This window comes from Vulpes lagopus, chromosome 11, assembly GCF_018345385.1.
Source record: "Vulpes lagopus strain Blue_001 chromosome 11, ASM1834538v1, whole genome shotgun sequence".
NCBI lineage: Eukaryota > Metazoa > Chordata > Mammalia > Carnivora > Canidae > Vulpes > Vulpes lagopus.
The window spans coordinates 76,090,439-76,216,402 of record NC_054834.1 but is presented as its reverse complement, the minus strand read 5'-3'; the positions used below and the strand labels follow the sequence as shown (position 1 = coordinate 76,216,402).

The following is a 125,964-nucleotide window of genomic DNA, read 5'->3' as shown; positions in this document are numbered from 1 at the left end:
CTCTCTCTCTCTCTCTCTCTCTCTCTCTCTGTGTGTGTCTCTCATGAATAAATAAATAGAAACTTAAAAAAAAATGAATAGGAAGAGAGAAATTGGAGGTAAACACCCATGATGCTTTTGTGAAATTGTACTAGAAATAGTAGTAGGAAAAGAGGTGGCTGCTGAAGAGAGGTGATAAAAGGGAGGGAGGGGGCTAGGGGCACCCAGGTGGCTCAGTCAGTGAGGCGTCTGCCTTCAGCTCAGGTCATGATCTCAGGGTCCTGGGATCGACCCCCACAGTATCAGGCTCCCTGCTCAGCAGGTTCTCCTCCCTCCCTACTCATGTTCTATCTCTATATCTCTCAATTAAATAAATAAAATCTGTAAAAGAAAAAGGGAAGGGAGCTTCTCTGAGGATTGGGGGAATGTCATATTTGGGGTTCTTTTTAACTTTTATTTATTTACTTATTTTTTTAAGTAACCTCTACCCCCAGTGTGGGGCTCAAACTCACAACCCTGAGATCAAGAGTCGAACACTCTTCTGACTAAGCTAGCTGGGAGCCCTGAAAACTGGTATATTTGTACATTGGTGGGAACTATCCAGTAGGAAGGGAAAGACAGATGCTAAAGAGTCTTGAGCAAGTGTCAAGGTGGGCTGCAGGGAACACAGCCAAGGGGGTCACGATGAGGGGGAGCACGTGGGCCACTGAAGTAGCAGGAACAAAGGTGGAATGGGGGGCCCCGAGGCAGGTCAAAGGATGAGACTGTTGGCTTCTTCTTTTCTTTTTAAAAGATTTTATTTATTTATTCATGAGAGACACAGAGAGAGAGAGAGGCAGAGACACACAGGCAGAGGGAGAAGCAGACCCCATGCAGGGAGCCTGACGTGGGACTCGATCCCGGGTCTCCAGGATCACGACCCAGGCTGAAGGCAGCACTAAACTGCTGAGCCACCCAGGCTGCCCGAGACTGTTGGCTTCTAATGACTTCTATTTCTTTAGCAAAATAAGAAGAAAGGACATCCTTTGAGAGGTCTGAAGACAGGAGGTGGCATAAAATAGCTCCTGGAGGATGTGCTCCAATATGAGTTTATCAGAAGTGCCATGCACCATTGCCAAACCAAAACAGAAGAAAATAGAGCAAGAAAATGCAGTGGGTTTAGTAGAAAATAGGAACAAGGAGGGGCTCCATGGGTGGCTCAGCGGTTTAGCCTCTGCCTTCAGCCCAGGGCGTGATCCTGGAGGCCTGGGATCGAGTCCCACATCAAGCTCCCTGCATGGAGCCTGTTTCTCCCTCTGCCTGTGTCTCTGTCCCCCTCTCTCTGTGTGTCTCTCATGAATAAATAAATAAATAATATTTTTAAAAAAAATAGGAACAAGAAAACAAAAATACAAAGGGAAAATTCAGCAAAGAAAACATACCAGAGTCCACATGTGACAGTAATTCCAATAAACGTGAATAGGTTAGAATCACAAGTTAAAGTCAGAGCCTTTTGGCTTGGGTTTTGCAAAAGGAGACATGAAGCTTGGTTTTCAGCCCAGAATGAGGAACCTGAACGTGCCAGGGACCAAAGCAGACTCTAGAAGTACTTATGCCAGAGTGTCGGCAGTGGTGACTACTAGCTGGGGGTTTAGGAGCGATCTTTGTTTTCTTTGTACCTTTCAATATTTTCTAAAACTTTTTGGAGTGTGTACACTAATTTTATAGTTGGAAAAAAACAGAAGCTGCTGTTAAAGCCAGCTGAAGCAAATTTATATGGCGCCTGCACTTGCTGTCCAATTCTGTGCCAGTCCCAAAGATGCTCTAAAGAAGAGTTCCTGCCCCCCAGGACCTGGCTGGAAATGAGACCAGCTGGACAGTAATAGAGGTGCAGGCCATTGTGAGGATGGGACTCTACTACTGACTTCGAGCCCAGGAGGGAGACAAGCATAAGCAAGCAGAGCCCCCTGGAGGAGGAGGCACTCGTAGTGCATGCAGGACGTTGTCCAAGGGTGAGCCCGGGGATGGCATTCCAGGCTGCGAGCATCAGCAAGGCCAGGAGCAAGGCCAAGACCCCATGAAGCTGGCCCAGGGCACACGGGGGAAGCGGTGGGGGCGTCGGGGCCCAGAGGCCAGGGAGGCAAACAGGTTGTACCTGGTGTGCTGTGCAGATAGGCAGGGGGAGAGTGGGCAGGACACAAAGCAGCTAGGAGCTACTCCCCAAATGGGCAGCCTTGAGCCCCAAAGTACATGAGAAGAAATGGCTGGGTCCCTGTCACAGCTCCTTGGCTCATCCTCTACCTGCCACACATCACACATAAACATTTGATGGCCCTGGAGAGCCCTACTGAGGGCTCAGAGAGGGTGACCACAGAGGAGCATGGCCATCAGTGGCAGCAAACAATGGAGGTCAGGGGTTTGGGTGGGGGGCTGGGCCACACAGGCTGCCAATGACCCAGACCCAGGCCACATGCACACACAGATGTCAATCCAGGCTCATGCCGGTCCCAGGATCAGTATGGCCCTGGCCAGCACCTATCCGGAGTGTGCTCTGGAGAGTCACCCTGTGAGGCAGGCAGGGGAGCCGCAGGGAGACAACAGTCTGGCCAAGGCCTCTCCTACACCTATCAGAGACCAGGTGCTCCGGGCCACGCTTCCTGGCAGGACAGGAACAGCTCTTGCCTCTGGGCCTCCCTCAGAGCTAGGTTAAACTTTGACTGATTCTTAACCCCTACTCCGTAAGTGTCCTCTGGTCACATTTTAATTCCAGTCTGGGTGACTTCAGTCTTCACTTTCCCCACTTCCTGTATTGAGTTTCTCTGGGAGATACAGGCCCTGCTGAGTCTCTGGAAGGATGCCGGTGGCTTCAGAGTCACATCCCACAGCTCCCAGTCCCAGTTGGAGCCACTCCAAGTGACGGTTGCCAGGTGGGTGCCTGGAGAGACCAGGCCCAGAGTCAGTGAAGTGTGTGGCCACTGCTATGCTCCAGGCTTCTCTGCTGGCGAAGTAGGTGCTGCTGTGGGGCAAGCGGCCCCCCCACATTGGCCCCTTTGCCCTAGGCCACCTCCTGTGAAGGGGGCACCTCCACTGGGCCCCCTGCGTGGGCTCCATGGCATTTTCTGAACTCCTAGACCGAGTGGGTGGCCTGGGCAGGTTTCAGATTCTCCAGATGGTGGCTCTGGTGGTCCCTATCATGTGGCTCACCACTCAGAGCATGCTGGAGAACTTCTCGGCCGCTGTGCCCAGCCACCGCTGCTGGGTGCCCCTCCTGGACAACAGCACTGACCAGGCCAGTGTCCCCGGGACCCTGGGCCCCAAGGACCTCCTGACCGTCTCCATTCCATTGGGCCCCAACCACGAGCCCCACCAGTGTCTCCGCTTCCGCCAACCACAGTGGCAGCTCCTGGACCCCAACGCCACGGCCACCAACTGGAGTGAGGCTGCCACGGAGCCGTGTGTGGACGGCTGGGTGTATGACAACAGCACCTTCACCTCCACCATCGTGGCCAAGGTAAGAGGCTCTCCTGACACCTTCCCCAAGTCCTGGCACTTTAGGGACCAAGGTCAAACTCACATTTGACTGGATTCAGAACAGCCCAGTCCTGAGAGGGACCCACCTCAGCAGACCTCCTCACTTCCCAAAGGTGGGCTTCCAGCCCCTCCTCTAGCTCATCGGGTGGCAGTTCCAGCCTGTCTCAGGGGACAGGGAACCCCAGGAGGCAAATCAGCCCAATCTGGGCAAGTGGGAGGGGCCTATTTTTAGAACCAGAGAGACCTGGGGGAGTAGGGACCAGGCACCGACTCAGGGTGGCCCTGCAGGTGGGTGAGGCAAGGGAGAGCAAATGAGTCTAGAAAGGACTTGACCCGGGACTAGAGGGCAATAGGGTGACATGGAGAGGCTTAGGGGGACAGCCCTGCCTACCACCCTAGAGGTCTCCAGGCCATCTACCCACACCTAGCTCCCACAGGCCTCCCCATCAGTGCCTCCGCTCCCTCACATCTGGGCTTACCTCCCACTACTCTCCCACCAGTGGGACCTGGTGTGTGACTCCCATGCCCTGAAGCCCATGGCTCAGTCCATCTACCTGTCTGGGATGCTGGTGGGAGCTGCTGTGTGCGGCCGAGCCTCTGATAGGTGAGGTTCCCCACCCCGGTCCCAGCAGCCCCCTTTGCCTTGTGTTCCCAGGCTCCCTGGCCTCTTGTCGCCGGGTCTGGGGAGAAAGCGCTCAGCTGCCAGTCGGAATGCCTGCACGGGAGTCACACTCCTCACGCCTTCCAGCTTTGCCCCTGAGCAAGCCTCCTCCCCACCCTGAGCCTTCTGGGGTTCTCCTCTGGGGTTGGAGAGGGTCATCACTCCTTTCCAACGTTCACTGCTAAAATCTGCCCGGCCACAAGCTGCCTCCTGCTGACGGCGAGCTCATTCTCTGCCCAGAGCGCCTCGGAGCTTCCCCGGGCCCTGGGGACTCTGGGGGTGCGTATGAGCCTTTCATGGGTGGATAACTCAAGTGTGGACCAAGCATCACTTCCACCTCCACTCGGAGGCCAGTGCAGGCACCCCAGAGCCCCAGGGCTGGTGTGGGGTGCCCGTGGACCCTGCCCCATGCCCGTGTCTGTGTGCCCGCAGGTTTGGGCGCAGGCTGGTGCTGACCTGGAACTACCTTCAGATGGCTGTGTCAGGCACGGCGGCTGCCTTTGCCCCCACCTTCCCCGTGTACTGCCTGTTCCGCTTCCTGGTGGCCTTTGCCGTGGCCGGCGTCATGATGAACACCGGCACTCTCCGTACGTCACCGCCACGGGCCACGCGAGGGAGGCTCGTGCAGGCTCCCAGGCCGACACCTGTGGTCTCCTTGCAGTGATGGAGTGGACGTCGGCACGGGCCCGAGCCTTGGCCATGACTCTCAACACCCTGGGCTTCAGCTTTGGCCAGGTCCTGATGGCCACAGTGGCCTACGGTGTGCGTGACTGGGCATTGCTGCAGCTGGTGATCTCTGCGCCCTTCTTCCTCTGTTTCGTGTACTCCTGGTGGGTGTCTTCCCTCTCCTCAGAGAAGACCTGCCCACCCCACCCCAACCCTGCGAGCAGAGGCCAGGGAGGGCACAGCCAGGGGACAGGCACAGGAGCCTGACACAGCTGGCTGCCCCAGGCCCACAATGCTCAGCCACTCCAACCAAAGGCCTTTCCCTGCTCCTACCAAGTGCCTCCTCCTCTACTCATCCTCCTCCCACCCCTTCCTTCCCATCATCTCTTGGCCCTTTACCCTCTCGAGTCCCTGGGTGCCTTGGCATGCATGCCTCTAGGCATGTGTTCTGAGCCCTTTGAGTCCGGCATGACAGCACAAGGCCAAACTGAGGGGTGGGATGCAAAGATACAGCTCACATGCATGTGTGCACACACACACATGCCCCACTCCCAGAACACAGCCCTGGTCAGCCTCATGTACTGACATCATTACTGAAGGACAGGGACCACGACCCAGTGGTCAGAGGGGACTCATGCCCCACCCCCCCACAGGGCCAAGATACGTGAGAGGTTAGGGAACATCTGCACTGCCCTGAAATAAATCAGGCATGGTTCTTGCCCAGCTCCTGAAACATAGTAGGTGCACAGCAAATATTTCTTGGATGGCTGGCTGGATAGATAGATGATAGAAAGAAGATGATAAACTAGTGAATGGATGGGTAGATGGACGGGTGGAGGGAGGGAGCGAGAGAGGGAGGGAAGGATAGATGATAGAGATAGATGATAGATGATGATGATGATAGATAGGTAGATAGACAGATAGATGATAGATAGATAATAAACTAGTGAGTGGATGGATGGAGGGATGGATGGGTGGAGGGATGGATGGATGATAGCCTGCAGAGCAGAGCTGAGCCTGGCTCATTCACAAACAGACCCAGCAACATAGTACTTGCTTGGCCATTGTGGTCACTGCAGAAAGAAGCACAGCAGAAGCCAGGGGAGGACGGGGCACCCCTCCTGGCTATTTGCTGCAGGCCTCTCCCTGGGGCAGGGGGCGGGAGGTTCCAGTGCCCTCTTCCCAGCCACCTAACCTGTGCCCCCGGCTCTGACTCCCTCCACATGCCGCAGGTCCCAAATCCTCTCTTTGGCCCTGCCTCCACCCATCCCCCTGGTGACATCTCCATGACTGGTGTCTTGGCATCACAAATATAACATCTCCTTACACCTGCTCTTTCCCAAGGCTTCCCCAGGGTTGACAGCAGCCCCCTTCCAGGCGGTCCCAGGGTCCTGGGAATTGCCATGACACTTCCTGTCCCTCACCGTCCCCCTGCCCCAAGTCCAACAGGTCACTGGGTCTTGTCAACTCTACCCTTAACGTGTGTCTGGAGTCCCCGTTGTCTCCCTGACTCTGCTAACCTGAAGGACCTCAGGGTCTGGTGCATGTGGATTAGGTGACTCCACCCCTGGCTGCTGTTCCCAGAGAAAGGGAGCCTGGCTGGGGGCCCTGCCTGAACAGAGGCCCAGAGGCAGAAGCCAGTGTAGAGTGGTGGGCAGGACAAGGGACTCAGTGGGCAGGGCCAGGGCAAGGGGTCTGGGCGATGGATGCCAGGTTAGTGTTAGGGGCCAGGTCCTGGCATGAGGAGGGGGAAATGGGATGTGCAGGGCCAACTCGCAACTGTCATCCTGGCATGGGCAACACACGGTCAAAAGTGAGGCAAGGGCAGTGGGCCCGAACAGGCGCGAAGGGTGCTGGAAGTGACCAGAATTGGTGGCTGATTGGGTGTGGGTGGAGGGGGCTAGTGATGTCAGGACCAAAGACCCTGCTCCAGGCCTGAGCCTCTGGGTGTGAAGCTGCCTGCATGGAGGGGCCTTGGGGGAAGAGCCAGCTCATGCAGGAGGGTGCAGCCTTGAGGGTGAGCAGAAAGGCTATGTGTGACATCAAGGAGGTGCCAGACAGTAGGGGACCCTGGGGGGTTTGCAGTCCTGTAGTCCTGTAACTACACGCAGAAGGGTCCTTACTGTACATGGATTCACCCAGGCCTGGTTCCCAGGTGAGGCAAGAGAAAGGCCACAGGGTCAGGAGCAAGGCCAGAAGGGGAGGACAGGGACACCCAACCACAGTCCAAGAGGGAGAAGGAGAAAGGCAGAAAGGGTGGCCTGTAGGGGAAGAAGATTATCACACGGTGTGGCCTCACTGAGCCTGGGGCCTGTGGGTGCCAGTGAGCCCCCCCTCCCCCGGGACAGAAGGAAACAGAAGGGCAGTGAGGCTCACACAGGCTGGGCCCCGGGGGCCACAGGCAGTGCCCCTCTCATTTCCCCCCTGAACCCCTGCAGGTGGCTGGCAGAGTCTGCACGATGGCTCCTCATCACAGGCAGGCTGGAGCAGGGTCTGCGGGAGCTGCGGAGGGTGGCTGCCATCAACAGGAAGGGGGCAGTGGAGGACTCCTTGACCACCGAGGTAAGGCAGGGCTGGACCTTCCTGTGGGCTCAACCCTCAGACCCTCTCCCTGCCCCTGCTCAGGGCTCCTGGGAAGAGGAGGGTCTTAGGGAGGAGGGCCCCCTGGTGCCCCCAGGGCTGACACCTTCCCACCCCAACCCTGCAGGTCCTGCTCTCGGCCATGCAGGAAGAGCTGAGTGCGGGCCAAGCTCCCTCCAGCCTGAATGCTCTGTTCTGCATGCCTAGACTGGGCCTCCGGACCTGTATCTCCACTTTGTGCTGGTAGATGTCCCCTCGACCCACACCCAAGGCCCCAGCCTCTGCCTCTGGTCGGCTTTGAGCTGTTGCAGGCCCCCAGGGACCCTGGAATCAGGGCTCTGGTTGGCATCCAGTCAAGGGGCCTCCAGTGACTCTCCTATGGGTCCCACTGTCCTGACAGCACCTCTAGGACAGGGCCGGCAGCACAGCCATGTCCCTTCTAGCAGTCAGGCTCCCAGAGGAAGCTGTCCAGGCCAGGTGGGGGAGAGGGGATGGCAGAGATGCCTAAGGAGGGGTCATAGCAAGGGTGCTGGGAGAGCTGAACTGCCCAGCCATCTAGGGAGGAGAATGCACGCCCACCCCATCTGCAGGGGCCAGGGAGGAGGGAGGGGTATTACCAGAGTCCAGGTGCCAGTGCCACTCAGCAAGGACTAGAACCACCGAGGCCCACAGAAGAAGGACATGCTCAGTTGAAGCTGTAGCCATAGAGGGGCCACGGCCACTGCCAGCCACGGCACCCAAGGGAAGGAGGAAGGAATTATCCCGCCTTCCCCAGCCCAGGACCGCACTGCCGGCGTCTCACCAGTGCCTTCCATTGGCCAAACCTAAGGAGGAGCAGCACTGGCAGGGGAGCCCAGGGGAAGGTGGTGCACAGAGACCACCCTCCCACTCCACAGAGCCTGCAGAAAGAGGGTGGAAACGGGTCTGAGAACAAAGGAGCCAGTGAGCAGCCCTGCTCCCCAGCCGACTCCACCTGCCCCGGCCCGCAGGTTTGCCTTCGGCTTCACCTTCTACGGCCTGGCCCTGGACTTGCAGGCCCTAGGCAGCAACATCTTCCTGCTCCAGGCCCTCATCGGAGTCGTGGACATTCCAGCCAAGATAGGCACCCTGCTGCTGCTGGGCCATCTGGGCCGCCGGCCCACTCAGGCAGTGTCCCTGGTGCTGTCGGGGCTCTGCATCCTGGCCAACATGCTGGTACCATACGGTAAGCAGGGGGGCCCGGGTGCTTACAGCTGTGTCCAGAGGCTTTCCCACCTAGGGGAGCAGGAGAGGCTGAGCCAGGAACAGAGGCCCTGGCCTCCTCCTCAGAGGCCCAGTTAGGAAGGAGGCTGCTGGGGCATCTGGGAGAGATGGTGGTGGCCTATACCAGACAACAGAAGCAGGGACAGCATGGAGGGGGTGGCATCATGAAAAATTATGGAGATAAAATAAGAACTTAGTCCTGGAATGCAGGGATAGGCGGGGAGCAGGGAGTCAAGGAGGACTCCTGGGGTCTGGCTCTGGGTGTCAGGGTAGGCATTGAACATAGCCACGAGGTCACTCAGGATGTGTCCTGGGGACACCCAAATGGAGGTGAATCACAGACATTGGGAGGTTAGGGACAGGTTTAGGCTGGAAAGAGCCCCCATCTGACCTCGGAGCCCCTGCCACCGACTTTGCTAACTGTCCACAGAGATGGGGGCCCTGCGTTCAGCCCTGGCCGTGCTGGGGCTTGCGGGGTTGGGAGCCGCCTTCACTTGCATCAGCATCTACACCGGTGAGCTCTTCCCCACCGTGCTCAGGTGAGGGGTTGCCTGGGGCTGGGAGGGCAGGATGGGGATGGCCTTCCTCAGACTCGGATGTTCCCCGCCCTCTCCCCTCCATGTGGCCTCAGGGCTGCCCAGGTGCATCCTGCCCCCGCTGGACCCCTGTATCCCTCTGGACAGAGTGGGGCTGGGCAGTCAAAGCCGTGGGCAGACAGAGTGGCCCCTCACTGGTGTGTCTGTGACTATAGGATGACGGCGGTGGGCCTGGGCCAGATGGCAGCCCGTGGGGGAGCTATTCTGGGGCCTCTGGTCCGGCTGCTGGGTGTGCACGGCCACTCGCTGCCCCTGCTGGTGTACGGGGCAGTGCCCGCGCTGAGTGGCCTCATGGCCCTGTTGCTGCCAGAGACCCAGAGCCTGCCGCTGCCCGACACCATTCAAGATGTGCAGAACCAGTAAGTGAACTCAGCCCTGGGGCCTACCTCTCTGCCCTCCAGAGAACCCCGGGATGGGGCGGGCCTGCCACCCACCCCCATCACTGGGCACAGGGGAAGCAGAGGTGCAGGAAGGGATGGAACTGGCTCCGAGTCACACAGTACATCTTTGGGAGATGAGACCAAAGGCTGGGTCCCCCGGCTGACGGCCTGGACTTTGTCTCCTGCTCTTCATTCTACCATTTAAGGCCTAAATAGCTGGGCCACCCCCAGCTCCACCTTAAGAAAAGTCCAGGGGATGGAAGCCTGTAGTCCTTTGTAAAGGGGGGGCCAAGGGGCATGATAGGCATTGTTGGGGACCTTGGGGGTCCCGGAATCTGTTGCTGAATCCCCTCGATAGCTGGCAGGGCTGTCACCTGCCCACCGATTCCCCAGCATGTACTCAGGGGGCCCATTCCTGGGCTCTCCAGAGCAGCGCAGGAAGACCTCTCGAGTCCCTGGGAGAGATGTAGTTCAGGGGTCAGAGGTCATGCTGCACCCACGAGACACAAAGCTTTTGTCATTCATGTCTGAACAGGGCAATAAAGAAGGCAACACAGAGCACCCTGGGGCCCATAGTCCTGAAATCCACACACCTTTAAGCCTCCTGGGAGTTCTGCCAAGGATCTCTGGGCACCTTCTCTCCTTCAGAGGCGGCAGGACAGCAAAGGCCCATCTCTAGAAGAGGCCCCAGGGCCGTCCCTCTCTGCCAGAGGAGCCAACCTTCGATAGAGAAGGAGGAGAGGATGGCTTGACTGGCCAAGGGGTCCGCCCCATGCACCCTCGCAGGACCCTCCCTCATGACTGTGAGGAGGAACAGGGACCAGCTTCCCACCCTGCTCCCTGCTCACTCTGCTGGCGGCCCCCAGCTGGCCACTGCCCCCTGAGCTTGGAGGCCACCATCACCCGCAGTCAAAACTCTCCCGGCACCTCGCACTGCCCCAAGGGCCCCAACATGTCTCAGCTCCTCAGCTGTACACAAAAGGCAGCTCTGGCCCGTGGTCCCTCATCCCCACATTCCAGCCACGGGACCCATCCTCTGTGCCCCTCCTACCGGACCCAGGGCAATAGCCTCCTTCCTGCAGGCCCAGGGCCCAGCCCAAGGCCAGAATGAATCCCTTATCCACAGCTGTGGCCACGCACATGACTCCTGCCCTGCCAACCCAGGGGTTCCCAGAGGCTTCCCCCTTGGCCCCAGCTCCCACACAGAGCCTGGTGGGAGGGGCAGCAATGCGAAGGAGGCAAAAGAATGAATAAAGGAACAAATGACAGCCCTTCACTGACTCCACTGATGAGCCACAGGTGGGGGTGGGGATGGGGTAGAGGAGAGCTCTGGGGAGCTCCTCAAGGGGTTGGCCCTCTCCCTGGCTGGTTTTTCTGCCCCTGGTGCCAGGCCAGAGTGTCTGCCCTTTCTTTCAGGCTCTGAGCTGGGCACCATCCTGGATACCTCAAGGCATCATCTTATCTTTTCCCAAACCCTTCAAGGAAGACAGCCCACTTTACAGATGGGAAAGTAAGGTTGGATAAACCAATTACCCATGACCTATAGCTAAGAGGGGCAGAATCACGAGTGAAAGCCTCAGTCTCCAGAGCCCAGCCTTGGCTACGACACCCCCCACCACCACAGCTAGCCCTGGGCCATGCAACCTGGGCAGCCAGGGATGTTTCTTGAGGCAGATGCATCCCTCTCAGAACCAGCCAAGACCCAGCAGAGTCTACTGGCACCACTTACAGGAAAACCCGGGGCAAGACCTCACATGGAAAGGGATGGACGCCTGAGCTCCCCTAACACAAATGTGAGTGTAGGCAGAAGCCACTTGCTGCCCATCAGGGTCCCCACCAGCTGCTAATCTGCTGAGCCACCCCAGAGCAGTGCTCAGGTGGTCTCTGCTCTGTTTGTGTCACTGCTTCCAGGAGCCTCCTCAAAGGTACCCTACACATGCGTGCACACACAGACACACACACAGACACACACACACACACCAGTGATGGGGGTACACGCACTCAGACACACATGAGAAGACAAATGGGAAAAGAGAAAGTTGCTCCTTGTCCCCAGGAGACAGGTTCACTCACTGGCCTGGTCTTACCGGCTGCAGCCCTGAGCCTCTGAGGGTGGGGGTAGCAGGTATCTGCCTGTGGCCACCCCTCAGTGGAGACCCCCAGGACAAAGGGAACGGGAGTGGGGACCACATTTGTAAAACTGCCGAAAGGCAAGTTTGTCTCAGCCTGCTCTGAACTTCTGGTCCTTCCTGTCTGCTGCTCAGCCGAGCCCTAGATACTTTCCCACCTTTGCTCAGCATTCTTGGGGCCCTGTGGTGTCCAGAAGCTTCCAGAAGAGAGAACCCAGGAGTAGTGGGAGATGGCTCCTCCTCAACCCTAGAGTGTTCTCCAGTTCGCCAAGTGTTCAGAGTCTCACTCAGCAGGACCTGGAAGCTGGGAGGGTCCAGGGCCCTGCTCCTCTCGGGCAGCCAGGGATGGCTGTCATCACCATGGCGGAGAGGATGCCCTGTGAAGGGTGAGGGGGTTTCTGGGCAGCAAAGGCCTGCTTCCCAGCTGGGTGCCACCACCCAAATGGCAGGCCTTCACTTAGGACACTCCATTTCTTCTGATGCTCACCGCAGGGAGCTCCCGACCCCAGGGGCTGCAGGGGCACCCCACGATGGAAGAGCCAAGGGAACTGGGTGTGGGAAGGAAGAAGCCATCAACTACCCCATAGTCTCATTCTCCCCATGGCAATAGAGGCCTCAGGCAGTGTGGACAGGAAAATGGCTCGGCACCCACTTGGGCCCCTCTCCTGGCTCCAGCCAGGACTGCAGCTCTCCCAAGAGGGTATGTGGGGAGGGCCATGCAGGCTCCTTTGGCTCCTTATCCACCTCCAGGAAAGGGCTGTCCTCCCAGAAGACTCCAGGCCTGGCTGAGATTGTGTTCTATTACCTGGGGGGTTGTGTGGTCTTCAAGGTCAAAGGGATCAGCTAGACTCCACTTTCAGCTTTTTCCCTCAACTCTGCCCTAGATCCTCCCCAGGTGGAATCTCATGACACATCCCTGCAGGTAACAAGGGTCAAGGAGTGAGGTTCCTGGGGTTTTAGTCACCCCAGATGCTGTTTGCACACTCCTGGAGGTCACTGCCAGGCCAGCCAGACCCCAAGGAACTCAGCTCAGGCCCAGGTGTTAAGTTCAACATCATATGCCCAGACGAAGGAGCAGAGACTGAAGTGACCATATCTTGCAGATGGGTAAACTGAGTCAATGGTAGTATCCAGAAATCTCTCCTCTCTTACAACCAAGCCCTTGAACAGGACTGGAGCCCATCCTGCCAACTCCTGCCCTGTCCCTCTTTCTGGACCCCTACTCTGATGGACTGTTCAGGGTCATTCTAGAAGTTTCCAGAGTAAGAATGTTCCCTTCTTGGCACCATGGAACTCCTGCCTGCCTATATTTGTTTTCTTTGGCTAGTGGTGATGGGGCAGGGGAACCTGAGATAAGTTTCCATCCCTCGGACAGAGACCCTGGGGGGCAAGGTCATTACTGGCACGGGGACAGGATGGCCTGGCAAGATTGCTCTGAATCAGGGCTTCCTCCAGGCTTCCCCCAGGTTCTAGGACTGTGAGCAGTGGCAGACAAGCAGGGTCCATGCCTTCCCGGGGGGTCTGGTTAAGGAGACAAGGAGAGGCCAAGTCTTTGGAAGTCCACACCTGGGGGCAGCTCCAGGAGATCCCAGTCTCTCACCAGGGACAGCACTCGGGGAAGGTCCCTCAAAGGTCCCTAAGGAAACACCCCAGGTTAAGGAGGATCCTAAAACAAAAGCTTCATTCCAGGATGGAAGGAGGGGGAAGCGGGGCTCCTGTGGAGTCAAGCCAAAGGATCCTGAGAAGTGTCCAGACCTGGAAAATGCCCCAAGAATGAGCTGGCCAGGGGCACCTGGGTGGCTCAGTGGGTTAAGCAGCTGTCTTTAGCTTAGGTCCTGGGATTGAACCCTACGTGGGGCTCTCTGCTTGGTGAGGAGTCTGCTTCTCCCTCTGCCCCTCCCCCCATTCATTATCTCACTCTCTCCCTGAAATAAATAAAATCTTTTTTTAAATGAGCTGGCCAGGGGTGCATGGGTGGCTCAGTGGTTGAGTATCTGCCTTTGGCTCAGGGTGTGATCCCGGGGTCCTGGGATCGAGCCCCACGTCAGGCTCCCTGCATGGAGTCTGCTTCTCCCTCTGCCTATGTCTCTGCCTCTGTGTCTCTCATGAATAAATAACAAAATCTTAAAAAAAAAAAAAATGAGCTGCCCAGCAACAGAGCCACCTGCGAATGGAAGTTCATGACACAGATCGAAGTGAAGGATGATGGGGAGCGAAAGACACAAGAAAGCAGAGCCAGGAGAGGGAGGTGAGATCCACCCCGCAGAAAGGAGAGAACACCTGAGTGACAGAAGCGTGGCTGAGGCACAGCTCACACGTCCAGTGGCGTGGCGATGCAGTTGCCGCCTGGAGGATGAAGACCACCTATGCTCTGCTTTCCTGAGAAGGCCCACACAGTCGGGTCACAACCTCACCTCAAGAGTTTATACTCCTTGCGACCGAGAAGCTTAGCAAATACAGACCAGGGTCTCAGGGCATTTGGGACCCGGGCCTGTTCAGTGTCTCCATGAAGGAGCAAACACCGGAGGGCAGGCTCTACTCCTACCCGCAGCCCAGGAGCTACCCAGACAGCCAGCGTGAACTGGAGTGGGGGTGGGAGGGCTCCAGACCAGAGCGTCCAAATCCCTAGGGATGCAGAAAAAGCAGAGACTCTGGAGTTAGGCAGACTGGGGGTGAGTGTGGACTCAGCTCCTGAAGCTCTCTTCACCCAGGAAGAACGCCACCTTCCCCAAGGGCTCTCCTGGCCCAAGCGGCCCCCAGAGGCAGAGACCCACTGTAGCCACTAGGGGGCAACACAACGCTCTTGCCTCTGACGTGCTGCTGAGCTGACCAGGTGGATCGGCTCAACCAGGGCCACGCCCCAATGGCCCACCCCAGCCCCAACCTTAGGCCAGGAGGGACCTAGGCGTGCCCCAAACCACGCTCAGCCCAAAACTTCACAGGCTACTTACCAGCTCTCATGGGCAGCAAGCTGGGCCCAAAACCCACCTCAGAGCCAGGACCAATGTCCCAACAGCACCCACCCTGAAAAAATTGCACAGGACCGTTGGATTTGGAAAGTTTTTGTTTTCTTTTCCCACACATTTCCGGGGTTGGGGTGTTTTCCAAGACTCAGACACATTTGTTAACAAAGAGAAAAAAAACTGGGGGAGCAGGGAGCCTGTGGGCAGAGAAGTGACCCCAGCAGTCAGTGGGCAAAGCCCGGCTCTCTCTTCCCCGGTGCCCGTGCCCAACGGGTGCCACAGGCTGCTGCTCGCGGTATCTAGATAATTTGTCTTTAATATATATCTGCATTTGCCTTTCCCCTCCCACCCGCCCCCCACCCCTGCTCCTCCAGCAGCTCCCCCATCAATGCACGTTGCCCGGCGGCACACAACAAAATAGGCCTTCCCCGGCAGGAGCCCCTTCCCTGGGCGGCACCAGGCCAGCACCTCCTCTTTGATGGGAGAGTCGGGGCGTTCAGAGGGGGCCACCCCGCTGCCCCGCCCCTGCTCCCCACCCCCCTTCGCTGGGCCGCTGGGCGCACCCACCCGCCCTTCTCCCACCGACTCTGGAAACCCAAAGTTAGGAAAGGGAGAAACCAGACACACACAAAAGAAGTGGAGAGGGTGGGGACAGAGACGCAGCAAGCCTGGGATGGGGGCCGGAGGGCTTGGGAAGAGAAGGAAGGCAGGAGGGACAGAGGCAGGGAGAAAAAATGGAGAAAACTAACGGGATGAAGAGTGGACACTTTACAAAACCCCCAGCCTTCCTTTCCGCCCAACCCCACCAAAACAAAACTACCCCCCCACACACACACCTTAAAAAAATAAATCAACCCAGGGCTGTGAGCACGTGCCCTGCCCGGGGCGGGCGTAGGGCTGAGGGACAGACAGGCCCCCGGACGCACGGACTCCAACGCGCGCCCCGGGCGGCAGGAGGAAGGGGAAGAGCACGGGGTTTCCTTTCCTAATTTTTTTTTCCTCTCTTTCTTTTCATTTTTTTTCTTTCTTTTTTCTTTTCCTTCGTTCTTTCTTTTCCTCTTTTTTTTTTTTTTCGGGTTTTTGTTTTTTGTGTTTTTTTTGTTTTGTTTTGTTTTTTTGCGTTTCCTCTTTGTGAGAGAAGTCTGAGGCAGCCAGGGAGTGGGTCCCCAGAGCGCCGGCAGGGAGAGGGCGCACCGTCCTCCAGGGGCGCCCCTGGCCCCGGAGGGGGGCAGCTGGCAGTGGGGCGCGGTGCCGGGGCCCAGGGCTCAGACGTAGTACTCCTTGTCTTTGTTCTTCTTGGCCTTGCTGGGTGTCTTGGGGGCGGCCGGGGCCTTCTCCTTCACCACCGCCCCATTGCTCTGGGCCGAGTTACTGATGTAGTTCCGGCTCTGGTCCACCTGGTAGGAGCCCTCGTCGCGGTTGCGGTACTTGTACATGGCGTAGAGGAGGATGAGGATGCAGAGCGCCGCGGCCGCCACGATGCCCACCACCATGCCCGTGGTGCTGCTGGACTCCCGGATCACCTCCACCGCACCCGGCGGGCCCCGCTCCCCAGGCCCCGTGGGGTTAGCTGTGGGCAGACGGGGGAAGCCGGGGGCGGAGGTCACGCCGGGGCGCAGGGGCGGGGGCCTCCGCGGCTCAAAGGACGTGGGGGCCCCGGGCCCCAGGGGGGGGTTCTCCAGCAGGGGCTGCAGCGGGTCTCGGTGGTTCATTTTGCCCGCAGGCAGGTTGGGGGCCGGGGCGGAGGGGGCCAGCAGCACCCCTGGGGCGCCCGTGGCCCCATCTGTCCTGAGGTTGGGCCGGGGAGCGGGTTTGCGAGGTGAGAGGAGGGTGGTGCGGTCCGTGACCAGGGGGAAGGTGGTGTAAAAGTCCTCGTCGTCCGTGGGGGGCAGGCTGGAGTCAAAGACCTCCCCGGACGCGAAGCCCGAGGCCTCGATGGGCTCCTCGCAGTCGCTGTCGTCCTGCTCGGCCTGGCACGGGCCCCCGGCGGGCGGGCGGCGGGCCGCGGGCGGGGGCAAGGTGTCTTGGGTGGCGCCCACGCCCGTGAGGAAGGGGTAGAAGGTGGGGGGTGGGGGCACGAAGGGGGACCGGGTGGCCACGGGAGGGGGGTCTAAGGAGTCCTCCGTGATAATGGGCAATATTAACTCTCCTCCTAGAACAAGAGAGAGAAGAGAGAAGAGAGGGTGTCAGCGAGGGCCCAGGGCGCAGGCGGCCGGCACAGAGAGAGAAACAACAGCCTCACACACCCAAATCGGTTCCAATTGGCTTTGGCGGAGACTAGAGCGGGCCGGGCCCGCCCGCCAGCCTGCCGGAGCACTGCGCTTTAAGCGGGCAGCGGCTCAGATGCCCTGGGCACCCCACGCACGGGCTCTGTGGCTCACTGGGTTTTGGTCTTTCGTTTGTCTTAAGAAACCAAAAGGAACAGAAAGGAAAGGAAATCGAAAAGAAATGGAAAAAAAAAAAAACTCTACTGGTTTAAGGTTTAAAAACAGATACAAGAGCAGCATTAAACAAACCTAACAACAGTATCTTTTAGGGTTTTTTTTTTTTTTCTAGATTTTTCTCTTTTTTTGCTTTTGTTTTTTTTTTTTTCTTTTTTTTTTTTTTTTTTTAAAAAAGAAGATAGCATACCACGGAATTCAGGCAACTTACATCAACAAATAGGCCGTGTGATTTTAGCATGAAGAAAAAAATTACAAACAGAGCTGTGTAAGCGGGTTCTCCCGGAAAAAATAAGAAAAAACAATTTTTCCGTACAACGTTTTCTGTCTATCTGTTTGGTATCTCCCTCCCTCACTTTTCTCTCCCTGGACATCTTGCTTCCTCCTGAATACTCTCTCTCCTCCCTCACTTGTGCCCTCTCCCCCTCATTAAACACAAAGTTAAAATCTGTACAGTGCAGGCTGGCATGGAGAAATTCATACCACCACTTGGTGTCAACGTGCATTGGGGGTGGGGAGCAGTGGGAAGGAGGGTGGGGAGAAGAGGTACATGACTGGTGGCTAGGTAGGAATTTCTACATGGGTGAGAAGAACTGAGGGGATGATCATGGGAAGGAGCTTTGAAGGTTTATTGCAGGCTGGCCATGGGAAGACAAGAGATTGAAGGTGGGAGGTGACAAGGTCCATGAGAAAGAGTGGGCAAGGAGGAAACACACATTGGAGAAGGGTCCTGTCTCATAGGATTTTGGGCAAGGTGGTGAGAAGCCATGTAGAGGCAGGGAGGTGGGGAAGTGGGGAGGGGGTGGGAGTGAGGGAGGGAAGTGGACAGGAATGCCTGAGTCCTGAGCTAACTCTAATTCCCTTTCAGCTTTCTCTTTCTTCACCCTCCACCTCTGACCCCCACTGGCTTTCCCCCCTCCCCCTCCCCAGAACCCCCATGGGCCACCAGGACCTGACCAGGGCTTGACTGCCTCTGGCCCTCTTATTATTGTTAAAACAATAATAAAACAACGGAAAGAAGAAGAAAGCAAAAAAAGAAAAGAAAATACATACACAGCCATCTGGGAAGGAAGCACTTGCTAATACAGGGCCCAGGGGAGGGGGAGCGGAACTAGTGGGGAAGGTTTTGGGGGGCGGGAGGTGGGGGTGATTAGGACTCCTCTCTCCCTAGGTCTAATAACTGAGGGACTCTTGGCATAAACTGCAATTCCCATCAGCCCCAAAGGGTGAGAACTACAACTCCCATTAGCCCTCGGAGGGGTGTGGACTACAATTCCCATGAGGCCCTGGGTCAACAACTACAATTCCCATCAACCCACTGCCCCTTCTCCAAATATGGCAAGCCCACTGGTGTGGGGTAAGCTCGCTGGAGTCTGGCTCTAGGACTTCCTCTTCTTAGAGGGGCACCTCTGGGTCTGGTTGGAGCTGGAAATTTCTTCTCTGGCTCTCCCTCTACCCAAGCCCTGTCCCCATCTGAGTGCTTCTCCCTGGTTTCTGTAGGGTGTGATTTTCAAGACGCCACAATCCCTTACCCCCTCCATTGGAAACATCCCTGGGCTGCGCTACCAGGTCTTGCCTGCCTCACTGCAGCCAAGCTGCCACATCTTTGCAGCTCTTCTGCTCCCTGCACCCTGAGCCCTCCAGTCTCTGTGCTTGCTAAACACTCTGCTCTTTGGATCCCAAGCCCCAGCAATCTGGAAGAGCTGTCCTTGGCCACATTGGCCAGCCACAGCCAAAATCTTGCCATTGAACTTGTAGCCTTGCCGAGCTCCTTGGGCTGCTCCTCCCACCATGCTCTCCAATCTCCCCCTGGGCCAGGGCTCACCTGCACCCCAGATTGTGAAGCCCCGGGGCACCTGGCCGCACTGAGAAACTGAACCAAAAGCAGACAAGCATGTTCTGTGGAGCTGGGACCATCCAACATTGGCCTTTAATGGAAGAGGATGTCAAGGCCTGGGGTGAGCAGGACTTCCCAAGGTCACTAGGTGTGTCAGGGAAGGTGAATGAATGGACTATCCAGCCCTTTCTGTGGTTCTCAGAGGCCAAGGGAGAGCCAAGTCTCACAAAGAGCCTGGAAAGGCATGGTGCATCCTCCCCATGCCTGCAGTCATCTGCTTGAGTCTTAGCTTGTGAACCTGGGAGGCCACAGACCTGTTGTCATTATTTCCTGTATGACTGTGGACAAGCTCCTCTCACTGTCTGGACCTCCACTTCCTCATCTATAAAATTAGGGTGTTGGGCTCCAGGCCCAGGGTGAGGCCACAGCCCTGCAGCTGAAGGATGAATTATTTATCCCCTCATCCCCTCCTGAGCCCTGGACCCAGCATGGATGGCCCAGCACCCTGGTCCCTGGGCAAGGGGCACACTCAGCTCTCAGCTCTTGGGGGGAGACTGGCAGCCTATGTCCAATCATGGTAGCGGTCCCCCCCCTGCTGGTTCATACCACCTGCCCTCTTTCTGACCCTTGCGCTCTGTTCAGAACACCTTGCCCCTGCCCATATCTCACTCATCAAGTCCAGCCAAATAATCTCCTCTTCCAGGAAGGCTTCTGGTTTGGGCTTACTGCCAGGGAAGCCTTGAGGCCCATCTGCCTGTCTCCCTAGCACCCAGCCCTGGGCCTGGCACAGAGGAGGGGCTCATTGTATTCTGACCAATGGAAGGAGAAGAATACTCATCAAGCATTTCCTCTGAGCCAAGTATCTGGGGGTGGGGTGGGGTGGGAGCCCCTCTCATGGGTGAGAGCAGCTGGGCTCCGAATGCCCTCCCTCTCCTGGACCACAGGCAGCAGGCACTGCTGAGTTCAGCCTGATGGGAGCCCTGCTCCATGCACCCAGCTCTCACCCACAGCCATCTCTACCTTAGCTCTTACATGAGGCCACCAGTTGCTCCTGGAAGCTTCAGGATCAGGGTGTCCTAGGCAGGCTTGTGGCCCTCAGCTAGCTGCTCAAAGCTAGGGCCCAGGGAAGAGTCCCTTGCTGGGGACATGTCATGCCCTAGAGGGGCTGATCAGGCTAACCAGGGCAGAGACTCTGTCTCTCTACTCTTTGTCACCCCCAGATAGACTAGGAAGGGTTGGGGGGGCTATAGGCCTTAAGCCACAGACAAATCCTGCCCAGCCTGAGCCTTCCATAACCATTTGCCTCCCAACTCCCTGGTTCTTTAGGTCCTTGGGGCACACAGCACCCCCCCTCCCACCAAGTTCCCACATGCAGTCTCTCCTAGGCTTCAGAGCCCTGCCAAGCCTGGTCACATTGATTCATCCCTGCCCTGAACTCCAGCTGTGTCCTGGCCTCTATATCTGGGTCTTAGTCCCATCCCTGCATCCTCTGCTTCTCTGGGAGCTTGCCCTGGACCCTTCTCTGTCCACAGCTTTGACAGCATCTCCTGAGGGTGTCCTGTGCTCACTCACATCCTCTACACAGCCTCCATCTCTGCCTCCCACAGCTCCTGCTCTCTCCAAGATAGTATGCAACCAAGACCACATACTGTCTCCTTTCCCCTATATTCACCCAAGCCCACAGATCTGGGATCTGTGGCCACCAAATCACATGCAACACAGGCTACTGGGTTATCCTGGGGTCATACACTGATCCAAGAGGGGTCAGGCAAGCTTGCCCTGGTGAGGAGTTAGCAGGGTCTGGGAGAGAGGAGGACCCGTCAGAGATTCCTCACTGTGAAAGTCCAATCGAGGCCTCCCTGAGCTGCCTTTCCTACCGGGTACTGGAGGGACTAGTGATGCCCAGGACTTCAGATTCAGTTCTACAAGGGTGTACCCTTGGATGGGGCGCCCCTGGGAGTCTGATAAAGAGCCTCAGCCACTTCCCTCCCCTCCCCCACATCAGGCAGCTCCAGTGCTTGGAAAGTACTCATAGGTGCATTTATCACAGATGCCACCCACCTCCACTCTGAGGTTGAATGTCCGGGCACGTCAGTCCCACTTACTAAAGATAATTCCATTCTGGCCAAGCAGACCACCAGCTATTCCTGAGCACCCTTTCCCCCCTCCAGCTCCCAGCCCCTCCTCCCCCAGCTCCCCTAACTCCCCTACCTCTACCCAAGAACCCCATTCCCACCCAAGCAGGATGTACCCACCCTCCAAGGAGCATCGGGAACTGAGATGGAGTGTCTGGGGCTAAGCAATCAGCAGGCTGAAGCCCATCCACCAGTACCTGGTACCTGCCCCAGCTCTGCGGACCAGAAAGCCATTAGCCTACAGGGCATTTCCTGTAGGTTAGAAAAAATGCAGCCCTTCAGTGTGGCCACCGCCCTTCAGGTGCATGACTTGGCAAATGGTATCTGTACACAATCAGAAAAGAGATATTCTGTCCATGTCCTGGGAACGCAGCCCTGCTCCCAGGACCAAGACACGTGGCTTGGTGAGTAGAGAGCACCGGCTAGATTTCAGCCTTTACTCACCTGTTCCAGGAGGGAACCACCTGTGCAACTGTGTACAGTGGCCTGAAGGAAGGTGCCCCACCCCACTTGGAAACACCAGCTCAGCAACAGCAAACATCAAGGTGAATTCAAGGTCAGGTGGAGGTGTGTCGTGTGTGTGCATGTGTGTGTGTGTGTGTGTGTGCACGCAGAACACATCCTCAGTCTGTTTCTGTGCACCTGGGCATATATCTCCAAGTCTATGTGTATGTGTGCACAAAGCATGATAATCTGAGCACACGAACGTGGGTGTCCAGGAATCTGAACAAACGTGTGCATGCAAGTGAACCTCTGGCTGTGTGTGTATCCACCTGCCTCTGAGCCTGGTGTGCAGTGTGAAATGCACTGTTTGTGACCCAAAGGCCACTGAGAACATGTGAGTGTGCCACCGTGGGTCTGAGCATATGAGGTAGGCCTCTGTGAATGTCCCTTTCCTCAAATTCATTCTCCTTCTACTGGGCACCGAGACTACATTTCCCAGCATCCCTTGCATTTAGATGTGGCCGTAGGACTGAGCAGTGGGCACTGCGGGCACTGGCCCACAGAAGTCTCCTGTGTACGATCCTCCATGCTCTTTCTCCTCCTTCCGGTGACCTTGCAAACCACATGTTGAATGTAGAGGAGCTATAAGATGGTAGGAGTCTGGATTCCCAAAGCACCCCTTGGGGCAGAGCCGCCTGCTGACCAGGAGCACCCTGTCAGGGCTTCACCTGAGTGAGAAACCTGCCTTGAAGTACCCACTGAGAGTGGGGGTTATCTGTTACAGAAACAAATGTTACCTTAACTAATACAGATACTGCACTAGAAATGCGCATCACAAAAGCCGGTAGCCTCCACATAACAATCCAAGGAAAACAGCTGGAAAGATGAAGAACTATAAATTGCAGTGGCAGGTTATCTGTTTCCAACCCTGCGGGTGATGACCTACAGGGAAGGCCATGTGCCTGCTGAGGCTGAGGCACAAAAGGAACATGCCAGAAAGTCAGGGTGACAATGCCGGCTTTCAGTAACATATTACAAGACAAAGTTAGGCAAGAGTGGGTGAGTTTGCAAGCAGAGAAGGGAACAGAGAGAGCCCAGAAATGTGGGGCTTGCCAAGTAGTCAGGGGAGCCACTGCTTCCAACCTGTCAATCACAAGAGAGGTCCGAAAGGCTTTGAGAGACAATGACCCAGTGAAACTTCCCCGAGTAAGGAGGGATCAGCCATTGCCTCGAAGATCAGATCAGATGGGGGTATGGCCTCCCCACCTACTGTTTCAAATGCCCTCAAAATAGTCACTGCAAACTTAAGGGGCTGGCAAGGAATCAGAGAAACAAGGAAATAAAGGGCTTGACAAGTATGTATAGGAAAGAATGCTAGGTGTAGTTTGACGGCTTGAGCCTTTGGGACCCCCAAATATGCAGGAGCAGGAAATGGAGTGTCAATACCATGGGGCCCCCAAGAAGGACATTTTCCCAACAGTCACTTCAGAGATGGCCATGGAGGGTAAGAACTGGGCAGAGCCTCACACGGGGCAGCGCCACAGCCACAAACAAAGAACAGGGGGCAGCCCGGGTGGTCCAATGGTTTAGCGCCACCTTCAGCCCAGGGTGTCCTCCTGGAGACCCGGGATGGAGTCCCACGTCCAGCTCCCTGCATGGAGCCTGCTTCTCCCTCTGCCTGTGTCTCTGCCTCTGTGTGTGTGTGTGTGTGTGTGTGTGTGTGTGTGTCTGTATCTCTCATGAATAAATAAATAAAATCTTTAAAAAAAACAAAAACAAAGAAGAGGGAGTTTCTTGGAGACAGTAGAGGCAGGGGTTAAGGAGGAAACTTCGACCACTGCAGAGGTGAAGTCTCAGTGCGGGGCTGGAGTCTCATATAATGTATGCTGACTGAATTTCCTCAATGCTTAGAACTAGAGGCCTCTGTGTGTCTCCTCCCATCTTTCCCTTTTTTGAATTAGAGTTTTTACTGTGGTGGCTGCCTCTGGCCCCCCGTTGGATTCGGAGTGTGTGCTGAGCTGTGTGAACAGTAAGATCAATTATCCTCTCAGTTCATGGGGATCCAGACCACATATGGGTCCTTGGGAGCCAGTCTGGACCCGACAAGTGGGCGGCCACCTGCCAGACATCCTCACATCTGCGATGACTGCCCTGAGTGGGTGAGGCTTCAGGATGCCTCTCTCAGGGAGGGGTGGCTGTGCTCTGTGGGTATCAGGAAAGTGAAGTGCACTGTTGGTGACCCAAAGGCCACAGTGGGCAAAAAATCTGTTTCTTCTTCCTCCTGAGGACACAGCAAGGCCACCCATCCCCGCCGTCCTGGAAGGGGAGCTCCAGGTAGCAGTGGGCAGAGGCAGCAGAAGCAGTGTGAGTCTCCCTCACGGGCCTGGCCCACAGAGCCTACCCCTTCATGACTTCGCCTGTTGGTCAACTTCCACCACAACTGGGGATATCACCTGGTGAGGATGGGTCAGCTTCAAGATGGTAGTGGACAAGGCCCTGGATTAGCACCTGCAGAGGAGCTGCCCACCAAACAAGAACACTGGTTTGTAACTTTACATGAAAGACAAATACATTTCTTTGTATTAAACTGCAGGTGGTGTAGAGGTTATCTATCATAGCACCTAGTGTTACCTTAAGAAATGCTGCAAAATGCGAACATTTGTGCTTCTGTGATTGAGCTAAAAGCTATGTCTGAGCAAGTGTGTCTGTGAGTCTGTGGACTTAAGCCTATGAATGCCTCTAAGGGGCTTGTGTATGTGTGCATGGGGGCAAAGCCTCACAAGGGGTGCACACATATGGGGTGAGTGCATGAGCTGCTTCTGTGGGTCTGAACACATGTGGGAGTATGTGAATCTGAGTACACATGTGTGTACACTTGTGGGTCTGAATAGCTGTGTGTGCTCACAGGGAGGCAGACGGTTTACTGGGTCTGAACATGTCTGTATGGCCCGAGGGGCTGGCTGAGAATGTGAGCCCTCTCATGTGCAGCTCATGTGGACATCTGAGCACATGAGTAAGTGCATCAGTACCTGTGAGGGCCCAGGTGGGCCAATGTAGACATAAGTGTGTGTGCGCGTGTATAGTCCCTATAGGACTCAGTATGAGTCTATATGACTTGAGAGGTGTGAGCATGTGTATGACTCCAATCGTGTGTGAATCTGAGTGTGTATATGTGTGTGTATATGTGTGTCTGAGCATGTGTGTGTCTCTGAACACATAAGTATGAATGTAAGAATGAGCATCTGTGGGTCTGGGCTAAGATGGGCCTCCAAGGGCCCCCCATCATAGGGCAATGAGAGGGGTGCAAGTGTGGATCTATACCAATGTGTGAATGTGCATGGCCCCTTGGATCCAGGTCCACACGGCCCACCTCAGAATGTGTGCACATATACCCTGTGGATCTCAGCACATGGGTGCCTTTGGTGTGCACACAGGCATACCTCTGTGGGAATGGGCACACTTGCTGGTCCACAAGGATATCCCTTTGAGGAGCCGTTTGTGCATCCTGGTGCAAGTGAACTTATTGGCAGGATACCACAGGTCTGAACATGAGTGTATACTTGGCTGGAGCTGTGCCACATGCACTTCTAGGAGCCCCAGCACAGACATGTGCTTCTCTGAACCCACGCAAATGCGTATATATGTGTGCCTACGCCTAGTACATGCCTGTTCTGAACCTGTGTACATGGTCCTTTTGAAACATCTGTGAGCATCTGCAAGTCTGAGCACACACGGAGGATGGTCAGAGCACTTGTGTTATGCAGGTGGATCTGTACACATGTATGTGCTTCTGTGAGCCGACTGTGAATGTGGAACCCTGGGAGTCAGAAGACTTGTGTGTACAAGCTCACACTGTACATAGATGTGCATCATGATTGTCTGAAATATGTGGGTGCCTCTGAGCATGTGCTTGTGATCCTAAACATTGGTCTGTGCCTCAATAGGTATAAGTGTAAGTGTGTGCGAGCGTGCCTCAGTAGGCTGAAGACACCTTGTGTGACAAGCATATGTAAGGGTAAAACCCTGTGTGTCCAAATAGGTAGGCACCCACAAGCAAGTGGGCATGTGTGAGCTTGCTGGGAGATCCATTAATGTATGTGCACGGATATATGTGTGTGTGCCTCAGGTCAGACATGTGTGCTTGCATATAAATGTATGCCTCTGTGGATCTGATTGTGTGTGTGCACTTCCTATGTGCCTCAAGGGGTGCAGACTCCATCCCTACAGGGGCCAGGCCCATAACATAATGTGTGGGTCAGGCTGGGTAAGACCGGGAGACATTACCCACTATGCAGAGCACGCCCCCACTCAAGGCATTCCCATTCAAAAGAATTTAAACACTGTGTCTGTCAAACAATACCCTTCTTTGACTGGATTTCCAACCTCAGGTGAAATAACCATGTTGGATGATGATTTCACCAAGCTGTGAGGAGGAGAAAGAGGGGGGCTTGGGATCTGTGAAGGTGCCCAAGTCAAGAGAAAGGGTCGAAGTGAGTAGGGATGATCCCAGGCTTGACATCGGGACCCAGGGAGAACGATCTGGCAGGTGGGAGGGATGCAAATGCCCTGGAGTCAGCCCCTGGGTAGCCACTGTCTCCAGCCAGGCTGCCTTCACCTCTAACACTGACCTTGGAGCGCAAGGACGCCTGGCCCTCTACCAGAGGAAAAAGCCTCCCTGCATCAGGGGCATGAGAGGGCCCCTGGTTGGAGTCCCCTTTCCCTCTAGGTAGGGGGGTAGCATGGTCTAAATCAGCCTGAGGGGCTCTGGAGTCATCTTGGTCTTTGCCTGGCCTCCCACCAGGATAAAAATCCAATTTAAAGCATTTCAGAATGGCGCAAATATGGAAATCAGTTGTGTGTCACCTTGGGGAGACCCGGGGGCTTTGCAAGGTTTCCTCTGGAGGCTTGAGCGCGCACTCTGTCCTTATTTTTAAAGCTGGGTGCCAGGCTGCAGCCTCTCCCTATTCCCCCAGCTTCTATTCCTCCTCCACCCTCCATCCTCCTCCAAAAGGTTTGGCCCTTTGATTGGGGGAGGGCAGCTGACCCACAGACTTCAGATCCTCCTCACTCCCTTGTTCCCACACAGCCTAGGGGAGCTTGGCCAGTAGGTGTACACACTCGGTGCCACAGCCAGGCCCCTGATAAGACTCCAGGTTGGGGCTGGGATGCTAGGACCTTGGTAGAATAGCATGTGGCCCTGGTACAGCCCAGGATGTGCTGCATGTCCCTGCACACCAGTCCTGGCCCAACACACTTCTCCATGGGGCCTGGGGAGAGCAGACCCCTCCTCTCACCCCACAGCCTCTTCTCAGAGTGAGCACATGTGTGTAAACACATGTGAGGGGGCCAAGTGCCCTTCTCTCATGACCTGCCAGCCCTTTGTCCCCAGAGTCCTATCCCAGGGCCCTCAGGGGGCCGTTGGTCACAGCCACTTTTGGCAGGCCTGGGTTAGAAACACTGCCTCCACTTCCAGGAAACCCCAGTATTGACTAGTTAGAGGGGTAAAGCAGGGTTGAGGGGAAGTGCCATACTGAAGCTGCCAGATGCCCAGAACCTCCCAGAGCAATGGCAGAGAGTGCAGGCGCATCCCTGAGCTGAGATCGCCTAGTGAGATGAAGCCAGATGGCCCCCCAGCAGAGGGGCCTCCCCACTGTGGAGGGCGTCTGTTCCAGAAAGCACCAGCTCTTGGCTGTGGATGGGGAGGCCTTTCCAACCCAATAGCCTGCAGCTCCTCCAAGTGCCTCGGGGCCCAGGACCACCAAACAACCCTCTTCAGCTCTGGCCTATGGTGTCAGGGGGCCCTTGCCCCAGAACTGCCTCTGCCCCTGGTCTCTGAAACTGGAGCCCCTGCTCCAAGGCTCCAGGGTTTTTCTTGCTCTCCCCAAACTCCTTCCACAGTTGCAGCCTATCCTCAGCTTGAGCATCTCCTTTGGGACTGGCAGACGCCCCTGCTTCCCCAGGCCAGATTCACAAGATATGCCCCAGTCACACAGCCTACCTCACCTCCCCCAGCCCTGCAGACATCTGCCCTAACCTCCAGCCTTCCAGTAGCAACAGCCCAGGTGCCACCATTGCAAAGTAACTGGGAGAAGTCTCTGGAAACCCAAGCCAGGGATGACCAAGTCCCATGATTCCTTACTGGGAAATCTGGCCACATTTATTCCTTCCTCCATTCCTGCTGCCAGTTGTAAGCACCACGACCTCAGCTCCTCAGGCCCTCCCTTTCCCCGGCTCCTCTTGGCCACCTTCAACCTGCTCAGGTAAGCAGCCCTTGCACCCACTGTGCCACTCCATACCCCACACTTTTCAGTTGGCACTCAAGGCCCACCCTTCCTTTACCAATCTGATCTCTCTCTGGGGCCACACCCTTCTCTCCAGCTGCAAGGATCCAGCAGAGGCCTGGAATGCCAACCCCAGGAAGCCTTCCCTCCCAGCCCTGCTCTCCTGCTATAGCAGCTGCTCTCCAGCTATAGCAGCTGCTCTCCGGCTATAGCAGCTGCTCCCCTAGAAATCTAGACCAGACCTCAGGTCCCAATCTCACCAAGGGACAGGTCTGGCTCAGGGCACCTCTTCACTGCAGACTGCCTGGCAAAGAGCTGCCGTGTGGTATAACCACCCCATCTTGGCCTGGCAGCCACAGCAGAGTGTCTGTCTGGCTGCCTCCCTGAGACAGGGAGTAAGGAGGGTTCTGGATCCAGGAGATATCCAGGGAAAAATCAGGCCTCAGGGACTGATGGGAGTTGTAGTTTTGGACCAAGAGCCATTGGGATTTGTAGTTCCTAGGCCTGCATTCTCCCACCTACCCCCCATCCCCACCCCACACCCCATGAAGACTCATGGAAGCTGCAGTTACTCCTCTTTCTAGGGAAAAGTTTCCCTCTTTCCTTCCAGGATTCCTTGGCCCTCAACCCCAGGATCCCCAGCTAAGGATCTCACTACCTCAGAGAGGCACCTACAGGCCAGAAACTGCCTTGCCAGAGGGACAGTTTGAGGGACCTGGAGGGGAATTGCAGGAAGACAGAGGAAGCTATCAGGGAAAATTAAGGCCTGGCAGCAGGCCCCTTGGGCTTGGGCCAGGTGGGCAGGGATGGTCGCCCTCCCTCCCACCAGCGTCACCAGGGCCCGGGGCAGGGGAGGGGGGAAAGGCACTCACCAGTACTAGGCTCACATTCCTCCAGGTCCTCATCATCACTCGGACACTCAGCAGAGGCCACCAAGAGGTCATCTGTGTTCTGTGGGCGAGAGGAGGGGTGGGGGAGGAAATGGTTCGGGGGTGGGTCAGGAGGCCCCAAAGCCACCTCTTGGGGTGTGGGACTACACAGAAGATGGGTCCTGGCCTGAGACATACACCTTGGTCCATGCCCCAGTTCTCCCATTGCTGTCTAGGTGATCGAGGGGCCTTCCCTTGCCCCACTGTGCAAAGACACAGCCTGGCCAGCGCCTGCCCTGCAGCAGCCCCCACAGCAGCCCCCACAGCTCCCTGGGGTCAGTGAGATGGCACATGTTATGCCTTTTATTTCTAGGAAGCGAGGGAGACTGGACACTGGACCTGGGGGTGCAGGGCTAGAGCAAGGGGGGGTCTGGGCAAGGGGGAGATGAGATGAGGCATGGGGCCTCTGGAGGCCAGCACAGGCAGAGAAGGGGAACAGGACCTGGGGGGGCAGGTGGCTGTTGGAACCAACCTCACTACCCCACCACCCTCGTCTCTCTCCCAACCCCCTTCCCAGAGCCCAAAACCAGGCTGCACACAATAATTAGGGCTGTGGTTGTCATGGCAACGGGAGTCCGACTTTGTCAGCATTTTCTCTTCTCCTGATTGCAAAGAAAGAGAATCCCCAAGATGAGTGAATGTAAGGGGATAGAGAGGGGAGTGTGCTCGGGGTGTGTTAGGGAAGAGACCCAGGGAGGGAAACCCAGAGTCCAGGCAGGAATGGAGCCTGAGAGACCACAGGGTGTAGGAAGAGGGTTCCCAAAGACCAAGGATGGGAGGAGTCTGGGGGGGAGAGGTGAAAGGGTCACATGGTGCCTCTTCTCCACCCCCCACCCCCCACCCCACCCTCATCTTCAGAAGACTGGTTTTCTTCAGCATCTTTGTCCCCCTCAGCACCAGCCTCTCCTGGGGGAGGTTCTCCCAACACAACTGTGACCCTGAAGGCCCCAGCCCTTCCGTCCACCTGGATGGTCTGCCCATCACCCTCCCACTGAGACTGGTTGGCCCTTCTTGCCTCTGGGCACAGGGCATAATCAGTGCCCAACCTTGGGCAGGGCCAGGCCTTTCTCCCAGGGCTCCCTGCTCCTTGGGGCAAGGCCTGTCAATCAGGTCCCCTTGCTTTTCTTGGCAGTGAAGGCAAAGGGGAAGGGGGTTCAGACTTGTATCTCTCACCTGCATGAGGCTGTTGGCTGGTGCCAGGCCCCCTACAGCACAGACTGGCAGGGATGAGTGGACTTAGACCTCATGGAATCCAGCCCTCACTTCCAGACGCTAAAGGCAGGCCAGTGGTGGAGTTGGGACCTGCTCCCCAGGCTGCCTCCAGACCTCCCCCTCCCCCTGGGAGCACAGAGTCTTCTTTAGGCACAGAGGCTCAACAGCCATGGGTGATGAGGGACAGAAGTAGCTTGGGTTGGGAGGGTGGTGGGTCTACCATGCCAGGTATGAGACCTGCCTGGGCCACAGTCCTTGCTGGCGACAACCAGAAAACTCAGCCGGATCCCCGAGCTGCCTCTGTAAGTCACATGTGGTCAACTGGCTTTCAGCATCACGACAGCCAGGCCTGTCCTGCCCCATAAGAGCCTCATTCCCCAGGTACAACCCCATCCAGATACAAGAGAAGATAAACTCAAATCCCCAAGGCTTGCCCTGATCTAGAGAGAGCCCTTGAGCAGATGGGGCAGGCAAGGCGAAGGGTAAAGCACCAAACTGTCCACACCAACAGCCCCTCAGGCACTGGACATAGAGAACACAAGGCTTGCTAGGTGGGCCACCTGCTCACAGTCACGAGGAGAAGATGCGAGAAGGTAGGAGGCTTGCTGTCCCGCTGTAAGGGCACCAGGAATCAGGGAGATGCTGTTCCGGGGCCTCCGCCAGCCCCCAACTGAGCCTCTAGGCACCCCCAGTGCTCTCACCTATGTGCCCCGCCAGAGCGATGCCACCCTGGTTCTATCCATCTGCTGCTCGCTCCCCACATGCCACTGGGCCTGGCCTCCGTTCTGGGGCAGGCAGACCAGCTCATTTCACCCTCACTCCGGTCCAGACTTCCTCCCTCTTAGGTGGTCTTGCCTGGTCTGGCTGGAGCTCCAAACTCCCCTGTCACACTGGGAATGGCCCCTGGAAATAGTGCCACCTTCCTATCTACAACACCCCTGGCCACCAAGGCAAAGGTCACATCATGAAAGGAGACCTCTCCTCCTACCCGAACCACCACCGTGACCACTAGGATGATACAGCAGCCTCCAGGGTCCTCCCAGACCCCTCAGAGCCTCCCCTGGGTGCCGCAGTTGCTGTGTAGACATCAGCCCCATCCCCCGACCCTGCCAAAGCCTCACTCCTTATCCATCAGCCCAAAAGACCCTCACCTGGGTGGTGCTGTCCCTCAGCGTGGGGGAGCGGCCCCGGCGTGTGGTGGTAGTCGCCATGGTGGTGGTGGTCTCCATGATGGTGGTGGCCATGTCGGCCAGCAGGGTGGTGGCCGTGGTCTCCGCACTGAGCAGCACGGATGGCCCCTCCCCCACCAGGCGCAGGTGGCCCTCAGTCCGCACATTGGGGTCGCTCTCGGCGGCCAGCGCCAGCACCTTGAGCCCATTGTAGTAGAGGCCGGACACCTGGCCCTGGAAGGGGCGGCCCTGATCCCGGCCCCCGATCTTGATGGCAGCCTGGCTGTTGAAGATGGTCAGCTGGCGGCCTGGTGGGGAGGGGAATCGGTGGGGGCGGGGCGACAGACAGGGGAGGGACAGGCAGCGGGGACAGATTGGAAAGGGACAGGGAGAACAGAGGGAAGGCAAGGGAAGGCAAGAGGATGGAGAGGGAAACCAGCAAAGGGGGTGGGGGGTTGGAGAAACGAGGAGGGGGCAGACACCAAAGGGAAAGTCCTTGTCAGCCACAGCCCCTAGCCCAGCCAGGTAGGGACCCCGGAGGGGGCGGGTCCCCCAAGGCACACATGGGCTGGAAAGGGAGGGAGCCCAGCTCCCCCCTCCCCCCATGCTCAAGCCTCTGACCTTCCCATCCCCTCTCCACTCCTGCTCCAGGGGCATTGCCCCCCCTTCTTTCCCTTCCTTCAATTGGATCCCCATCTTCTCCCTCTGCTTCCCCAAACGTCTCACGCCCAGTGTCCAGCCCTGAGCCATAGAGCCCTCAGAAGCAGCAGACAGAGAAGACAAAGAGACAGAGACAGAGAAGGAGACTGCCAGGCCAAGTGGTCAGTGCGTGTCAAAGCAGAGAGGGAGGGACACCAAGGTGCCAGGGAGGATGGTGCGTGGGGGGAGGGCTGGCGTGCGTGAGGGTGGGAGCAGCCACGCAGACCTCACTGTGCCCTGCCAGCCACCACCAAGCCCTCCGACCTCTGGCCAGGCTCCCGTCTCTCCTCCCCACCTCCCCCATCCAAGGCCCAGCCACTGCCAGGGGACCAGGCCCTGGACAGCAGAGGCCTTCCTCCCCGCCAGGATGTGCAAGCACACAGATGGAAAATGTTAAAGGGACCTTGCTTCGCTCGCTGACAGCCAAAAAACCGCTCCAGCTCCAATCTCCCCCACCCCCCCACTCAGCAGTGACACCTCAGAATTCCCACCTGGGTGGGGTTTGGCTGTTTTCTTTGGTTTTAGTGGATCCGGGGGTCGGTTTAACCCTCTGAGTTTGTTGCTTTGGTTTGGTTTTTAGAAAAGATATTTATTATGTTTAAGTTTAGATTTAACTTTGGTTTTGGTGTTGCTTATTTGGGGAGGAGGGGCACAGAGGAACCACTACATCGCCCCTGCTCCCCTGGACCTTCAGCTGCTGGCGCTGGGGGGTTTAAAACCTGGCTTAGCCCTTGTTAGCCTCTGGTTAGTGTCTCGTTAAAGATCTGGTTTAGAGTTAGGTGTCTGTAAGCCCTGCCCCCAAAACCTGGGCTGAGGATAGTCCAACTTGTGAAACCCACTCCCTCTTTGGAAACACAGGTTCCCTGGGCCATCCAACCATCTGTGTGGCCTGTAGCCAATGACCACCCATGGCAGGGGGTTTGAGGCAGGGATCTGCTTGGCTCTCTGCTCAGCCTCTCCTCCTCCAGCACCCTCCCAGTGCCCAGCACCTTACTCCATCCACAAAAGCTGAGCACTGGTTAGTAGCAGCTGGAATACTAGACCCAGAGAGTGCCTGAGGACCACCGTGTCCAGACATTATTCCCAGGCATAAAAGTTAGGAGAAAATGAAGAGGAGAAGGCTCACAGTGTTTGAACAAGTTTGGGAAGCAAACATTTCACAATTAAATGACAGGTTTCTTTCTCACAGAACTTCTCAGAGCCTTTATTAAACCAACGTCCACATGTATCTATCTCCAAGAGGAAGAAACAGGATTCAGCATTTCCCAAGCTCATTTTACTACAAATCTCTTTCTTGGGAAGCATCTCATGGGACTTGGGCTTCACCGGATATGTTTTGGAGCTGGAAATTGATTCATTCAATAAATATTTATTGAGCACCTACCACATGCCAGATGCTGACTGTAAAATAATCCCTCCAAGAGTGCCCAGATCTTGTTTTTAAATACCTTCCTGCTCCTTACTTCCTTTCATTCTCCCGGCAGCCTCCAGGAGGGAGGCTGAGCCAGCCGGCTCACTTTCCCTGTCCTTCTCAGGAGGGAACAAGGCTTCTGGACGGGGAAGTGAACTCTTCCTTCCACCTCTGGGAAACACCAGAGCGTTTTGCCCAATCTTTCACTTTCCAGAAGAGGAAATAGGACTCTAGAGAGAAGGTGTGACCCCATAGCTAGGAAAGGACAGCTGGGGTTCAACCTCTCCTGAGCCACTAGCCCCACCACCACCCACCCCGCCCTGGGCCTGTCCAGCTCTGCCTGCCTGGGGGTCACAAGATGTCCCAGCCTCAGCCCAGGCTGCTCCCTTGGCCTCTCTGATTCTAGGAGAGGGAGGTGGGTAACGGAGAGGACGCTACACAGGTCAGCGAACTTGGCCCCTGTGGCCCCACCCACAATGAACTCCTCAAAGGGTTAAAGTTCACCCCGCTGGAATGAGCAACCCAGTGCGGCTGGGGGCTGTAGGTTTTAGCGATGTCTGTTACAGTCCCTTTAACTTTTTGTCTTGTTATGGATTTATCACATCTGGTTATCAGCATGTTTAGTCCCCGCTGGCTGTATGAGGGGCTGGAGGTGACATTTGGGGGTTTTAGCTGGGGCAGGCCCCAGTGGACATTTAAAAGCACAGTTATCAGCTGGTTAGATAGGGGTTTAACAGCTCTACTTCCCCCCTAGAGTTTAGCCTTAGAGGTACAGAGCTCGCCCCCTCTCCGAAGGGAATGGGATGGCTTTGCCCTTGGCCCCAACTTCCCTTGGTGACAACTGGCCTTCTCCTTCACACCCAGCAGTGCCTCACTACACATAGCCACTCAGCCAGCCTGTTCTGTCTTGCTCACCAGCTCAGTAGGCGCAGAAACCCCCGTGAGATGGGCCACCCTTCCTAGCATCCTCCTACCCCCGCCTCTGTTACTTCTGAGAGGCCTTCCAGACCAACATGAGTCCATTCCAGAGACAGTGCCCCACCACCACTCCACTGGGAAAGAGGGGTCTTTCCAGTAGGATGTAAGGCCCCCCACTCATCCCTTTCCTCCTCTAATGACCCCAGTGAAGCCTTCCCACCCTCCGTTTGGATCCTAGGATCAGCACATCCTGCTTCCCAAAGGCTTCCTGCTTCTCAATGCACTGTGGCCCTCTGGCTGGCCCTTTATAAAACCCCACTCCTGATCTGTCCTACAGCCTGCTTTACCAGGGTGGTAAATCTCAAGTCTCAACTGGACAATCTCAAGGATCACCCTCACCCATTCGGGGTTTGGAAACCTCTTCTGAGCAAAACCTGTCCCAAACCACCCCTCTACTTCTAAAGATGAAGACTCTTGACTCTAGAGAGGAAGGGGACATCCTGGTGGGATGATCAGTCCCTTCCCTAAGGGGTGGGCGATGGGGAAGGCACGGTGGGGAAAGAGAGAGCTCTGCACCTTTAAGATCTTGTTTTTAAAGTTAATTAATTAATTAATTAATTAATTCTGGTTAATTACCTTTGTCGAGCAGCCACTCATCTACTACTCGACCAAGCCGGTAGGGGATTCTTTGTCTAGCAATCGCCAGGCGCTCGTTATCAAAGTTTCCTTGGAAAAGTTTAGAAAGACAGTAGGTTTCTCAGGCGGCGAAGTCCAAAGGAGTTAGCAAAGTAATTACGCATTTCTCAGGAGACTCAAGGTAAGGCAGCAACATCCACCAGAAAGGGGGTAAGGTCCACCCAAGACAGGAGAAGCAGCGCTGGGTCCCTTATCCTCCCCATCCCCTCCCTAGGCTCCCATCCAGAGCCAGCCCCACCCTAGGGGCACGAGTGACCCAAAGAAAAAGACAGGGAGTAGCAGAAAAGGAAAAGGCAGCTGGAAGGTCAAAGGTCAGAGGTTAAACAGGTTTATCTTTGCTCAAGCTGTTGTGCCCACCTTCCTTCCCCATCCCAAAGTGGGGCAGTGGAGCAGGGAGGGGCATTTAGCGGGTTTAAGTTAGGGGGTAGGAGGGGTCAGTGGCCCGGCTGGTTACTGAGTTTAGAGGGTGGTTTAGAAGTGGGAGGGATGGGTTAAGTGGGGTTTATGCGGCATTTAGGGGGTGGCCCGGCACTCGCACTTAACAGTAACATTTAAACCACTTCTCCAGGCACTCAGCTCCCCTTCCCTTCTGCGCTTGCCTCCCCACTGTGCTTTTTGCCAGATCACCCCACACCCCTACCCCAAGAGCTTCCACCCTGATCCCTTCCTTCAAAGGGCCCATCACCACAGCCTTGTAACCCTTCCCACCATCCCCTCTGCCTGCCACTGCTACAGGTCACTCTGCCACCACAGCCCCACCCACCCTGCCCTTCTCTGCCTCTCCCACAGCCATCCCCCTGACCTCCAGCCCCATTCCAAGACCTTCAGATTCCACTCTGCTCAGGTCCCTTCATTTCTGCCCCATTCATTTCTGCCCCAGGGACCTAGTCCAGTTCCTGATGCCTTGTCACTCGCTACCCTTTCTGCTTTAGGCTCCTCCCCACAGTTCCTAACCCCACCCTTTCTCATCCCTACCTGTCCCTCTCTCCACTCACCACTGTCCAGGCCTTGGAGATAGGAAGACTGTGTGTGTGTGTGTGTGTGTGTGTGTGTATGTGTGCACCTAGGAGTTTGGTATGCTCCTATCTGCATCCACGGGCTGTGGATTATCCCAGTCTGTAGCAGTGGAAATGGAAATGATTTCCTTTGGGAATCTGGCCACTCCTCCCATTGAAACCATGTACAATATTTTTTTTTTTTTTTTTTTTTATTTATGATAGTCACAGAGAGAGAGAGAGAGAGAGGCAGAGACACAGGCAGAGGGAGAAGCAGGCTCCATGCACCGGGAGCCCGACGTGGGATTTGATCCCGGGTCTCCAGGATCGCGCCCTGGGCCAAAGGCAGGCGCCAAACCGCTGCGCCACCCAGGGATCCCCCATGTACAATATTCAATAACGTGTTGGCGGCGGGGCTTTCCTGCTCATCTCACACTGCACAGCTGCGCTGGCCTCCAGTGAGGCCTGGGCCCCGGGCATGCCATGGACACCTCCCATGGACAAGCACACCACGTGTTCGTGTGTACATGGCTGCTGCCTTGACTAGGTGCTTCTGACACAACGAGCCCTTGCCTTCCCTAGAGATTTAAGTCACTAGTATCTGAGTAAAAAATGGATTGTTTACTCTTTTAGTCACTCAACAAACATCTATTTTGAGTGCCTTCTCTGTTCTGGTGCCGGGTATTGAAGATGAAGGATGGAGCCCTGGCCCTTACCCGCAGAGTGCCCCAGCCAAGCAGGGGAGACTGGCAAGTGACCAGCAGTGTTTTTTGTTCTGCTAGAGGTGGCTTAGGCCATCCCCCGACTGGGGATGGGAGAGAGAGGTACCAAAGAAGACACTGGAGGAGAGATGAAGGGACCAGAAGGGAGTCATACAAGGCAAGGTCGGGGAAGCACACACGCAGAGCACATTCAGGAGGGCAGGAGGCTTTTAGGGACCCCCTGTGTGTGTCTGTATCTGTCCTTGTATGTGTCCTGAGAGGAAGGGAAGAATGTACATCTGCCTCATCGGAGTACATAACAATTCTAACAGAAGTTCTGTTTGTTGAGGACCTCCTCTAGGACATGTCATTCTAGTGCTTTCCTTGGGCCATCTTATGGAATTCTCGCAATATTACTATGAGGTGCATATTATCCCCATCTTTCAGAGGTGGAAACAGTCAGAGAGGCTGGATGACTCACCCAGGGCCAGACAACTTGTCAGTAGACAGTCCAGGATTAAAAGGCAGGTCCTGCTGACTCAGAATCCAAGAGCTGAGTCTCTGTGCTCCCTAAAAGTCTGGAGGCCCAGGCCCTGGGCCATGCCACCTGCCAACCCTGCCTGTCAGTGTTGCTCAGGATGACACTCGGCTTCCGTCGACCGTCTGCCCTCACATTGCACACAGGTGGGCACTGCTTTACAGGTGAGAGAACACCCAGCAGTCTTCCCCATCCCCAACCAGGGGTCCCTGAGCAGAGGAGAGCAGGCATGGGCTCCATGGGAAGAAGCTCTGGACCCAAGTCATGGTTTGATGTGATGAAGCCTTCATGTCCTCCCAGTATAGTCCCATTCAGCCTCGGCTGAGGTCCTCATTGCTACAAAGGTTGCCCTCACATGAGTGTGGCTGAGAGAGAGGCCTGGTGACAGTAGGGCAGTCACACCTACACAGCCTGGCCTGCACACACGCAAGACTTCACACAGGAGTGTTTGTATGCCTGAGTGACCCCACACATGCCCAGAACCTTGGTGTAGGCAGGCCTCCCTCAGCAGGGCTTTCCTTTCTCCAATGTCAGTTTGACCTTATGAGTATTTATAGTCACCTGTGTGTCTGTGTTTGTCCTATATGTCCATCAGCCTCTGTAGTTTTTTTTGGGGGAGGGTGGGACCATGTGGTTCTCTTCATCACCAGAGACTGTGGGGTACAAACCTGCATCTTTACACCAGCGTAAGCAGGCCTGTGAGAGTTTGCACACCTGCACCTTTCCCTGTCCTTCTGCCCACACCCTTCTCAGCCACTCTGCCCCCGCCTCGGCTGTCACTTCTGCCTCAGAGAAGGAGTGAGGCTGCAGATGCTCTCCCTTCTCCTTGGTCGCCCCCGTGTGTGACTGTGGGGTCGCTCAGCCAGATTATACCTCCACAAGTCTGCATTTCTGCAGTTCCCTCCTGCCCCTCCCTCTCAGTCTCCCGCACTGGGCTCTCTTCTTCTCCCTCCTGAAGCTCTGTCCACCTCTTCTCCCACTGGCTGGGTCTGTGCCACAACATCTCCATATATCTCTCTGCATCACTCCGGGACTGCCTCCGTCTCTGCTCCTGTCCCAGTGACTGTTCCCATATCTCTCTATCACTCCTCCCCTGGCTCCCCCGCACTCTGAGGCTCTTTCTCTGCCTCCTCATTTTTCCCATGTCCTCATCCTCTCCTTCCCCTTGCTCCTTAGAATCTTGGTCTATCCTGGGCCACCACAGCTGTCACACTGTGTGACACTGTGGAACCAGGTCTGTTTGCATTCCCGTGCTTCCCACTCCTAGACTGTGAGCTCCCTGCAAGCAGAGGCTATGTCCTGCTTCCCTGTGTCCTCAGAGCCTGACACCTAGGAGACTCCCAGAGAAGGTCTGTGGAATGTGCTTGCACTCTCATCATCATCACTTGGCATTCTCTCCCTTTGACTGTGTCCCTTATTCTCTGAGACATTGGGGTTCATTTTCTCTAAGCTTCTATGGTCACTTTTCTTCCTTTATCTAGAACTCCTGATAATGGATCTTTGACTTGCTCTTTGTAAAGACCTTGGTTCATTCTTTGGTTCTGTCCTTGGGATCAGGCCTGCCTCCTTGCCAAGATAGATCTTGGGTTACTTATGGATCTTCTCTCTTTGGTTTCTGCATCTGCCTTCCCATTTTTGCCTGTCCTTCAATTCTAAACCCATCCTTTCCTCAACAGCGTCAGACTCTCCCTACTTCTACCCTTCTTCCACTACTCTTCTCCCCCACCCCTACCTGGACCCTGGCCTTGCGGCCTTCCCAGCTCAGCTCTGCCCTCTCCCTCCTAGCCGACAGGCTCCCAACACCGAGGTCCAGCCCTCCTCACAAATCCCGAGGTCTCTCTTTAGCCATACCCCTGTCCTGGTCGCCACTAGCCTTGCCTCTCACGTGGCCTCTCCCAGAGGCTTAGCCCCGCCCCCGGCAAGCCAGTGATCCTATCAGAGGCTTCCCTGTTCGCCCCGCCCACAGCGCCTCCTCTGCGCGCCGGCTCCGCCTACCTGCCGGGTACCGCTCATTGACCGGCCAGCTGTCCACCTGCAGGGTGGCGTTACCGCCACTTCGAGTGAAACGCACCACGTGGTATTTGCCGTCGCTCACGATGGCGTTGGGCTCATCGATGGTAATGTCGTCCGTGCCCACGTTAAAGATCACCCCCACGGTGCCCTGGTCCTGGGGACAAGGAGGTAGAGGTCAGCGACTAGGAGGGAATAACCATTCACTCTAGAACTCCACCTGTGACCACCACCGCCCCAGATCTGTGGCACTTCACAGCTTTACAACGCACATCTCCCAGTCCTGCATTTGCTGACCCTCTTACCTGCCCAGAGAGGTGGGCAAGCTTGCCTCCCCCCACATGCAGGCAGGAGGGTGACCTGAGACTCAGAGGTTGGGACCACGGTGGTGTGCAGAGCCTGGAGGGAGCATCTCCGCTAACCACACCTGCATTTTGCCTTTTGGTTCGTTCAGAGTATTCACAAATGTTTACAGGGCACCCATTCTGTGCAAGGGCCACTGAGCCCAGGACTGGACTAGGAGGCCAGGACCAAGCTGGGGGCCATTAGAGACCTCTCTAGGGCACAACCAACAGAGAAGCCCATGGAAGCCAGCCTAGCACCTGAGGAAAGTCTGGCCTCACCATGGCCCACCACTCCCAGCCTCAAGCCTCCCCTTCTCTGCATGCTCAGCACTGAGCACGTCCCTGGGGCTCTTGGACTAAGGCAGCAACATGCCTCTCCTGGCAGCTCATCAGGCCCCATGTTGGTCAGGCCTGAATGTGAAGTCATAGGAGTGAAGGCGGGAGTCTGGACTATATTTTGGGAGTGATGAGAATGGAAAGAGATCAGGGAGACAAATCACAGTAGACTTACTAAGGAAACGTGAGTGTGTGGGTGTAGGGGTAGAGGATGGGCTGGGAGCTGAGGAAGGACAGGAGAGGAAAGTCAGAGACCCAGGCCTGGAAGACGGGAGCCAAGAGTCAGTCTCAGCAACCTCTGGGACCTGGGGTCACAGGCTCTGGACGGGCAGGGCCTGGGGAATTCTCCAGGGGCCACCGAGGATCCAGCCCCAGAAGAGTTCTGTTGACGGCACCAGCATAAGAGGGAGTGCTTTACTGAACCCCTAAAATGTGCCAGGCCTCAGAGGGTACTATACACATATGTTCTCTTCATCCCCACAGCAACCCTCTCAGGAAACTTATGGAATCCCCAATTCACTAAGGAGAAAACTGAGGCTAAGGAAGGTTGAGTAACATCCCTAAATCCACATCACAGGAAAGGAACCCCTGATTTGAACCCCAGGTAGCCTGACTCCAAAGCCAGTGTTCTCTCTCCCTTGCCCACTAGTCTGGGGAGATTGCCAGGGGATAATATGAGCAGCTACTGAGGCCAATCTACCTGAGGGGCCAAAGACATCAAAAGAAGCCAGGGGAAGGCCCAGGAGGCCCTAAACCTGGGCCCCTATTCCATTCCCCTGCACTTCCTGGCAGCACTCCTGGACTGAGCCCCCTAGCCCTCTATGCCCCTCCTCCACACAGGACAGACACCCACACAGGCTCCCTTAGACCCCCTGAATCACACACAATTATGGGACCCAGATCCCTAGAGCATACACACACACACACTCCTTGGGTCTTCCTGAAAGACTACCCCAGTCCAGCCTGGGCATTAGGGCCCATTCCACTAACAACTCCTGCATCCAGCAGAGCCAAGAACTGCCACTGAGGATGGGGATGGGGGGCTCACAGATGGGGTGGGGGTTAGGGTTTTGCAAAAAGCTGGGCACAAGGTGGGCAGCTGTGGCTCACTTGGAGATCCAGGCCCACTCCCTTCCTCACTTCTGGATCCAGTTCTCCCCTTCCTAGAACCTGGGAAGGCCACACACACACACACACACACACACACACACACACACACAGTCATATACACACAATGCAGCATCTCTCCTCAGGGAAACTGAGGCTGGGCTCGCCTAACAAAGAGTACTCGCAAGCCCCACACACCCACCACCCACAGACTGACAACATCCCAGGGAGACGGGATGATCACGTGCTCCCCACACACATGAGGAAAAGAGCTGAAGCTCCTCAGTACTATTATTAGCAATAACATCACCCCAGAATAGCATCAGTCCCTTATACACCTCTGAGGGTTTCAACTGATGAGGCTCGGGCCAGGCGGTGATGGTGGTCAAGGAGTAAAGGTTGCCTGGGACCTGGGGTGCCAGAGGGCTGGCCAGGGTGACTGGAAGGCAGGACCCCTGGGTTTCCTAGGAGGCAGCTGAGCTCAGAGCCATACGCTCCGGGGGAGAAGCAGTTCCCAGAGCTGCTCCCAACGTGAAGTCAGTTGTCACTTCTGTTAAAGTCATTAATTCCTAATTCCCCAATTACCTCATTAGGCGGCGGTGGGGAGAACGCGGCCGCTCCTACAGCAAATAATTATGGGAGTCAAAATTAATTTGGCAAAGTGGAGCGACGCTTTATTAGAAACGTCAAATTGCTTTTCTCTTATTTTGCTGCCGCCTCCCCACTCTCTGAGAGCTGCTAATGACGCGGCGGTGGGAGCTGGTGTGTCACCAGGAAAGGAGGGGCTTGGGGGCTGCCCCCCAGGGGCTTCAGCTTGGCTGGGCCCTACTCTTCCCTCACAGCTGGCCTCTCCTGTGGCTCCCACACTCCCCCCAGGGTCCCCACCCTCACCAGGCTCCCCATCAAGGTCAGGCACCCCACCCCAGCCCTCAGCAACACCAGGCACCAGGCCACATTCCTCCACAAGACTGTGCCAGGTGAGGACTGTGGGTCCTTTCTCCCTGCACCCTGAGCCCCCACGCTGTCTCTTCAGTGCTCGAAAACCCTGTCCCCCAACCCTGCAGGCACAAAGACACACAGGACTGGTCAAACAGGCAGTTCCAGAACATAGGCAGATGGACACATCTGGCTGGAATCACAGATGATCAGGGTGTAGGCTGACATTGAGTGCTTCCTGTCAGCTGGGCTGTGTCCCGAGGCTTTACACACACAGTGTCCTTGAAACCTCACAGACTCCCTTTGTCCTCTTGCCATCCTATTATCGGGCCTCAAAAGGGGACACTGAGGCTCACAGCGTGGCTGCACGAGGACAGAGCAAGGAAGCGGCAGAGCTGAGACTCAAACCCAGGCCAGCAGCTCCGAAGCCACACCTGGCTCCTCATGACTGTCTAGAGAGAGAACACAGCCTTAACTCGCAGAGAAGGCCATGGAGACACAGCCACACCTGCCACAGGGTCAGGAGACTGGAGTAACAGCAAGTACCACACTCCCCTGGGAAGGGCAAACATGGAGCAACACATGTGATCAGAGGCCGAGAGCCTGTCCCCCATGGTCCCCCAAGGTCCCCCGTCACTCCCAACACCGTCAGTATGCACCTGGCCCCACATGTCTCACACAGTCACGTGTGCTGTCCATGGCCGTGGTCTCTCACATCCAGCCGGGGACACTATCCTGCTCACACTGGCACAAACCTTCCAGGCATTCTCCCCAGGCTCTACTCATCCCTCCTCACCCCTTCCCTAGATGCTTCTCTGCCTGGCCTCCCCCATCCAGCACCCAGCGGCTGCTGCTCCCACTCCAGCTCCACTCAGCCCACAGGACATCTCACACCTCCTTCCTTTGCTCCCTGGTGTTGGGGGAGGGATGTGCAGGGTACCCCGGAAAGTTAATGTGCAAAGAGGGGCCAGTAGCCACAGTCCAATCAGATGAGGAGGGACCAGAACACAAACATACTTCCAAGGTCCCCTTAAAGCCCAGGACCCCCCACCCAGACCTTTCTAGCACATAGAGCCTGGTCACCCTACTCGAACCCCCAGCTCAGGGGTCCTGGCCAGGGTCAGCATGCAGGATGCGGGCAGCGAAAGGAAAGGGTTGTAAGGGGACTTACAGGTGGATGTGAGATCGAGGTCAGAGGCCCAGGAGTTAAGGCCATGGGGATGGGGCAGGGGAGAGGCTAAATGCAGAAATGAAACAGACCAAGGCCAGAGGCTGTTGGGAAGGCTGTGGGGTAGGACTAGAAATGGGGAAGGGGTCAAGGAAGAAAAGGGGCTGCCTGAAGACAGAGTTAGGATGAAAACGGAGAGGAGCTGTGAGTATGGCAGGTGGGGGGTGTGGTTAGGGCATGGTATGATGGAAAAGGGGGTATGGCAGGTATGAGAGATGTGAGGTGCTGATTCCATAGCAATGAGGGGACTGAGTAGAGAGGTGTGCAAGAATGGTCAGTATGGCAGGTAGGGTGTGTAAGGTGTATGGTGGGTAAGGGGGTATGGTGGGCAGAGGGGTATGGTGTGTAGTGGTGGGGAGGGGGATATGGAGGGCAGAGGTGTATTGCAAGAATAGTGGATATGGCAGGTAGGGTGGGTAGGGGGTATGGCGGCTAGGAGGGTATGAAATGTATGACAAGAATGGTGGATATGGCAGGTAGAGCAGACAGGGGATATGGTGTGTAGGGCAGTAGGGTGGGTAGGGCAGATAGGGGCAGGTTTGGTAGGAGGCCCAGAGGGAGGCACTGGAAAGAAGCAGAGGTTGAGGAGGGGAGCTGGGCAAAAAAAGGCATGGCCAAGTGGGACAGGAGGCCAGGGTGGGGATGTACGACTGGGCCAAGAGGTCAGAGAAGAGTGAGCATGGCCAGGGAAGGTAGAGGGGAAGTAGGGTAAAGGGGCTGCTGGGAGGGCAAAGGTCATGGGAACAGAGGTTAAGGGCAGAGCACAGGCAGCAGCAGGATCTACAGGCAAGGTGCAGAAGCAAGCATGGACTGCTCTGGGGCAGGGGCATATGAAGAAGCAGGGCAAGAATCGGTGCAGGCCACAGCGGGCTGCCATAGGTCTAGCAGTGGGCAGGCAGCAGCCCAGGGCAGTTGCAATGTGGGGATGTTGCATGGGCTGCAGGAGAATGGCCTAGAAGTCTCAAGTAGCCCTCTGTTCAGGAAGGTCAGGAGATGACCTGGAGATGGAGTCAGGAAGTGGGGAGCTTCAAATCAGCTAGGGTGGCTCTGAGAATGGACAACAGGAAGGGAGAGGGTCTCAAAGGGCCCTCCAGGAATTGGGGGAAACATGAGAGAAGATGTGAGGTGCTGATTCCATGGCAATGAGGGGACTGAGTAGATCTAGGGTAGGAAGACTAGAGGGCGGGGAGGAGGGGCAGGGGCCAGGACCCTGGATCCTTACGATGTGCAGTTGCAAGTAGTCTCCGAGGCCGGAGGCACTGTCCACCCGCACCAGCACAGCACTCCGCTGGTGCGTGCTGAAGCCCACGGCCAGGCGGTCCATCCTTGTACTGGGCCGGTCATTGGGGGGCCACGTGTAGGTGATGAGTGCTCCCCCCTTCCCAAAGATGTATGTGGTCCCGGCTGCAAAGAGAAAAGAGAAAGGGAGATATGACTTCAAGTGAGTGAAGTTAGCAGGTCCTCAGGGCTGCACAGGGCCACCAGGCTTCGGCTGTGATACCTACAGCAGCCACCAGGCCCTGCAGTCCTCAGGAACAGTTGGCAGGCGGGTGCCCGGCTGAGAGCCCGTGCACGCGCACAGACAGATGTAGCTGCCTCATCAAGAATTCTAGCTTTAATTACAGCAAAACAGAGAGGCAATAGAGAGAGTGACACAGAGAGAGAGCCCAGGGAGAGGCTGCAAGGGGACCGGGAAGTGGACGGAGGGCAGGCAGGACCCAGGGGGCCCGGGCCCGCCCAGCTCAACTTCTCCCAGGGCTGGCAGAGGTGACAGATTTGAGGTGTGTGCTCCTATGAGCCCAAGCTGAGCAGGCACCAAAGCCAAGGAGCCCCAGGCAATGGCGAGAGGCGCAGGGCTGTGTTCAGCTCTGACTCATAGCCCACAGGCTGGCACCCTTCCACCACCTACCCCCACCCACTCCCAAGCCCCTGGAAATCCTGGTCCCAGTGTGGCCAGGACTCCTTGTTTCCACTCCCAATTAAGGGGCTGCCTAGGTCCCCAGAGAGGGATTGCCTGGAGCCTTACCTAGCAAAGAGAGAGATATTGGGGCTGGGGCAGGGGGCGGGGTGGGTACGGAACAGAGACTTGACAGCCAGAGGAGGAAGGAGGCAGAGAGACAGATGGACAGAGGGGGGTGTAGGTGAGAGAAAGTGGGAGAACTCAGAGCCAGGGATGAAGGCTCCCTCTCCCTGCCCTCCCCCACTCCAGCCTCCCTCCCCCTCTCAGGCTCCTCCATCCGGCAGCCGGGGGCGGGTGTGAGGTCCCTAACGATCTCAGCCCCAAAATAAACCCCATTAGTCGCCAGGTTCCCTCTTGCGGTGACTGGGCTGCAGGGGGGTGGGTAGGGGCAGACAATGGCAGGTGTGGGGGGTGAGGGGCCAGTCACCCAGTTAACGGGAAGGAAACATTTATTGTCTGGGAGGCCTAGAGGACTAGTAATCTGGGGCCTTCAGAGAAGGAAGAGAACAATCTTCCATTCTTTAGAACATAAATGGAGGAGATGAGATTCATAAAATACTTAATTAAATAATTTGCCACTAACAACTCCTCTCAAAGCACTTCTTGGGGGAGAGGAGTTCAGGGGAGGATTTATCCAGAGAGAAAGGCAGGTGGGGGGCTGAGGGCAAAAGCCTGAGGTAGGCTGGGAAGGAGTAGGAGAACTCAGGGGTAGGATGGAAAGCCCTGGGTCAGGGAAGCCAGGCTCCAGGAGGGCCTGAGGCCCAAAGCATCTTGCTCCTTCAAGATGGCAGCCCAGCTGGTAACAATAGGGCTGGGCACCTCAAGCACCCTGGGGTCTCTCACCCCAGGGGCTAGGAGCCCTGGTGCAGTTGGGACAATCAGCAGGCTCTACCGCAGGAAGCTCCTAGGCCCCTGAAGGAGAAAAGGGAAGACTGTTGCCCAGGTCCCAGAGAGGCCATGAGGCCAGCAGGGGTTCGGGGCTGGGGGGAACAAGAGCTGTTCTCCAAGGCACTTGTCATCAACACCCTCCATCTTCCCAGATCTAGCCAGAGAGGGGAGATGACCCCAGTGCCCAGGGCAGGGCAGAGCAGGCCGGAAAGAACCACCTTGATGTCTACTGACATCTCAATACTGCTGTCAATGGGAAGCACCCTCAGCAGACAGGAGGAGCTTGGCCCCGCCCCCTCAGACAAGGAATCCTTTATACTTTGGGGCCCTGGAGGCCCCGTGGTGAGGGCAGAACCCTCAGGATGGGGCCCCCAGATTAGGGTGGAGAGCTGGCTGGAGGCAGGGTACACAGTGAGCCACACCCCCACCCCAGGCAGGTCACTTGTCTGAAAGGGGCAGGGCCTGCCGGCCAGGAGCAGAGTAGGCCTCAGCCCCTACAGCCTCTCCACTCCCAACACTGCAGCACTCTGGAAAACCGGCTGTTTCCATGGCAACCATAATACCCAGGGTCCTCCCTTCCCCCTCTATTCACAAGCTGCAAGTCCAAATTTGGGGGGTGGGGAGGGCCAGGGGAACTGAGACTGCTGACCTTCTTCCACACAGCCCCCTTCCCTGCCTCCCTGTCCAGAGGCTGCTGCCTCTTCACCCCACATGCTCCAGCCCCCTCCCCCAGTCAGACGGAGGAGGGGGCTTACTGGGTTTCTTGGTCCCTCAGGCCCATGGAACCCCATTTCTATGGGTCCTGCTCCCAAACCTCCCAGGTCAAAGGGAAAGGAGGCCATTTCTCCTCACTTCCCCACCCGAGAAACCCAGGCAGCACGTCACCTTGGAGAGAACCCTGCCTGAGCCTAGAGCAGGCCTGAGCAGCAGGCCAGCCCCATACCCCACAGGGCAGTGAGGCCTCCAGGATCAGAGGTCCCACGGCATCCGGGCCGCAGGCCCCACAGGAGACCCCACACCCACACACAGGTGACAACACACCGGCCACACACAAAGACCCAGCGTGGGGAGGCACTCTCCGAGAGCAGCCGGCAAACATGGCGGTGAGGGTGAGCGCACAAAGACAGGCCTTGGCCAGCAGCGAGGGCAGGGGCCGGCTTGGAGCAGGACAGCACGGGCCACACGTCCCCACCCCCGGTCCCTGCCCAGGCCCTGCTCCACCAGGCCTCCCCCGGGGTTTATTACCCTGCTGTTCTAACACTGCAGGCAGTTTATGACACGGCGTGGGCCTGTGAAAGCCTAAGGGCATTTATTACACTGTGGGGGAATCGGGTGGGGAGATGCGTCTTGGACCACAGGGGCTCAATGGCTTATTGGACTGGGGCAGCAGTAATTACCCTGGGGAGACATTTCTCCCACCAGGGAGGCGCTGCCGCCCGATGAGGGGAGGGGGGGTGGGCAGGGGGATGGGGAGGGGGGTGGGGCTCTGTCAGGTCCCTCCGGTGGCTACCAGGCTGGACCCCCCACCCCCAGAAGTAACTCCCAACAACCACCACCCCACCCCCAGCAACCTGTCCTCTCCGCCCCTGGCCACCAGACTCCCTGGGGCGCAGAGACAAGGAGCCACACTTTCCTTTCCAGGAAAGGGCTCTGGAGAAGGGACCTAAGCCAAGGCTCAGAATGTTACTCCAGGATGGCCCAGACCCACCGTCTTTGACCTCCCCATGTAGCTAGTGAACCACTTTGTGCACAATGGGGGAGGGGGGGACAGCACACAACTCTGAAGCCCAAGGCAAGAGAGCCTCTGGCTGCACACAAGATGCCACCTGCCCAGGTGCCGACCACCAACGGCCCAGGAATGGCACCTTCTGTCCACACCCAACGTGGTCTGGGCCTTCTGGACCCAGAAATTCATTGATCCAATAAAACACTAAGTGATCAAGAATCTTCCATACAGTTCCCACACACCTGCATTCTAGAAAAAAAAAAACAACCAACCATTAATATGGTTAGCTAACCCAGACCCAAACAATAAACTCATTCTATGTAAAAAAAAAAAAAAAAAAAAAACCACCCATGCAGTGATGCCCCTTGGTTGAAACTACGTGTGCAGACCCTCTGCCTGTCTCCCCGCAGCACCAGAAGCCATGACAAAACCCTTCTGGTAGGTCTAGAATCATGAGAGGATAAAATGTCCTGTACAATTCAGGAAAGCCATGGTCCTGGGTGCCCACAGCCCATACCGGCTCTTTGTATACAGACCTCCATAACCCAGGGGGATCTCCACAGGTCCATATCCCTGGGCTCAGCTCTCTTGATCTAGAATCCCAGAACAATATCCTCTTGATTCTTATGCCCATTCTTGGCCATAAATCATCCAGTCAGAAGGCCAAGTTAACACGCCCATTTTCAGAATCGGAATCAATGCTAGTCCCTTTCTAAGCAAGCTGGAGTGATAAATCCAGAACCCCTAGAAGCTACTGACTCAGAACTGAGGCTAGAGTTGATCCCACCACCCTGGCTTCAGGGAGTAGCACAAATGAAGGGCGGGGGCCGAGGCTCTAGAATGGGAATCGGGGTCAACGACCAGGAAAGTGGCACCCCCTTGGGGCATTTTTAGGACTCAGGTGTTCTGGTCCCCCATGACCAGACTGACATCCGGTGCAAGGGTGTCAATGGGTGTCTGGCAGGTCTGTAGGGATATTATGTAACAGGAGGGGTTGGGGATGGAAGGCAAATGGAAGAAAGAAGAGAAGAGAAGAAGGGAAGGAAGGCAAAGAGAAATAGAGGGAGAAGCCAGGGGAAGGGAAGTGAAGAAGCGATTACAGGAGATGCTCCCTCTCAATGGGGGATGCTAGGGAGATGTTGGGGCAGGGAAGGATCTCCCCTGGCCTAGAAAGCTCTCCAAAGCTGGCCTCTTCCTCTAGCCAAGCATGGGGTCCCAAGAGAAGCCCATCCTTTCACCTCTGTCCTCGTGATTAGGTAAGCAGAGGTGGGAGGGGGTCAGCCAGAACAGATGGCCTCCTCCCTCCTCTTCTACCTGTCCTTTGACCCTCCTCCATCCACTCACTTACCTGACCCTGCCCAGCTCCTTTCTTCAGGCTCCCACCACCTTCCATCACTGTCCTACAGCGCCCTCCTGATCCCCCACTGCTGCCATGTGCCACTGGGCAGCCATGAGCCCTCTTGGGGCTGTTCTTCTCCACTGCACAGCAAAGGGGTGGCCATCTCGGAGGCAACCCCAACATCAACATTCCATACACACATACTTCCCCCCATGCTCTCTCCTCCATTTTCTCTCCTGGTCTCCCAGCTCTTTAGCTCCTTCACTGAGCCTCCCTGTGCCACTCAGCTCTGAGGAAGGCCCCTCCTTCCAATCTGCTCACCAGCCCTGGGCCAGCTCCTCTCTGGGTCCCTTCCTCTTTCACCTCTGGCCCTCTACCCCCCCGCCCCGCACACTTTCCCCCAATATCCCGACCTCCCCTTCTTTATCTCACCTCTCTGTCCCTTGCCTCAGTGCCCAGAAGGCCTGTGTCCTATGTGGGCCCTTTTAGGAGCAACATTGGGCCTCTAGGGAGCTTGAGGGGGCATTGAAGAGGTGAGATGAAGGCACAAAGGGCCAGAGAGCTCATGTAAAGAAAAAGGGAATGGAGAGCGCTCAAGAAGGTATGGGCTTGGGAAGTGGAGGAAGAGCGAGACCCCTTCAGGGACAGGACGGAGGTGAATGCAGGGACCCTCTGCTGGGGAAGAGAGAAGAAAGCAATGGAGAGGATGCTGGGAAGGGGCCACTCTTGGGAAGTGGAGGAAGACAGCACACAGGCATGGAAAATGAGCTAAAGATGAAGTAGGAGAACAGGGGAGCATAGAAAGGGGCTGAGAAGACTGGAAGGGAAACGGGGGCAAAGGTTGGAAAGCAAGGATGGACAGAAGCAGAGCAGCACAGGAGAGGCAGAGGTGAGCGCAGACACAGTAGGCCCTGAGGAGCATGGCTGGGAAATGAGGAAGATACAGGCATGGAAGGTGAGGGAGGGACAAAAGTGGAGTTAAAAAAAAAGAAGAGGTGATGGACGGGCTGGAATGGGAAGTGATGGAAGGCACAGAAATGCGAGGTGATGAGGGTCCAGTGTGAGAGCTGGTGACAACATAGTAAGAGTCAAGATAAAAGGTGATGATGGAAGCTTGGAGATGCCAGGACACCATGGGAGTCAAGACAGGCAGTGATGGCAGGGACAGGTCTGGGAGGCAAACGAGGTACAAAGATGGGAGGTGATGGAGGTGACAAAGCGGAAGGTGAGAGAGGTACAGAGATGGAGGTGGTGGGGGTCCCCTATGGACAGGGATGGCAAGGCACAGGGAAGGGAAGTGATGAGTGGGCTAAAACAGTGGGTGATGGGCCTCTGGGATGGGAGGTGACAGGAGGTCTGAGAATGTGAAATGAAGGAGGGCCTGAGATGGGAAGTGAGGGGGTCTGGCACGGAAATGAGGTGAAATGGGAAGACGGCTGGACACGGAGATGATGGAGATGGCACAGACTAGAAGTTGTGGGGTGCACTGACAGGAAGTGATGGGCCACAGAGACCCAGGGGTACAGAGATGGCAGGTGGCAGGTACACAGGTAGAAATATGACGCAGAGAACCTCAGGGCTGAAGCTATGAAGTGATGAGGGGGCTGAGACGGGAGGTGATACCGGGGCTGAAACAAGAAGTGATAGAAGGTTGGAAATGGAAGATGATGTGGTCTGAGAGGGAAGGTGAAGGAGGTTTTGAGGTGGAAGGTTATGAGGGGCTGAGACAAGAGGTGACAGTAAGTAAAATGCTAGAGGACTGACACCACAAGTGATTTGGTGACAGGGAGATTGGGATGAAGGTGAGGGAGAAATTGAGATGAGGGGTGGTGAGGAGGTTGGGCTGGGAAATTACAGGAAGCCTGAGTTGAAAGGTGATGGGGAGCCCGGGATGGGGGCTTGGAAGCTCCAAGCAATAGGGCTGCAGAGGTGAGAGATGCTGGGGGTCAGAGTTGAAGGCCCCGCAGAGATTAAGGGGCATGCAAAGGAGAAAGGAGGCTGGGAGAGGGCTGGGACGGTGGAGGGAGCTGCCTGTTTGGGAGGTGATGGAAAGACAGGAGCAGGAAGAAGGAAGAAGGGAAGGTTGCTGGAGGGCCAGAGGTGAAAGAAGAAGAGATGGGACATGTCAGGCAGCGGGGACAGAAGGGAAGAGGGGAGCACCCCTGCAGGGGTGGGAGGCACAGAGATGCTAGACCAGCCGGGAAGGTAGGGAGAGGCAGAGGTGGAGGTAAGTGGCAGAGATGAAGGAGATGAGGAAGGTGAGTAAGAGACACGGGGCAGAGGGGAGCTGGACAGAGGATGACAGGACGGAATGGGGAGGTGATGGGAGCGGAAACAGGAAGGTGATGACAACCCTGAGATGGGGAGAAGGAGGTGAAGGAGAGGCAAGAAACGAGTGATGGAGGCAGACTGCCGAGGACGGTGAAGGAAGGGGCTGCGGGAGAAGCGAGGGTGGGGCTGAGAAGACGGGAGCAGGAGATGGCAGGTGAGGGAGCGCGGGCCGCAAAGCCGAGGGGCCGGGCCGGGCGCGCACAAGCCGGGTGCGGCCCGCGGGGCCGGGGCCGCGCGCACGGGAGGCCCGGGACGCGGGGGAGGGGGGGCGCAGGGGGCCGGCTGGCCGCGGCAGCGCCACTTACCGTGCCCGCCGCGGGTGAGGAAGGGCATGCGGTTGATGGCGATGGGCACGGTGCCGTGCTTGCTGTGGAAGTGGTGGACGTGGTGGGTGGTGCTGAGGCTGGAGGAGACCCGGGCCCCCTCGGCCGCCCCCAGCAGCAGCAGCAGCAGCAGCAGGAGCAACGGCGGCGGCGGCGGCGGCGGCGGCGGCGGCGGCAGCAGAGGTGGCGGCGGCGGCGTCAGGGGCCCGGCCAGGGCGGGGGGGCGGCGCGGGCACCCCCCCTGCCCGCTCCCCCCGGGGGGCATTTCGGCGGCCGCCTCACAGCCCCATGGCCGGGGGCGGGGACGCGGGGCGGCGCGGCCCCGCGAAGCCCCCCTCCGGCTCCGAGCCCCGGGAGGGGGGTAGGGGGTGAAGAGAAGGAAAACCAAGAGCCCAAGCCTCGGTCCGGAGCCAACGAAATCAACCGGATCCCGCCGGGGAATCCGAGGTCCGCGCAGCGGCAACGCCAAGATCCAGGACGCCTGGGTCCATCCCAAGGAGCTAAGGGTCCGCCCGCATCTCGGCGGGGTCGGAGCGGCGCAGGGGGCCGTCAGAAACCCGGGGGAGCGCCCGGGGGAGGGGGCATGGTGCCGGGCGGAGAGGCAGGGGAGGCGCGGGGGCCAGGCAGGGATGGCAGAGCGGGGGGAAATCCTGCGGAAAAACCGAGCCGGGGGAGGAGGGGGCCCGGTGGGGAGACGCGGGAGACCGACGGAGACCAGGGCCGGCCGCGCCGCCGCTGCCGCTGCCGCCCGACGGAGGCCCGGGGAGAGGAGGGAGCGGCCGAGGGGGGGGCGCCGGGGGGGAGGAGAAGGGAGGAGGGAAGCAAATCCGGGTGAGGGAGGAATGAAGGCAGGAGAGGAGAGGAGAGGAGAGGAGAGGAGAGGAGAGGAGAGGAGAGGAGAGGAGGGGAGAGGAGGGGAGGGGAGCGGGGCTGAGCAGAGGAGAGGCGCGAGCCTGCGAGATTCCGGCGGAGAGATGGAGGCAGCGGAGTGTTGCTGCAGAGGCTGAGGGCTGGAAGGGAGAGGGAGGGAGGGAGCTGGGGAGGGAGGAGAGGCGAGCAGTGGAGAGGGGAGGGGAGACGGAGCGCGGGAGGGGGGTGCAGGGCGGAGGGACCCGAGCGGCTCCCGAGCTGCGGGCGGCGCTGGGCAGCTCTGCCGCGCGGCACCTGGCTAGCCCGCTCTGCGCTCGCCTCTCCTCGGCGCGCGCCCGCCCCTCCCCCGCGCCCGGGCGCGCGCGCTCCCCGCCCCCCGCCCCCCGCGCGGGAGAAGGGGCCCTGCTGAATAATTGAACGCGACCGAGGCGAGCGAGGGAGGCGAGCTCTCTTCCTCCACCTTCCCTTCCCCCGCACCTGGACGCACCCCAGTAGTGCTCTCGGGTCCGGCGCGCAGGGATGTGGCCGCGGCCACCTCTGCACGCACCCCTCGGAACACACGTGCACGCTAGGATGTGGACGGGTATGGAGCCACCCACGTGCCCACACAGGCGCCAGGGAGCGCGCAGGCACACGTCGGCTCAGACACATACATGCACACATGTGCTCACAGGCACTGGCACACGGACTCACATGCAGCTCGGAGAAGGGGCACGGGGTGTGAACATGCACAGAGGCACATGAGCGTGCACACATACATGTTTGGCCACAGGGGATGAACAGCCAACATACACACAGCCACCTCCTCCCAGCTCACCCTCCAAAAACAATGACCCAGAGCCTCAAAGGTACCCAAGAGTGAGTCACGTCACACACACACACACACACAGTCTTCTCACCACCTACCCAAAAGGGTGCTCCCCTACCCCCTGCACACCCCTGAACTTCTCCAATCCTCCCTCTCTCCACTCCCCCTGCCCCTCCCCCAGCCTCAACCTCTCCCTCCTCGGAGTTTCCAGGACACCTGTCCACTGAGTGTCCCATGTAGGACAAAACCCTTCCTGGGTCACTTATGTTCAGCCGAGAAAGCCCTTCTAGGTGCCCCTTCACTGAGATCTGTCTCTCTCCCACCCCCACCCCCCTACCCCCACCCCCAGCAGAGTTTTGGAGACCCCCTGGGAAGCACCTGTCATAGCCCAAGAGATAAGTGCAGAGAGGCTCACTTGCCTTCATCTGGATGTGACCTCCGCACCCACATCAATCTGGGTTCCGTTAGGACCAGGAAAGAGATGTGTGGGGGGAGCCAGAGGGTAGAAAAAGGATAGGAAGGGAGGTGGAGATGGAACTGGAAGGAGCCAAAGAAACAGTATAGTAGGGTGGGGAGGAGAGGTGGTGAAGAAAGGCCAAAAGGAAGGGCAAAAGGAAGGCGGAGGTGACATGAGAAAGGGGAGGGAGTGTGGGGCACCCAGGCAGGAGAGGGCCCACTCCTGCCTATTGATTCCAAATTCCATCTTGGAGCAAAACCTGTTACCAAGAGCTGCACATGTGCTGCAGGCCACTCTCAAATGCAGTCAGGACCACCTCCCCACCCCCATTGGCCCCAGGCCCTTCATAAGAGAAAGCTACAAGGTGCTACAGGGCTCTGGGAGAGAGGAGAGAGGGCAGCCTGCAAAGCCCCCCACCCCCCACCCCCACTCCACCCCACCCAAGCCTTGTCCTCCTGCCCCTCTGTCCCGTTCTTAGCTGCCCCTGGCTCTGGAATAGAGACTGACACAGCTCTGGGCAGGCAGAAAATGTACGGTCCCAGAGGGAGGGAGGGAGGAGCTGGTGGCTGTGAGAGAAGAGGAAGGGAAACTGCCTAGAGGGCAATCAATATTAGTGAGTGGGAAGTGGAGAGAGTTGCAGAGGGTGGCACTGGGGAGTGAGGAGGGGAGACAGAAGGTACAAAAAGAGAGAGAGGTGTGTGAGAGTTAATAGAAGCTGCAGAGAGGGACAGAGCAAGTGGATGAGAAACAGGGTAAGACATGGTGAAGAACTGCTGCCTGGGGGGGGGGGGGGGCTCTGGAAGACAGGACCCACCCCCCCACTCCATAGCAGGCCTGATGGGAGTGCCTGGGTCCTGAACCCAAGTGCCATGGCAGGGAGTTCCCTTCCTCTCTCTTTCTCTCTCTCTCTCTCTCTCTATTTCTCTTTCTTGGCAGAGATGGGTTCCCTCCTGTGATCTCTCTTGCCTTCCCAGTGCAGACTACAGAGCTGTAAAGGCACACAGAGGTTCTTCACACCCCATGTCATAGATGGAGAAACTGAGTCCACAAATTGGGAATGAAGGTCAGACCTCTCCCTATCCCAGTCTCTCCCCCACAAGACAACCCCAACCCTCCTCCCTGTCTTCTTCGTGACCAGCGGCCTTCTCAGAGCCTTCACACTCAGGGGCAGAGTGAACTGAACAGGCCTCTTGGCCAGGTTCCTGCTTGATCTTGTGCCTCGCCAGGGCCTCGATGAGATCAGCCAGAGAGAGGCAGCATGAACACGAAACAGCCAAGCGTGGAGAACTAGGAGGCACGACTCCCAGAGAAGAGGGAATTAGGGTTTGGGAAGCAATGGCAGAACCCCCAACCCCAGGGTTCCTGCCTGCCCTTCACTGGCGGAGATCTCAGAAGGTCCCCCAGGGCTGGTATTTGGAGAAGCAGCAGGAAGAATCCCAACAGCTGCCAGGCTGCACCCACCTTGTCTTTACCTGCATGGCTCTGCTCAGGCTCGGCCACCAGACACACAGACCAGTGCTCGGGGATGATGATTCTTGCCAAGATGTGCTCTGCTCCCCAGCCTCAATTATCCCTGCCTCCCACCTGCCTGGAACCTGGAGAAGCTATTACCACCTCTCTTCCCACCCCTGCTAAAAAAGATGGCGTGACTCCCTTAAACCCCCATCAATCACTATGCCCGCCTCCAGAAGGCTCCAGTGTGTGGGAGTGCAGTAGTGACGATGGGCAGTGGCATTTCTTGACCTTGATCCCTTGCCCTCCAGGCACGAAATGCCCACTAATAGCACCACCAGCACCCGGGACTAAAGGAGCAGCGGGAGGTAACAGAGGCAGGAGCTCCTAGGTCCTAGCTGCACTCTGCCCCCAGCATCCTAGGACTTAGGGCATGGAAACAGCTTTGGTGTCCTCATTATTTAAACAGGATAGTCGGTCTCCATCCCCCTGCCTTCTTTGAGGAACAAATTAAAAGTGCCTTGTGAGCTGCCAAACATGAAACAATCAGCAGGTGTTGCTACTATGAAGCAGTAAAGTGACCACCATCTCCAGATCTCCTGTATACAGAGAGTGAGCTGGAGAGATAGAGGCCCAGCCCTGTCTTTATTCCCCAGCAGCCAGGGTGTCCCTGATCTGGCCACACCTGGGGGCTTCAGAAGGAACAGAGGGCAGCAGATCAGACAGAAAATCCTGGAGACAGGACGGGGATGTGGAGGTACTCAAGGCTGGGCCATGCCTGAGAACCAGGACAACACTGAGGGCGACAGGACATACTTCCAGAGAAGGACATACTTCCAGAGAAGGAAAACCCAACATCTGCCCAAGAGCCCAAGCCCTGAAACAGGTAGGTTTATCCTGTAAGAAAGTCAGGACTCAGGCTCAGATGACTAAGGCTCCAAGGCCTGGCATGGAGGCAAAGGCATCGTGACCTGTTTTTAGCCTAGATCGACTATTAACTACCCCCCAGAAATCCACTGACCCCTCCAGGCCTCAGTTTCCAAGTTTGTAAAATGAAGAAGCTCAGTGCTGCATAATGTGTGTGTGTGTGTGTGTATGTGTGTATCTTTTCCCAGGCCACTGACTTGTCACATCCCTGGTCTCTCAACAGGCCTACCCCTGGGAAGATCATCAGGTGATGCCTGAGAAGGCTGTCCCCTCTCCCAGCCACTGCCCCCCTCAGATAGAAGCTTCCCTGCCCCAGGCTCTAACCAGCTGCTGGGTACCAACCACAAGGGACTAGAAACTGCTATCCACCCTGCCCTCTCTAAGGAGGGGCCTTAAATAATATGCAAGTTGGCAGACAGATGCCCAGGTGAGGAGAAAAACCAGGCAAGGACATTAAGGAGTGTCCTTGTGACTCCAAGAGACAACCTGTAGCTGAGATTCCCTCGGGACAGGGGTGGGAGCCTGCACAGCCAGAGTCTAGGGAAGCCAGCTGGGCCTGGCCTCCAGGGAACCTCCTGAGCCTGCCACCCTGGGAGCGGGCCTACCCAGGTCAGGAAATCAGAGACTTCCACTGCAAGCTTCTGAGGGCACCAGAGGAAAAGGGGTACTGGAGAACACCTGCCCCCACCCACTGTCCCACGCAATAGCATGTATGCATGAGCTACAAATAAAGCATGTAAGACTGTCACCAAAATCTCCCAGGAGGAATGGAGCCTGACACCTTTGGTCATAGGTGAAGGGAGTGGTGTCCAACCAGCTCAGAATGAGGAGGGGAGGCCACCTGGCAACAGATTGCCCCCAAGATTCAGCAGCAGCAATCCTGCACAGGCCCAACAGAAAAGTCTCCAAGAGTGGACAGGCACCCAGCAGTTCCCCTTGGGCTCTCAACAGGAAGGGCTAAGAAGGAAGCAGAATGGCTCTCAGAGACCCTTCCTCCCTCCCTGATGGTCCTTACAGATGGGCCTGGGCCAGAAGCTCCCCGGGCACTCACGGTCGTTGCAGACAGGGCCTCCGTAGGAAGTCATGGTGCAGTCACAGGTGAAGCCATCCCACTGTTGCAAACAGACGCCCTGGTTGGCACAGGACTCTTCGGTGCAGGTGGTGCTGGGGCCTGGAAGAAGCAGGAGGAAGGAACACCCCCCACTCAGTCAAGACCCCTCCCTCCCCAGGAGGTGTGAAAGCCTCAGAGCCAGGCCAGAGGTCCGGCTCTCAGCCCTGCCAGGCCTAAAAGGGCCAAAACCTGACAAGGGAATGGGGGCAAGGGGAAGGAACCTCGGGGACTGCTAGGTTTGGGCTTGACCTGTGATAAGGGGTGGAGGTAAGAGGCAATAGGAAGGGCAAGAGACCCCTCAGCCCCTGCAGCCCTGCCCCGGAGCTATGGGAGCACTTTGGCTGCCCCAGTGCACCTGGGCAGCTGGCCCTCCTGCAGCCTGCAGAATCACACCTAACGCCTCCACCCTACACTCACCATCACAGCCCCTCTCCACCTGCCCGATGCGGTGCAGGGCGTCAGCGATGAGGTCTGGGAGGCGTCCATTGAGGTCCACCGAGGCCAGGCAGCCCTGAAAGCCATCCCGGGAGGCCACCAGCTTGGGCAGGTTGCTGAACATGTTCTTGCTCAGACCACCAATGTACAATTCCCCTGCAAAAGAAGAGAGGTCAAAACCTAGGCTCGCTGGTGTCCCCGTCCCCCTCCTGGGACACCAGCATCTGGTTGACAAATCCTCCCAGCCCGCAGCATCCCCTCCCTCCCAGACTCCAGTTTCTGTTTGGAGATCCCACGACCCACCCCCACCTCTTCCTTCTTCCTTCTCCACTTTGCCATCTGTCTGCTCCCCCACCCCAAGAGAAGCCCAGATGCCCAGGGCGGGGTTGGTGGGGAGGGGTGGGAGCAGCTGGAAGAGCGGGCTCCATGCTCTCTCCCACACATCTGATTCCAGTTCCGGCCTGTAATCAGGGCCTTTCAGAGACATGAGGCCCCATCTGCACCACTCCCACTCCCTTGCTTCTCTGTTCCCACCGCTCCTTCAAGCCTCTCTCAGCCAGCTCAGTGCTCTGACCCTGTCTCCCTCTCCCCCACAACCGGTGCTGGGCCTAGGGACTCTGAGTGACTCCAGGAAGTTCTCCTCAGGGACACCTGATCCCAGGCACTGCTGCCTGGCCATATCACACCCAACTCCCTGGAAGTCTCGGCCAGCCCATAGCAAAGCTTCAGCAAGACAGTCTTGGCCACCAGCTCCTTGCAACACAAGACTAGCTAGCCCAAGCCACCCTGGGGTTTGCCGCCACTATGGATTATCTGTGACACATCGCCCCCTTCCGGGGGCCTGGAGGATTGGCAGCACTCTGCCAGTACCTGACCAGGCTTCCAGCTCCAACTCTGAGTCGGGTTCACTTGGTGACCTAAGGCAAGCTATCTAGCCTCTGAAGCTCCCATTTTCTCCTCTCCAAGGGTGGGTGGGTGAATTCCCTGGTCTCTGAGGACCCTCCCCTAGCCCAGACAGTCTGAATCACACTGACACAAAGGGGTCCCCAGGGGCTGAGGGCTATTCAGAGCCTGTGAAAGAGGTGGCTCATGTTGCCCCAGTGGCCTCGAGAAGCCTCAGGCCTCATCTTCATTTTTGTTCCAAGCCCTGGGCCTGGAGGCTCCTCCTTCTTCCCTGCTCTCTCAGGCACCCATTCTGCGGGCAGGCAAGGACTACTTCCATGGCTACCCAAGAGGCCCGGGGAATGCGTGACTCTGGTATGACACAAAGCCTACAAGGGAAGCCTGAATCCAAGAGTCGCCTGAGCTAGCCTAGCCAGTGCCCAGTGTATATGACAAGGGCAGCAGGCAGGCACCCCACAACTACTACTCCATCGTCCGTTTATCAACTGCTCCCTCCTATCCCATCTGGAGGAGGCACCTGCCAGGGCGCTAGGCTCCCCAATCCCTTTCCAGCCCTCAACCAAGGCAGACTGCTCAAGCTGGGAGGCCAAAAGGCCTTCAGAAGCCCTGGACCACCTACTGCTAGCTCTAGAGTGAGGCCGCTAAGCTCCTCCCACAAGGTATATCCTGTGGCCAGGCTTTACGTGTTGAGGGCAGCCTCCTGGAGAACTGAACCGAAAACATCAGGCTGGACACAGCAGAGAAGGGGAAAGAGGTGGAGACTGTGGGCGGGGGAGGGAGAGGACCACCCAACTGAAAGAGCACACTGGTCAGGGATGGGAGGCAGCTCGCTGAGGCCGAGAGGTGTCTGAGTTAGGGCCAGGCCTCCTCCACAGGCCCCAGGCCCCACCTTTGAGATCGAGGTTTCGGGCGCCATTGGAGTGCTGTGTGACCGTGCGGGAGTCGATCTTGAGAGTGTGCACATTGCCTGGGTCCCTGGACACCACCACGTTGTGCCACTGGTTGTCATTGACCGGTTTGTCTGAGTTCCCCTTCATCAAGGATGGGCCATTCCCCAGGTCAAACACGTAGTGGATGTACCTGCCCCATGGTAGGGAGGAGACACCGGTCAAGACAGGGGCAGTGCTGGGAAGGCAGAGTAAAGAGGAGCTATGGCTTGAGGGGACCCTAGGTACCACAGGATAGAGAGGGAGACCCAGGAGCAGAAGGACCCAGCCCAAGGGCAAGAGGTTGCTGGTGTGAGGTCCGATCATGCGGAGAACATGGGGATGGAGAGCCACAGAGGAGCCGGATCCTGTTACAGACTCAGAAGGGGAGCTGGTGGGGGGAGAGATTCATGGGGACAACAGGGACCTCCAGGGGTGGGACAGAGATGCTCTGGGAGGGGGTCCTCAGACAAGAGAGGCCATAGGGGCAGGGGCCCTGCCTTCTGCCTACAGAGAGGACCTGCCTGAGCCAGGACAGTGAATGAAGAACAGACACAACTGGGAAAATCCTGGTGAGGCAGTAACTGGGGAGTAGCCAGAGTGGAGGAAGGGGGTGCTGCTTTTCCATCTTGGCAGGTGGCTGGGGACTTGAGCCCTGAGCTATGGGTTCAGGGGACTGGATGTCTCAGCCAGCAGCTGGGGGCCAGATTCTGGGCAGCCCAGGAAGGGGAATCCCTTCCTCGCCAGTGGTGCCGCGCCCAGCACCTCACCCCTTGACCAGCTCGATGACAATGAAGTCATTGCCATTGCCCGAGTTGAACAGGAGAAGCCCATCGGGGGCTGTGGTCTTGAACTGGAAGAATAGGTGCATGGAAGCATAAGCTTGGAGCGTGGCGAGAGCCAGGTAGCTGCTGCGACTCTTGAAGGTGACAGGATCGGCCACGATGGCCCGCAGGCCAAAGCGAGCATTGAGCTCGCAGTAGGTGATGTCGCCATCCTTGCACTGGTCCATGTAGGGCTGGCCGTTGAACACCAGCCCGCTCAGGTGCCCGATGAAGTTGGAGGGGACCACAGAGATGAAGCGCCGCTCTGTCATGATGCCTGTTTCAATGTTGTGGAACTCCAGCCGCGTGTGGGCTCCTGCCATCTGTCCTGCTCAGGACCAGAGACAGAGATGAGGCAGGCAGACTGGGGGATCATTTCTGGGGCTGGGCCTTGGGTGCCAGGAGCCTCGGCTCCACATAAGAGCCTCAGTGGTGGTGGGGGAGGGGGGGTTGCTGGCAACAGGGCCCAGGAGGAGCCAGACAACTCAGTGGCCTAGTGCTCACAGCCATCCAGGGCCATGCCACCTGCAAGGAGCTAAAACAGTCCCCCATGGTCAGGGGGGCCCTCCATACTATACCACCCTCAGGGAGAGATTACCACGGTAGCTCACCAGAATGTGGTCCCTAGGAGTGGAGACCCAGGCAGTTGTCACCAAGAACAGGGCCACCCACAGATCGCTAGAAATGTATCCACTCCCTGGTCTCAGACCACTTACCTTCCACGGTGACGTTGTCCACAGACAGCTGCAAGCTCTTGCCACGCCGCACCACCCTCACCGTGTGCCACTCGTTATCATTGAGCTTGTGCCCCGCAAAGAGCGTCTCAGGGCCTTTACCTGTGGCACCAATGGGGGAGTGAGCACGGCCCTCACACGCACTTGCATATGGCTCCGTGGGCCCCCCCAAGCACACAGAGTCTTCCCCCCACCCCCCGCATACACACATGTGCGCCCAGGTCCACACATTCAACCTATGGCACATATTCAGCTGTGCCACACACACACACACACACACACACACACACAAGTACACACACTCATGCTATTTTTACACACCCAGTCATAAATCCAGATAACACTCAGTGCTGCCATTTTGGGCAATTTCCAAGGGCATCATTGGATTAGAATTTGATGAGAATGGTGCCTTCTGAGTTCTGCCCTGAGGCCTTGCACACAGACACCCATACCTACAACCAACATTTTCTTTCCAAGTCTTCTAAGGAACTTCAATGTCAGTGTGTGTAGCCAGCAGTGAAATTCCCAGCATATAGTCATAGACCTATAATTTTCAAAAATACAGAGCATTACCATGCTCCCACTTGTATTGTGTACTCCCAGCTCCGTTGCTGGCGGTGAGACCTTCACATAGACACACAGCTCCCCCATCTACAGAGGGTCCCCATGTGACCTCTCTGTACACAATTGGTCAACTCCACACCCCTGGATGTGCAACCACACACGCAGCACAACCAACATGGCCAGAGAGAGGAACGTTTCTTAGCAATTATGACCATTTATTCAAGATCAGAATTATCTGACCCCAAGTCTAGAACAAAATATCTTTTTCTTTAGGATGATATGAAACTGTGCTGCACTCCCAGATCACCACCCAGACCCCCAGTGCTCAGGCTAGCAGGGACAGGGTTCACCACGCATGGGCACACAGGTACCAAACACATACACAACCACGCTGAGCGTGCACGTGCACACACACACACACACACACACACACACAGCCCCTCGGCCTGTGTCTGCCATGTTCCCAGTGCTCTCTTGCATGACATCAGGGCACACCACGCAGAAACACTCTCCCAAAGACAGAACATTGAGCCCAGCACACCCGGATGCTCAGAAATGTCCACACCTGCTCTCCGTCTCACCCAGCTGAGAGCCTCTCAATGCACCCCCTCTCAATGCACCCCCACATGGCAGAAACTCAGCCCCTGCCTGACACAGGAGCTGTGGAGGGCTGAACTTTGAAGCCCTGACCCTCATCTTCTTCTTTGCGGGCCTCGCCCTCCCCCTTGTGGCCACCTCTGAAGATGCAGTGGAACTTCCCAGCGCCTCTCTGGCTTCTTCTGGCCATAGGGTGGGGGGCTGTCCTGCTGCGGGTGCCACCAAGTCTTTGTCCCCCCCACCAAGTCTTTGCCCCACCTTCTTGGGGACTTGAGATGACAAGGTTTCCTGGCCTTCTCAGAGCTAGTGAGCGTGCTGACCCAGGGCCCTCCACCAGCCCTTCCTGGTTCAGCCTCATTGGTTCTGCCCTCCACAGCCACCCCACCCCCACCGCCCTCATGCCTGCTCCCCCACACCCACTGCCCAATCCCCACACAGGCTAGTGAGGAAGGCTGTCCTCCCCCACTGTCCCTCCCCAGATCCCAATGCCCAGCATCCCAGGACCCTGGGGGCTCTGCAGAAGAAGAGGGAAGCCACTTACTGGGTGCGCAGCCGACGCGCAGGCAGTCTGGGGGGGCCATGGGGCGGGCAGAGGGGGAGGGGAGACAAAAAGGTAGAACAAGGTTTTTTTTTTACATCCTTCATAGGGAGGGGTGTCTGCGGGCGGGGGTTTCCCCCGGGACCACTTTCTGGGGACCACGCGTGCCCAGGTGCCCTCTTCCCTTCCTCAGTTGGATCCATCCCTCCTGCCCCCAAGAGGGCTCCAACCCTCCCCAGAGCTGGGAGGCAGGGCAGTCAGGTGATGGGAAGAGGAGCCCAGGCCTCTTGTGTCTGAGGGAGATGGGCACCTTGGGAATCCCAGTCGTACAGGGGATCATAGTGGGGCTGCAGGCTTGACCCACCCCACATCTCCGCATTTCTGGAAGGGAGATGTCTGGGGAGGGCCAGAAGCCCTGCATCCCCTGCTCTGGGACGACTTCCTGCTCAGAGCCCAAGTTGTGACACATCACTCTCCATGCCCGCCCTGGGCTCTGAGCTAAATGACGGGGTCTGTCCCAGGGCTCCCTTCCGGTGGCCATACACCTCCCAGAGTCCCAGGGGAGTAGCACCACCCCTACAGGAACCTTCCTTCTACCCTTCCTAACATGGAGGATGCAAGGCTGCCACTGGGGACTGCAGTGATCCTTCACCCTAGAGTAGCTAGTATCAATCTGTGCTACGGAGGGGTCAGGGCCTCACAGATGGGGACACTGGGGCCCCAAATTATGATTTCAGAGGACACACAGCAAATCAGGGACAAGCAGGCAAAGTCTCCTGCTCCTGCCCCACCTCTCTGCTCCAGCACTGCTATCCTATGACTCCAGGATCAGCAAGCTCCACGTGGCCAGAAAGCACGCTATCTACACAAAACTGCAGCCCAGGGCCCCAGGGCCTTGGGCTGTCCCCCAGAAGGGACACATTACCCACAACATGTTAGGTGGCCACCCTTACAGAGGGAACAGAACACTAGGGTCCTAGGAAGTTGAGGCTTAGGGCCCTTTGGACACCTGCACCAAGCCATCAGACCCAGATAGCCTAAGGCCTCAGGAAGTCCTACACCCTGGGGCAGAGGAGCTGGATCCTAATCTCATTATGTGGCTGTGGGCAAATCTCTCTTCTCTGAGCCTCAGCCTTCCTTCCTGTGAGCTGAGAACAAGAGACAGGTGTCTAGTGGGGTGGCCCTGGTCTTTCAGGAAAAGGACAGCTTCCAGCAATATCCTGGCATCCTGCGGCTCCTCCCAGGACAGGCTCTGCCCGCACCCCTGCACCCAGGAAGCAAAGGCAGAGGAGGGCATGTGGCATCCCGTGGGCTCCTGAAGGTTCCTGTAGGGGAGGTAAACTGATTCCCCTGTGGCTCTGAGGGCACGGGCCCCTCAGCAGTACGGCTGAGCTCTACACGCGTCGTCAACCACAGCAGAAGAGTGGGGGGGAGCAGCCGGGACCCTAAGCCACAGCCTGGCACCAAGGGAGGGAAGAGAAAGCAGAGGAAGGCCGAGGAACAGGTTCAGGAGGAAGTCAGAAGCACAGTAAGAGGAAGGAGGTAGAAAGAGTGCAGAGAGAGAAGAGGAAGGAAGGGGGAGCCAAGGGAAGACACTACAGGAGGGGTCAGGGGAAGGGTGGGAGGGTGCCAGGCCTGGAGTCAGGTCGCGGGGGCTCTCTTTGGGCCAGCAGAGTCTTCACCAATGAAGGGTCCAAAAAAGAAAAAAGAGGCTGGAAGGGCAGGTGATCCCCTGCTGGGAAAAGCTGTTCTTCCCCTCCCCAGCAGGGGAGCACTGGGAATGGGGGCCCATCTGTCCAGAGAAGAGGTGTCAGCTCCAGGTCCGCCCCCGGCAATGACCCCACTCTCAGAAGCCCCACGCCAGTGGGATTTGGGGACAGCGAGCACCCCATGAAGACTGCAGGAAAGAGCCGGCACCATCCCAGAGGCCAGCAGAAAGCAGGAGTGAGAGCGGGTGCCAACCCTTCCACACATGCACCCGCCCAGAGCCCAGCTCAGGCAGCTTTAGCTAAGTGACCTGTTAGCTAGTCACCTGTGTCTCAGGTTCAGGGAATGAACGGAGGTGAGAGGTCTACGCAGACCTACCAGAGTCCTGGCAGGACGCAGAGACCAGGATGAGGGGATGAGTGTGTGCAGAAACAGATGCACCTGCATGTTAAGGAACCTAGGGTAAAGGACCCAGGCTTCCTGTCGCACACCCCACTCAATCCCCTGCCCAACTCAGACCCTACAGATTGGAGACAGTGAGTCCAAGGCTTCTCTGCAAGGAGCCTCAGGAGCCCACGGACCAAAGGTTCGTCTCAGAGGGAACACTTAAGAGCGGCGGCATGCAGTGCTTGTCCAGAGCACTCCCCCCAGCAGCCCAGCCTATTGGAAGAGCCTGGGAACCACTGTTGGCCCCAGATGGGAACAAGGCACCCTTCCACGGCCTCGGGAATTAACAGGCTTTGGAACATAATGCTTATTCAGCCTGGCTTACAACAAGAACGAGATAAGCTTACTCTGTATGGCCTGAAAGGTCTGCCAGTGGGAATTTCAGAAAGAGTGGACCCAGTGATTAGAATGGTCATGAGAGGAAGGGGCCTGGGACACGGGCCTCTGAGCAGAGATGCAGGAACCAACAGTTAATTCGCATATGAGACAGGTGGGGAGGTGGGGTGCTGGCTGGAGGAGATAGCTTCTAAGGGTAGCTCCAGCTTGGAGATTCTCTAATTATGATACGCCGTTCATGTCAGCCTCACTGATGGCTGGGACTGTGCCCGCCTGGTGGAGGGCCCCAAGGGACGGCCCAGGCTGGGCAATGGCCTGGGAAGCCATACCAAGGGCAAAAGGACCCAGGATCACAGGTTACACTGGAACAGGGTGAAGAATCCAGGGGAGTCCAGTGTTCTCTGGGAACGGAAGTCAACCACCCTGCAGACAGGGTGCTTACGGTATTGCTCAATGTCTGCAGGCATGGTGGAGGCCAAGGGACAGGACAGGAGGCACTGTCCAGCTTCTCTAGCATCCTCTGCCTGGAGGAGGCAGCAGCTCTTGGTTGGTCCTTCCTGGCCCTGCAAATGCCCTGCTTCCTGAAGCTGGCACTGAGTGCCTCCTCCAGGCTATCCCCCCAAGTGGTCATTGGCAGCCTCACTTTCTTCTTTAGGACTCAGCACCAAGCCTGTGTCCTTCCACTGAGCATCTGACAGGTTGCACAGCTGCCCCCCTACTTCCTTCCCTACAGGACAAGACCTTGAGGCCAGAGATCGAGCCTTGCCAGGTTTCCCTCTGTTCCCCAGCAGTAAATCCTGCCCAGAACCAGAGCTTTGGTGCTGTCCCTCACCTGTGAGGCCCCAACAGCCCTGGATAGCAAGCAGGATGGAGAAGCAGGGGCCAGACTGGGTCATGCAATGTGGAAGCAAGCCCCAGGCCTGGCTCTAAGCTTAGGTCTCTACCCTGGTAAGATCTGTCTTTGAGAAGGCTGGATGAGTGTCTATGTATGCATCGTGCTTCTGTATAATGCCTTCACTCCCATTATTCCATCTGAGCCTCAAAACCACCGCAGGAGGTAAGCAGAGCAAGGATCCTTAACCTCATTTTACAGATAAAGCAGAGGCTCAGAAGAGGGGAATGACTTACCCAAGAGTCGAAAAGACCAGGTCTGAAACCCAGATTTCCTGGCCCCAGGCCCAATGCTCTTCCCATCAGAGCCTAAGGCTGAATGGTTGGGTGTGGATCACACAGCAGCCACATGCCTCCCCAGACACGTGTCACTTGGTATTATCGACAACTGCATCTGTACCAAGCATTTGGTCACAGCTTGTCATAAGCCATATTAGAGATGGCATCTCTGCGTGGGGCCCGGCACAGCCATGGGTGAGAGGCTATAAGACAAGTGAGAGATGGGAGGACTGTCTTGCTGGCCGGCATCCTGGGGGATACCTTGTTCTCTGACTTTTAAGTATTTATGAGGCACAGACTGAAAAGCATGCTAATGGGAAGGAGAGGGTCTTAGATCCTAAGGGTGAAAGGTCCTGAGGACCCGCCAGAAAACTTTTTCCTGGCCAAGGACACTGCCTCCTGTCTAAAGACAGCCCAAGTCAGGAGGAAGCATCTGCCTTCCCTGTAAACAGAAGGCCAGAGAGGTTCCCGATTGTATCACCACCAAACACAAGGAGCCATGTGCTTACTATGAGGAGAACACACACCTCTCAGGGCAAAGGACTATGTCACACTGGGTCTGGGTACACAGACCAGGGCAGTCTGAGAAGCGAGGGGCCACTCATGGGGTCCTAGGTTGGTGCCTTCCTCCTGTGACAATTTCAGGGGTGCCAGGGGATGTGCAGACCACGGAACATCGGCCAGAGGGTGTTTCCCTTCCCACTTTCCCCCTGCAGCGCTGCCCCCCCCCCCCCCCACTCTGTGGGCTGTGATGATGGCCAGAAGCAGAGCTTCACAGAGCCCGTACGTTTCCCAACTCTGGAACCCTGGCCACTTGCACACCTCCCTGCTTCCAGCCCCCACCCTGCTTGGCAAATCCTTGTCCTAGGAGTACAAAGACCAAGTGGCCAAAAGGGAAAAGGAAAGACATTTTATAAATTTATTAACAAGGCAATGGGGCCCCAAAAGGCCACAGTCTGTCCCACAAAATGGCCTAGAGACCAAAGTTAGGGTGAAACTCTAGATCAATATTTAAAAGCTCAAAGCTTTGTGTTCTCTCCAGTTGAGGATCCTAATCTGCTCAGAAGAGTCCTACTCCTCTTCCTGCCCAGGAGGCAATGAGTCACCCTCGTGGCCCGAATCTTCCGATGTGGCAGGCCCCTAGGGGCTATACTTCTATGTGCTTAGCAAGGCTGGTATGAAATGGACAGTTGTGAGCCCAGCCTGGATGGCTCAGGACCTCTAATTTCCAGCGTTCCCCTGACCAAAAGCCTCACCAAGACAGGATCCTCGTCGTCACTGTTGTAACCCAGGTGCAGAATACACTGGCATCTACAATGTGTTCCATAGACACGAGCCAAGTGAGTGCACCTGCTGTTTCCTTTCTGCCCCAGCAGGCCTGATGGTCCTGCCCATACAGACACCCTGGGGACTGCCTGGTGAAGTGCGGCCTCAGCCTGCTCTAGGCAGGAGCAGAGACGGCAAACTGTCTGACAGTGAGGATTCTTGTTGCCCTCTATCCCCTAGTCTGTTAAAGGCAATGGGAAAACATTGTATTTTAGGGCAAAGGACCTGGGTTTGAGTCTGGGCTCCTTCCGAGCTATTGCTGGCTTTATGATGTTGGATAACTCAGTATGTGAATTTCACAATCTATAAAACAGGTAAAGCCAAGCCCAGCAGGTGATCCTGTGGCTTCACAGGGCAGCTATGGGACTCAAACGTGAAAGCAGACAAGAAAGATATGTCCTGAGATGTCCAGGGTCACCTGTGTACCTATGTACACAAACACACAGCTCTTTAAACGCAGAGCAGATGAGAGTGGCTACGTACAGGGCCAGGTCCTCTTCATCTCCAGACAAGCTGACCTGTGCTCAGGCTTAACACCACTAGGCATCTGCAGGTCCTTCCCAAATGAATGAACCCGCCAAAGAGTAAGTGGATGAGCCGACAACCAAGAATAAGCTATATTGTTACACGTGTATGCAGGACAGACGCCACCAAACCCAAATGAGTGCCCCGGGGGAGCAGTTGTCATACCAAGCGCACTTGGGTAGATGGTATGGCCATACTCAGGGTACCCCCATACATAGTGTTGCCAAATCCCCTACACTGTACATCCTTGCTGGGGATGAAGCTCTCAGGGGCTCTGACCCAAATTGGCACCTCCCTTACCCACTCTCAATGGTGCTACCACCAGCTTCTCCAGACAGAGGGGGTGTGGTAAGAGGCAGGGACAGAGAAAGGACCAGAACACAAGGTGGGGTGGTTACCGAGGTTGACAGTGAGCTTCATCTGGCCCCCGTCCAGCTCAAGGCGCAGGGTGTCGGCTGACTCCCTGGAGGTGGTGGCCATCATTAGCCCATAGGCCCGCTGGGACATGAAGCGCAGAGACACATCCTCCGCCTCCGTGTGCATGGCATTGGGCAGCATGATCTTCATATACATGGAGCCATCATAGCTCAGGACCGTGGCCTCTGCCCCAGAAGTGGGGGAAGAGGGAATCGGGGTACAGGTGAAGGCCAGTGGAGGGAAAGAGAAGACCGAGAGGATCGTTACAAGGATGGCAGACCCAGGGCTGGCCTGTGAGGGAGGGGCACCCTGAGGAAGAGGCACAGGGACGGGCAGTGGGGACATGTGGAGTGAAAACCAGCCTCACCTCTCTCGCAGACCCGCCCCAGAAAGCCGGTCCCGATGCAGTCACAGACGAAGCGGTTCCAGCCCTCTCGACAGATGCCCCCATTGCGACAGGGGGCAGAGGCACACTGCTTCAGTGTCTCCCGGGAGCAGAAGGGGGTGATGCCCACTGCCCCCTGAGCCTCGGCCAGGCCCCGAAGGTCTCGGCTGCGCCCATCTATGAAGAGGTCTCGCACACAGCCCACGTAGCCAGCCCGGAGCGCCGCTGTCCACACCTCTGGGGGCAGAGGCAGGTCCACCCGCCCCCCCTCAGGGAGACCACCTAGGTACAGCTCACTCTCCAGGTCCAGAATCTCACTTTCCCCCGTGGCCAAGAACGGTGTGCTGCGGCTGTTCACCGAAATGGAGCCTAGGGATCAACGGAGAGTGTGCCTCAGTGACGAAGGCAGGATAGAGAGTCAACATGCACCAGAAAGAGATCCCTGGCCTCCCACCCAACACCCGTAGCCCTGGGCAAGAGGGTCAGCCTTATTTGCTGCCGTGGATATGACCTGACAAATATTCCAAGTTCAGGAACTCAGGTGAGCCATCTCCAGCCAGCTGCCATGGGCAGTGGGCCTCTGTCCAGACTCCTCTCCCTGCACCTACATGAGTCTTCAGAGGATGCCAACCACAGGTGGACATGCCCCAAAAGGGCTGGATCACTCATAGGTCATTCCCCCAGCTAGTCCCTTAGGCCAGAAACCAGAGGCATGGAACCCTAAGGAAGCTAAAAGGTTTGAATCCAAAGTGTTTTCCTCCTACTAACATTTATTGAACTTTTATGACTGTATGTCAGGCACTTAGCACTTCACTCACATCCGAGTCTCAAGGTAATCCTATGAAAGTGGTCCATTATGATCCCATTTCGAAGGGGCAGGTGACGCTTAGGGAGATTGGGGAACCTGCCCAAAGAAGCACCAAAGGGTAAGAAGCAGAGCCAAAGTGCCATGCAGAGCCTGCATTATCCAACCCTCTGCCTGGCAGGCAGATCCACTCCTGAAGCCTGATACAGGATGACAGCCAGGAGAGGGGAGGCTAGGAACACAGCTTCTGTGTTGTCAGAATTCTCTGGAAGGAAAGGCTGGTTATCTTGAAGAAAAAGATTTGGGATCAAGTGGGAGCTTCAAAATCTTTACTGAGGGGTGCCTGGGTGACTCAGCAGTTGGGCATCTGCCTTCGGCTCAGGTCATGACCCCAGGGCCTTGGGATGGAACACTGCTTGGGGCTCCCTGCTCAGTAGTGGAATCTGCTTTTCCCTCTTTTGTGTTTCTCTCTTTTCCCTCTCCTCTTTCTGCCCTTGATCATATGCTCTCTCTCACTCACTCTTTCTCTCAAATAAATAAATAAAATCTTTAAAAAAAAAATCAAACCCTTTACTGAGATCTTTAAAAAGCAGAAGCTTATATAATGAAACTATTCTGTTTATATTTTTTAAAGATTTATTTATTTATTTATTCATGAGAAACACAGAGAGAGAGAGAGAGAGGGGCAGAGACACAGGCAGAGGGAGAAGCAGGCTCCATGCAAGGAGCCTGATGTGGGACTTGTTCCCGGGTCTCCAGGATCACACCCTGGGCTGCAGGCAGCGCTAAACCGCTGTGCCACCGGGGCTGCCCTGTTTATATTTTTTTACTTTTCCTTCCCCTCTCCTTTCTCAAGAAGATTTCTAAAAAAAAAAAAAAAAAAAAAAAAAAAAAAGTCTGCCCATCTCCATGGGGTTAAAGAGAGGTAATAAGGGTTTGGTCTCCATTAGGCCTCACTGGCCAGAGATCGTGGACAGTGTAGGGGGTGCAATGGGAGACTAAAGCATGAGTATGTGGTGTCAAACTAAAGAAGCAGAATTGGGGCCTCCTCCCTGGATGGGGATCCTCATCTGGAGCATATTCTCCTCTGCTCAAAATCTCTCCTGAACTGGAGAAGTCACTCCCCTGTCTCCTATTTTAATAACATGGCCCTAGGTTGTTCTCCCCCAACAAGGTGTCAGATGCTCCAGGGTCTTGCTGCTAAAACCCATTCCCCCACCAGGCTGCCAGATATGGCCCTCGGATCTCACCCACATTTCTATTTGTAGCAGATTCCTCAGATTGTCTACTCTACCCACCTGCTGGGAGGCCTCCAGGACATGGACACTGCCCAGCTGGACTCTCAATAAATGAACCAAATGTGGGAGAAGGAAGATGGAGGGAAAGAAAGAGATAGCAAAAGAATGTATAACGGAGAGTCAACAAGAGGAAAATAAAGCAAATACAGGTCTTGGTTCAAGATCCTTGCTCTAAAACATGGAAATGGAACAACCCAAGTATCCATTGACAGATAAATGGACAAACAGTGTGGTGGTATATACATAGGATGGAATATTATTCAGCCACAAAAAGGAAGGAAATGCTGACCCATGTTACAACATAGATGAAACTGAAAACACACTGAGTGAAATGAGCCAGACACAAAAGGAAAATTATTATATGATTCCATTTACAGGAGGTCCCTAGAGTAGTCAAGTCAATTCATAGAAACAGGAAGTAGGATTGTGGAGGCCAAGGGATGGGGGAGGGAGAACAGGGAGTTAGTGTTTCATAGGGACAGAGTTTCAGTTTGGGAAGATGAAAATATTCTGGAGGTGAATGGTGGTAATGGTTATATCAGTGGGAAGGTCCTTACGGCCACCAAACTGTGCACTTTAAAAAGTAGTTAAAAAGGTAATGTTAAGTGTCATTTAACACAATTAAAAAAGAAACACATGGAAAAAGTCAAGGAGAGCTTTGTTGGGATGCCTGCCCCAAGGCTGGGCTTAGATGTGTATGTGAACGTGGGATATCAGAAATGGCCAGAGCTGGTCAAACAGTGACCCAAGGACCAGCCAGACCTGGCGTGGGGGCTCTAGAGATCTGTGGGAGGCTAAGAAGACCACTTAATGAAGGGAGAGAGGAACAGAAGGCCCTGGGGTTTTCTTCAAGGCCTAGGCAAACTTCCAATCTAGAAAGTCACTGGTCACCTATGGGGAAACCCTGAGAGGCAGCAATTGCTCTGTGAAGACCCCCAGGTGCCATCATGAGACAAAACCAGGGGATGAACCCATGTACTATAAAGTCTGGGGAAGGCGACATTTCCCTGGGGAAGAGAAAGGAAGAAACAGCCTGCCCTAAGAGGCTGATGTTTCCGGTAGCCAGAGCATGCCCCTCCTCCCCGTGTGTGAGGGGGGAAACGGCCCCTCCGCCCAGTCTCAAGAGTCTGGTGCAGTGACACCTGGGGGAACATAACAATTTAGCTGTTGTTGATAAATGCTCACATTGGATAATATGTCAGTTCTCCTTTACATCAATTCATTCTCTCATGGTCAACATGGTGGAGTAGAGTGAAGAGAGAATTGGTCAGGAAACAAGAGGATGGAAGAAAAGACCAAAAAGGAAGAGTAGAGGAAAGGGAGGTTGGAAGCAACAGAAGTTTTAAGAAATAGCACCTGCTTGGCCTGAGCACTCTCTTCCCTGCTGCTTTATTGTGCTAGAAACATCACCAGGTGGGAGTGTCAGGTTGTTTAGCATCTGTGTCCTCCCCCACCTGAGCATGAGCTCCGAGACAGCCAAGACTGTTTCAGCCGCCCTCATCCCGTCGCAGCACCTTGAACAGCACCTGGCACACAGTAGGTACTCCACAAGCATTTGTTGAGTGAATTCATAAATGAAAGCTGCATGGACCTAGCTAGAAGGGAGGCATGGTTGGAAAGGTTTTTTTGTATTTTTGTGTAAAGGAGAATGGGCTATCTATTCTGTGGTAGGCACTATGCTAACGCTTTTACGGGTATTCAGTCATTTTCTCTTCTTTTTTTTTTTTTTTTTTTGCGGGGCGGGGAGGGGAGGGGAGGGGACCAGTCATTTTCTCTTCTTAAGGACTTTTTTAGATAATGAAACTGGGGCTTCAAGGGGCTGAGTAAGGGCCTAAAGTCACACACACAGTAGGTGTGAACCCCACTCTGCTGACTCCAAGCCCTACCCCCTACCAGTCAATGTACTATGGCAGGAGGAACAAGGAAGAGACTGACAGGGCAAGGAGGGGAAGAACAGTGTGGGAGGGGCCTGGAAAGGAAGTCCCGCAGGGGGAGGGTGAAAGGGTCCCCCACCCTCCAGGCCTCCTGACCTTTGCGCCCGTCCCTTTGGAAGTCCACGTGGCACCACTCGCCGTCATTGACCTTGCGGCTAGATGCCCGCAGCTTGATGCCCCCAGAGCCCATGTCCAGCAAGAGGTAGAGGTAGCCGTCCAACAGCTCCATGGCAAAGTAGTCAGCCCGCTGGGCAGAGCTGTGGCTGCCGGCCCCAGCCCCAGCCCGCCGGCCCTGGCTGAAGAGTAGCAGTCCGTTGGGCTCAGTGGTACGGAAGTCTAGGGAGATGGAGCCAGTGCGTTTGGCACTCCATCGGGGCAGTGCCACGAAAGCCTCAGGACTCTCAAAGGTCACAGGGTCCAGGGCAGCCACATCCTCACAGCGGAATGACAAGTCCCCCTGCAGCTTCATCTTGGGGTCCCCTTCCTTTGCCAGGCGGGATAGCTCCAGCTTGAAGTCATTATTCTTATAGACCACCTGCAGCGGAGGGGGGGGGGTGGGTAGGGTCAGGGATGAAGAAGCAAAAGCTGCTCAGGGTCCAGCCACTCCTGCCCAGCAGCAGCAACCACCATGGGACCCTACCATGGGAGTGGAGGGAGTCCCCTCCTCAATGCCATGGGATCACTGCCTTGGACTTCTGTCCTAGAACTCCCTTGTCCCACTATGGTCTGTGCTCTGTCCTCTGGCCCAGCCTAGCAGGGCAGCCTCAGTGCCTGCTGAATTGCAGTTGCATAATAATGGCAAGACAGTCACTGCTAACATCTCCTTGACATCTTCTAACTGACAGTATTTTTATTTACACTCTCATCTGCTTCTCACACCCACCTTGAAAAGTAGGTACTGACTACTCATTTTTCAGATACAAACACTAAGAATTATACAAGTCAACGGACTTGGCCAAGGTCACAGAGCTAGTGAGTGGAACAGCCAGGACAAACACAGGTCTTTGGTCTTCACATTCAATATTCTTTCCTCTGTGCTACTGCTGCCCTCAAGGGTCCTCTGAGAGGAGGGGGCCTTCAGTGGTTCAAGGGAATGAGAGAGAAGAAGCCTCTTGATGGAGTCAGGGGCATTAGGTTTTGAAGAGGAAAGGTCACCCACCACCTTGGAAGGAACAGAGGAGCCAGGCAGCTAGCCACGTCAGACTAAATCCCACTGAAGATAGGGACCAAAGGGTTTCCTGGCTGACCCCAGACCCTTCCTAGCCCTACTCACGTCCTTGAGGCAGCCCATAAAGTTGTTGCTGACAGGCGAGCCAGGCAGGTCAGCCGTGTTGGGACTGCCCCCAATGTAGAAGAAGTCATCAGAGCCCAGCATGGTATAATCCTCCTGCGTGTAGCCTGTGGTGGTCAGGATCCCGTCCACCGAGATGGTCACCTGCCCAGCCCAGGGAGGGAGGGGGAGAAACAAGGAGACAACTGGCATCAACTCCCTGGGAAAAGCCACTGGCTGGGCAAGGGAGGGGCCAGGGGGCTGCAGGGGAGGGGGACCCTCCATTTTTATGTCTGCTTGTCTTGGAAGAGGAACAGTGGGGGGAAAGAAGGAAGGCAGGAAAGGAGGTAGCACAAGATTTGATGGTTTCAGGGTGGGCTAAGGCCTGCCCCACAGCCCCCATCTCAGCAAGCAGAGGCCTGAAGGGTACTTGGAATGCTCACCATGAAGATCACCAAGAAGTAGTTTCTGGAAATGGCTCCACAGAGGAGTGGGGAACTCAGGACAAGGCCCCATTATGGGGAGATGCAAATGGCATCTTCACTTGCCTCCTCTTGAGGTGCTCTCTGGACCTTCATGTGATTTCAGAGCATCTCACATAAAGGAGGTAGAGAACACCAATTCTCCTTGGATCTTAGTGGCTTTGCCTCACCTACAGCTGTCTCTTTGGGGCACTGAGGAGTCCCTCCAGTTTTAGCCCAGCAGGGAAGTGGGAGATAGCAAGGGCATGCAGAATAGGAGCTCAGATACTATGGGCAGCATTTGGAACTACCTCAAGGACACATAATGCCCTTGGGGTTGATTCCCACCACCACCACCCTAACATCTAGGGCTCCCACTGGTCTCTGCCTACTTCCAGGGTCTGTTTATTTCCCAAGTCCCTCTATATGCCTGTGGCTCTCTTGCCTCCCAAGGAGAGGGCAGCCCTCTACCTATTGACCAGCCTGCCCTCTTTTCATCATTGTCTTCCCTACTAACACCACCTTCATTACTCAGGTCCAGGTTAGGGAACAGGGGGACAAGGCTAACCCTAGGATACCTTAACCCTGGGCTGAAAAGTCAGGTAAGAAAGCAATGTGGGTAAGGATAGAAGAGCACCCAGTGTTCCAAGGAGATGACAAGGGCTCAACAGTGGCCTGGGGAAGGCAGAAGTGACCCTGGAGAGGAGTGACAAATGCAGGGAAATTTTATCTACCCCCTTCCCAGACAAATGCCCACTTGACCCCAGAAAAGTTTAGCCATAGGAGCAGCCCGCAAGGGCTCCAGACCCAGCAAGGTTGTGGAGGAAGAACCAAGGGCTTCAGGATTGTGAGCGCCCCACTCTAAGAAAGCTGTGGCTTAAGATGGTCACCCAGGAAAAGTGGGCAGGCTCCTACAGGGGCCATCAGGAAGTTGGCTCACAGTGAACCCAACACTGTGCACCCACAGACCACAGCTCACCCCCCACTCCCAATCCCCAAACATGCTTTAGGACCCTCTTTTCAGGCAACGTGTGGAGATTTGGGCCTTCCAGTCACATCCTGTGATGACCCACCCATACCAGTCCATATGCACAAGCCACAAGCCAGGACCTGAGACTGGTCTCCAGGGTTCCATTGTTATGGGGGTAGGGAGGAGGATGTTAGGAACTCCTAAAGAACATGGGCAAAATGAGGCAAGCGGAACTTCCCCCACAGGGCCCTCAAATCTCCCTCACTGAGATTGGGGGTACAGCTGAGCAGAGTGAGGGCTGAAGGGGTCCCCCTCCTGGGAACCATCAAACCTTGTGCTGGGGGGACCAGGTTCAAAGACAGAAAGTCTTTGTGGGAGGGGTCAGTTTGAAAGCTTTTGAGTCTTATTTGAAGGGGAGGGCTGTTGTCATTATTGTTTATTTCTTCTTCCCTCCACCCACCTGAGTCTGGGAAGTAGGGATCTGGGTGGAAAAGGGAAGGATCAAAGTATTAGTCACAAAAACATGCAAACAAGATTAGAATGGGCAGAAGGGGGCCAGGGAAAGGGAAGTAGAGGACTGGGAGGAAGGGGTGGGATAAGGCAGGGGGAGGGGTGGTAGGTGAAGGGGGCTCCCTGGGGCAAATTCAGCTCTATCCCACCTTGCACCTCCACTCTTGATGCCACCTGAAGACCAGGAAGTGGACCACTAATTAGTTCCTGAGCCTGTGTCTGGTCACCTCAGCTAGATGGTCAGCCTCTAAAGGGTCAGCTCCCAGCCTGACATGTCCCCATAACCACATTAATCCCAGCACAATCCAGGGGCACATCATGGTCATCAAAGGTGAACATCAAGTCACCTCACGACACAGAGAAACACTGGCCCCAAACATCCCCAGGAAGAAGCTTTCCTGTCCTCCCTCAGTGAGCTTGGCCTTCCAGCCTCCCCTGAGCCACCCAGCTGCATCCTCCCTCCTCAGCCCCAGCTGGGGCACAAGGTACTGGCATCTCCCTCACCCTGTGGGTTCTCCTTGGCCCAGTCCATGCAGCGAGCCCATCTGCCTTGGCCATTCTACAGCTAGAAGGACCTAACCTGCCGGGAGTGCCCTCCTCAATTCCCCTTCAGGCTGGCACGAATCTGACCTCGCCCACTACAGCTTTATGCAAGTCACTGCCATGTGGTGCCCCTTTTGGGAAAGGGCTGCCTTACTCACTCTCCTATCTGCCTCCCAAATTCGCAACTGTGTTTTAGAGCAGCCCTGGCCTGGGGGCTGGGGGAGAGGGTAGCAGGAGACAGGGTAACATAGGAGGAAGTGGGGGCTCAGCCTGGGGCTGGAGGAAGTAGAGAGAGAAACGGGGAGATGGGCACTGGGTAGAAAGGAAGCTGAGAGTAGGGGAAATGGAGGACAGTCTCTGGGGAAGGCAAGGAGGGAGATGACGGAGATTAGTAAAACCCAACTGTTCCCTCCGACAAATCAAAGTCCAGACACAAAAATGGCGGGTTCGTTAGTAAAAGCAGGAAACAGGGGAGTATTTCCCCCGTCCCCCTCCACCCCAGGGGTTCGTGATGCCCCTGCCCCCCAACCCCCCTCCCTGTGCAGCTTCTGGAAGGGGTGGGGCCGGCGGGGGAGGAGGGCAGGGGGGGCCGTGCGACAGAACAGCCTCTGCAGGTGGGACACATGCAGGTTAGAGGGCCAAGGTTGGGAGCCAGGCCCAGCAGGGGAGGAGAGAAAGAGGCAGCCACAGGTAAGGAGGCATGCGGGGCCAGGGAAGATGGGGAAGAGCAGAGATGGAGGCGAGGGAGCTGTAGGTGCAGGAAGGAGAAGCTTCCTTCCAACGGAGGAGGAGAGAGGAGCCACCACTAGGACAGAGACATGTATGGGTTGAGAAAGAAAGGGAAGGGACATGAGGCTCTCATCTTCCTCAGCAGAGGGTGACTCAGACACTCATTCCCACTACCCATTCACTACTGATCACTGACCCAGACACACCTGCTCGCACACCACATCCTGCTCAAGGCAGTGGGAGGAAGTCCCCACCCGCTCGTTTCCAAGCATCCTCCTTTCGGTCATAAGCACCACAGCTAGGACTCGAGACACAGAAGACATTTGCCACCCAACCCACATCAATCCATCAACCCAGACAGGCAGGGCCCTGCGTAAGGACTGAGTAGCCAACGGGAATGAGGCACAGCTCTGCCCTGGAACAGCCATTCGCAGTCAGAGAAGGAGTAAGGCACGGAAGACACAGGAATCCAGCCGCCCTCTATGCCCCAGGAGCATAGAGGGTGGCTGGAGGTGGCTGCAAGGGGCAGTCTACGATCTGGGCGGGATCTCAACCCTCCCTGATGGGCCCACCTCTCTCCTGCTCTGCTCTGCCTGTCTCCTCTAAGGCAGGCCGGTGGGATGTGAAACGGGTCCTGGTCACAACTATCCCCACAGGCATACTCCATGCCTGGCCTGACCCAGGAAGAAAGGCTGAGGAAGGAGAGCCCCTCTGGCATCATCCGGAGCCTTTCCCAGTTGTCTGCTAGGATCATAGGGTCACTGACCTCCCTAAGAGGGGAACTTATTCAGAGAAGAATAAGATAGAGGGCAGATGCTTTTGACTTGTGGATGGGCTAGATGGGTTTCTGGGATTTTGAAGGCTGTCCTAGGTATGCGAAATTCTCTCGTTAGTCCATTGCTGTCATCGAATTCTCAGAGGGATCCAGGAGCCAAAGGTGACTAAGAACAACTAGTTTAGGGGCACCTGGGTGGCTCAGTGGTTGAGCATCTGCTTTCGGCTCAGGTCATGACCCCAGGATCCTGGGATCAAGTCCCGCATCAGGTTCCCCGAGGGGAGCCTGCTTCTCCCTCTGCCTGTGCCTCTGCCTCTCTCTGTGTATCTCTCATGAATAAATAAATAAAATCTTTTTAAAAAAAAAAAAAAAAGAAAAAAGAATTAATTTAGGAAGAAGGCCCAGGCCTCCCTTTGGGATTAAGTGGGTGGGAGTAGGGCATGAAGACGGGAATGACGGCTGAGGGTCAGTCCTCCTATGTGCTCAAGTTTGGCCATCTGTTTGGGGTAGGGAGAAGCTAGAGAAAGAATTAGATTGAAAAGACTCACAGGAAAATGACCTGGCCAGCAGTTTTAGTCCTACAGCAACTCCTGATGTCTGGATTTGATAAAGTTTAGGGCTAGAGGGGAAGGAATTCAGGTCAGAAACCTTCAGGTCCAGGGTCACCTGGGTGGCTCAGTCAGCTAAGCATCTGCCTTCAGCTCAGGTCATGATCTTAGGGTCCTAGGTTGGAGCCCCACATCTGGCTCTCTGCCCAGCCAGCCACCTGCTTTGCCTCTCCCTCTATGTGCTGTCTCTCAAATAAATAAGTAAATAAATCTTAAAAAAAAAAAAAGAAAGAAAGAAAGAAACCACTTTCGCCTATCCCATTTTTCAGAACAATCTTTGCTGTTCATCTATAAAAGGGGTGTGACATCTCTATCCCTCGTGCTTCTCCCAGGCTGATGATGTGGATCAAATGAGATAGCAGAAGTAAAGGCATTGGGCCCTCCATAATTGTGATGTGGCCCCTGGTTGTCTCTAGGCCTCAGTCTCCCCATAAGCTAACTGACAACAGTCTCTGCCTGATACCTCAATCTAGGCATTTGTCAAGTTTATATTATATTCAGGGCACCTAGGGGATCCCTGGGTGGCTCAGCGGTTTAGCGCCTGCCTTTGGCCCAGGGCACGATCCTGGAGTCCCAGGATTGAGTCCCGCATTGGGCTCCTGGCATGGAGCCTGCTTCTCCCTCTGCCTGTGTCTCTGCCTCTCTCTCTCTATGTCTATCATAAATAAATAAATAAATCTTTAAAAAAAAATATTCAGGGCACCTGGATGACTCAGTCGGTTAAGCATCTACCTGCAGCTCAAGTCATGATCTTAGGGTCCTGGGATCCAGTCCTACATCGAGACTCACATCAAAGGGAGCCTGCTTCTCCCTCTCCCTCTGCCTGCCTCTCCTCTCTGTGCTCTGTGTCAAATAAATAAATAAAATCTTTTTTAAAATAAAAAAAATAAATTAAATTCAGGATGTGAGAGCTATTTAGGAGAATCAAAGACCCCAGTGTGTGAGCAAAAAAATTATTATTTTTATAAGAAAACTTCCATCGTCCTGACACAACTTGACCCAAACCTCTCAAAGGATTGGCCTCTTTGGTCTGTATCCACCCTCTCCACCAAGGAGAAGCACTCAAATAACAAGAAAAGAGACCATATAAAAATGAGTTAGTAAAAATAAATTTAAAATCACCTGGAACTGGGGCTGAGGAATGCGTGGGAGTAAGAACAGGGTGAACCCCATCTCTTTTGGGGCCCCATGCTCTGACTCCAATCCTCACCCGAAAGTGCTGATTCCTGGGGACAAATTTTCAAGAGTTTATGAGGTGACTCAGGCCATTGGGAGGCAATCAACCCTGGTCATCAAGCCGTGATGTTCACACTGTGGACTTTAAAAACTTAGAATTTAGTAGGAACTTTCCTTGCCAGGGCTGAAACCAGACATCGCTGTTTGCCTCTTAACCAATGTAACTGCATTCCTCCATCTTTTGCCCTCCTCCCCAGGCCAATTCTTGAGACATTCTGGGGTTTTGTGCTATTATTTTTGAGACTGATTCTCTTTTTTTTTTTTTTTTAAGATTTTATTTATTTATTCATGAGAGACACAGAGAGAGAGGCAAAGACTTAGAGAGAAAAGCAGGCTCCATGCAGGGAGCCCGATGTGGAACCCTATCCCAGGACTCCGGGATCATGCCCTGGGCCCAAGGCAGACGCTCAACCGCTGAGCCACCCAGGCATCCTGAGACTGATTCCTAAGAAGGGATGGCAACAGGATCTCCAGTGGGTCCAGAGACACTGTATTCTCTAGGGCTTGCTATGGGAAGGAATCACTTCTTTACAAAAACATCCTCACCCTGGAAACACTGAGACAGATAATCAGTTAACATGTTATAAAGATTAATAAAATTATAAATTCCTTTACAGAGCACAGATGCTTTCACTTCCATTGCCCTACTTGATCTTCACATTGACCCCATGAAATAGGCAATGCAGGTATATTATCAGCTATTCAGAAAATGAGGAAACAGACCTTTGGCCCAAGTCCATGTGGTCAATTTTTAACTGAATCAAGACCAGAAGGAAAGTCTACAGAGTCCTAATTCTCGGAGGAAATTCCCCAGGTGTTTGGGGTGTGCCACAGGAGTTTATTTTGCCTCCTTTTTGTCCCCAAAGCCACAGGTTGGCTGTCCAGTGAAACTCTGTATAGAAACGCTGTCCAAATGCTCAGCCTCTGGCCTGGCCTAAGGGGGTGGACAGCAGCTAACTTCTAGAAGCAGCAGCCGGAGAGCAGAGCCCGTGGAAGGGATGGCGCTGGGACACTGCACAGTTGTACAGGAACACCAGGATGACTGGGAATGAGCAGATGAGGTTTTGGATTGGGGAGCACTGAGATGGCTATGGCTGTGGGCACTGCCTTAGGGACAGGGCAGAGCACAGGGTCACCACGTGTCTGTGGGTACAGGGAAACACAGCCTGCGGAAGCATCAGGACAGGTCAGACGTAGCCTCAGAGGTCGAGCCTCCTAGGGAGGTGGGGGAGCCACTCAGACTGGGAGCCCCAGCTAGCAAGCTTCCCTTGTCGCCAGCCAGCCAGGCAGCCTCACAGATCGGGGAGGCTGGGCAGGCCAGGCAGCTGCCCCAAGTAGCGTGGGCCCCATGGGAACAGACACGTCCATCTGCAGGGTCCCCAGCCTGGTGCTCAATCACTCTGCATTATTAATAGGTGATGACTAACTGCCTGCTGCTGCAGAGCCGGGATGGGCAGGCCCGAGGGAATCCCAGGGGATGTCACATAGCACAGCCTGCAGGCACACCCCCCCCCACCCCCAGGCGAGGCGAGGAGCAAAGGGCCAGCCCCAGCTCCTACTCTGCTCCTGGCTCTGCTCCTGCCCATCGTGTCCCCAGACATAAGGGCCAGCCCCCACTGCCTGCCTCCATTCCAGCCCATAGCCCGCCGTTCACACCAGCATTTACACGTGTGTGGAGTCACCAGTGGAAGCCCACAGACACACAGCACAGTCTCCCACTAACACCCCCTAAATGTCACACCAACATTTACACACAGTCGCACCCACACACCAACACACACCAGCTGCGTTTACACAGACACCCACACTGACACTCACCGGAACTGAGCCCAACCCAAGCAGAGGAGTTTGGCAACAACTAGCCCAACTTCAGCCCTGCTGCACTCCTCCTCTCATCCCCTCACCTGGGAAGGTAACCACCCCATCAGAGGCCATGCAGGACAAGCAGGGGACGGAGGTCAGGGGAGATGGAAGGGGAGGAAGACAGTGTGAAACACAGTGTTAGTCAGAACAGCAGAGCGGTGGGGGAAACTGGCCACTATCCCTCCTGGGGGGAGAAGACCATTCATGCCATGCAAATGTAGGGGGGGGAGATAGAACCGCAAACCCTCAAGGCTGAGGAGTGAGGGAGGGGATGTCACCTCTTCGTGGTAGCCAGCCTGGGACAGGCCCCCCAAACTCGTATGAACTGCTGCTCTGCAGGAGCTCTGGACTGGTCCCAGGCCACTCGGCATCTCCCAGGGCCATCCCCCACCCCGGGGAACCTGCCCAGCTGGCTGCCACTGGAGGCCCGCCCCCAGCCCCCACTCCCAACTCGAGGGCCCTGTCCGGGAGCTGACAGTGAGCAGAGCAGAGCATGTCATGGGATGGTGTTTTCCATGGATTTTCAGGAGACCAAGAAAGAAACTAAATCAAAGAGAAAAAAACAAGGGAGCAGGGGGGAGGGGGCGGGAGAAACAAAATAAAGCAATAGAAATAAGCAGCCTGGCATCGGGGCTGGTCTAACCAGAGCCGATGAACATGGGGCCTGCCCCCAGGTCTCTCTGGCCAAGAATCTGAATTCAGGAGTCAGGGTTAGGGCAGGGACAGGCCAAATTCCTTGATTTCCATTTGTCTTTTGGATTTGAGTTTGGACCAAAAAAAGAAAGCAAAGGGAAAGAGGAAAACTAAAAGAGAGAGAAGCAAAAATCTAAAGATTGTCCAGGACGCCAAAAACAATCAGAAGAGCAAAACAACCAAAACCAAACGGGGAAAGGAAACAAAAGAGGGAGAATCGAACAGTTAAAAAAACCCACGGCAAACCAAACGGTAAGACAATTAGAGTGATATCTACCAGATAATGCAGTTTGTTTACCATAGCGTGTCCAATCCCTGCGTGCTTCACCGGAGATATGGGGGAGGGGTGGGGGGGTCAAAAAAAAACAACAACAACAACACCAACAACAAAGACAACAACGAAAGAACAGAACGAAAAGAAAAGAAAAATAAAATGACCAACTGTGAAACTCAAGGAAGGAGGAGAAATATATATCCATATATATTTGGCTGGTTGTTCAGACCCTCCCACCTTAGGCTCCACTGAAGTATTTTGTTTAAAGAAAATTAAATTATAATGGGAGGGAGAAATAAAACACACAAAAAAATTAAATCCCTTCTCCCAATCCCCCCTCCAAAACCCCTCCTCTGGATTCCTCTGCTCCCCAGTCCACCCACCTCCCGGAAGAGCCGGCTGCAGAGAAGGGGAACAGTTAAAGACCTTGGTTAGTAGAGAAGAAAATAACAAAAGAACTGGACCAGGAAAGCAAAGACTTAAAGATGGCTGACATTCCGCAATGAGACAGAAAGGTTAGTTCGGTTTTTCACTCATACCTCACCCCACCTGTCCCTGCCCATCCCTTGGTCCCCCGGGGGTTATAAGCGTGTTAGTAACACACACAGAGTCGGCAACGGGGTTTTCCAACAGAGGGTGAGAGAGGGAAGGCAGGGGGTTAAGAAGCAGACCCAATTATGCAGTATTAGTAAGTCCTTTCAGCTGAAATGTTAGGGAGTTGAGGGAAAGGAGGGAGGAGGGACAAGGGGTGCGAGAAAGGGATGGGCTGTTGACTTGGGTAATGGACAATGGGTTGTTGGCTAACTGGTCAACCAGATGGCTTTCTAGAGAACTGGCCAACTGGCTGATCAGTGACCATATCGAGTTAATGGGTTAACTGGTTGGTGATGGGCCAGCTGGCTGTCAGGCTGGGAGAAGAGTGGCCAATGCCCCCTAGAGAATCACAGGACTGGCTAGAATGAGAGACAATCTCATTTGGAGGCAAAGTGAAAAGGTTTCACAAGGAGTATAGGAAGGGATCTAGGGGTCTGCTTTTCCTGGGCATGGAGGATAGGCAAATTGATCCAGGGAGTCATGGAGGGGAGGGGGCAGCTCCTCCTTTACTGTTTCTCTTCCTTGAGAAAAGAAGAGAGATAGAGTTGCCACCAGAACAGGGAAAAGGAAACCTTGCCCTCCATGGGCTGGCAGAGGGCAAACTTTCACAGCATATCTAATCCCCAATCCGCCTCCCTCTCCTCCCACTCTCCCACTCATAGCTGATCCCTCCTCCCTGCCTAATTTGACTTTCCAGGGTCCATCCCCCACCCCCACCCCCTGCAAAAGTTCCCCAGGTTCTTCAAACAGCTTCGTTCTCTTATACTCCTCTGCACAACCATCCGTCCTGGAGTTAAGTGCCCCACCCCCACCACCCCACCCCTTGCAAATCCCTGGAATTGGTAAGGCTTCCCCAGCAGCCCTGCCTCCTTCCATGCACACCCACAGCCCCCCTGAGCCTCCACTCCCCACAGTCAGGACCAGAAATCCATATCCCCCACACACCACAACATAAAAAGGAACACAGAGGCCCACCCTTCTCTAAAACTCCTTACACCTCCCTAAGCTATAAACCTGCCTCTTCTGTATCCCAGTCTCTAGAGTCCCCTCCCCCATGTGGCTCTGTTTATTTTCTCTTCTCAAGGCCAAAGGCAGAGGCAACAATCACTTCCCACATAACCCTTGTCTTTGTGGAAGAGAAATCAAAAGGACGGAGGTGGCTTCACTGAGCATATCAGAGATGGTGGGACACTATTGCTTGATGTCCATTAAACACTAAATTGCACATCCAAGAGTGTGATTTCAAGAAGTATTCTAGGGACAGATCCATTAATTACAGCATTATTATAACCAGTGGGCACAGGACTAATTCAGAAAGACAATTAATAAGGGCCTCGTATAATGAAAAATAACAGAATTCGATATTTAGCAGCTAGAAAAAGTGCCAAATAACCAATATCAATTATTAGCGATGCCGAGGCAGTTCACATAACAGGAAGGCAAGAAAGAGTCTAATGTCAGGTGCAGTGATTGGTGCAAGGGGCTAACCCAGGATATGCGGATAATACTGCCAGCTGGCAGGACTGTCACCAAGTGAAGAGGCCAACCAGTCAGGACAAGGGACAATTAGTTTCAGGGCAGCTAAATCAATTGCACCCAAAAAAGTAAGAGTTGTTCGGTATCACTGACCAGTCAAGCAAGGGAGAAGAAAAAGGTGGGAGCAGGGGGCAGGGTTTGGTGGTAAAAATCCAACTACCACAACTAGAACTAGTTGTGGAGACTAAAATAAGAAAGGGAAAAAAAAAAAAAGCAGTTTTCAACTTTCTTGGGACAACTTTCATTTCTAACCAGTAGAATGGCAAATTCAGAGACAGAATTGAGAGGAAAGAGATGTGATTCAAAGTCTGGACCTTCTACTAATTCAAGACATCCTGGCTTCCTCTGAGAAATAGCAAGGTTGGAGTAGGAGAGTCAGGGGAGGGTCCAGAAATCAAAAGCCACGGCGACGGTGGCCAAATCAACCAGAGTGGAGCATGTGAAAGGGGTACCCAGGAGGCCGTGCCTTCCTGATGTCAGGATAGGGAATACTGAGGAATCCCACTAGCCCACGGGGTAAAGCTTTTCCCCACCCACAGAAACAGAGGGCCCTTTACCCTTAAGAGAGCCAAAACTGGAACTCTGCACACAAATCATAAATCACAGAAATCTGGAGGCAGGCAACCTTTGTGAAGCGTGAGCAAGAGGAGCTCGGGACAAAGAGGTGCTCCCTCTATGCAGGGATGGAGGGTGCCCGTTTTTCAGAGAGATATGCCAAATGCTCAGATGTTTCAAGATTTGGGCACATCCAGGAATGGCAGATCCACCAGACAAATGACAAATTAGAGCAGTCTTTGCATTTTGCACCAGTGACAACCACCAGGCTCTCCCTGGGAGGCAGAAAAATGGGCATGGCTTTGAGGTCAAACAGAGTCCTGGTTCTACCATCTCCTAAATGGATCACTGGGGGCAAGTTCTCGAAGGTGCTGAGTCTCGATTTGCTAACTGATAAAATGGGACTATGTCTCACCTCACAGGATCGTTCATGAAAATTAGGCAAGGTTCGTAAAAGAAAAGAGATATGCCAGTGTCTTCTGAGAAACACTGTAAAAAACAAGGAGGGGGGACACAGTCCTGAACAATCCAGAGGGCTGGAGGGAGAGGCTTTCCTCCAGCTTTGTAAGGGAAGAGGAGGTACTCCCAAGGCATCAGAAGCCTTGGATGTTTGTGTGAAATAGACCTGCTGGGTCGTCGTACCCAAAATCTCGTGTCTAACCAGCTTCAAGAAAGAGACTAAACGAACTAGAAAAACCGCTCCAGAAACAACTACACATGCTCGCTAGTTAGTTGGTTTTAAGCCGTCAAGGAGCGTACCACCCGGTAGAGAGAACGAACACACATTGACCACGCGGAAGGAACATGATGACAAGGCTAGGACCCAGCTGTCTCATCGGCAGTGTCTCCTGAGGGGACACACTGTCCTTGGTCGAGAAGCACAGCTCGAGGGATGACAGGACCCAGTCACTTGTTCTGAGAAGCCCTGAAGAACAGGCAGGGGTTCAAAAGGTCTGCCGGGAATGGACTTGGCTACAGGCTGGGCCTCCAGGGAGGACACTGCATCCAGAGCGCAATCCCGAGGCTGACCTTCTCGGTGATTGTCAGTGACCCAGACAGGACTGTACCTCGCATGTGTGGACGCGGATCCCTCGAGAAACCCTTCCTAAAGAGCACTCTCAATCCAACTCTATGCAGACACCCTCTCTGGCCTGCAGGCCTGTGTTCGGGGTTGCCAGGACCAGGCTCTGCCCTGACTCATCGTCAAAGGCGCTGGGGGAAGTGGTTTCCAGCAGTTACCAGCCTGATCCCCGGACTCTGGGAGCCGCAAAAGAGGCCACTCCGGGTCACTGTCAACACTCAGTGTTGTTGAGGCCAGACCTTGCCCACTGTGTGTGGCTTTCCTGCCTCCCCTAGCCACAGACTTCACCCTCCTCTCAGTGACTCTCAAATTCCTAGAACTTTTAAGGCCCCTGCTGCTCACTTGGCACTTGAATAGCTTTGCTCTGCTCACTTTTAACAGACTCATCCTGTCTCCTTGAGAGCTGGAGAACCAGGTGGGGAGGGACTGTCTTTTTTCCCTTCTGTAGCATCGTGAATGTACAACATGTTTGTTGACCAGCAACATGTGGGCTTGCAGCGGGGTGCCAGAGTCAGTACTGGGTGACAGCCCTGGTCCTGCAGAGGGAAAACCAGCAAGGAGCACAAAAGCAACTCCCCCTACCCCTGCCCCGTCCCCCCAGTAGGTGCCATGTGTTTTGCACCGACAAGTATAACAACTATACATGATGCACTCAGGTTTACTCAGACAATAGTGACAACTAGGACAGCCCTCTGATGGGGTCAGAGAATGATGTGACACGAAGCAAGGCACTGCACTGAGCAGCCCTCTCACCCTGAGCATGGCACTCCTCAGAGCATGAGGAGCAATGAGGACAGGCACACAGGTCGGAGCCCCACTGCAACAGGGAGCAACAGGCTTGGGAAAGAACAGCACGATTCACCACAGAGTCCTCACAGCAAGGGGAGGAGAGTCCCCCATTAGGTCATCACTCAGCAGTGGGGAAGAGTAGGGGGAAAAGAGTATGAGGTTGCCAGCATCCCTACTCCCACTGAGAAGCCTTTCTAGGAGGAAGGGGAGGAGAAGGAGCCTGGCAGGGACAGTGACAAGGAGCAGAGGCAGAGGAAGCTTAGCTGTCGCACAGCTAGATCTAGGAAGCCCAGAGAGGATGGCTAAGCAAAAGGAGGCCCTAACCCAGCAGCAGTGGTGCCTCCTGGGACAGAGATGGTCTCCATCCCTGGCGGCACTCAGCTTGCTAGAAGTGGAGCTGGACAAGCTGTCCTGCCACTGGCTGTGAGAAAAAGCAGTGCATCCTAGAGAAAAGGAGCAGAGAAAAGCCTGAGCCCCGGCCCCTGCCCAAGTGAACAAAGAAAGGAGTCAGAAGGTGGAGACGGGGGGATCCCTGGGTGGCTCAGCGGTTTGGCGCCTGCCTTCGGTCCAGGCATGATCCTGGAGTCCCGGGATTGAGTCCCACATCAGGCTCCCTGCATGGGGCCTGCTTCTCCCTCTGCCTCTCTCTGTGTGTGTCTATGATGAATAAATAAATAAAATCTTAAAAAAAGAAAAAAAAAAGAAGGTGGAGACAGGCACCACCTGCACGCACAGCAGCCTCGCTCTTGTTTCATAGAAGGGTCTGGCATGGACTCTGCTAGAGGCAGGAACTTGTCAGTGCCGGAAACAAGCTGGGGGCGGGGGGGTGCTAAGAGGACCAGCAGAAGCCTGGCCAGAGATGGCCTCAGCTGCCATAGCACCCCCAGGTTGTATAAGTGCTACAGAGGACCCCTCTAGGACTACAGAGCTTATGCCCTCTCCAGGGAGTCCATGTGGGAGCCAAAGCCAAGGGACCTCCGCAGAGAGGAATCTCATCCTTCAAGGGCTGACCCAAGAGTCTTCCTTGGGCTCCTGCAAGGGGCCTGGGAGCCATAGAAAGATAGTCAGGGGCTGGTGGGCCCACAGGAAAGGGAAAGAAGGAAGTGTGTTGCCCAGAGGAGAGGTGGAGCCAAACATGCTCTGCAGTACTGCTCTCCCTCACACCCCCTGCACTTCCACTTTGCCCAGACCCCATGCCTGCCTCTGCCCTGGAAAGAACCCACCTGAAGGTGGGCCACACTCTGTCCCCCTGCAGACCCCAGGCTTTCATCTGTGCCTTTCTGCCCTAGACTCAGGGTACCCACAGCTACTCCGCCAGGCCAGAGCCTTCCCACAGGCTCCCAAGACTTCACCCTCCCATGCTCTACCCACTCTTCCATCTCCCCAGTTGCCCTCCTGCTGGGTCACCTGACTTCTTAGTCCAGGGCCCTTGAAACCCTGGCCACTGCCACCAGTGTGAGCCAGACCCTGTCCCTTCCCTCAAGCCCCAGCCCTGGGCAGCTCTGCAGCCTCCTCTCAGCTCAGCTTCCTGGTGCTTGCAGCCCACCCATTGCCCTGCGCCCCTGGGCCCTCACAACGCAAGCCTCAAACTTCTCCAGAACCACACGTCGCAGCCTGGCCCTGACGCCTCACACCCATAGTGCAGGCTGCCCCCTCCCCACACCCCCATTCTGCCCTAGCACAGCTGGTCCCCCGGCCTCCTTCTTGCTCCCCCTACCTGGCGCAGGTTTCGGGTGACCCGGACGTCGTGCCAGGCGTTGTCGTTGAACTTGCCATTGACAGGTTCCACAAGGGCCTCGAAGGCTCCTGAGCCCAGGTTGATGACCAGCCAGACAGCCCCAGACTTGAGGGACAGGTTGACGTAGTCGGCCGACTTGCCCGTATGCAGCATCAGCCCGTTGCGCTGCAGGGTACGGAAGGCCAGAGTGATCTCGTCCGTGCTGCTCTGGATCGGGTTATGCGACAGGTCATAGCAGAAGAACTCATTGCCTTTGAAGGTCGCCACAAACTCCTCCTTGCCTGGATGCCGTGGTGTGGGGAAATGGGAGAGCCTGAGTGGGGCAGGGTGCTCCAGCTCGCCCTCTGCCCCTCCAGCAGCCCCAGGGCATGGGGCCTGGCCACTGGCTGGAGCCCCGCAGGCCCATCTGCAAGCTCAGCCCCTCTCCCATCCCCCAGGCTGTCCATCCTCTTCTCTGGACCCAGCTGTCTTAACTGTCAGAAGTCTGCTTCGCCCCTGTCCATTTCCAAAGCAGGAGACTGTTAAGTGGCTCTCACACTGGCAGCTGACAATTTAGCTGCCACAGGGCCCGAATCCTCCATTGGTCGTGCCCCTGAACAAAGGGATGTGGAAGTGAAATAAGAGGCTCCACCTGACTTCTCTCTGGAGTGCCTCCACTAAGGCTGGGGTACCAAGGGTCTCCTGCATGCAGCCCACCTCCCACTCCTGCCTCTTCTCCGGTGAAGGTCACTCCCAATGCCTGGGGCAGTTTCAGGCCTCACATGGGGGGGATGGGGCCAGCCGGCCTGTCAGGCAGCAGGGAGCAGAAAAGGAGGACAGGGAATGGTGGGGTGGAGCATGAGGACGACACACAGGAAGACAATGCATGTGGTGGTAACATGCACCAGGAAGCAGTGGGTCAGGGGGTGGGGCTCATACAGATGGCCTCATGCCAGCTGCCAGCCCCAGCCCTGTCTTCTAGTCCGACCCGAGAGGACAGTGCATACAGGCCCCAGGAGGGGCCCCAGAAGGCAGGAGTAGGACCCCTGAGTGCCAGCAGATGGCTCAGGTCTCATGCGTGTGTGCATGCATGTGGGTGTACATCTGTGTCTGTGTGTGTAAGCACCCAACATAGGGCTCCCTCCATAGGCACTTTTCAAGCAGAAGCAAAAAAAAAGACTAGGAGAACCTTAGAGATTTGTAACATTCTGTAAATGGGTGACAAGTGGCAGGACAACAGCTGTGTGGAGGGAAGTGGGGGTCGCAGCCCCACATCTTCACAAGCTAGAGCACACACAGAAGGAAGAGGATGGGATGTGGAGTCAGGGCTGAACAGAGGACCTGGACTATGACAGTGACTCACTTCTCCCCAGCACACAGTGGCGGATGGGGATGGCGATGGCTGGCATCACGCCTGCACGGAGCGCAGGGGTGCTCAGTATCAGCCACCAGGCCCAGGAAGGAACAGGGCGCAATGCCAGGGCGCACGCACAGCCCTCAGAAGACACCTGCACTTCTGTGAGCCAGGCCACAGAAGCAAGCACCACGTGCAAGAGCGGCGGCAACCCGGGTGCACTTTCTGCAAATGCCCCTCCCCGGTACACAACAGCCCTGCTTCTCTCCCTCTGGGCAGACTGCCCACAGACTCCATCCTCACTGCCTCCGGATGCCAAGGCCCCAGCTGCTGCCCCAGAGCCTGGCACCGCACTCACTGCAGCTGGCAAGGCCCGGTTTCCTGAGGCCACAGGGCAGCAAGGCTGGTGGGGGCATAAGCACCACAGGGACAGTTGGAACCCCGCTCTGCCTGCCTTCAGGCTCCAGCACGAAGGGCCAGAAAGCGAAGGGGAGTCGGGCAGAGACAGAAAGGGGACATGGGGAAGAAGGGCATTGAAGAGGAAGACCACAGAGAAGGGGAAAAATGGCCATGGGGACAGAAGGGAAATGGACGAAGCAAGAGGTGATAGAGCGAAGCAGTCTGGTTTAAGACAAGCAGCACGCTGAGGGGGGAGCAGGTGAGGGTGACGGAATAGGGCCAGCAAGGAGAGGGGGCAGGGGCCTCAAGGGAATGAAAGCTAAGGCTTTGGGGGGGGGGGGGGAGCTGGCTGTTTCCATAGCAACCAGGCCCACTGCCCAGGCCCTGGGGGAGGTGGGGGGAGGACCAGAGCAGGGAGTGCGTCTGACCTTGGGCCTGCCACACATACTAGTCCTTCCCGGAAGCCAGGCCTCCCCTCCCATTTCCTCACCTTCACTGCAGTCAAAGTAATGATCATTAAAGGGACAGTCAAACAGAAAGAAAGAATAAAGCAATCACGTGAAAAAGTGATTGGGACAGAACAAAAGAGACCAGAGAGGAGGGCCAGAGGCTGGACCACAGCTGCCAGGGCAAAAAGAAGAAACAGGGCCATTCCTCGAGTCTTCTGGGCTCTGCCTCGGATCTCCTAGGAGAGGAGGCAAGGCCAACCGTGGATTCGGAGGCGTCTATGTGTTCTCCAATTCCCGTCGCCACTGCCACCAACCCAGATAGGCCCAGAGATGGAAAGAGACTTGGAGCAGCCAGAGAGACCCGGGTAAATATTGGAAGAGAGGGACAAAAAGGAGATGAGCAAATGTAAACGAGACAACCTAAGGATGGTGGGAAGGACAGAGACAGACCCTGAATGGGGAGGAGGGCGGCAGGACCTCAAAGGATTGATGGGTGTGGGGAGGACTCTGTGGCCATAAGGATGCCTGTGATGCTCAGGGGAGCACAAACCAGACCTGGGAGGAGGCAGACCTACAGCACCAGGGGGCGCTCTTCCCCACCATTGCCTGCAGACCCCCGGAGAACTACAACTCCCAGCAGGGCTTGAGCAACAAGTGCAGCTTCTGATGCCCACCCTGCACCCTACTCTACCCCCGGCACCGCACCGGAAGGGGGGTTCAGGGCTGATACTTGCTCACCTCCCAAGGTCAGGGAGCATGGAGCCTCACAAGTGTCCCCCGTCAAGCTGAATGCAGCTGGAGACCACTGTTACGGTTCAGGACTCCTAAGAGCCCTGAGGGACAGGAGCAGGCTGCCTCCTTTCCAGACCCAGCTCAAAGCCCTCCTCCGGGAAGGTCTCCAGCCCTCCTTCGTCCCTCTCTACTCTCAAGCACTACAGCTGTCTGTTCTGCTCATTTGGCACTTACTGCCTAGTAACATCTTGTACTGCTCCCTTGAGAGGAAGTGGGATGTGAGAAAGAAGACCTGGGCCCTAATGCTGGCTCTTCCCCCAGCTTGGTGACCTTGACCAAGAGGCAAATCTCTAAACCCCAGCTTTCTCCTCTGGACAAAGAGGCTAACTAACCGTCAGCCTACCTTACAGGTTGCTGAGGCATCTAGAAAGAGAACAGACAGGATGAAGCTTCATAAACTACAAACTATTTCACTAATAAACTACTCTTGCACTGGTGTGTAACTGTGTGTGCACGCACACTGCCTCTCTAGATGAATGAATAAATTAACTCCTCTGGACAAAGTCTGCACTTTTCATACACTTTGCATGGACCATGCTTTCTTGTGGTTATTTGCTAGAATGTCAATGAGCCCCTTGAGAACAGAGACCATTCACCCATTGAAAATAAAATTGCTGGGCAGCCCCGGTGGCACAGCGGTTTAGTGCTGCCTGCAGCCCAGGGCGTGATCCTGGAGACCCTGGATCGAGTCCCACGTCAGGCTCTCTGCATGGAGCCTGCTTCTCCCTCTGCCTGTGTCTCTGCCGCTCTCTCTCTCTCTCTGCATCTCTATGAATAAATAAAATAAAAATTAAAAAAAAAAAGAAAATAAAATTGCTGAGCACATGCCTACATATGTACCAGGAGCTGTGTAAAAGCACTGGGGGCATACGGATGACAACAACCAACCCTTGCCCTCAGGAAGCTCAGTCTGATGGGGGAGGCAAACAGGTGAAGTGGCAGCTATGATGCAGGGTGGTGAGTAATAAAATAGACGTGGAGACAAAGGGAACAGTGTGTGGGTTTGCCCGGAGAGTTCAGGGGAGGCTTCCAGTGTGGCTGGCCTGGCCATTTTTTCAAGAGTTGGCTGAGAGAGATACCGAACAGTGGAGAGAAAGGCAGGGGTGGCAGGAACCCAAGCCAACAGCAAGGCAAGTGCTACAGAACACAAACAGGACTCGAGAGCCCCAGTGCCTGGCAGCCTCAGTGCAGAAAGTGGCTGAAAATCTATATAGCCCTGAGATGGATGGAAAGGCCTCAAGCTGGCTGCAGGGGCTCATCTCGAGCAAGTATCAGTTTCCCCACCTGTAAACCCAGGGCAATGAACCCTTCCACAAAGGGTAGTGAAGGCTCATGTAGGTGATACTACATATTATAAATGCCATGTCTCCTAACCAGAATCCCCTAGGCTGCTGGCACCTCACAGGCTTCCAGAATTTGATGGTTAAGTGAGGGATTTACCCTGCTTCCCAGATAGTTCCCAGGGATAGACCTGAACAACTGCCACCAAAAGACATCTGTGTTCCAGAAAAGGGTCATTAGGACAACTGGGGTTTAGGAAAGAAATGGAGGTTTGTGGCCCTTCACACCAGGGCAGGTCCCAGGGATGCAGGCCCAGCAGTCTCTGTGGACCTCAGAAGCGGTGCTAAGGGGTACACCTCTGTTGACTCAGCTGCCCCCCAGGAACCGCAGTTAGCCTGCGAGGAGTGAGGGCTGGGCTCTCTGGGGATCATGGGGTCACTGACCTTTCGTTGGCTGGTGCACATCGCCGGCTCCTCCTCTCCCGGCCCCCCCCTCGGAGAACAGTAAGGACCCTACTGGAGAAGCAGAATTGGGGAGTCAGGCACAGGGGACTATTGAGCCAGTCCCACCCAAGCCTTAAGGTGATGGAAGGCCCTCTCCAGGGTAGAGGTCCTGCTTGGAGGGTGGGGGAAAGGGTGCTGTTCTGAGGACTCACTTGTTCCAGGGCCTCTGGGGAAGGAGCCAGATGACAAGCCAAGTCAGCCCCACAGACCCCATGAGACCCCCACAGCCACCAACTTCTGCCCTTTGCCCAGGGGTGGGGAGACTGCAGGAGGACCGGGGGCCTCACAGCTGGCTCAGGAGCATCTTTTTCCCAAGAACTTGCAAACAGGCCAGCCCTGAGGATCTGCGGGTCCCCAAGCCTCCACTTCCAGGATCTTGCTCACTGTCCTCCCCACTCTGTGGTTTCGCTCCCACCTTCTCCTGCAGGGCAGGAGTTCATGCTCCTCAAGTCCTTCCAAAGCCTGACACAGGTACCCCTCCTCCCAAACCTTCTTGATTCACACACCAAAGGCCTCTTGTGTTCTTTGCCTGTCCTTAAGGCAAACCTGATTCTCCATCTACACCTGGTTCACTCAGCAGAGAGCACTCTTTTTTTTTTTTTTTTTTTAAGCAGAGAGCACTCTTAACGTCACCTTTGTCCCCTTGTCACCTTTGTCCCCTTGTCGGCCCAACGGATCATGGGGCTTCCCAGGGGCAGGGCCATGGTTTCCATCTGTTCTTTGTCCCTCCATTGTGCCTTCAGCAGGGCACTGCACACCAACAGAGGTTCTGCCTGGATGGAGCTTATCGTGGATGTGGGGAAGGCCTTTCTTAGGAATGACTTCCCACTCATCAACCCCCAGGCCTCATCTCCGAAGCCCCCGCAGACACATACATCTGGGTTCCAGACTGGCTTGAGCTCTCCACCCACCCCTGCCAGTGACTTGTGCATTCAGTGTCTGGCTCCCAAGCCCCCACACCTATTGCCAGACCCTGTAGGATGGCTTCCGGGGATGAGGAACTCAAGAATGGAGTTTAATAGTCTGTATCAGGGCCCCTATTCTACCTCAATCCCACAACCCCAGAAGTAAAGCTAGAATAACACCTGAGCTGTGGGTTGTGGACCTTTCAGAGGAAGGGGCAGGGCTCTGGATCCTCTGCGTCTTCATCTATGGCAAAGATGTGCCACCGCCAACACCCCCAGAACCAGGCATTGAGAGGCAAGAAGTATGTGAGTGAACCAATTGGGTCCTGACTACCCCCTTGGGATGTCCCCTTACCCTCACAGTTTTTGCCATAATTTCACATCCCTGCAAGAATCCCAGGTCCCTATTTTCCCAAACCTAAATCCATCCCAAATTCCAGATCTGAGTCTCTCCCCGCAGCCCAGTCTTCATCTGGTAGGCCTCTCTGGCCTACAGGCTAAAGACTCCCTATGGACAATGAGCCCTAATGGAGGACCACCCTGGGCTTGGGGAGCAATGCCTAAGGATCTGGATACCTGAGCTCAAGAACCAATGATCAGGAGACCTGGGAGAGCTCAGCGCTGGGGAGTGGGGGAGTTACAGTCAGGATTCCTGGGCCGTCAGGTTTGCTGAACACCAGGTCTTTGAAAGATGGTAGGGACTTATTTGAAGGGAGGCTAAAAACAGAGAAGCAACCCCAATGGTACCACCAACTAAATGCCATCTACCCACTAACAAGTCACCTCATTTCTCTGGGCCTGAATGTCCTCATCTGTCAAACAGGGTCAAGAGATATTGGTGAGGGCAGACAGTGGGACAGCTGTGCGAAGGGGGCGTCCTGCACTTCCACTACCCTGCCCACCCCTCTTCGCTGCCACTGTGGATAGAGAGGACACCCCGCAGCCGCAGGGGAGGTCAGCGAAGCTGCCTAAAAGTCTCTTCCTCCAGCCCATGCTTTTCTCTTTGAATTTGGGTCCACAGAAAAGAAAGAATGATCGGAATGGGTGGAAGGAAATAAAACACCACCATGAGAAGGGAAAAAGAAGATACACTACCAGGAAAACTCAAAAGGGTGACTGGAGACAGCGGCAGGAGTTGCAACATCTCTTGATGTCAGAAACCAAGGTGAGATGAGGGCGAGGGCAGATGGAGCACAGCAGGGAGGACAGAGGAAGGGAAGAAGGGAGCACAGATGGGGGCCAGCCCCCCCCACCCCAGCACCCCAGTCCCCAGAACACGGAGAGACAGACGACAGAGGCAGCGGGCAAGATGGGCAGGAAGGCAGGGGGGACAGGTGGAGGCAGGGAGAGGAGGCGGGGAGAGGAACAGAAAATCCAGTCGCAGGTTGGGGGCAATCCAATCCAATCCAATCCAAACCAGAACTTCAAACCATACCTTCGCTGTTTAACGTCAGGTGAGCCGGACCTTGGAAAGGGGAAGGGGAGAAAGAAAGAAAGGAGAAAAAAAAAAAGAAGAGAAAAAGAAGAAAAGGGGAAAGAAACAAAGAAAACACGAGTCATCAAAATCAGCCAGAGAGAGGGGAGAAAAAAGCTCTTGCTGCCACAATTTAAAAACCCTTTTTAACTTGTGACAGGCATCAGGGGAAAGCCCCCAGCCCGGAAGCTGAGGAGGGGGCCCCCCCAGATGCCGGAAACAGGGTGGAGGGCATAAGGGGGGGGAAAGAGAGAGAGAGTGAGAGAGAGAGGAAAGGGGGGACCAAAGGGGGTGAAGGGGTTACAGGCAGAACGGGAGGAGGGGTAGGGGCAGGGGGTCACTGCAAGGGGGGAGAGGAGATTTTGGTTTCTTTTTTTTCTTCTTGCCGGAAAAAAAAGGAAAAGGAGGAGAAGCATGAGGCTGGGAGGGCTGCTTTTTCCTTTTTCTTTTTTTCTTTTTTTTTTTTCTTCCGGGAGGCGGAGAGAAAAAAAAACAGTCAACGAGAAAAAACGATTCGGATGGAGGAGAAAATAAAACACGACACAAAAATCAAAGCCACCTGGAGAGAGAGAGAGTGTCCTGTTAGCGTGGGATTAAGTGGGCAGGGGGCACCTCCGACCCCACCCTCCACCCCATCCCACACCCTGGTGAGCCTGGAGAAAAGATGGAGGGGAGTACGAAGGGTCCTGGGCTTAGGAGGAATCTCCCACCAAAGTGGGCTTCAGAAAGGCATCTGTCCAGCCCCAGAACTCTCAACTGCCTCCCACCAATAACCTCCATATAGATTGCTGCACTCCCGGATTCTGCAGGATAAAGTTAGAGCAGAAGCAGAGAGGAGAACCAGAAACGCGGGAGCAGAGATCCTGAGCTTGGATCCTGATAAGGGGACTAGGGCCCACTCTTTGAGACACCAAGTACCAAAGAGGGCAGCCAAGGCCCATGGGCAGGAGGTCTGGCTCTCTGAGAGGTCAAAATTACTCTATGGACCCCCTTACTCTGGCCTGGCCCTCTCTGAAATGAGCAAAGAGCTGGTTTGATTTGGAAAATGGGAAACAGAAGGCCTATCTCCAAGACTGCAGGCAAGCTGGGCTGGGATATTTTTTTCCAGTTACCTGGCCCCTTGTAAAAGCCTGCTCAGCCCTGACCCAGGCCTTCCTAAACCTTAGGGGGAAAGATTCTGGCCCATGGGACCAGCATCCTAGTCCTCGGGGAACACCAGCCACAGAAAGCCCTCCCCCAGAAAGGCTGGCAGCACCAGGTCCCACAGCACAGCTGAGGTCCCAGGGCTCCCTGAGATGACCAGCCAGGCCCTCCCTCTGCCCCCTACCCTGCGTCCCAGGTCTCTAGCCAAAAGGGTCGGGAAGGAGCAGCCCTTGGAAACCACCCTAGCACTGTGGCAATGAGAGGGTGGCCAGCCCCAGAGACAAAAAGCCAGGCCAGTGTGGGATTATAAAGGTAAAGAACCCCAGGTGCCTCTGAGACAAAGCAGAGGCCAGGATGCCTGTGCTCCAGGAGGTCAAGCCAAAGGCCTGGACCCTGTGGAAGACGTGAGCAGAGGTTCACATCACCCCCTTCACTTCATTTGGGGGAAAGGCATGGGTCTCCCCCACCTCTGCGTCCCACGCCAATTGGGGGAGGGGACCGCAGCTGGGAAGGGCTGCATCGGGATAGAACAGCTCTCCAGGATAGAACAGCTCTCCGGAAGACACAGGTTCACAGGTTTTATCCACAAAACAGGCGAGGACCAAGCATTTGGACTGAGTCTAATTCCTTGCTCTGAATGCCCCCTACAAACTTTACCTGAGATCCACTAGCATCTTCTTCCAAATCCCCTAAATCCAGGAGCCAGACCCAGAGCCTTAAACCTTTACCCAACTCCCCCAGACAGAACTAGCCTTCTCTGCAGGCTCCTATCCTTGGAAACCCAGGCCCAGGAGCTGGGTGCCCTACGACTGGCCCTCTGTGCCCCGCAGACCTGTAGGACGGCATGGGGCGGGCGGGACAGAGCCTCATCTCTCCCCTTGCAGACCCTTCCACTGCCCAGCTCCCAGGCAGCCTCATTAGCATGCGCCACTCTCCCTCTGTCACCACGGCAACCAGCTGCTCAGCTCCCTCAGGCATGACAGCACCAGCCATCTTGGTGAAGGGGAGGCCGGTTCCCTGCCCTGTCTACCCCTGGCTCCAGCCAGCCTGGCCTGAGGGTACGCTCCCTAAAGCCTAAGCCCACTCCCCCCGCCCCCATTTCCCAGGTCTGAAATCTCTTCTCCTTCCCCGTGCCCAGGCTGTCTGGGTAAGCCCTCCCCACATCCACCTGTGGCATCAGCCCCTCCTCCCACCCCCGGGAGAAGAGGCTGGCAGTGATGGATGGCATTACCAAGGGTCCTTTCCTAGGGCACTTTATCTGGCTGCTTCTGGGTCTTCTCTCCCTGCTACAAGAGGCTAGGGAGAAAGGAGGTAGGGCAACCAGAATCCCCAGGAGATGCTGTCAGGGGCTGGGGAGCAGGATGGCCAGGTCCCCAGGAGAAAGGTAGGCCTGAGGCACAGTGTTGAGGGGCAGGAAAAGAGGACTCCAAGATCTCAACTGCAGAGTCCAGAGCATTGTGCCCAGAGGAGGCCCCAGCTCACCCCACCCCCTGGAACCACTCCCAGTCTCACTCCTTAACGCTTCTCTCAGAACCCCCAAGAAGACCAGCATCAAGAGAAGGAAGATAGCTGCAGGGGACAAGACTGAGAGACACACAAGCAGACACATCACAGAGAGACAGACACACAGAGGCGTCACAGCCCCGGGTGTGTATACACACATGCTGACAGGCGGGCACACACAGTGCCATCTCCAAGCCAACAGGTCACCATGCCACCCCCAACAAATGGCTCAGCAGTGTCTGTAGGGCCTCATGCCCCATTTGTCCCCGACAGTGTCCCCTCTTGTCCCTGTCTACCCTACGTGCTCAGAAAAGAATTGGGCCCTCTCTGTCTCCTCCTGGCTCAGTCACCTCTCCCCAAAGGCCCTCCTGCTTTCTCCTTTAGCTTGGCTTTCCCCCCCCCCGCCCCCCCCGCCCCCCCCGCCAAGTTCTCCCCTTTCTGCCTCTCCCTCTACTTCTCCTTCCTGCCTCTACTTACCCCCCTCCTTTCTCCCATCTCTCTGCCCCATCCTTCCTCCCCACAAGCCTTTCCCTTCAGGCTCATTTCCCTCTCTCCTCCTCCCTCCATCTCTCCCTTTGTTCCGGAGGAGACATGACATCAAGAGCAAGTAAAAGTCACATCAGCACTAAATCTTATCTCCAGCCCTCAGAAGGTTGCGTCCACCCAGACACACAGACTCTCTCTCACGCACACAGAGGTAAACACTGACATGCAGAGATGCAGACATAGATGCAGACACTACTACGAAGGCACACAGAGATGTGGGCCACGCCACAGAAGACACGATGACGGGAGTGCACGCACTTCCACATGCGCTCAGGCACCAGAACCCAAGCAGACAGGTACAGACGTGCACGGGGGCACACAGACACAACACAGCAGTGGAACCTTCCGAACACGTGTGCACACAGATACACACTACTTTCTCACACACACACACTCAGATGGGTGCTTGCCCGCTGGGATCAGGGGAACGGTGGTCACCCAAGGAGAAGAGACATCAGTAAGCAACAAGCCAAACCATGGACACCACAAGGAATAACAGATTCCAGGCCACACTTGAGCCAAAAGCCCTCCCCTTCTTTCCTACCCAGGACTCGGGCATCCTCGAGTATGCTCGGGAGGCTGTCCCCTGCTCCTCCCACGCCAGGGCCCTGGCCCAGGGAGCTCCCAGCCTGGAGCCTCCCCCCCCCCCCCCACCTTGCTTCTCCAGGGTAAGAATATGAGCCAGGTATGGTGACCGGGTCCCACCTCCTGCCCAGCTTGCTGCCTGCCTTCTCCACAGTGGCTGGGGGACCATCTCACCTAGTCATCCCTTCTCCCTGGCCTTGTCCACCCCAGAGGAATAAAAGGGACAGAGCCAACCAAAGCCAGAGGGGAAGATTCAGAAGATGACAGGAGCCCGGGGAGAGCCTGGGGGAAAACCGAGGCAAGGAAAGAGGTCCAGAGACAGAGCCCTGGAGAAAAAGGAAGGAAAACACAGAAACCAGAGAGAGAGAGAAGGCAAATGAAACAGAAGACAGGGAAGGAATGGACAGAGGGACTCCAAAGAGAGGCATGCTTCTGCCCTACCCCTGGCCTGCGGCCTGGGCCAAAGAAAGAAGGAGATCGCCCCTACCTACCAGCCCTGGGAGCAGGGGGGGGCCTGCTCAAGTGTCAGAGTGGAGAAGCCGTCACCCACCTACACCTGCTGACCCAGTGACCCAGGGACACAGCTCCCCACCCTCTGCCTGCATTTTTCAGACCCAGAGCAGACCACCCAAGCAGTCCCCAGCTGCAGCCCCCCCCCCCCTCTGTGGCCATCTTAGGCTCCCTCAGCTGGGCTGGGCAAAAAAAAGCTGTCTCCTCACTCACTTCTGGCACTTCAGATCCTCCAGCGCCATCCCTTCACCCTTACTCCTGTCTCCTCCCTAAAGAGGATGAAATGCCAGCTGGCAGGCTAGCACTGAAGACTGGCAAGTGGAAAGGCCTGCCCTCTGCCCAGCAGTTCTCCCCAGCAAACTAATAAAGAGGGAACAGGCAAGACGTGGGGCTGAGGCAGCCAAGAGGACCCCCAGACATCCTTCCCTAGCAGGTCCCAAACATGGGCAGGAGAGGGAGCCCTTAGGTGGCCAATGACACACCCTCATATAAGACCCTATGGTGATTGATCCACCACCCCAATGACCAAAAAGCATCACTCACCTTCCATGGGGTGCTCCTCTGCAGGCCAGCAAGGTGCAGGAAAGGGTAAGGCAGAGAGAGAGAAGAAAGGAGGGCTCATTAGTGGGGGTACCAAGAACAGGGTTCCCAGGGGGTGATGAGTTCAAAGTCCCTGAGCCCACCCAGGTCCTGGCACAAGCCACCCAGGCTGGAAGGCTCTGCTAGGAACAAGATAGAGAGAGAGCTGCTCCCGGGAGTCAATGCCTCATACACGGGGTCACGCAGTCCAGGAGGACCCAAATCTCATGTTACATTTCAAGAAACTGAGGCCCAGGGCAGGGAAGTGACCCTCAAGGTCACATGCAGAATCGGAGGAGAGCCAGGTGTGGCAGGCAGGCAGTCTTGACTTTCTCAAGTACACTCCTCCCCTGCATTCCACTGTACCTCGAAGACAGATGGGGACACACTCACATGGAGCTTACCCGAGACACACTCACACTTGGTGACACACTGACACACATAGGCACTCAGTGATCCAGAGACACATATAATCTCCCACAACCCACACTTGAAGCCTTTGCACACCCAGATGCAACCACCTCCCACCCAACCAGGGGAGAAAAATTATCCATAGAGGTCAGAAAACACAGTTGTGCTTCAAAGTGCCATGTGACTCCCACCCCAGGCATGTAACCTCTCTGAGCCACCAGGCCCTCCCCTGTAAAAATGAGAGAGGCAGACTACATCATTTCTGAGGCCCTGTCCCTAGGTCCTGCCGCAGCCTCTGGGTAGCCAGCCCTCACCTAGGAGGGGTCTGCTTGGGCCTGGCCCTGAGGTCTTCATCCAAATGCGGACAGTTCCTCCCGAGAAGCTACAACTCCTCAAGCAGGCCGGGCTCTGACCTGCTCTGGGAGCCAGGTCACCTCCTTCTCCAAACCTTTCTCACATGCCCACCTACTGGGAGACTTTAGAGGAAGCAACAGGCGGGCAGAGAAACAGCACAACCTACAAACGTACAGACCCTGTGGGGAAACACACACACATACATATGCACTTGCACATGGGCGTGCAGGCCCCACGATACACACATATACATACAAACCGCTGTTCAGTGCACACTCACGCCCACAGCACACACTGTCTCCTACCTCCAACATCATTTTATGTTATTTGCTCAGTGGCTCTTAGGGGGTTAGCTGTACTCCAGAAACACACACACTGTCATTTATCAGACCTTATCCCACCTCCGTAATACATACACACACACAGGCTGAATGCAGAATCAATACCCACACAGTGATCTAATACCTAATATTAGATGCATACACCACCACCACACCCCACACTCGCTCCGCCCGCTAAGACTCCTGCCCTGTGATGAACACAGCTCCCTCTCCTTCTATCCACCGACCATCTATCTGCATTTCACACAAGCCTTAACATATCTACGTGTGTTACACACAGAGAGCTTCTTTTACCTGCCAGCTGCATCCCCCAAAAGCTCTGTCCACAATGATTTTCTTAAATAAACTGAATCCCATTGCATTTATGGTAGGGGTTGCCGGAGACCTAGAAAAATAGCTCTTAGGAAAATCCCTGGGCTCTCATGAGGAGCCTCATGTCAGAACCTCGTTGGCCCCAGTCTGTGAAGACCCTAGTCAGCACAACCATCTCTCCAGCATCTGTACGAATAAAGAGGCATGGTGATTTCTAGATAATCCAACATGGCCGGTATTTCAAAAAGGATTCCCACCTGCCACAAACGAGGGCCATGCTATACTTAGGAAGGTGCAAGAAGCAAGCTTGGTTTGCTGGCTGCCTGAGCTTCCCCCTCCTCTCCCGGCTTCCAAGAGTCAGCTCCTAGAGACTCATTGACCTCTCCTTCTCTGCTGTTCTTTGCTTTCTGCTGATTCACCTGTGTCCCACACCTGCCATCATAGACCCTTCCTGGCTCAGGTCTATGCCCTCCACACTCCTTCCTTCTCCCTGCCCTCCTTGGTGATAGCTCACTTCCATGGCTTAAGGACTCCCCAACCTGTGTTTGTAGACTGGGCCTCTTCCCTGGGTGCCAGTTCTGCGTCCCCATCTGTGTGCTGAGCAATTACTCAGACAGCTCTCTGACATTCAAACTCCACCACCAAAGCCATGCTTATCTCCATCCCCGTAGCAAAGTGCCCATTTCCCTGCTTTTGGCAAAGGTACTGCTTTCAACCAACATTTCTTGGGTGACCCACTAACATGTCCCCTCTTCTGCCAGGTTTGAGAGACCATGAGTTAGCCAAGTGCCCAGTACCATACTGACCCTCACCATGCATCTCACCATTACCCTCCCAACAACCTCATGAGCTTGGTGGTAGTACCTACTTCCTGTGGACAGGAAAGGAATCTTGCCCAGCAGCACAAAATCACCTTTGACTTTGATCACTGTGCTCCTAAGTCATCATAGCCCACACTCTCACCCTTCACCCCTGGCTTCCTGCAAGAGCCTCCTCCTGGGTGGTCTCCCTGTCCATCCCCAACTAGGCTCTCTTGGCACAGGTGCCAGATACACCTGTCTAAATACTGCTGTGATCAACACACATGCACACACACACACACATGTGCACATATGCAGTCATGCTCAGAACTTTCCAGTGGCTCTAATACAACCTCTCTTCCATGTTCTCAACCTATGTTTCCACCTGCCTTCAGAGAAGCTCTACCTGAGTGTCTCATGGGCTTCTCACCCTCAACACATTCAAGATGGACTTCCTAACCCTTCTCCCACAAGCCCTTTCCTCCTGCCTGCTTTCTCTGATCAAAGTAGGCATCCAGAAATCAGCCTCGTTCTTTTTTTTTTCATATCAATCACCAGATCCTGTCAGTTCCACCACCTAAAATCCTAAAAACTGGGCAGCCCGGTGGCTCAGTGGTTTAGCACTTCATGCCTTCGGCCTAGGGCATGATCCTGGAGACCCAGGATCGAGTCCCACATCAGGCTTCCTGCGTGGAGCCTGCTTCTCCCTCTGCCTATGTCTCTGCCTCTCTCTCTCTCTCTCTCTCTCTCTCTCTTTCTCTCTCTCTCTCATGAATAAATTTCTCTCATGAATAAGTTTCTCTCATGAATAAATAAATAAAATCTTTAAAAAAAAATAAAATAAATTAAATCCTAAAAACTAAAAAAAACTCCTGGAAATGCTTTTCATCCCCCATCCCTCCTCCACCACAGCCCCCATGTCCAGACCCTCCTCGATTTTCTCCTTGGAATATTAATAAGCCTCTTCAATGATCCCCCTCTACAGCCAGTCTTTCCTCCTACAATTCTTAGTTCACGCACCACCAAAGTGATCTAACCAAGTCATGATCCTGCTTAGAATCCTCCAAGGCTTCCCAGTGCCTCCAGGATAAAGTCTGACCTTCTCAGGTAAGTCCATTGGAAATTCGGCCATGCTTCCCTTCAACCTCCTTTCCTGCAACAATCCAGGCTCCAGCCACACCCAGCTGCCGTCCATCCTCTGATGTGCTACATTTCTGCACATACCATTCCCTTGGCTTAAAACATCCTTCCCTGTTCTCACTCCTCCCACCCTCAGCTCTTGTTTTAAGACCAGGTCAGTATACCTTGTTTTAAGGTACCTTGTTCAGCTCTTGTTTTAAGACCAGGTCAGTATACCCCAGTCTGTTTGTGTTCCCAACTGGCTTCGCAGGCAGGGCTGGCCGCCCCTCTTCTGTGCCCACTCTCAATATGTACATTGTATTATTATTTCACTTTATTATATCTCTATTGCAACTGCATTTCCATGTCGGCTTCCTGGCCGGACTGTGCAATATCCAAGAGCAAGGACAATGTCTCATTCATCTCTACCTCCAGCTGCTTGCAGTTCCCGGCTCAGGAAAAGGCATGCCTATGTTTGTTGAATGAATAACCAAAAACACTTCTCACATACTGAGTACTTCAAGTGTCCCTGGCTCTTTCTGTGCATTGTTTCCATCCCTCATCAGTGGATGCTGCTATATCAGTCTCTCCTAGAGATGGGGAAACTGAGCCTCATAAAGTGGAAGAGACTTGTCTCATGGCACGCTGCTGGTGAGGGACAGAGTCAAAATGTGGCTTTCAAACTTCCCATGGGCTACATTCTTGGCTGGAAGTCAAGACTTTTATTAGCTGACCTGACTCTACAGTTCTTATCTTATCTCCCCCAAAGCACAACCATCTTGGTCTCCTCGCCCACCTGCCACTCCCCCCTCCGCCGCCCCCCCCCCCCCCGCCCCCGGTCCCCTACACACCCAGCTCACATCTCCTAGACTGCTCATTTAGGCTGTGTTGCTGGAGAGAAAACCCTGCCTGTTCCTTTCCACCTCCATGGATCTCACTCACTCACTCACTCCACAGATCTCAGCCCCCATTCAAGATCTGGCCAAGTCTCACCTCCTCCTTGTAGCCTTCTCTGACCACTGGGGTTAATGATCATAGTAGCATTTATCGATCATTTACAATAGTGACTGGCATGTTGTAAAGGATTTCCATGCAACTCATTTAGTCCTTGCAACAACACTGTCACCTCCATCTTATAGAGTAGGACACTGAAGAACAATGTGATTAAGTAAATTGCCCAAGTTTACACACATAGCAAGTAGCAAAGTCAGATTCGACCCTGGGCAGCCCTTGCTCTTAACCACTCTGCCATGTGAGGCTTTCCTTGTGAGTATCTTTCTCCTCTCTGGGTTCTCATGCCAGCCACCCCCTGTACTGCTCTCTTGAGCCTGGAGCCATCTCCAGCAGCAGAAACTGTCAGGACCACGGGTATCGGATGTTACAGCTGACAGGATGATCCCACATATGTGACTCATTTACTCAACTTTCACACACAGAGGTCTTATCTGCCCCACCAGCGGGCATAGAGGGTATTGTCTTGCCTAATACGAACTCAGGATTCCAGCAGATTCGTTATCAAGGACAGTGATGAAGACCAGAACAAAAGAAAAGAAAAGGTTCTGAGCAGCCAAAACGAACATGATTGACAGTTATACATTAAAAACTGTTATCTCCTCATGGGAGAACCTCTCAGACATTGCCGAGAACCCCATCACTGGTGGCGACACACAGCCCCAACACGCTTGGCAATGCTGATTTCCAAGTTCGCAAACAGAGAGGTGGGGAGAGAGATGCCACCTGACAACTCCTCTTAAGAGAGGAGGTGGAAAAACTCAGAAAAGCTAATTTAAGAACTCCAAATACAGTAGTCAGGCATCATTTCAGGCAGGGACAAACCTCAATGAAGGAACCACTGTGTGACAGGCCAATACCTGAGGGGAATCACGACATCCTGAGTCATCTGGAAAAGGTTAAATCTCTTTCCAAATATTATGTTTAGGGAGGCAGAGAGGTGTGCAACATATCTCAGAAATATTTCCATCTGAAATGGTTTCAGGTGTTGGTGAGTTGTGTATTTTAATGGGATAACGCTCCACTTTCCGGGGTGAGTTCCTCCCCCCGACCACCCCACCACCCCGGCTCCTGAAGACTGAGATTTTACTGATCGATTTCTACTGCCTTCCTTGGTGCTGGGACAGCTGGCTGACAAACACAGGCACACACCCTCGTCACATACTATGACCCGAAGAATTTGGGGGTGGTTACTGGCTTCTGCTGAAATGCGGTCCCTAAATACCCCCCAGGAAACCAAACACGAGTAATGCATGGGCACAACTGACCAACTCCCTGAGCTTCGGGAGGCAGCATGGACAAAGGTGGGCAGGGCAACAGGTTTCGGAGTCAGCTCCAGGTTCAGATCCTAGCTTTTCCATCTCTGGCAGTGGCACAGGAATTAAATGATATAAAAGTTCACGGCACCTAGAGAAAAACACTCACTAGCTGTGAGGCCCTGTGCCCCCCGCCCCCTTGACTGTGTGATCTGGTCTCTTTTTTTGTTCTAACTGCTCCTTCACTATGTCTGTGGCCACTCCTCTCCAACTGTGGGCTCCTCTGAAGTCTCTTCACCTTCTTCTTGACCACCTCATCCAGTTCCAGAACTCCAAATAGTCTCTCTCTCCATACAGGCCCCTGTGGCACCCAGGTCTCCATCCACAGCCCTGCCTGCAACTCAAAGCTCCAGTCTCACATTTCCAACAGCCTGGACGTCTTGGTCTAAGAAGATCAAGGGACACCGCAGTTCGACACGTGTATGATCTGTGACCCAACCCTCTCAAATCTGCTCCCCATCCATCCTCCACTTTCCTTTCACTTTGCTGCTGCCTACGCCGCCGCCACCACCACCACCACCACCACCACCATCACCACCACCACCACCACCACCGTCCTTCAAGCAAACTTGAAACCCCATCACCCCTGACTCCTCCCTGTGAGTCCTAGAGCTTCCATCCCAGCAACAGCTCCGGAGCACCAGCACCGCTGCTTCTACTACTGTCACAAGTGCCACCCCCCATCCTCACCACTCTCCAAGACAAGCATGGTTCAGAGCCTCAAAATCTCTCTCTTGAACTATCTCCCAACTGATTTTTCCACTGCACAACTCTGCTCCCTCTAATGCTTCTATACCACACTCCCAGCTTCTGAAATATAGCTCTTATTATTCATATATCCACTCAAGATTCTTTGGTGGCTGCATTTGCCAATACTCAGGACACAACATCCAATAAATTTTGGTTGAATGATTAAGTCAAAACTCCAAGATGTGACTTCAACCTGCTTCTCCTGCTTTAGATTCCATTCTTTTTCTTATATTCTTGATGCCCCTCTACGGACATGACGTACACATCCCTTCCTTCCACATCTTTGTTTTTATTGTCTATGCATGGGGTGGCCTCCTCAAACCAAGCTTACTCATCCATCCTTAGGTCAGTCTTCAATAGCATGCCTTTTATTACGGATCCCCCTCCCCAACTTGTAAAACCATCTCCCTCCTCAAAAGATCAATAGCATTCTGCTTGTTATAGTAACTACCATCTACTAACCATTTATTATGTACCAGACATTCATTTAATACCCACAACAGACTTGTGGGACAAGCATGCTTATCTCCATTTACAGGTAAGGAAAAATTCGTCCGAAGGTTAGGCATTCACCTGATGGCATAGGCCTACTAAATGCAGAAGTCAGATTGAAACCCAGACCTGAAGGGCCCCTGGAGGGCTCAGTCTGTTAAGCTAAGTGCCTGCCTTCAGCTCAGATAATGATCCTGGGGTCTTGGTATCAAACCCAGTGTCGGCCTCCCTGCTCAGAGGAAAACCTGCTTCTCCCTCTTCCCCCCTGCTGTGCTCTTGCTCTCGTTATCTCTTTCTCAAATAAATAAATAAAATCTTTAAAGAAAATTTTAAAAAGAAAGAAAGAAACCCAGACCTGAGTCTGCATTTGATCACTAAGCTGCACTGCCTTGCTGCATCTCTTTGGGAATATATTACACTATTTCGTCTGTTTTCTTTTGCTGGTGTTTATTGACCATCTTCTATGTGCCAGACACTAGTCTAAGCACTTCATGTGAATTAGCTGATTTAGCTCTCATAACAACTCTGTAAGGTAGGTACAAATTATTACCCCCATTTTCCAGAAAAAAAGAAACCAGGACAGAGAGAGCTGAAGTCCAAGGTCACATGGCCTGGGCAATCTGGCTGCAGAATCTGTGCTCTTCACCACACACTGGACTGCTTTTTTACCTGTTTTCCCAATTAAACAGCCGATACCCCGAGCAGCATCTTATTCATTTCTGACCCCCCTTCAGCTCTCAACATGAGGCCTCACACAAAGAAGGCCTCAATAGCTACTTATAGAATTCAATCACCAACCAACATAAGAAGCCCACACATGAATAACATGCCTCTACCTCCCTGCTGGCACACCATCACTACAAGTAGCTTTATACTCCTCTCCTGAACTAGGCAGACTCCTGCCATTCCGTCCTATACATCTGTGCACCCATTCCACTCGAGGTCTCACACATATACCTGCACAGCCTCTCCCCTGGTCACTTTTCAGCCCTTTATCCTCACACATGAGTGACAGGAGGAGTTCACATCCAAATCACTGCACAGTCCCTGTCGACTCCATCCCAGCTTTGGTGATAATCAGCAGTGGGTACACACACTTAGTTACTCATACTTAGCTCTCTCTTCAATTACCTGTGGTTAGAACTGCCCCCCCTCACTGCGGGGGTGGGGGGGTGGCGGGGAAAAGCAGATTTCCTAACAGGGAAGTTCTCGGTCAATGGGTAGGCCCAGACCCAGGAAGGCAGGGGGGATTCCAAAGCATCCACAAATCCATATGCACACCAGATACTGAAGGCAAATTGATATGTCTTGCATATAAAGCTAAAAAACTTTTTTTCTAATGTATATTTGATTAACCACAATGGCAAATATAACATTGAAGTCATCTAAAAGCTTTCCTGAATTCATAGTAGTTTGAGTCGTCCATTTTCACAGCGGACAGATATAAAAATAACTCCTATTTGGAAAGGTACTGTGAATTACTGGCTTTTTAAAATGCCCACAATCTCCATAAAATTGAGAATCACTCAAAGCAGATAATAATGACGTGACTGTAACTCCAGGGGAAACCTGGGGACTCTGGCCCTGGGATCTGTCTAGGGATGAGGAGCCAGGCCTAGTCCCCTTAAAGTCTTCCTCCTCAACCCCCACACCCAAAGGTAGGAGTGCATTCCTTTCCTCCTCTGCTGGATGAGAATGTACTAGAAGAAGTGTAATGAGCACAGGATATTACAAAAGCTGCCCAGGAAATAGGAACAAATATAAAGAGAGGGAATGAGGTCACAGGGTGCGGAGAAGGAGACAAATCAGTAGGGCTGTCACTGTGCCTGTCACCTCCAGAAACAATCAGTGTTTACAACCCCAGGCCCACCCACAACATATATCTGAAAATATACGCAGACATATTTCCATATGCACATACCCAAGCCTTTATTCTCTCAAACACTTATTAATATATCTTAATTCATTCTACAAATCCTTATCAAACACCCACTAAGGGCCTGGTACTATATTCGGTACTAGGAAGGCAGAGAGGACTATCTCTGCTCTTTTATCACAGACAAAGCACCACCACTCCCCAACAGCTATCACACATACATACACACAGAGGTAACTCTCCCCCAACCAGCTGTATGACACTCACCTAATACCCCTTTTCCTTTTCTTCATGAATCTCATACATACACACACACACACACACACACACACACACACACACACACACAAAATGTGTCAGATATGCAGCCATCTCTCCCAGCTCAACACAGCTAACACATTTATCTCATACACATCCAACACATCCATATGATACACACAACTGTCTCTCCTCCACACAGGTACTTCAACACATCTCAGACACACAACCACACAGCCCATATTCAAAAGCACACACCTTGTTTGGCTCACTGGGCACCTCACTGGCCAATAAATCCTTTCAGTGAATGGACACGGGGGCTCTGATGGACCAGTGTGCCTCTGGCTGCATTTTTCAAACACTTAGGCCCAGTTTTGCCAGTGAGACCAGGGACTAACTACTGTAACCTTTCTGGGGATCCCTGGGTGGCGCAGCGGTTTGGCGCCTGCCTTTGGCCCAGGGCGCGATCCTGGAGACCCCGGATCGAATTCCACATCAGGCTCCCGGTGCATGGAGCCTGCTTCTTCCTCCGCCTGTGTCTCTGCCTCTCTCTCTCTCTCTGTGACTATCATAAATAAAAAAAAAATAATAAAAAATAAAAAAATAAAAAAATAAAAAAAAAACTACTGTAACCTTTCTGTAGCTCAAATTCCCCTTCCATCAAGTTAGAAGTGTGGTTCATCCTATTTTCTTAGAAAGGCTGGGAGGGGAAAGGTCATAGAGATCAGAAAATCAAGTTCAAAGTCTTGAAAAGGAAGATTCTCTATGGAGTTCCAATGTCTTACTGAGGTCTCACATTAAAACACATGCACACGGTTACCTACACATGAGCACACACCCTTACACTTGTGTACTATTCAATCTCCTAGGCACTGCACTCCCATCTGTAAACACTACTCTGTTCAAGCAAACCATTCGCACATAACACACACAGTGCCAGACTCACAGCTCCACATGCAGGCGAACACACATAGACACACGCTTTCACAGTTTAGGGAGCACCTGAACTCCTTGGAGAAAAGGTGAGAAGGTGTCAGGTTAACTTAATACACACAGTTCCTGAAGATATATCCCACAACCTTATATAAATAACCCCACAAAAGCAATCCAAACACTCTCCTTAAGGATTCCCCCACCACAACCGCAGATACACAGTCAAAATACTGTATATCCCAAACCCAGGGCCGCACCTGCAGACTCGACTCCTCCCATGGCTGTCCACATGCTGGCAGCCAGCAGGACACCCATCCCCAAAGCAGTCCTAGGGCTGCACCAGTCTGTAGGCACATGCAGGCACACACATGCACATGCACAGACTCCCTGCAAAGACTCCACCTCTTGAGAGAGTGGGCAGACGCACACACAGCTGCTAGATGGCCCACAGCTTCTAGGGATCTGGGACAGAGGAAAGCATGCCTGCACCACAGACCAGGGCCGAAGGAGATTCCCATCCCCACCCCCAAACTGATGGGGAATGTCTCCCCCACTCCCCCACCAGACCAAAGTACAGCAAGTGCCTTCAAGTCCCTCCTTCCCCCTGAACCACAGCCCACAGGGACCCGGGCCTGGCGGGCCTGGCGCCACCAGCGACCTGTCCCCTCTTTTCACTCATCTCCGCCTCTGGGGAATTCGTGGAAGCTCTCCCTCCCCAAAACTTCCCTTTCCAGTCACAACCTCGCCATCTTCCACCCCCTTCACCTGCCCTTGCTGCGCGCCCTTCTCCCTCCCCTCTGCCCGGTCCCTCTGCCTCGCGTCCTGCCCAGGCCTCAGCTGCGGAACTTCCCACGCTTCGCTCTCAGGGGCTCCCGGATCGCGGCCAGCACCGGCTCGGCGAGCCCCGGCCCGCCGCAGCCCCGCCCACACCGGCCCCACCCATAGCCCCTCGCGCCCCGCCGCCGCCCGCCGCGAGCAGTCCTCGCGGCCTCTCCCGCGCCCCCTGGCCAGCACCAGTCCAGGGCCCACACTCCCTCACTCACCCGACCCGCAGGACCTCGTCCTCCAGCCGGCCCCGAGGACCAGACTACACGGTGCCACCCCCAGGTCGCCCCGCACTGGCCGCGCCCACACAGGTCACTGGTTAACCGGGCGCATAACCGGGCGCGGGTCCCCACCGCGCGCCCTCAGCCGCCCCTCACGACCCTCGCGTGCTGGTGCGGACACCCCCCGGGCCAAGACCCCGGGTCGCGGCGCCCAGCGGCGGCTCCCCCGGGCTCACCTTCGCTGCAGAACTTGCCGCCGAAGCCCGTGTGGCTGCAGTCGCAGCCCACCTCGCCGGGGGCCAGCACTGTGCAGAGGCCGCCATTGGCACAGGGGTTGCGCGCGGGTGCGCACAGGGGGTCGGCCGCGGCGCCTCGCAGGCCCTGGCTGCCCAGGAGCGCGGGGGGCCGCTCGCCCAGCTTCAGGTTGGCCAGGAGGCCGCGGAAGGGCGGCTCGTACTTGACCGTGCTGAGCGTGAGCGCCGAGAGGCGCACGTCGGGCGGGATGCCGCCCACGAACAGGTCGCTGGCCACCTGCATCTCCCGCCGCTTGGAGCGCACCTCGGCGGAGCGGACCTCGCCGTCCACGGCCAGCGCCGTGCGGCGCGCATCGCGGGTCAGCAGCACCATGTGCCAGCGGTCGTCGGCCGCCGGCGTGTCCAGCTGCAGCGTGGCCGGCTCGGCGCACGAGAGCGTGAAGCGCAGCCGCAGGCGCCCATCCACCAGCAGCAGCTCCAGGAAGTCGCAGTCGCCGCCGTCGTCCAGGTAGAGCAGCAGCGCGCGCGTGGCGTTGGTGCGCAGGCTGAAGCTGAGCTCGCCGCTGCTCGCCGCGCCCGCCCAGCGCGCGTAGCGAGCCCACTGCCCCGGGCCGCCGCCGAACTCCAGGCCGCCCGCGCCCGCCGCCAGCGTCAGCAGCAGCAGCAGCAGCAGCAGCGGCGGCGGCGGCGACGGCGACGGCGGCCGCCACGGGCTCCCGGCCGCCATCCCTCCGGCGGCCCCGGCCCCGCCCGGCCCCCGGCCCCGCTCAGGTTTCAGAGCCGCGGGTGCATGGGGCGGGGAGGGGGCCGGGTGCCCCCCGCGCCGAGCGGGGCTCCCTCGTCGGCTCACAGTGCCATGAGCCCGGCCGCGGGGCGAGGCGCAGAGGCCCAGGTCCCGGCTTCCGGGGGCGGCGGCGGCGGCGGAGGAGGAGGAGGAGGCGCCCCTCCCCCGCTGCGGGCTCCAACGAAAGGTGGGGGAGGGATGCCTGCGGGAAAACAGAGAGGAAAGGGTTAATGAGGGGCTCGGAGGAGGGGAAGGGTTAAGGAGGGGATCGTGGGTGCTGATTCCCCCGTCACCCAATTGTTTCCCTTTAGGATTTGAGGAGCTGGCCCTGACCCAGAGAGGGTCCCAGAGCAAGGGACATCACCATGGACGGTAGTTCTGGGGCCCAGCACTTGCAGAGAGATGGCACTCATTAGGGTGATTATTAATTTGAGACGTGGGCGAGTGGGTAGTAGCCTCTTAAAGGTTCGATAGGAGCCCAATCACCGCACCCTCACCCTCGCCTCTGGTCAGGACCAGGGCCAGCTCCTGGGGGTGAGGCCTGGAGAGCTACCCCAAGCTGGTGACCCCAGCCCCTTCCTCTCTCAGAGCCACCCAACATCTGTGTGGTGCTCCCACCACCAGCCAGCCAGTCGCGGCTCTCTCATCAGCTCCTGATGCTGGATAATGAAGTTGCTAAATAATTCATTGGGATTAATTAAACGCCAATTCATCAATGGGATCATTGGGTAACCTGGCTGAGAAGGGGGCAAGGGAGAGAAGCTAGCGAGGATGGGCCAGGCCCCAAACCCTCTCCATCCATGCAAGGACACAAGCATCTGATTCCACATCTCCAATCCCCCCCAGATAACACTCACCCAGGCCTGGGCCCCAACCCCACTGGTCACCAGCCCAGATCCTTCCTAAACCTAAATGTCTGTCACCCTCAACATCCAGTTTCCAGTCCTCAGCCTCAGGCCTGGCCCAATACCTGGGTTCTCTTCACCCCTCAGTTCCACCTCCCTCCCCATCCAGGGCTGGGGGAGCAACCAGGAGGCAAGCAAGCTTATTTACATAAAATTGCCTTTCTGAAATGATTACCCTTGTAACGGGCTGTCAGAGAGCAATTTATACCCCACACCGGGGAGGGGAATTTGCATCTCGTTAAACTCCGAGTCGTAATTATTTATATCCAACAACCCTCCTGAATATTGCATTGATTTTATTTTGGGGAGGGAGGAAGGGAAGGAGGTGGGGAGAAGCTTGGGAAAGAAGCAGGGAGGGGCCAAAGTTTAGGAAGAGATAGGGAAAGATTGAAGGGGGCGGGGGCAGGGGAGGTAATCGCAGGAAAGGTGACAGAAGAGTAATGGAGGAGAAAGGTGGCCTGATGGGAAGAAGAGAAAAGAAAAGATGGAGAAAATTATTCCAAACAGCATTTGTCAAAGCCCTGGATGCTGGGCATTTTTACAAATGGCATTTTACTTAATCACTCTGAGAAGTCCCGTTATTCCCATTAACCACTGGGGAAGCCCACATAGAAAGTCTAGGGACTTGCCCAAGGGCACACAGCCCATCAGCAGGGAACTGGAACTTAATATCCACATGGGCCAGACTCCTGCCTGTCCACAAGGAGACAAACGATGGGGCAGCCACAGGTGTAGCTCAGGGCAGTGAGAAACAAAAGGAGGAGAGGTGAGGGAGATCAGATGGGTGTAGTCCCTTTCTACATGGGAGGAAGCCAGAGTATGAGGGGAGAGAGAAAAAAGCTAGGGGCACCCTAAAAAACCATAGCAGGGGAGTGAGCAGAGAGTCAGGGAGGGCAGGGATGGTTGGATGACAAGTTGGTCATCCTTGGTGCCAAGGAAGAAGGGACAGACAAGTCCTCAGGAGAAGAGCGGGAGAGTTTGGGGAGCCATCTCCAAGAGACCCTCAAAGCCAAGTTCTCAAGTCCTTCCATCAGGCTTTTTCTGATTGTCACCCCCAGCACCCCACCCCCTGCCCAATCCCACAGGCGTCAATGGGGACTCAAGTGTCCTGCCTCACTGCCCCTCCAAGGGCTGCCCCTTCCCAAGCAGGGGACAGAAGGCAATCCAGGAAGACAGCCCCCTCTCCCTCTGAACACTGTCCGGGTTATATATAGCTTTGCCACTGCCTCTCCTCATTGGGTAATGGAGATAATTAACATGCGCGGGCTAATTAGCCAATCAAATTAAATGCAGCACCTGCTCCCAGGCTGATTGACGCCCTTACCCCCACACACATGCACCCCCACCCTGGCCCAGGGCAGGGGAGGGGGACCCTTAGGCTTGGGGAAGGGAAAGGCCAAACCCCCTCCTCTCCAGAAGGGGCAGGGAGACCCTCAACCGAGGCAGAGACCACAGGCCAGGAGGCCAAAAGAGTGACACCCTTCCTCTGTCATTTTCCCCCTCTGTTAGGGTCTCAGTCTTCACTGGCCCTGCCTCTCTCCCCACCCCCACCCCCACCTCCCAACACATTTTGGGGAGGGAATTAATTAGCTATCGATTTCCTCTAGCAGAGGGAATAGGATTTCGTGCTCTGTCCACTCACCCCTCAGCTCAGGAGGAGGGGATTAGTTCCCCCTGCCCCACCATGGAGCCCAATCCCTCTGTCATACCCTAGGGGAGCTAGCAGAGGGCTTCTTACTGAAAAAGCCTCAGGGCAGGGTCTCCCTTGCTGGGGAGGTTGGCAGAGCACAGATCAAGTGAAGGTTGGTGAGGAGGCCTCCAGAGGCTAGGAGGTAGCTGCCTGGGTCCTAGGAGCCAGAAGGAATTTACCTGGAGGCCAGTGAGGGTGGGGGGAGGCAAACTGCATGAGAATCCAGGAGGGGGTGACTCCTCCGGGCTGTGTGTGCCAAGCTGTGGAGGGGGAGTGTGGGACGGGAGCGGGTCCTGTGCTGTGAGGCAGCTGTGGGGGGCAGAGACTGGGCTTGTGCAGTGTTGCCAGGGAGGGGTGAGGGCAGGGTCTGGGAACCAGGGCCCCTCACGACTCATTACTCATTCTCCCCACAGCCCACAGCTCCGCAGCACAGGCCAGCCTGGCTCGGTGCCGGCACAGGGACTGCCGGGCTGGCCAGAAGGAAGCCCCAGCCCTCCCTGGGTCCTCTCTCCACGGACCTAGGGACCCTTGGGGCAGCTTCAGGCTTGTGAGACAGTGAGGGCCCCAAGAGGAGTGTGTGCTAAGTGGACACCTGCGTTCCTTCCACCCCACCCCACCCCCACAGTTCCCTGGGAAGCCTGCTGCTCTTCCCCTCCCTGGAACTAAGTTTCTGCTGACCCAGCCTTCAACCCACCCTTCCCCCCAGGATGCAGGGGGTTCCTGCAAACCCAGGACACACCATCCTTCCTCTACTGGTACACAGCTCTCTGGCCTCAGATCTCCATGCCACCTTGCCATTGCATTGCACAACTACATCAGGTAAACAAATGGTCCCCCTAGAGTTCTACAGGGCAATGGCCCTTCCCCCAGGCTCATGCAGGGCACTGGAAGCCCCCTGTACCCACAGTCCAGCCACTGCTCCCCAAGACACACTCTTCTTCTCCAGTGCCCACTGACTGACAAGTCAGCTCAGTGCACACTACCAGCCATCTCTGGCCCCTGTTCCTCTGGGGACCTGACCTCTCCCATGTTCCCTGGGATTCTGCACCCAGTCAGCTACCCAATGCCTCCTACCCACAGATGGACTTTGCAGCCTTGAGCCAGTGAGGAGGGGACCCACCGAGGGGGGGTCGGTTGGGGATGCCTCGGCTACTCTTGGGACCTGGCCTACTCTCTCACCCACTGAGCCCTCTCCCACAGACCCTTTCCAGGTCCTCCTAGGCTGACAACCTCCTTCTAGTCTTCCATAGCCAGGCCAGGCCAGGCTAGTGCCACAGTGGCACGTAGGCTGTGACTTCTGGGATCCCCACCCCAGAACCTGGCTGGACCACCTGGCTGGACCACCGCCTGCACAGTCTCATTTAACCCCGAATTCCAGGAGTCTGGTGAGTCCACTCATCACCCCAGGCTTACGGACAAGCAGCCTGAACTTCACGTGAGAAACTCATTTGCCCAAGTGTGAGTGCAGGTCAGGGGTCCACTGGCTCTCATGCCTGTGGCCTTCCTGCCACCTTGCGCTGCCCACAGGCTGCAGGGACGTGTGGAGCTCAGAGCCCACCTTTCTCTGATCTGGCCTCCACAAGGACCACTGCCCTCTGCAGACAACCCAGACTGAGTAGGCCGCTCAGACTCTAAACCACAGAATTCAGAGGTCACAGAGTTCAATCTTCTGGCTTTATCTGAGGTGGAAACAGTCCCAGAGAGGGGCAGTGACTGATCCAGGACCACACAGCAGAGCAAGACTAAAACAAAGCTTCCTGGCCTTCCACTCTAGGCACTTCCCACTGTACCCACCATTTCAGACCTGGGCCTTCCTCCCGATAGAGAGCCTCAGTGACCACCCTCCCACACATACACCCACACACCCACACACACACCCCACACCACCACCACCACCACCACACACACACCCGGCCTTTACCACCACTGCCACCTGAGCAAACAGATGCAAATTCCGGGAGCAGAGATTGTCCATGCCCACACTGGCAGAGCCCCTGGCTGGGCGCCTTCTCAGATCATCCACCCCCATCTCTGGCCACATCTACACCGCACACGCGTGCGTGCTCATGCATGCACACACACGCACACCTCCAACCATGGGAATGCCAGCCTCCCTCTGGCTCTCTTCTCCTCACGCCAGCTCCCTCTCATGCCAGCTGGGAGTGTGACAGCAGGGGCCTCCCCCAGGCGCCAGGGAGGAAGAGCTGGGTTTACACACATTCTGGTGGCCCCAGAAGGCAGCCCATGGACAGGTGGGAGAAGTGCGTGTTAGGAGGAGGGAGATTTTTGGCTCGAGCTAAAGAGAAGCTTGCTGGCAATTTAAAGCATCCAACAGTGGAGTAGGCTGCCTCCAGGGCGGGGGTGGGGGGAGTGGGAGGTGGGGGGGTGGGGGGTAGTGGTGAGTAGTGGTGAGTTCCCCTTCTGTGGAGACTGTGAGCTGAGGCAGGATGACTACTGCTCAGAAAAACTCAGGAGGGGGCCCTTGAATCATTTGGGAGGGGCCAGGCCTGGTGGGCCACAAGCAGTTCTGACCTCACTTCTCTGCTCCCTCCTTCCAGCCCTGATGACTTTTTTGGGAAGAACTAGAGCATGTCCGTACCTGGCCACACCCCAGCTATGAGCAAAAAACAAATAGTGACCAGAGGCGCTAACTCTGGAGCCTGGGTTCAAATGCCAGCTCTACCCCTTTTCTGGCTGTGTGACTTTGGGCCAACTACTCAGCCCCTCTGGGCCTTATGTGTAAAATAGAGGTAATACCAGCATTGTCAAAATTAAGAGTTAATATACATAAAGCACTTTATAACAGTGCCTAGCATAGACTAAAGTATATGTTTTATTAATGATTACATTTAAAACTACTCATCTCAGCATCTTGCAATGTGCAAAACTCCACGTGTCTCATGTTTCCTTTGATTCCACCAGGTGGGGAAAGTAATCAAGGCAAGTCTTATCACTGCCCCCTTTTGCAGATGAGGAAACACACTCAGAGAGGAAATGGCTACCCCCACCACCCAGGGTCATATAGCTTGGAAGTGGCAGAGCTGAGACTCAAATGTTGCCCCCTGGACCCTCCCCTACTCTGGGGGGCACCTCCTCCTGTCTAGGAAGATGGGAGAGGGTTGTCCCATAGCAGCACTGGCAGGAAGTGAATGGTGTGTACATGGGAGGGTCCCTGCGCAGGTCTCTGTACATGGAGGGAAGCACACAGGGGGCTGGCACAAGAGGTGGCAGCTCAAGGCGTGCATGATGAGGCTGTTGTCAGGTGTGTGGGGCTGAGGAGTTGGATGAGCTGGGGACTGAGGTGCAATTGAATGACTCGGCAAAGTGGGGGCTGGAGCACAGGCACCGAGGAGCTTGGGTGCAAGCCAGGGGACGGGTGAGCTCACCCCTATTCTGTGCACAGCTGGGGGATACCGACCTGGGTGGGCACACCCCAGTGATACAGAGGGGACACATGGTTTCCAGGGACAGCCTTGTGAGTAAGCATGAGGTACCTGGGAATGTTCCTAAGGGTATCCATGACAGGTGTGAGCACATGTGTGTGGAAGGTTATATGACCATGATGAAAACAGCTGCTGCTTGCTAGAGGCTCGATCCGTTCCTGGCAAATACATCCGGTAAAGTTCAGAGCACTTAGCCCAGAGCCGGGCTCACAGTAGGAACATGATGTACCGTTGTTTCTGTCACCTCATCTAGTCCTTGCAAGAAGGCATAAGGTAGGTATGAGGACCCTCATTCTACAGATGAGGAACTGAGGCTCAGTGAGGGGCAGAGCTGAGCCTACGTGGTGCCCCTGTGGTGGTGGCAAGAAGGCTTTGTAAATGATCAGGTGCCGTGCAGATGCTGGATTATTTGTTGAGTGTGTCTCTGAGCCCACAGGCCTGCCGGTGTGGATGGGGCCGGGTGGGGAGCCGCCCCAACAGATGGAGCAGCAGCGTAGGTGGCATGTGAGACACATGGTCGGTGTCCCCCTGGGGGCTGGGCTTGGAGCTGGGAATGAATGGACAGTGTGGCTCCAGCATCAGGCAGGGGTAGAGTCCCAAGGATTAGTGCCAGGGGTGGGAGTTTCTGAGGAAGGCCAGGTGTAGCTTGACCAGGAAGGATTGTGGCCATGGTCAGGAGGGGTAGGAGGGCCTGGGGCTGGGGAATGGGGTTGATTTGGAGGGCCTCTCCCAGGGTATGCAGATATAGAGTGTACGGGAGTGAATGAAAATGGGGGAGAAGCTCAGGGGGTAAGCCAGGGCATAAAGGGTGTTAGCAAGCATGAGTGTATGCCGGGATGCACACACACAAAGGCCTGAGGCAACATGCTAACGTGACACTTCATGATGTGGACAGGGGTAGGAGGCGTCCAGGAGGGTGTGTTCCAGGGGTGCGGGTGTGCATGGAAGAGTGCAGGTGTGCTGACATGATCGTGTAAACCTGGGGAGGTGAATGGGTAGATGGTAGGGGGGCTGTGTGTGTGTGTGTACTATGGGTGAAGGCCAACAGTGCAGAGCTGGGGCTCTGGGGGGTATGCAGGGGCCGTGTGTGTGTGTGTGTGTGTGTGTGTGTGTGTGTGTGTCATGTACATGAGAACAGGGCACCTGGGGGAGGTCTCTGAGGCAGGCAGCGAGGTGGCAGTCTCTCCGGGAGGGGAATGTAGGCGGTGTGCCGCCGGGAGGTGTATTGTGTATGCAGGTGTGTGTGTCTGTGTAGGTGTGTGTCTGGGTGGGTGCCACCGAGTGTACGTATCGGTGTCAGGATGTCTGTGTCACTGACAAGGGCGGGCAGGAGGCAGCAACTGGACCCAGGCTGAGAGTGAGAGCTTCCCAGAGAGGTCCCTAACAGCCCCTCCAGAACCCAGCCCCAGCCTCTCAGGAGCCCATAGCGTGGATTCAGCCCAGGCTGACAAGCCAGGACAGAATCCTGACTCCTGGAGAGAACTCCCCAGCCACCCAGATCTGAAGCTAGAATGGGTCTGAGGACACTTTCTCCAGTAGGAATGAAGGAACCTCCAGCTATACCCTTCTCCCCAACCCTCAAGAAGATCCAACCCAGCCTCAGATGCCAGCATCCCCGGAGGCATCCATGGGGGCAGGAGGAGTTAGGAACTGGAGTGGCTCAAGCATCCACAAAACAGAAGGCCTCATGATTAACAGACCAACCGACCTCCCTTCACTCTTTCTTCCTTCTGCCTCCTTTCCCTCTTTCTACTTCTCTGGCAGAAGGTAGAGAATGTAAAGCCCTAAAGTCCCCCAGAAGGAATACCCAGACACAAGGCAGGTGGACAGAGGGAGGGGTGGGAGTGAGGGGGAGGTCCTCACCCACCCCACCCCACCCCATCTCCAACACAGGTACAAAACCAGAGGGGTATGGAAATCCCCAAAGCAGCTGAGAGGACTGAACACCCAAGACCTACCCTCTAAGGTTTATTCCATCCCTCCAGGTCTGGAAAACTACCCCCTTCACCTCCAGGCACCAAGAAACAATCCCCTCCCAGTCCTTGCTTGTTCCATGAGGCACCAGATGCCTTTGCCCAGGACTCCAGTGGGGGTTGCAAGTAAAGAAGGCAGCAGCCCCCGGAAAAGCCAATGTTGCCTCCAAAGGGCCATCAGGGGTTCAGGAGCTCATACCCAGCCCAAAGAACCCAGGGCAGATGGCTCCTTCAGCTGGGGGAGAGGCTGGGACCTGAGAAATGGTCCCCTCCTCTTTGGGGGTGGGGGAGCAAGCCCAGGGCCCTGCAGCTGCCTCTCCCTGCAGCACTCTCTGACCATCACCCTGTCGCCCGCCCCCAGCGCGTTCCCACCCCAGCACAGCCCCCTCCTGCTGATTTCCCAGTCTCCCTCTCCATCGCCCCCAACCTTCCCCCGCAAGCTTCCGCTCCTCTCCCTCAGGCCCCCCATCTTTCCTGGCTCTCCACCGGCACAGACCCATCTCTGCCTCCAGCACCTTGGCACCTTCACCTCTGCTCCCTCCCAATCACCTCCTCTCCCCTTGGCTCCCATCCCCCAGTAAAGCCTGGTCCTCAATAGTGCCCCCCAGTATGAAGCCCTTGGCCTGGCCCCTGCTCCTGCCTTGCCTCTCCACTTCTCTCTTTCCCCTCTCCAGCGCCCTCCCCTTCTCCCACTAAGCCCAATTCTTCGCTGGCTTCTCCCCTGCAGACCCTTCAGAGCACAACAGCTTCCCAGCCCCTCTGGACGAACACTGCTTCCAGCCCTTGGGGCTAGCACAGACTGGGGACCCCCCTTCAGAGCCTCCCTCCCAGCCATCCGGATGCCCCTCCTTCTCGCCCCATCCCTTCCCCCAACGACCCTCCCTCCCACCTCTCTCCATTCACCCCAGCTCAGAGCCAGTGCCCCTTCCACAGGGAGCCTCCTACCCCCAACCCCCTCCTCAGCCACTTAGCCTCCTCGCTGTCACCCAGCCAACCCTCTCAGCGCGGCAGCGCCCCCGCCCCCCAATCCATCCTTCCTGCCTCCCCCGCCCCTCCGAACGCTCCCCTCCCCCGATCCGCTCCCGCCCCCCGCCCGTCTCCGCCGCAGCACCCCCCCCCCGTACCTGGTTCTAGGGGCGCCAGGAGCTGGAGGGTGGGGATCGGAGCCCCAGGGCCTCCCCGTCTCCAGCGGGTGGTAGAGCCGGGGCCAGCGGTGTCGGCCGCCTCGCGCCTCTCTCGCTCCCCGCCGTCCCCGCCCGCCGGCTCGTCCGCCCGCCCCGCCGCGGTGCCGCTCGGAGGATGCTCTGCGAGTCAGGGCGGCTGCTCCCGCCGCCGCATCCCTGCAACACCGACTGACGGCAGCATCAGCACCAGTGCCCGCCCCCCAGACGCGCGCATTGGGCCACGCGGTGCTAACGGACGAGCGGCGAAGCCAATGCGAAGGCGCAGAAGCCGCCAGTCCCGCTGCTCCACGGGCCCACCTCCCTCCCCTGCCGGGGACCCAGGCGTCCCGGCCCCAGGGCATCCGAGCTCTTCCCCGCCTCTCGCGGTCCTCAGCCCAGGCGCCCCGGCTCCCAAACGGGCCGACCCCCACCCCAGTCCCAGTGTCTTTTCCGGGAACCCAGGCGCCCTGGCCTCTCCCCTTCTGGGTCGCGCCCTCGGGTCCCGCATCCCTCGACCCGCCGGCCAGTGTAGCAGCGCCCGGGACTGGGACGTGCCCAAGGAGAGGCTGTGGGCGCCGACTGGGGGCCCACGACGAGCAGGATCGGTGAGGGGGCCCGGGCCGCAGCGCCCTCTACTGGCTACGCCCAGGGACGGGCCCGGGCTGCCTGGAGCCTAGGGAAGGAGGACCTGCCGGAGGCCTCTGGGGGCTTTTTCCAGCCCTTAGCCTGGCATCTGCCTCCCACCGCGCGAGGGCGTCCCCGGCTTGCCCTAGAGCTGAGGCGTGAGGGTCTCTCCTGGGATAAGGAAGGAGGACGTGGGGGACAGAAAGACAGCGATGATGGCGGGGTAGACCTGAGGGCTTGGGGTTTCCCAACCCTGCCTGATGGTAATCCGAATTTGAACCCTGGTTCCCAGTCCTGCCCAGAACTCTGGACTGGGGTAGGAGGTGGTTTGGGGGCAGAGGTAAGGCTGCACTTTGCCTGGATCACTGAAGGAATGCAGCAGTTCAGTCCTCTGTTCTCCCCTCAACCAGGAGTCTCAGATGAGCGAGCGCTGGGTTGAGGCCTTCCCCATGAGGGAGTTTGCAGAGCTGTGTGCAGGTATGAGTGTGGGAGGAAGGGGACAACAGCCCTTCACTCACTCGGCCAATCAAAGGTGGACCTGGCACCTAGTGTGTGTACCAAAGGTGGACACTGGGCTTTGGAACAAGAGTGTGTGTGAGTGTGTGTGTGTGTGTGTGTGTGCGCGTGCCAGACCATTCTGCCACCTTACCCCAGAACCCTGACATCTGTGGCAGGGTCTATGATTTGCATAGCGGGTAGTAAGTGATGCTTCTCTAGCCAGAAGCAACATGCAAGAACACTCACATTCCACTGCTGCACACATGGGCACACAGTGGCACACTCAGAGTCATGCACACCTATGCATGTGCACACAGGCATTCCCAAAGAGATACCCAGGGACAGCTGCAGAAATGCCCCGCCGGGGCAAGACACCCACAGGAAGCACATGCTTGTCCAAGAACACAGAGACACATACAAACTTGAGCACACAGGTGCCTAGGCTCTCAGAGGTAGATGCATGCCCAGGGCATAGGTGTGCATGGAGGACTTGTGCACAGGGTCATTCTGCCCCCATGAAGCACCTTGCACAGTGGCCAGTTACCTAGTAGAGGGGCACACATACCCACCCATCAGTGGTGTTCCTCTCTGACTATATGGGGGAAGAGGGGACCCAGACTGCAAGGGCATCTCCTAGGGGTCTGGGACTGACTCCTGAGGCAGGTCCCAGACTTGAGACCCACTCTGACCTTGGAAAGACCCTCAGGCTGGCCCCATCAAGGCCACTAGAGGAACCAGAGAATGGGAACTGCTGAGTCAGGGCCTGGAGATGTGAAATGACCTCTCTGACCCCACAGCCCATGCCCCACCCATCCCCCACTCCTCCTCTCCCTACAGCCTACATGCACACACACACACACACACACACACACACACACACACGCACACGCGCACACACACAGACTGGTCCAGGCACGCACCAGGGCACAGATAGGCAAGCAGACAGGTGCAGTGACTCAGAGACTCTGTCAGACCCTTGTAGATGGGTAGAAAACAGGATAGGAAGAGGGCAGGGACAGGGACCGATGTAAGAATGAGCATCTGTCTTCTGTCCCCACCCTCAGCTCCCTGGGCCACCTTTGCTCATCAAGGGCAGGAAAGGTCACCTGGCAGCTGCTGCACTTTCTGCCCTTCCCCCCAGCCACAGGAATGTCTCCCCCCTTAAGGTCCAAGGTTCAGAGTACCCACCATCATCGGGACCCACCACCTCAAGACATCTCCCCAAAAGGTATCCACCCAATGTGGCCCTTCCCCCAGGCACAGTCCAGCGGGGACACAGGTGAAAGGAAAATGCAGCAAATTCAGCGTGTGTGTCTGTGCACACACACGATATAAAAGCTCATACACCAGATTCATACAGGCAACCATAAGATGACAGTCACATGTTACACTCCCTGGGCAGGGCAGACCTGAGCACACATATCCATACACACATGCACACTGGGAAGAGGCCGTGCTGGGCAGGGAGGGGAGCCGACCAGGCTGCAGGGATGGAGGCAGCGCGGGAGGCGGCACTGGAGGGAGCTGCTCTTCACAACACAATCACCGTCTGTTGTTATAGCAACTCAGCCCCCAAATCGTGAAACGGATATTACAGCCTTCAGAGGGGGAAGGGCAGGAGGGGGCTGTGGACTCGAGGAAGGGTAGGGTGAGGGACCTGCTGGGGGACAGGGCTGGGGGCCTAAAGGAGGGTGGTGCTGCAGTGCAGAAGTTGCAAGAGGGGGGAGGAGGCAACCTCAGTGAGGAGTGGCCCAGAAGGAGTGGGGTTTCAAGGGGAGAGGTGGACATGGGGTCAGGGAACCCCAAGGGAGGGGCTGAGGCCATTGCTTTGCAGGTAGGAATTGGGGTGCTCAAACCTCCACCCCCAGGATAACCCACAGCTGCTGTAGGACAGGTTAGGGGGGTTGAAGAGGTAGCTCCCACTCTTGGGGGGGGGGGGCTGCTGCTGGAGCCTGGCCTGGCTTCAGAATCCTTAGAAAACCTTCAGTCCACCCTCTCCACCCACACCAGCCTTGGAGGTGGTCTTAGACATCTTCAGGTAGCGGTGACCCCCAAAACCTCTGTGCTGCAAACTCAGGAGGGAAGAGCTGGGTTGGGAGAAGCCACAGGAGGCTGAGAGCAGGATCAATATGCATTTCCTCTGGAAGTCACCGTCCTTCCGGCTGGCAGCAGCACTAGGCCAGGAGACTGCAAGCCTAAGGAGTGCAGCCCCCACCCTAAGGCCTGCAAGCCCAGCAGGGGCTCCTGG

General features: G+C 55.7%; 2 protein-coding genes across 32 annotated transcripts; one reads left to right on the top strand and one right to left on the bottom strand.

The window, feature by feature from the left end:
* The first annotated feature begins 2,710 nt into the window (after positions 1 to 2,710).
* SLC22A12 (solute carrier family 22 member 12) lies at positions 2,711 to 10,885 on the top strand. 5 transcript variants are annotated; one of them, XM_041723317.1, is made up of 11 exons: positions 2,717 to 2,885; positions 3,353 to 3,469; positions 3,990 to 4,093; positions 4,583 to 4,737; positions 4,812 to 4,980; positions 7,255 to 7,378; positions 7,524 to 7,639; positions 8,386 to 8,600; positions 9,069 to 9,177; positions 9,390 to 9,593; positions 10,150 to 10,885. In XM_041723317.1, the coding sequence occupies exons 3-11, from the start codon at positions 4,026 to 4,028 to the stop codon at positions 10,211 to 10,213; spliced, it is 1,224 nt and encodes a 407-aa protein (XP_041579251.1). In that variant the 5' UTR covers positions 2,717 to 2,885; positions 3,353 to 3,469; positions 3,990 to 4,025; the 3' UTR covers positions 10,214 to 10,885. The 5 variants fall into 5 exon arrangements, with proteins under 5 accessions (XP_041579249.1, XP_041579248.1, XP_041579250.1 ...); XM_041723314.1 differs by having other exon boundaries at positions 2,713 to 3,469; positions 10,263 to 10,885; XM_041723313.1 differs by having other exon boundaries at positions 2,715 to 3,469.
* A 4,844-nt stretch (positions 10,886 to 15,729) lies between these two features.
* On the bottom strand, positions 15,730 to 122,752 carry NRXN2 (neurexin 2). Of its 27 annotated transcripts, none has more exons than XM_041723122.1 (23): positions 122,556 to 122,752; positions 112,619 to 113,622; positions 101,328 to 101,345; positions 96,459 to 96,488; positions 94,059 to 94,130; positions 89,341 to 89,642; positions 83,072 to 83,116; positions 74,410 to 74,571; positions 73,233 to 73,671; positions 69,082 to 69,468; positions 68,696 to 68,899; positions 62,790 to 62,816; positions 61,070 to 61,198; positions 60,300 to 60,681; positions 59,493 to 59,683; positions 57,683 to 57,856; positions 57,206 to 57,325; positions 44,296 to 44,477; positions 39,108 to 39,279; positions 34,819 to 34,908; positions 31,137 to 31,462; positions 28,717 to 28,795; positions 15,730 to 16,858 (listed from the first exon to the last, which is right to left on the bottom strand). In XM_041723122.1, exons 2-23 carry the CDS (start codon positions 113,361 to 113,363, stop codon positions 15,972 to 15,974), a joined length of 5,163 nt encoding a protein of 1,720 aa, XP_041579056.1. In that variant the 5' UTR covers positions 113,364 to 113,622; positions 122,556 to 122,752; the 3' UTR covers positions 15,730 to 15,971. The 27 variants fall into 27 exon arrangements, with proteins under 27 accessions (XP_041579056.1, XP_041579070.1, XP_041579057.1 ...); XM_041723136.1 differs by having other exon boundaries at positions 15,730 to 16,276; XM_041723123.1 differs by having other exon boundaries at positions 61,070 to 61,189.
* Positions 122,753 to 125,964: the final 3,212 nt, after the last annotated feature.

Excerpts from the sequence above, each read along its gene's own strand:
- SLC22A12 (XM_041723313.1), top strand. The coding sequence starts at position 3,068 with ATGGCATTTTCTGAACTCCTAGACCGAGTGGGTGGCCTGGGCAGGTTT. Across the intron at positions 4,981-7,254 it reads CTCTGTTTCGTGTACTCCTG|GTGGCTGGCAGAGTCTGCAC; the intron begins GTGGGTGTCTTC and ends GAACCCCTGCAG. Across the intron at positions 9,594-10,149 it reads ATTCAAGATGTGCAGAACCA|GGCAATAAAGAAGGCAACAC; the intron begins GTAAGTGAACTC and ends ATGTCTGAACAG.
- NRXN2 (XM_041723122.1), bottom strand. The coding sequence starts at position 113,363 with ATGGCGGCCGGGAGCCCGTGGCGGCCGCCGTCGCCGTCGCCGCCGCCG. Across the intron at positions 59,684-60,299 it reads GTCATCGAGCTGGTCAAGGG|GTACATCCACTACGTGTTTG; the intron begins GTGAGGTGCTGG and ends ACCATGGGGCAG. Across the intron at positions 28,796-31,136 it reads TGAGGGACAGCACCACCCAG|AACACAGATGACCTCTTGGT; the intron begins GTGAGGGTCTTT and ends TCTCGCCCACAG.